Raw genomic sequence first — 144,179 nt, forward strand, 5'->3', positions numbered from 1 at the left:
TTCTTCTTCTGTCATGGATACATTTTGCTAAGGATAAATCCAATTCCATTAATGTGTGAAGTTCAGCATCCTTTCTTTTTACCAGTTCTATGTAACTGATATGGTAATGATAGACTTCGCTAGTTTATTGTTCCCTACCTTTGTATAGCCTTCGTTTTTGTTAATAAGTAATTCACAATCTGTGCTTCCAGTTCTGTTGGTTTTATACAGTAGTGCTCTACTGTTTTCAAATGAATTAACCTCAGGAATCAATCAGAGGAAACTGTAACCTTTCTTCATTTTGAAGATGTAAACATTCATTGTCTTATTAAATATTATTCAGCCATTTCTTGTGTCGTCAGTAGAGCTACTCCAGATTCCTGCCAGGATCAATGTAAAACATGGCCCACTTCAATTAGAGAAGCAGAAATCAAAACTGATGGCAATGGATGAGGAATAGAGTTTGGCTGTTCTTTTCGATTTCTCAGCTACCTTGGTTTGAAAAATGCACAGGTGTTGCTAGCAGATCTTGCATCACAACAGCTCTTTTCTTCCGCTGGCGTTGGCCTGTCATTGGGGAAAATGTTAATGTAAATTTTTGCCAGAACCCTTCAGACATAACAGAGCATTTTATCACCTGAATATTAGCAATGGACCAGGTTATTAACATTGCAAAACTATTGCATCTTAGTTGTTGTCAGCAGTGATATGGCAATTTATACCAGCTGCATATCGTGTCTTTCTGAGTTGTCGTCTTTAGCGCCCTTCCCCTCTCCCATCCCAGTTCTCAGCCATTCAGTTCCCTTTGTATTTCACTTACAATCAGATTCTGTCATCTTTGAACAACCTGAATAGTTCCTCTTACAAAGAACCTCCAGTATATGATAATTAATGAACAATTTATATATATATATATTTTTACTCTTCTCTGTCTCCTTATTTTTCCTCACAACTCTTTATTTTTTTTTCTTCTTCTTCTTCCTGATGCTTTCTGTTTCTACCACGGATTTTTAAAGAGCTAAATAAAAGTTGTTACAGGAGCTTCAGAGCCAACATGCATAGGATTTGTCGGGGGTGGGGGGGGAGGGAAGGAAAGGGGTATGTTCTTCTTTAATTGCACTACCTGGAAGCAGAGACTTCTCACTGGTTCCCCTTCTTCCCTGCATCCTGACACATGCATTCTCTATAAGAAACACTAACAAATATATCTTTCTGGTATATACCATATTTACAGCAACAAACCAGGAGAGAAACAAAGCATGGATTGTCAGCCAGTTGGAGTGGCTGAAACGTCCCAAGGGTATGACCTGGCCGGTGTTAACGGTGCCGGAAGCTGCATAGGTGCCCTTTTAAAACAGCTGTTGGGTAATGCAGACACAAGCCTCTCTTTAACATCAAGGATCTTGATTTACTTTTGTCTGGAGTTTTTAACTTCCTTTACCTGCATCTAGTTACAATGATGTGTTCTGAACATTGTTTTTCAACAGGCATAAAAATAAATCCAGTAAGCCTGATTCTGATTTCACTGGCAGTAGCATAAGTCTGTTTGTGCCCAGCTATAAAGACAATAGGTTCTTCTCTCACTCATGCCAATTTTAGAAAAGGTGTCTCTGTTTGTCCTATTTTCCTCTCTTATGCTGGTGTATGTTTAGAAGAACTGTACTGAGGGAAATGAAGTTAAGAAAGTTTGAGGAGCAAAAGGTTTCCTTGCACCTGTGCACACAGTCTCATGTTGTTTCTTCCTCTTACAAGTAAGTCACAGAAAAATTGACAGCTAAATAACAGATGTATTTTAACCAATGTCTTGTTCTCTCTGGTCAAAAATGCTATTGGTACTGGCAAATTATGTTAATTTTAAAGCACGGTAGAAGAAACATGGTCTCTTATTAAGCATAGCATTACTTTTAGTCTATAGAAATTGGTATTTTCGTATGTCTAACAAATTCTAACAAATCAAGATCAAGCAACTTTTTTGTGGATTTGTTTCCTTACATGTTTCTCTAATGAAAAGACAATCTGGAGCAAATATTTAAAATAGTTTGAGAAATCCACTGCTCAGCTGGACTTTTTATATTGTTTTGCTCATTGCTTTTTGTTTTAAAATACAAACTTTTTTTTTCATTTAGAGCCAAGCTGTTTGTGAGCACGTGGGACTTTCTAAAACAAGTTTATATGTTTGTATTTGCTTTATCATTTTCATTTTGCAAAGTTGCAAAATTAGATCGTCATGTCACACAATAACAATCTTTTTTTACTTTTTTATCTGGCTTCCCAACCTTAATGTTTTCTCTTTGCCATAGCACAGGACAGGCAAGTGAATGTTAAGATCATTAGAGGACATTAACTAAGGTGGTCATGTTTGAAGCCTACCAGCTCTTATTTTTATTCTTGAGGGAATTCACATAATAGCAATTTCTTGTACTCGTCAAAGTTCACAAGCATGTATAAAGCAACATTTGTGTCACTAGCTGTCATTATTATAGCTTGTGTAGTGGAATTATTGTTAGGGTTACATCAGGACTTGCGTTACCTTGTTTTCCTGTGGGCGAGATCTTTTCCCCCTCAAAGATCAGTTGATCTAGTGTGTGTATGTTGTGGCGATTGGAGGAAGGAGGAGGGGGAGAACACTATTAAGCAATGTAAGGTAGTTTTGGTTTTGTTTTTTTTGTTTTGTTTTGTTTTGTTTTGTTTTGCTACCTCTACCCTTGTTTGAGGGATGGTCATCCATGAGGTGGAAGAAATGGCTGTGGAGAGGCTCTGAGTCTATTTATGGACAGGGAGGAAGGTGTTTGGTTTGAGATGGGGCAGGGAATTTAATCGAACCAGGAGTTTTGGGGGTACCTGTCTGGAGAAAATCATCGAAAGATGAGACAGAAAAGATGTGTAGCACGAGAACTGAGGAAAGAAAATAAACAGAAATTGGTGGGTCTGGAAGATGGAAATGGGATAAGGTGGTAGGAGCTGGGAGAACTGTAAAAGAAACAGGTCATTGTGAGAGAGACAAGAATTTGGCTGGGAAATAGGAGGGATTGTTTTAAAAAATGGAGGGTGCTTATTGAGCCAGAATGATTTTTTTTTTTTTTTTTTTTTTAGTGAGCTTTAGCCAGACTGCAATGGCAAAATTGTTTCCTTCCTCTCATGCATGTCTTGAAATCTGCTGTTTTGTAGTTGAGGTTTTCAGAAGTTCTGCCAAAACTTCAATTTCAGTTGAGTTCAAAGTTCATAATCTTTTTCCTCATGAAACAGAGTCAGAAAGTCCACTATGAGCTGAAGTTAGGAAACATAAATTATGCTGATCAGTTTAGGAATTTCATAGTAAACTTGGAAGTTCTAATGTAATTCAGAAATTTTGTTTTTCTTTTCTCTTTCTTTCAGAACGTTTACCTAAGCCTTGAAACTCATTTTATTTGTAGCAGTCAAAGAAGGCTGGTTATCTTTCTTTATCATTTCTGAGAAAATTCTTTCCATTTCAGTAAATCCATAATAATCCAGAGCAAATGTTACTGTTTTCGACACCTAGCAACAATGTTAGAGATGGTAGGAATGAAGTTTTGCTTCTGTGACATAAGGAGGCAGGTGACAAATTGGGATCTCTCGATCCTTTATCCTAAAATACGTGACCTCATGTGTTGCATGAGGTGCAGAGGTGGCATGAGGTTGATACCAAGTGTGTTAATCTCACACTCAAAGTGTGAGCCTTGACAAGTCTGGTAAATATATTAAAAGTGTATATATTCAGATTTCTGTAAACAAAACTTACTTTTTGTTTTACCTATGCATGCAGAGTTCAGTATTATGCAGTGTGAAGCCTACACAAACTAGATTCTCCTCTGTCAACATGTATCTCTTTTCCAGAGATAATGTAATTATGGAGTCCAGCGTCTCTAATATGAGCCTCCCCTGTTTGAACTGCTCACGCTTTGCAGTAACAGAATGGATACTGATATGATCATTCTCTTTAAACCATAGAAGATAGAGTAGGATCAAAGCCTATACCTCTTTTTCCAAACTGTTTAGTTATATATAAATAACCTACACAGCTTATTCATTATTTCTAGATTTGTTACTCTTGGCAGTAGTCTGTACTTGGTGCCAGGTAATAGATCTGTTTAAATTGCATTGCTTGTTTTTCTTATAATAGCTCTTGCTATACACTTTATACCCTTCCGCCACCCCCGTTGCCGACACTGATTTGATGCTCCTTAATGTAGACAATTCTAGTGTTGCCAAGCTTTATCCAGCTTCTGTTCATTTTCTAGAATGCTATTATCTTTTTTTTCTTTTTGCTCCCATAATAATATGGGTCTGCAACTTTTAAAACCTGCATGCATCTGTGTAGACACATTCATTGCTTGTGTATATATGTCAGCTTAAAAGCAGCCTCCAAAGGAGCTATAAATACGATGTGCTCCATTTTCTATGCACTTTGCGCTCTCATGGACTGCCTGGGACACTGCAGCATAGTGAATGTACATAAGGACATCCAATCCCACAGATTAGCAATGCGATAGCCCTTGGGTTGAACACAGTTTGGGGACTGTCCTAGAGACATTATAGTCACAGCTGCTTACCTTGAATTCACAGTTTCTTGATAGTTCCTGTGGTTATCCAAACCACTAAATTAGTGTCCCCAAACTCATCTGTAGGTATTAATATAGCTGCAATGGAATGTAAATACATTTGGGATGTATAGCATGTGAAAATTTTTGCATAGTATGTGCAGTAGCAGACATCAGAACCTTACACTTGGATGAAAAATCATGTTTGATGTAGTCTAGATCTCTCTGTATCTCTCTGTTTCTAAGAAACAATCTCTGTATTCAGTTACTTTATCTCAAACAGCACTGTCAGTTCCCAGAGAGTATCTCTGCCTTAATTATTATCTTGTTGAAGAGTTTACAGGTCAGAAAACTTCCCAGAAAAACAAATGCCAACAGTCAACTGCAAAAAGTTTTTCTTTTTCCCCCCAAAACTGTAAACTTGCTTGTACACTAAGGAAAAAAAAAAAAAGCCTACACCACCATTTATGTATGTGTAACAGTGCCATCTAGTGAACTTTGTCATAACAGTAAACACAAATTAGATCAACAACGTTTATAAAGCAGAGAATGAAGAATCAAAGGCTGATTGGGTTAAATCACACTATTATGTGTTTTTTGTGTTCTTCAGATACCTTATTTCTCACAAATATTTATGCATGAGTATTGTATGCCTTTCTTTTAAGGTTCGAATATCTGAGGTTTTAACTGTATTTTTTTAAGCTGTTTTTGGCCCTTTGCCTTTTAAACAAAGTATGTTGACCAAATTTGCTCATTTACTTATTTTTGAAGAGCAGAGAGGTGTAACTTTGCCTGCATGTGCTGTTGTTCCAAAGGCTGAGCAAATCCAGGTTTTAACCATCTTTTTGAAGTATGCTTCTTTTCCCTCAAATGGAAGAAAAAAAGCAAATTAATCAAGTAAGATGACTGACAGATAGAAATAGCATGAGTCCACACAGCATGCAAACCTGAAACAACCCACAGGTATATCACAGAGAAGAATAGCCATTATGAACAGAGCCCGTAGTAGCCAATTTTGCACAATCCTCCTCAAAGCTGTGGCTATTAAAATTAGATAAATAGGCAGAAGAAGCGTAACAGAGCCTAGTACTTAATGCTACTCAAAAAAAGAATGATTTAAAGGTGCCATCTACCATATCTGTCAATTATGGCAGGATTACCCTACCACCAACAGAAGTTGGAAAGTGTGCTTCAGCCCCTATCAGCTGTGCTTTGGCAGAAGTGATACACCAGCACTTTGTTTACACTCTCTGCCTGCATTGGGGAGCCTGAGGGCTGTTGATGACTGGTGTGAATTTTAAAATAGGCTTCAGGTTGTTCTAGCAAGTGGAAATTCGGTGCATATTTAAATCACAGCTAAAAATTTGGGACTAAAAACCCACATGGCTATAGGAATATTTATCCTGCGGTTGAAGGTGTCGATGCCTTATTTGGTGAAAACATTAAACTATGCCACATTTTTCAAGCTACACTTAAAAGACACTCTGAACAATGTGCTTATTTTCTTTACTGTGAAGGATTTGTATTAATGTATCATGTATTAATTTATGCAGATTTGTAAAACAGAAGCAATAAATGAAGACATAATTATATGTATGTTCTAATCTTGGGTGTTATGTGTGCCGTATATTGTTGAAGCAAAATTAATTTAATTATACTCTATAATTCTTCTTGCTGAACTCTGTTCTTTCTATGTTTGAGTGATGAAAGATAATGTGATTAATTATTCTAATTTTCTTCTGGAAATTCTTAATTTCGCTGCTTTAAAAAGTAAAGATTATCGCCTCCTAACTGATAGAAATACAATTAGTAATGAACATGTAATACTATAATAATCTAACTTATCATCCTCTGAAATAAGGGGAATATGAATTATTTATTCTATTTTAAAAGCAAATAAGAAAAACATCTAGCTCTTGAAATTGTGTGAGATCTTCAGAGTTCTTTGGAATATCATTGTTGTTAATTAAAAAATGGACAAACAGAAACAGTATTGGGTGGATGTCTAGGCTCAGGGAAAAAGCTGAGCAGCAAAATTGTTAGAAACAAAAAAATTTACTCAACCCTATCAGTTATTATCTCATTTTGTCCAAAATGTCACAGGAAATCTCTCAATACTTGTTAATCTTGAGATATCTATGATTTTTTTGCCACATTGATTCAAGAAACCTTTCTTAGCTTTAGGCCTAATAGGAAGTCAAATCAATGGTGTAAACTTCTTTCATAAGCATAGGGTGCATTTCATGTAACATAACATCACATTTTTATTTCTTTATTGTTTCAAGAAGTTTTAGCAGGTAGTTCAGAGTGATGTACCTGAAAAACAGCATACAAACTTGTATTTTGTATTTCATTGGCAGCATTGAACTCAAATTGTTTACTATTGGTTGTTGCATGCACCAAGTATTTTGAGATTGAGAACCTGCCTTTTTAACTTTATGTAGTCATAAAGAGCAAGGCGATGCTCAGTTTAATTAGAAGATGATACCCTAAGTATAGATCAAAAGGAAAGATACTTTAAACATAATGTTAACCTCCTGTGACAGTGTGTTTTACAGGATAGTGCATGAGCTAGATAATTTTATGGTTACCAGCAATATTTTTTAGCTTTGCAAACTAAGATGAGAGTAGGGGTAACTGAATATCGTGCATCAAGGAATAAATTGTTTATCAATGGAGTGAAATATTTATTTCTCTGTTTATAAATTGTATAATTAATAAGATGGACTAATGTGGACTGGTTTGTTTGTTAGTTTTAGCATCTCCTGAGTTTGACTGAAACTGTCAGCCAAAATAACACATGAAGCTCTAATGATGGCTCTGTGTCCTTGCAAAACAACAGCTTGTGATCAATATATTTTAGCTCCTATGGATTAGAGGTTGTATTTTAAAGGTGTGAGGCTTTTTCTTCAGTGGAGAACCTACTTCTGAAATAAGGTTAGCTGTGACTATGTTTTGGAAGTATTATGCCAAGTGTTTGGGATTGTTGTGAATGACAAATCAAAATGATTTATCAAATTATTGTCATTGTCACTCAGAGTTTTAGGGGCTTTTCTGTTGATTAAGGGCTTTTCGTAATGAGATTTAAAATTACATCTACAGTAAGTACAAGGCATCCAGTAGGCATTGCTACGGGTAGCTGAATCACTTTCAGGGTTGACCTTTCAATGCTCTGCTCAGTACTGGAAATGTATTTAAATAGTGATGAGTAAGCTGAAATGATTGGCACTTCAAAATTTATTGCTCTGAAAAAAGAGCATATTGTTTTTACTCCATTAAACTTTTTTTGGAGAACAGATTTGGTGGTGTTATTACTGGGGCATGGGGAGGGGAAAACCTGGACAGATTGAAAACTGACAAAAATCTTGCAAAATGTATAGTTCTCATGAACTTTTAGTTCCATTATTCAGCAGGTCTTCTTTTAATGCAAGTTTTGTGTTGAAATTTAAGAAGGTGGAGGTAGTTATGGACAGTTTTTCATAATTACTTTGACTGGAAAATTAAGATCAATCAGTGGTAGATTGACTTCCCTTAGATCTAGATATGTGAATGGCAAGCTGAGTAAGCTGTACCTTTAAATCCTATATTCTTTTTTCTAAGCAAAATTTGCATTGAAACAGAAATATCCATAAAACTAAGGGATCTGACCTCTTTACTTTTGGAGTGAACATTTCCGTTTTGTTCTTCTCTGGCTTATGTTGGATGGCAGTGTGAATGATTCTTCAAGATGATGTTGGTGAATGAATGAATATATGTTTTCAGATTTTTCCTCTCCTTTTTCTCACTTAAGGCCCAGATCTTTAAAATAATAAGAAATGCTGCTCAACTATCGTACTGTTGAGAAGCAGGGATATTTTGGAAAAGTTTTTATAGCTCAGAATGGGCTATTGAGGTTTGCAAGAGAAGATGATATGGTTGTTTAAATTAAACATGAAATATTACAGCTGTAAACAAGAATATTTTGGAAAGAAAAGAGCACTGAAGAGATAAGAAATAAACATCCGCATAACAGGGCATGAGATCTGTAATACTGCCTAACCTGTATAGCCTAAATTATGAACTAGGTTTGTATTGCCAGTTCTTTTATATGTTTTAATTAAGAACATTACAATTTATAATACAGATTTGATATTTCATATCTTAATTTCATTTGTTTTACAGCTTAAAATGAATTGTGATGAAGGGAAGAAATTTACATTTGAATTGATGACAAGTAGGATTTAAAATTCCTTTTTTTCTTAGACGAGTGAAAAGTCATGAGTAGTTGGAACTCGGAAGGCAAGAGCAGATTGTAGCTTACTAGCCGCAGCTCTGCTAATGAGGTGGAGTCGCACTGTTGTTCTGCAGCTCCCCTGAATCCCTAGGTTCTGTTAGAGCCATGACCCCTGCTGCTGCAGGACCTTCTGGAGTCCTGGGTAGGCTTACCCTGAGGAAGTTGTGGGGTAGGTCAGAGGAGGTCCTGCATGTCCTCTGTAGCTAACCTGCCTCTCCAATGCTTGTTTTATATTGCTGTAGAGGAGCAAGGTCAAGCTTTCACAGCAAGCAGGTATTAACAGTTGGAGGGTTTTTTTGTTTTGTTTTGTTTTTTATTGGTAAGAGTACAAAGCAGCATATCTTAAGAAGCAGGATGAGCAGCATGATCATCTCAGAGATGCAGTGTTTATACCATACCAGTAATACTGTTCTGTAAATACATGTTTACTGTCCAGTCCTGCATTCAGATTTACAAAGGTGAAAGGATCCCAGGATTTGAGGTATCGTTTGTAGAATTCTGGTGGTAAGTCATTATGAACAAAATTTGTCTGTGTAACTCCAGTGTTCAAATTTAAAATTATACAGAGTGAACTATGCCTAGAATTCTTTAGACTTCTAAAAATAACTTTCTGATTATGAAAGGTCATACTTCTTCTCCTTGCAAGCCTTTCTGAAATTGATTTTCCATATGAGGAAGCTTTAAGAGATTGGGCGGGGGGGGGGGGAGGGTTATATTTGCGTGAATCAAGATGTTAGTAAAGTCTTTTCCTAATACAAAGCACTTAGAAGTTATTTTTACAAGGCTTTATTTAAGTGGACGAGTTAAAGGGTTTTGTTTGCTTGTTTGCTCCAAATGGATGTGGGAAAAGCATCTTTAAATATTAACTGAAGAAACACACAGCTCAGTGATAAGGGGAAGACTTGTGAACATGAATGATCAGAATTGCTTTTAGCTAGAAAAAAAAAATCTCTATTGGGCAGCTAGCAGTGGTTGAGAACTAAAGCCTTCCTCAAAATAGATCCAAGTTTAACAGTCAACATTGACATCATTTGCAGGAGAGATATATATGTGTGTGTGTATGTATATATGTATGATGCAAAATAATTTTAAAATTTGTGCTTCCTAAGGGACAAATTGGCAGCTAGCTTGAGCAGAGATACAGTTCACAGGCTGACCTCTCTCCTTTCTTGACATGGATTTAAATCTTACTGAACTCATAATTCAAGTGAGTATTATAATGTCACTTATTATTCTAGTTGTAGACAAGATGAATTAAGAAACCACGGTACAAATGGGCAGTGATTAGGTATAGGAACTGCTAGTGGAGTGTTACGGGTTAGCATAAAAATGCAGCCATGCCAAATGCAAGGTCACAGTGGGTTGCATCATTTGGTGGTTGTATCTCTTTGACCTGCTGTTTTCTGAAGGTCTGTTTTGCCTCCCCGAATAAGAAAGCTGAAAACCAGTGGAGTCTGGCCTAGTGACTACAGAAAAATGGATCTGGCCCATTCTTGACATCTGAAGTAAACAAGGTTCACCACGCAGAAGTTTCCAAAGGTTGTATCTAGGAAACTATTCAGTCAGCAGTGTCCTCCTCAGTGTGTACCGTTATAAGGAGGATGTCAGGATGCAGCATGGTGCGATAATTCCTGCTGCATGGCTTCCCCTGTCACTGCAAGATCCTGGAGAAGAATCTGAGATCCTCCAAGTCCCTAGATGCCTGGTTATAGTGTCCTTTATGCGAATGAAAATCCCTTCTCTACGATCCAACATTTTCTGGGCCATGAAGCTTCTAGGGTTCTGTGAAGGAGTTAAATCCCTACATTGAGGAGTTGCTCTGGGACACCCCGAGGCTAGGTTAGCTGTTGGGAAAACAAGAAAAAGGAAGGAAAAGTTGGGTCTAACAGTCTGTGCTTCTCTCAGAGTGTCTGTGTGGCAGTAAAGTACATGCTTTGGCCTTCTCTTCTTCCATTGGCTTTTCCTTGCTACAGCAGACAAGACAGCAACTTTTAGACAACTGACAACTCTCCAATCTCTAAGAAATTGTCAGTTGGACAGGCATGGGTTCTCTTCAATCTCAGTCAAGATGCACAACATGGAAAATTTAGAATGCAATCTGATGCAAGTAGTCTTTGCGGATGGAAGGAAGCCACTTAATGGATCAATTTATTTGAAAGGTACTAATGACTTGCTAAGACTTGTTTTCACCCAGGTCTTTAACAGCACTTTCAAAATCTACATATCTTACTTAATCCTGGGGCAACAGCAGTCCTTGGGAACAGCAAATCCCTTTTCTTTGAACTTACATATTTAGGTCACACATCTGTGCTCAGATCTTTTTGTTAAGAAAAAAATCTCATCTATTAATAAACTTATGTCTGAAAGTACATTTCTCTATTCTACATAGCATTTAACATTTTTCAGAGGTTTCTGGAAATGCTATTAGTTACGATCTGTTACTCTGTGAGTTTCTGCTGATTTGTATTTCCCCTTCACCCTTCTATTTCAGGTTAGTAGTTATTAGGGCTAGCAACTCCTCCTCTTTATGGACTTCATATTGTTCCCTTTTAAACATGAATCCAAGCCAGTCCCTAGGGACTACGTCAGATTTCCTGTATTTTGTATGTGCCAGTCGAGGACAGTGACATTTTGAAACTTGAAATAATGGTCTGCTTGCTCTGAGTTAAAAAGTGAGATGAGGCAGTCAAGCATAGTTTTGCTTTGGTATGTAACTTTAAACCTGATTCAAAATGCATTAAAGACAAGACAATAGGGTATTTTTTTGTATGGTGCTTGCAATTGGGGGGAAAAAATGTTAAGACAGAATGGGTCCCTGAGCCAAATCTTGTCAATCGGTACAAGCTGTATTAAACAGATGGTAAGTTGACATTTTAGAGGTAGATGCTTGGTTGTGGGGGAGAAAAAAAGTTTAGGCCAACTTGTATGATTAGTTCCGGTGATTTTAGGGTAGTGTCTCATTTTGATCAAAATAAGAAGGAATCTATGTGATTTTCTTGGTAGCAGGATGTAACTGGTTGACCTTTGGGCATCTTCTGTTAAGATAAATCTCCACTGTTTCAAGAATCCACAGATCCTACTGTGGAAAGTTCCTTCCCGTGACCATTCCGCAAAGGTGGCTGAGGTGCCATGCATTCTGCTGTTAAAGCTGAAAGGCAGTACCTACTGCAGCAGGATGTTAACCCTTTTTACCCCTACAAATTACTATTGATTTCAGTGATGTGACTCATCCTGAAAGTTAGGTGTGTTCCCAAGATTTTGGTTGCATCAGAGATTCAATCCACTCACACTGAAATGAGCATGAGGGTTTTGGGGATTTTTTTTTTTCCCTCTTTGCTTAATTAAAAAAAAAAAAAGGCAAAAGAAAAGTGGGAAGGAGAGAAGCGAGAGACCAATATTCACAAGAGAGAACTTTTTATATTCAGCTATTTAAATGTTTAAGTTGACACTTTGGCATGTTAGCTAGATGCCTTCAGGTGTGATAGTGGGACTAGTAATGCTCACTTCCAGGGTTTTTGTGCACATATCTTTCTTATGCATTGTATTTGAGAACTGTGCATATAGTTTAGATCCCTAAGTGTTATCTGCCCTCCAAATGCATGGGTGATTTCAGCTGGAAATACTTATGAATACTTGTGTAAAAATATCAGCAAATTATTCATGATTGGTCAAAAAGCAAATAGAAAGCTAGGCATTATTAGAAGAGGAACTGAAAGCAAAATGGGAAGCTAATTTACATTGTTGGATAAATTCTTCTGTAAAGTTGTGCAATTTTGTAAATTAAATTTTGAATACTTCATGCAGTTTTATTTGCTTTATTTCAAAAAAGGATCTCATAGACCCAGAAAGAAAATGCAAAGATTTATCAAAAGTATGGAACATCTTTCATATGAGCAAGGATTTTAATAGATTATAGTTTTGCATTTTGAAGAAGAGACAAAAGGTAGGGGAGAAGATAGAGGGCTATGCAAATATACCAACTAGTGCAGAGAAAATGAAACAATATGCACTTTTTCTCCTAATTGAACTGAAAGCGTCCAAGGAAATGATTAGCTTGTGTATAACTCTATAGGTAATAGAAGAAATTACTTTTTGCACAATTTATATTTGTAGAACCCATTACCACAGGATGTTATGAAGACCAAAATGTAAAGGGATTAGGCAAACTTATGGGCTATGCATCCTGAATTGCCTACTAAGTTTGATAGTCCAGACAGAATTCCCTGATTCTGGAGGTCTCTAGGTTTCTGGAAGCATAACTTAGAAGCAATTGCAGATGCTGACCTTCAGTTATTTCAGGAAGGCACTGCTGGCTACTTCATTTGAAAATACTTTGGACTAGGTAAGCCTAGGTTTAGTAAACTTGTTCCTACATTCTGACAAGATGATGATATGATATATTTCAAATATTTCTGTTTATAGTATCTGGCAAATATTAATACACTCAATCTCTATAAACAGACTTCTGCACCTGATTTGAAAAGGCTGGAAATGGATACAGGAAAAGATATTGCAGAACATATCTATTTTAGTATTATTTTATAACATAGTTAATGTTTCTTTACAGTATTTTCTTTTCCATTTTTCAAAAGATTGTAGGGGTTTTTTTGTTTTGTTTTTAAGGAAAGTGTTATTTGTTATTTTTGAATGTTTGCAATTATTTAAATAAAAAGCTACATCAGTACAAAGTGAACAAACAGCTTAGCCTCTCTGTTTCCATTCACACTATTCAGGTTTGCCTTATTAGACGTATCTATGATTTGTTGATACCACTTGAATGCTTCATTTCTTACAGGAAGCATAGTTTTAGAGCAAGAAGCCTCCAGAGCCTGCAAGCAGGAGGCGGAAGTGAGTGGGCTGACATTGAGAAAGGCACTGAAGATTGACATGATATATTGGTTTAGAGTATATGAACTTATCTCACATTTTAAAGAGTCAAAATTAATTCAAGAACGTGTTTAGAATTCTAACACCTCAACAGATGGAAAACTCCCTTCCTCCCTCCTCCCCAAAAATCACCTGGCAAAGAAAGAGCCAAGGCTAAAAAGGTGTTTTAGATAATTTTATTTCTTTCTGCAAATATATATATTTTTTAACACTTCTCAGAATAGTTTGCAGCTTTCCACAAATCAGAATGTATCTTCAGAGCTTTTCTTGTTTCCTCATCAAAAAAAATATTCAGGAGTAGAGTTTATTTTAATTACAGTACATACAGTATGTCATGGTCTAGTGCGTCAAGCATAGCTATTTTGTGTCTGTGCTGAGTTCCAACTTTAGACGGACATACATCATAGCTGTAAACACCTGCCTAACTTCATTAAGGACAGTAAAAATATCCCATTGTGGGAGGATTATAAGCTGTGTTTTAGGCAGTTTATGTGTGATCTCTGACAAGAGCATACCATGCTACGTCTTTCTCACTGGCCGTATTCTTCTGATGAGAGAAATGGGATTCTCTTTGTCAGTCCTCGATCCCAACGCACATGCGCGCGCACGCACACACACCGAGTATTTTCAGCAGTGCATATTATAATTTAAAATAATCTTACAATAATCAGCCTTTCTATGGATGAAATTAAACTAAATTTAAAGCACCAGGAGGTTAGCTTAAGACGTGTGTATATATGTAGGTAGTTTAAAGGTTGTTCACAGTCATCATGTTGCTGCCATATAGTTAAGAAAAACTAGTTTTTTTTAAAAAAAAAAGTTGGGCAGTTTTGCTTTCACTAGGAAAAAAGTGAGTTTAGGGTGGAAAAAAGGATAGAATTCTCCATATATCGGGATCCAAACATGAGTAACTCATTCTTGCAAGCAATCATACCAGCTGGAGAAGCAACTACTGCATCAAACTTATAAATGGCAATGTATAAAAAGGAAACCAGAAGAACCAAATTCCATTTTAAAGCATTGTAGAAATAGGAGATTTTTATTAAAGCTGAGCATTGTTAGCACTATTATTAAACTCTTTACATGCTTTATTTTTTCCAGAATACTTCAGAGCTATTGCAACTATTTACAAACAGATAGACTGAGGCAAACAGTGTCTTATGGTCCTTGACTCCTTTCAGTTTCAGCAGAACATGAGCATGCTTCATACGTTGTAATGCAGGCACTTATTTTACTAGTATGGCTTTCCTGTGGCTCCTGTTTTTCTCTCCTTAAAGCTGAAGGGAATGTGCCGTGGTTGATTTTATTCTCAGTAGAACTGGGCCAACAGTGAATAACTGTCTACTGTAGAATAATCCTAGCACTCCTGACACTTCAATGCAAAACTGTGGAACCACAGAGATGTGAACACTGAAGAAAAAAACTGACCAAACACAAAATCAGTTACTTGGATTTTTGTGTGCTTTCAGTCACATGCAGTACTAATAGTCATAAATCCAGCTAATCACAAAGCTCCTGTTTAAGGTTGTTCATCTGCTTTCGTGTGATCTTGGTCATGTAGGGTCTCCATTTCTAGCCCACATCTCCTCCTATTGAGGACACTGTTCCTACTGCTAGAAATCATAACCCCTACTGATTTCTATAGAACAGCACTGAACAGTTAACGTAAAACGATGTGTAATGCTTGTAAGAGGTGTTTTGGCATAGAAGGTGTGATAATTGGGTTACCTAGACTCTCAGCATCTCTCTCTTCCACTTGCTACTTTCTAGATCTGCATTAGTTTCTTTCTGAAGTCTCATCTGTAAACAGATCTTTTTATTTACCATTTTCCCCACAAAACAGGAAATGCAGTGGTAGTTCACGCCTGCCATGTTATTTAGGAAATAAAAATATCTCTCCATGCTGAATCACTTCAGAATTCAGTCAATATCTTGCATGTTCCATGAATGGTATGGAAAATAGTTTCAAAGACATAACTCTTGTTTATCTGCAGTGTTAGTGTGCTTGTACACAGCTGTTGGAATTGTGCAGTTAGTTATATTAGCTCCAATGTCACATATAACTAACTGTTGGCAAGAGATTTAAAATCTAGTATCTCTTGGTATACAATTCATTGAAAAATTGTTTGTTTGTTTGCTTTTTAAGTGAATACATAAGGAAACCAAATAAACCTTTCATCGCAAGTGTAATACCAGCCGACGGGCCCTGAGAAAGTAGGTGATCTATGAGATGCCCTATTCCAGCAACATACAGGACTGGTCACCTTTTCTGCTCTCATAACACCTACACTGTTTCCTCTTCAGGAAGCTGATAATCTGTATGAGGTGTGTTTCCTCCTGACCTGTATATTACTGATCTATACAAGCATGTCTAAGTGTAGTGGAGGTGGATTTCTTACAGATATTTCAGCTGTTCTGGAAACCGTGAAGGATTCTAATTTCTTTCTATAAAAACAACTTTTAAGCTATCAACTTTCTCCAGAATTATCAGTTGGATGCTAGTAGCTGTCCTCTCTGATCACATTAACACCTACAACTCTAAACTGAATGTGCTGTCAGATCGCTGCTGCATTTAATTATAAATGAACCAGCACACCATCAAAAACTGAGACATTTACCAAAGGTGTACGCATTCCTACTTTTTTTAAGATAAGTGGAAGAATTGATTCAAATCTGTGTTTAGATTATCCTGCCTGTTGCATTTGCTTTTCATAGAATAGAATTCCATAAGAAAAAACATAGTATTCTCCTCTGTCTCTAGGGAATGAGCATATACAGTTTAGAAAATTCATTGGTATCTCAAGCTGCTAATAATGTTTTAGTATTCCTGATCAGAGCATGAAGTTGCATCTTCATGGAGATAAGACACTCACAAATTAGTTCCATAGATGAAATATGAGACTTGATTGTTTCTTAAATAGTGGTACTTCTTCAGGTGTGTAAAACATAGTAATATCTCTAAGTCTCAAAAAGTAAAAAAGGAAATCAGGTCTGAATGAAAGATTTTTCAAATGGTCCAGTGATCCATTTGACATAGACAGCAGTAATGGTATAAGGTTTGATTTATCTGTTCATTCAGTGAATGACAGATAAGGAAGAATCAGTAGGAAATTATGCCCAGTGAATTTACACTACAAAAAACCCTATATTTTGAAAAAGAACCTGAAGATTTCCAAGACCTTTGGGATATCTGTAAACAGCTAAAGGCTTGCTGGCTTTTTTTTTTTTTTTTTTTTTTCCTTTTTTTTGTCATCAGCATGTCAAGAGATACCCAGAGGCTGATAGATAGTAGTAATTTCCAGTATATACACTTAATATTATTTTAGATCTGTTTTTTTTAAAGAAGATCTGTTACGGAGAATGAATGATTTTTCTTACTCTGTTTTACTTTTGTTTTAGTACTGCTTTGTTCTCCAGATCTTGGAGATGACTGATGAAGCCTTCCAGAGCCTGAGCCCCCTCAGTTCTTGTTGAAGCTAACAAGAGCTGAGAGCACTCGGAGCTTTATAGGATCAGGCTTTTGCCCATTTTAATGTTCTCTGCTCAGCCCCCATTCGCTTTATAACGTGAGTCATACTCTTAAGAGTATTCTTATAATTCCTTTGATTTCCCTCCCCACCCCTTTCAGGCTGTCAGTTTAAAACTGGAAGATAAATTAACTTTGTCTTCAGCATCCAGTCAGTAAATCTATGAAGTCTGAAGAAATACAAAGGCAGCTCTAGTGATATATTCCATTTTCTAGGTATCTAATCCTAATTTTGCCTTGAGGGCTAAAAATACTGAAGTCCCATCAAAATGTGTTTTCCTTCTTGCCTTTGTACACTGTTAAATGCCTTCTGGGGGTAGGAAGAATCATGAAGACCTGAGAAATGGAGGTGGCTGTCATGTTTGATTTGGTTTGTGATTAGGGGACATGGGGAGTTACAGTAGCAAGGAACATGATTTCAGACCACTTCACAGCCAGTTTTTAGAAACTTTTTTTTTTTTTTTAAGATATCTCTAAAAGGCAAAAGAATGATGAGGTGGTAATCTGTTAAACATGTTTCAAATCCAGCTTATTCTTTCTGCCTCATATTCAGTTTTACTTTGCTTTTACTTCAGAGTATAATTTCAGAGTAAGAGCAACATATGCAAAAATAATTTATTATTTCACCTGTATATACACACCTTTGAAATGTTATTCAGTACGTGTTTTTCATCCTTGCTGCCTTTCCCAAAAAAAGTCTCTGTTGTCCTAATCTTTTTTCTATCTAATCTTATGCAGCCTCCATATAAAATTAGCCCTCTGTTTTGTTTATCTGTTCATTTCATTCCTCGCAAGTCTAATTAAATTTATGGAGGTTTTTCTTAGAGTGATCCTGGGACACAGGTTAGGTGTGGATCTACTTTATTTTGTCCATGGACAAAAGAAGCCCTCCACTGAGCCAAATACTGCCTCTGAAGTGAGCTTAAAGCTGACTGGGAGAGATGTTAGTGGAAGCTAGCAGTTTGCTCCGGTGATTGTTCTTGCTAACATGTAGGAGAAAAAAAGGTGTGATAACAGCTGATGGTTCTTGGTCTCTTACTATTGAAGGAGATACTCTTTAACTTTGAATACACCATATTATGCTCTAAGCTCTCTGTTGATAGCCTCCTGTTGTAAAATCCAATTTTTTCTTGTTTCATCCAGAACAGGATTAACATCATAGGTTATACTAAAAATTGTTTTTCACCTTGGACCTCACACACAGATTATGAGCTAGGTTTTCCTTCAATTCTTATATCAGAAACCTGAAATAGAAGAGCTATCATCCTTTTGCCTTTTCGCCTTTTTTTTTCAGCAGGATAAGAAATTATTGCTATCTTAGTCACATAGGGATCTTCATAGTTACTTTAAGAGTGGCAGGATCAAACTTCTGTTGCTATGCAAAGTAGTTCTATTCAAGCTTTTTCTGAGTTTTATGATACCCCACCTATAAAGGAAGTGTCAGTACTGTAAAATCACAATCTGGAATTAACCTTTTATTTTTTACTAAGAGAAGGTGAAACCAATATGTTAGGCCCAGAATTCACAAAAGAAGCACCAAACTTGTAGGCCTCTGATCGTGGCCTGTGGCACCAATATGTTGTGTCATAAAAGCACACAGTCCAAGGGACTAAGGAGGATGTTCATATGAGACGTTTTACTCTTTACAAGTTACGCTTCCTAAAGCTTTTAGCCTAACTTAGGATAAAATAAAGCTATCAAAGCTATAGAAGAATAAAGGGAAGTAATCACAGAAGAGAAGATAAAGAAGCAGTTAATTACTTCACCTCTAAGAGTTAGAAGTTACCACAGGGTACAGGGTTAGATTCATTCAGGTAACTTCAAGGTAACAAAATTAGAGTAAAAACTGTGTGCCATATTTGTATTAATAGAGATTTGTATTAGTGATTAGATGGTGAAATATAGACTCTTCCCAAAAGTAGTATTTAATTACTGTTAACCTCATGTTCATGTGAGGTTTGCACTCACAGATGCAAGAAGATTTTTGTTTTTTTGTGATTTAATAGCTATAACTTGAATAATGTGTATTCCTTGCAATCTGGCTATCTGTAGTTCCTGAGATGTTAAGCAGAGCTGATAAAATTTCAGTACGAAAATTCTCTTCTTAAGGCTGTTAAAGTTATACAGCAAGTACCTTGTTTTTCTATTGAATTATTTTACTTTTTGTATTACATGGTTTAGTATTTTAACACTAGTCCTTTGAGAGACTTGATTTCTCTAAAGCAGATTCCTTGAGTTCTTAGTTAGAAGTAAGCAAAATAGAAATCCACCATAAGAACACTGTGTAGCTTATTTTTCCTCTTTTTAGTTTATGGTAAATTTTGCTCATCAAATGGTAGACACATTTTGTTATTGTTTCCTTAAAGAGTTATTTCTCTTACTTTTAGAATCCAAAGATGAGCATTTAAGAAGGTATGAGGGCAACCTTGAGAAAAGAGGTAAGAACAAGTTTATTCCTATTAGATAATACTTTTTCTTACTGATATTGCTCTACATTTCCATTTTTGAAATCCATTACAAATACTTTATGTATATGAAAGCACCTTGCCAAAATGGAACACTAGAATTGTAAGTGGGTTTGCAGTGCAAAGGGAGGACTTCAAGCAGACAGAAAAACTTCCATGGAGTTTATTCAAGGACTGAAGAAAAACAGTTTCAAACTATTATTGCAGTTAAAGTGAGAAGATACTTCTGTTGTCCTGCTTAGTCTCAGATATTATGCTGTCTCTGGCAAAAGAAAACAATGAATTTACTCTTTACTTACACTAATGTAACTGAGAAAATTTCCCTCAAGTGTCCCTTGCTTTGAGAAAGAATTTACATTAGTCATAAGAGTTAGAAATGTTTTGCCACTCACTTGGTGTTGGAAGTGATTTATCTTGGATTTTGCTTATAGTAAAATGTACCCCTTTAGGGTTAAACTTCATCTTTTAAGAGGAATATTGTTAAGATTAAAGGGGAAATAAATTGAAGATTCATTGAAGTCCCTGACTATGCTTTGGATCTGAAGTCCGACCTTTTTCTGTGTGAAATGACTTGCTGCATTGTAGGTAAAACAGGATGGAGAGTGTAGCTTTGGCTGATCCTTGGCTGGCTTAATTGCTTTGGATGTGGGGGGTCCAGGGGCTGTCTGAACTCCTGGCAGCAGGAAGCCACTGCTCCCATATGGCACATGCACCTGAGTTTCCTTTCCAAGGAAAACAATGGATACTCAGGTCTTACTTTAAATGGAATTGGGAACCTTCTGGATACACGACATACACAATCAGTAGGAGGTCCTTCAACTAGACACAGCTATGATGCACAGGATAAAAGGTTAGCAGGCTGTGATGTTATTTAACAGGGTAGCCCCTTACAGAGAGCAAGGAAAAAGACTATGTGCTAAGAACTAACAATTAGATTTTCCTTAATTCTCTGTTTCTAGCAGGGTTGGATTAGGCTTGGGGAATGTTCTAATTTGCATAGGGAGGCAAATCTATTCTATAGTGATTACTCTGGAATAATCAAAATTCAGCATGTGATAGCCACTCCCTTTCCATAGCACCTGCATCGAAGACTGAGCAGAAGGGGGCATGCTAATTCATTATCCTGATTCCAGAGTGGGTTATCCCAGCTTGTGCTCCTCTTATCTCCTCTGATTAACAAAAAAATAAAATGGAATAGGAATCAGCCATGAATGATTATTATTTTTAATTGTTTTTGACTTTTAGGTAGTACAGTTATCTTATATTCAGGATCTCACTGCTTGTTTCTACTAAAGGAAAAAATGGATGATCATCAGATACCATCTCATGCATGCCTGGTTGTTTTGGTTTTTTTGTTTTGGTTTGGTTTGGTTGTCAGTGAAGGAATTTATAGATGGCTCGCAAAGGGGGTTAAATATTTAATTGAGGTGTCTAAATGGAGCAATTAGATTCTTGACATCTCTGTGCAGTTGCTGCTAACCTAGGCACGTACCTTCTAGAGAAGACTGCGTTCTTCTCCCTCAACCCCAAATCCTGTTAGTGCTGTTTCTGAGTATGCATGTGTCTTCCCATGTAGCTTAATGTCTAAGTCTGGGTGGGTTTGCCAAACTAATGATTCTCCTGCCTATTTTTATCTCAGTCCTCAGTCTGAAAGGGGTGATGGCCCACTTTAGCTGATGGACTGGATATTTAATACAGTCACCTCAGATATGGGTCAAGGGTTTTTGTTTTATTTTATATATTCAAGTATTTTATTGTTATCAGAAAAGTATAGTTCAGTATAATTCCTTGAAATGTCCATGTAATATTTTTAAGCTTGATTTCATAGTGCTTTATAACTCTAAGGAGAGGGTATTATGGTCAGCACTTTGCTCTCTACATGTACTTTGAATACTATTTACAACAGATAAGAACTTCGGTTTTTTAATGAAGTGAATGACATTTATTAACTTCCCCATTACTAGTTCAAAATAAACCGGCAAAGTCTGAACAAAATAAAAATAATTAATCTACAGAGATGGTTGTCTTCTGTGAATCATCTAATGCCACCTACCTGGGACTGGCGTTTCAGGAACCATTAGTGAGGATTTTTCACTTTGTGACATGGCACAGTGATGGCAGATATGTCCAATTAGTGCTTTTCCCAGTAGACAAGGTATTCTAATTATTTTTAAGGAAGAGAAAAGAGGCGACTGTTAAAGAATCATATGAAAGACCTCTTTTGCCTGCCTTCCTCTACTCTGTATACCATACTGCACATACAAATGTGTAGTTCATGATGGTGATCTTTAAGAAAACCCTGAGGTAAAACATTAATCTACAATAGCCAGGCTAAATTTTGTTTAGATGTATGAAACAAGCTTCTATTTACAAATATTTGAAGAAAAAAAAGAAAAATGTCATCTTCATTTTTAAAAACAATTTTTTTAAGAGATAGAAAAGAATGAATAATTCAGAGATTGATAAAATTCTTGATTTAGATGCATACTTTTTATAGTGCTTGTCTTCAGCATGTATGAAAATGAGTATTGGATATGAAAATTTATTGGGTGTCTTATATTTCACTACTTAAATACCAACAAAATATTTTAAGTTTACTAATGGTATTTTATTTAGTGTAGTTACTTTTCTGTCAAGACAAGATTGTCTCTAAGAAGGTTTAATTCTTAGATGCAACATCACAGTGCAAGAGGTTTGGCAGAAATGTGAGTTTCAAGAGGCTGAATGCTCTATCCCTCAGCCACTTGTTCTTGCTTTCAGCTGAAAATTTTCCACCTTCCCTGAGTCCAGGCAAGACAGCTGTTCAGAAAGCCATTCATGTAGCAAGATCAATGATTAAATGATTTGATTTAAAGATCTCTTTTAGTTTTGTTTGTTTGTTTGTTTGTTTGTTTTTAAGTGAGGTTGTTTTTACCCAAAATGTGTTTAGTCTAGTGACTTGCAGCCAAACTCCATGAACAGTTTTGATGGCTGAGGAGAAGGGATAAAGAGAACAGCTAGCTAGGAAGGCAAGAACTCCTTAGGATGGCTTTGTTGCCAAAGAGCCAGTATATGTAACTTTGGACATAAAAAGGTATGCCAAATTCCGGAGTGGCTATGAAGTTCCTGCTAGACTGAATATACAGCTGCAGGTAAAAGTAAAAATTGAATCAGCTTGTAAAGCCTGAACTTGTACATCATGCTTAAATACTGTTTTTTTACAAGATTGTTTTCTGCGCTGTGTTGTCCTACTAGCAAGGGACCTCAATTTTTTTCCTCTTTCATTTTCCAAAGAATGTGTTACAATCCATGGGTTCCTGATACGTGCTTTCCCTATCTCCATTTTTGCATCTCAGCTTTCCTCCTCCTTCCCTCTCCTCTCCTCCTCCTTGTCCTCCTCCTGACTTGACTTAGCTTGAATGGTCTTCAGCACAAGATGATATTGTAGGCCATTGTTTTACTTTTCCTAAAGCTGTTTACATGTTATTTGGAATGGCTAGCTGAGGGCCAAGACTGTATGAGATCAGTGTCTAAATTCACGCTTTGAATTGTGCTTGGGTTTTTACCCCCATTACGAGACTTTAAGACAAAAAAAACTTTATAGACAAGAGAGTGGCAAATGGAAAGGCAAGAAAGGAGGAGGAAAAGAAGCGGAAAGAGCCAGAACAGAAGTCAAAAATCAGAGAGAAGTGTAATCATGCATGTATTCCTATGTATCATATTTGTGTCAGCTTAGGTTGGGATTTTGAAAGACTGTTGCCTTGTTTTTAGGACCAAAGCACTAATTTTCTTCTTTAAAAAAGCTCACCAGCATAGCACTCTAAGTATTGCTAATTATCCATTTCTCCTGTAGTCTGTATAAAGTATCAGCTTGCCTGAGCTTTAGATATGCTAAATTCTGAGACCCTTGCTGAGTCATGAAATTCTCCTGACTTTTGAGGTATTGGTTGCTAAGAATGAAAAAAAGGAAAACGATCAAAAATGCTTGATTTTGTCTTTGTATGTGGCAGTTTCTTCATGTAAAAACCTTGAAATTTTCATTCAGTAGAGTTGCTTCCTTAAGTCCAAGATTACGCTGAATAGAGACATTGGAATTGTGTTCTAAACATATGTTGCTTTTGCCACCTAAGAACATTTTGTTTATGAAGTATTCACTCATTCACAGAATTTTTTTTTCTCTCCCTTCTACATTGGAGCATCTCTTAGAATGTCTTTCATTGTTTAGGCAATTGTATAAAGATCAAAATCCACCACTGAATTATGTCAATACCAATATATGGAGTCAATTTCACCCCAAGAGAATGGATGTCCAGTGTTTAGTATTGCTTACAGCAACAGCCATGATTCCTTCTTAAGGTTAGTTTTAGGTAGGCAATGTTCATTTACCTCCCTGTTCTTTTGTAACGTGGCTTGTCATTACTGTGCATATCAATTATTCAATAGATTCTTAAGTGCTTCAGATGATATCTCTGATGCTTATATGCAGCCTTAAAACTTTGATAAATCCCAGTCTTGGTATTAGTCTTTTTTTTCTTCCAGTGGTTTTGTTCTAAAAAACAAAATTATGTAGAAAAAAAAATGAAAGAATATTGTTAAAAATCAGTAGATTCAATGTCAGCTTCTACTGATACGTTACCAACGTTCTGTGGTCAGACTAGCGGTTACATGTTTCCTGGTTTGCCTCTAAGATATTAAGCCATGAACCCTCTAGTCTTTCCTTGGTAAATCCAGTTTTTACAAGCAGTGCTTCTGCTATCTGGAGTTCCACTGATTCAGCAGACAGCCTAGTTGAGGGGGGAAGTGAGGCATGCAAACAACACTTACCCCACTGTGAATGCTAGTGATGAAAGCAAATGAAGGTAAGAATGAGAAAACTGGGCCGAGTAGGTAAAGTTCTGACTCCCCTGAAGTAAATAAAAGCTTTTGTACTGACTTGCGTGAAATTTCACCTGCAATTGAAATATCTCCAAATACATAGTGAATATGTAATATGGCTCTAGCATGGACCATGCTGAAAGGCTGAACTGCATCATCATTCTGCTGAGTTCAGCGTGAACATTGTGCCCGGCCATCCCTGAGACATGTTACACGAGTCTGGCCTCGTCATCCTAAAGGCATGGGTGATTGTTACCCTGCTGTTTGTCAAGGGATGGATGGTTCTTGAATTGTTCGCAATGGCAAGTCCTTTGATGGACAATAGTTTATAATACCAGATGTGCAGTTTTCCAAGTGAAATGCTTTTATCAGCAGATAAGACCTAGGTATTCAGTACTGTAGTTGTCTACACAAATCATTTAAATAGCACCCTGCTTTTTGTAGTTTGTTCTTGTTAGTGTATTGCACTAAAAATTCAGGAAAATGCGGCTAGAAGTTGAGTGTCACTCTTAGTGTTCAGAGTGCCTTAAGCATGAAGCTAGAAATTAACTCTGACTTCCGTCTTACAGACTAGGAATTGAAAGTAGACCGTTTAGAAGAAGTATTGAAAGCAAGGACTGAAAGAATTTTCCTTTACTTGCAACTCTGAATCAAATCCTCTTTCATTTCAAAGTAAAGCACAAATGATTAATTCTTGAGAGAAACTTGCATCATTCACTGAAGCTGTATATTTTTACTCTATTTACCACATATTGAATCTCCAGGAAAGTGAACACTGGCAGCTCTAACCAGAAAAGAAAAATCATGATGCAGTCACTATGTCATTCTATACATCATATTTTGGCTTCAAGACATTTTCCATGGTTTGCTCATTTTCTGATCTTAGAATTCCTCCTACACCTCAGAAACATTTTAAGGTGATGCTGCATGATCAGGATTCATTTTCAGCTTAAGAGAAACGTGCAAGCAAATGCTGAAGCTTTGGCAACTGATATGGAGAGACTTACTATAGTAGAAATTACAGGCTGAAATCTAGTCAGATTCTTGGAAATGGCACAAATCCAGTATGTTTCAATCTCGCATGTCTTCCAGCAAGAGGGAAAGGGATACTATAGCTGTTACTGTAAAACCTAGTAGCATGATTCAGAACTAGAAAATGTAGCTCTATGTGATAAACTTACCACCAGCTCTGTCAGAAGGTAGGGGAAAGAACTCTAGGAGTTTTATTTTGCACATGTATTTGTGAGAGGATGGGAAAGAGGAAAGAGGAAACTGTTTAAATCAAAACTCATTTTCAGATTTCTACAGTAGTTTTGTAGAACTGACCAAGTCTGAAAAAAGCCGTCAGTGAACAAGATTCCTATTAACTTTAAAGTAACCTTATAAAGAATTTACATTAAATTTCCTGGCTTGATCAGTTGATGAGCACGGGATGCTCAGCAACGAAATCAGCAGAGAAATATTTGAAACGATATCAGGTATGGAGATTCATATTCTTCCTTGGCTTTGATTGCTCAGTTGTGTACTGACTGGGTTGTACTGTCTCAGGATCTGACTCCCACTCCATTGTGATCACTTGTTCACTTAGTATTGTAAACAGAAACAACACGGGAGGGAAAAATAATCTGGCTGAGATTTTAGGACACCATAAAACAGAATATGCATTGGAGAGCAGCTGGGATACCAGTTTGCTTTCTATACTTGCTCTACTGTCCAGACCTGCTAAATCTACGCTGAAAAAATGGGGGCAGGAGTAGGCTGGGACATATCCAGGAAAGAGAGAAGAGTGAGTGGTTGTTTTGGGTTTCTCAATTGGTAGACCTTTTCTTACACCATACTGAATTAAACCTTGGCTCTATATGGTGAGGTTGGGAAAAAGGATCAGAAAGTTGTGATCTACTTTGCCACCTTCTTTCTTTGCTTTGCATAGTCTGGCAGCAGGAAGTTTAGTCTTTAAAGCTAAGTATGCACATAAAACTTGAAATGGTCTGAGTACTGGGGTGCAAGTTTCATGGTTTTGATAAATTTCTTTCTTCTACCTTCCATCCCCTACCCCCTTTTTATTTCTTTTTAATGAAGACAAGATTTCACAAAGTCCGAGGTCACTGTAGGCAATTCCCAAGAGGAACAGGAAAAGAGGAGGGAAAAAATTCTTTACACTATACTGAAGTGCCAACATACTTTTTTTTTTTTTTTTTTTTTTTTTTAATGATGCAAAATTCAGCAGGTTTTCCAAACAGCAGTTCCATATTACCTGAAGACAGGACTTTAACCGTAAGAAGGTTCACAGAGTTTTCTATAACTTGCTGTTTTCGTTTCATTGCAGACATGAGCACCTGTCCCTATGTTGTATTATTTCATTTTAAAAACACCCTTTACACAATAGGAGCCTGAAACATTTTTAAAACTCTTTCAGTTTAGTAAGAATTTGAATCATTTAAAAATAAAAGCTGGAACACTGTTCTCTAGGAAATAGCAAATCCTTCACTATTAATTTGTCAAGAAATTTGGGAATACATTGGCCTAGGTTTTATAGGGATAAAAATAAATACAGTTTATTTTGTTAGGTTTTATTAAATGAGAAATTTAGAAAGTGAGTGAGGGCCAAGAAAGTAAGGAAATGGTCAAATATAACAGAGATTCAAAAAACTTCATAATAGCATATGAACTTTCCTCTTTGTTTTCTGCTTGGCAGAAGGGAGAATTCTGCATTTTCCTTTTACATACTTATGCCATTCGATATACTAACATAGCTTCTTCTGAAGAAACTGCATCTCTAGAGGTGACTTCCCTTATTGTATATGGAAGAAGACACGCTCCTTTTCCCTGGGAAAGGCCTAGCAATAATCATCCTACCAGAAGAAAAAGATTAATTTCAGTGCAATCCAGCTTGGGGGTATTTTTTTGATGATGATCACACAGGTTCACTCCACTGAGTTGGATCAACCCTTCAGAAATCTGATGTTCCTTCCTTCCCAACAATTTGATATACATGCTTCCACTAGGCTTCATCCTCAGAACATTTCTTTGCTTATGTTCCTTAGGTCTCAATCTGGCACGATTCTTCACGAAGGCCTGAAGTCAGCTTGTTCACTTCATAAAATTGTGAAAATAAGGGCAATCTTTGAATTGCTGTTCTGTGTTCCTAAATCAATGACTTAAGAAACATGGGATGAAATGCAAGTGTCCAAAATACAAGCTAAGCACAATTTAAGCATCTAAATGGGCAGGCCAGAGAGGCTATAATGCTTTCTACCACAAACATTAGCTGAGGTTCCTGAAGTTTACATGCCAGGAAGGTATGACTCCTTCAACTGAACCAAACATCATGCGGGCCTATTTGCTGTTTAAAGACTTACAGAATCATTTCCAAATAATCACTTTTTTTTTTTTAGGTCTCCTAAGGGTCTTGAGCATGTTTGATATGAACCAAAAAACTGAGTTCAGCATTCAGGTTTGACCAGTTTTTCTCAGAAACTCAGACAGAGGGTTAATACTATCCTTCTTTGAAGGAGAACACGGAAAGTCTAAATTCAGTTTTCCTGTTGTCCTGGGATCATACAAACATGAATCTTTTACTTGCCTGCAGGATGCTTTTGCTAGTGGGCTGCAGAATAATCCCTGCTAGGTAATTCTTCATCATCCTGCTGCAGCTGTGCAACTTGCAGAACACAGTATGAGAATCATGGGGCAAACAGGAGCACAGCTAGAAGAAAACTTAAGCTTGCAGAGTAGTACCTAGGAGCACTGGCATGAGGAAGATTTGGACAGTTCTGTCTGTTCTACTTACACATTTAACAACATGAATGATCAAAAAAAAAAAAAAACCTAATAGGAAAAATTTTATATACCTGAAAGCAGACACATCTGCCTATTGTTTTTCTTCAGTTTTTTTTCCCAGCATTAATGGCTGTCATGTGGTCTCTGCTACATGGCCTAGCCAAAGATGACAGAAGGTAAAAGGGCTCAGTAGTAACAGCAGTGGTCCCCAGCAGAGACCATCTTAGCCAGGAAACAAAAACATTCCTTGCCATTGAACCAGATTCAACTTGTGACCGAGTGAAGGAAGAGCGGCGTGGTCATTAGGGATACTAGTCTGTGATTTCGTAGGTCAGAATCCTGAGCATATTTCCCATTAGACTGGTGTACAACATTTTTGATCAATTTGGGGTGGGGAGAAGATTTGCCAAGACTATAGAGTTATGGTTATAAATAAAGGAAAAAGTTGTGATTTCTCGTAAAAGAAAAATAGTATTGATTAAAAAGCACTAAGCCCATATTTTGAAAGAATTATGTGCATAGATTCTGGATAAGTTAAAACAAAAACAAACAAAAGGAAATTTAATCATCCTTTCTGGTTGATTTTAAATTTGATCTCTCTAAATCTTAGGGACAGAATGATGTGAAAATTTTATCTAGAAACTGTGATATGGTATAGCTTATACCTTGGATTTGTTGCTTCTGCCCACTAGGATTTTTGCTTTTGATCTCAGATGAAGTATGAATTATTTGAGACTTTATATGCAGAACTACCTCTTTACCAGAGTCTCCTAGAAATTAAACAGCATGCATATTTTGGAAGGTTTTGACTCTGATCTCACATAAAATCACTGTAAATCACTTGTGATTCAGTGAGCTTCTTCACTGTTGCACATACAAAAAGAGAAGTCCCCTGGTGTACTGAGATTCATGCTGAATAGCTGTGTTTCACTCTGTTTTTCCCTTCATTTGTTCTGTTTCATTCATCTGTTTCCAGTAAACCCAGTATAGGCTATATAAGGAAAAGGAAGTCTCTTCCTTATTTTGTTTGTATCATACCTAGCAAAATGGCATCTTTATTTCCTGGCTTAGATACAGTGATAGTATGAATAACAAATCATAACAAATCATTGGTTAATGATGTATAAAATCTATATGAATTGTCATTCTATTACTCATAGGTTTTGCTCATGAAATCCAGGTCAGAGCAGATCTCTAGATCTACCTTGTTATGTTGGAGAACAGCTCTTTGTGTTTCCTGCAGAATATTTTATGTACATGCATAGAAGCAGCTATGCAGAAAACGTTCTTTAAAATGACTGAGCATAAGCGCTGCAAAAAAAAAAAAAAAAAAAAAAGATCAAAATCAAGAAACATAAAAGCATCTTCACTGCTTCTAAGATCTTTATCAAATACTGTGCACAAAGATTATTAAACTGATGCCAATAGCAGGTATAGCCTTGGGGTCATTCTAATTTACCAAACGTATCTTTCACACTAGAGATTTTAAAAGATGAAGTTCATTAATGTCTGCATATGAGACACAATAGATGCTAAAGGGGAAGCACAGGAGGGATGACTGTTTTCCCATATTCTTGTCTTTGGCTAGAACCTAATGGTCCTGATTCTGTCAACGTACTAATATAAAAATAAGCAGTTACAGTGAGGTCAGTGGAACTGAATCCTCATATGACTATTAATTTGAGAACTATGCACCATTATTTTTTAATCCAGAGCTTTTTCAAAATTCAGGTTGGATCTAATCACGTGGGGTCTTAGATTAGCCTTGTAGGTTCTGATAGTCCTCTGCCTCTATTCAATTTGGAGAGAATGGTGATACTCAGCATGCTATAGAGGTTCTTTAGCAGAAGCTGAGGTTGCAGAAGAGTTCAGCATCATACAAAAGCTAAGCTATCATTTTTCTGCAGAATCAGGGATTTCCCTTATGAATTAGGAACAGAATAACAAACCTGGGGACACTGTGCTCTCAGCTCCACACAAAATGTTGTGGAGGAGGGTTCTGTGGTAGATATTTTTTTTTTTCGTTTTTGTTACCAAAGTGAAAAACAGTATGTGTTCACTTATGCAGAGTATATATATGAAAAAATACCTCTTCTAGATGAAGAGGCTGAGGGATTTAGGTAGGCTGCAGCTCTATGCAACTGGAAGGGGAGGAAACACCATCTTTCAGGCTGTCAGACAGAAAGAGCTGAGCCAAAGAGATTTCAATAATCTCAGCACTTGCTTCATTCTGTGAAAATAGAAGGGATGTGGGAGGTGTGTATTAATGGATCTTCAGACTTCCTTTTGCCTTGTCACTCAATTTCTGTTCTTACTGAAAACCTCTGTGAAACTGTTTCGATTTTGGCAAACTGGGACATATCCCTTATTTGTCCTCTAGTCCTGCTGAGCACCGCAGAGCTGACAGGGGGTTCTGCTGCTTGTGTGTGTGAGGATGAACGATTGCCTTTGCTCATTAAGGGTGCTGGTGAAGAACAGCAGAATAGATTGTAGAAGCTAGAGAGCGTAGATGAAGAGTGGAAAGTACTAGGCATGTATTTTTTTTTTTTTTTTTTTTTTAAGTAAAAGAATGACATGTTTTGCTAGGGTAACTTGAGGGTATAGGCTTTAAAGTGAGGCTTTAATACAGCTTGGAACCAGGTCTCAGGTTTTTTTCTCTATGGAAAGACCACAGGCCTATAAAAAGTGGGGAGCAGAAGCTATTCAAGAAAGTTGATGCAGTCAGATACTGTGTAAAGTCTATCTTTGGCTTCGATTTGACACTAGGGTCAATGCTACATGTTTGCTTCACCATCTCGATAGCCAGCCAGCCAACTCACTCGTACATTCGTTAGCCCCTCTGAAGGAACAGCTACTGTAGATGTGACTGCTTGCCTGCCATACAGCAAGCGAGCAAGAGTCTTCTTCACCAGGACAGGGCTGGAAGAAAGTGATGTGAGAAGGATCAGCTTCAGCAGTTCACCTGAGAACACACTTTGAGTGGTTCAGGCAAATCTATTTGGGATGTCCTACCCTTGTAATCTCAGCTAAACTGGGGCAGACAGTTTTCTTGAAATAAAAAATAGTTAACATATTCAGCTGAATTTACTTGGGAAATTGTACAAGCTTGTCAAATTCCGGCTCCTCTTCACAAGTTAAATTCTAAATAAATACATGCTGTAGAAGATAAGACGTATCTCTAACATTACAAGCTTTCAATAGTAATTTTACTCAAAACTTGTGAAGTTTTTAAGAATCAAAATTGGTAACTGCAACTGTTCCTTTTTCTTTAAAAAGCTTCCCTGTTAAGAATAACCTTATGGTTAAAATTTTATTATATTTATTAACGTTTTAGTTTTTTCAAAACTCTGATATAATCTTTTTGCTTTTAGAAAACCTCTGGAGAAAAGGGAAAGAACAAATTAGACTAAACAAAAGTTGAGAAAAGAGAATGTATTTAACATTGCGTATAGGTAAAATAACAGGAGAAAAATAATAACTAATAATGTTTTGAATTGAAAACTAGCTCTGAGTCTCATTAAAACCTTAACTGCTTTAGGCTTTCCCTTCTCTCACCTGCCACCCACTGATGACCTATGAGTCACCAACTATTCCAGCTTCATCTAAAATCTTTATTAAATTATTTTAAACCCTAAAGCCCTGTGTGATAAGAAAAACAACAGATCAGATTTTGTACTTTTAAATTACAAGATTATCTTTAGATAACAAATCATAATTTTCCATGTACGTATCTGTATGTATATATGTATTAATAGCTACAGTATGCATAATTGCATAGTTTTATATCCATGGGGCTTATAATGCCCTTAAACAGTGTAAATTATGAAAAATGATGAAGTTTTAGCTCATTGCAGTTCATTGTTTACAAACCAGCCCTTTCAGGAAAAAAATAGAGGACTTTCAGAATTACTCAATGTATCAGCCTCTGGCAGTAAGCAAAATGTTAATCAGGAAATACCTTTCTTCCCAACTTTTTTTGCTGATTAATGGCACTTCAAATGGCTATTGATTTAAAATTATTTTTATTCAATAACCTAAAATAACATTAAGGGCACTGTTTTGTCAGTGATTTTCTCTGTTAAGAAGCATCTAGACAATGATTAAGGCCAAGCTCTTGTTAACAATTACATGTGCAAGTAACTACTTGTCATTTGTCTCACCAACACACAGATAAGTTCTATGTGAATAACTGCAAGGTCATTGAAACTGAATATCTCTTACTGACCTGATGCAACTGCTCACTGAAGGCAGCTGGACCTGAGCGTGTCAGATGCCAGGTGAGATTACTAACCATTGAACTAGCAGAAAACTTACAGAGGGGCATCATCATTCTGCTTGATTTCTGTTGCCTTTCCTGAAGGGAAGTCACTGTATACCTACCCCCAGGGGAGAGTTTGCAGCTGTAGATTTGGTAGTGAAAAGCAAACTTCCTGTGACATCACAGCTTCTGCAGACATATGTCAGTCCACACCCCCTGCACATCAGCATTTCCTACTGGATGGCTTAGCTGCCTGCTCATTCAGTATTTTAGGTTTTATTCATTTTGTTGGCTTTGTTCATTTCTAAATCTGCTCATGTACCATATAGGAAGTTAAGTGATTCAGGTATTAGTTAGGTATAACTTCCCTGTCCTACCGTATAGCAAGGCACCTGAAAGGTGCTGCACTATTCAGCTCCTTGAAGTCTCACCATAAGTTTGTGATGCAATACAAAATGCTCCCAGGACTCCAGAGTACTGCTCCACTTAACTTTTTGGCCAATCCTTCTTCTTTTGCCACCTCCTCCAGAATATGGGGTGGTGTATGTGCCAATGAAATTTCTTTGCCAAAATTTTCAGAACAAAGGAGCAATATTTGAGTCACCAGGTCCTTTGTAGATGATGATATTTCAAGTAGTCAAAATAAGAATAGCAGAGTGGCTGATGCTTTATAGTATGGAAAAAGTGAATGATATGGCACAGAGAATTACATGGAGGTTTAGACTTCTCTCCAGTGAAGCACTTTTGTGAGAACAAGTGTATGAATAATCTTATAGAAATAATTTTGAACTTGTTAAGTTTCATTTAAGCATGTGACTTACAGCTCTGCTGGATCAGGGTATTAATCATATTTGTATGTCTTCATCAATAGGTGAGATGAAGATCAATCAGAGATGGTCATTTTGTGAATATTTTTTGTATAACTCCTTTAAAATACAGATCTGTGTCACAGATGACTCATTAAGATGGAAAGAACAGTTGAGAAAGATTAACACTAGTACCAAAATATAACCTTTTTGCTGCATGAACTAGACATGCTGATATACCAGTATAATTTCTGCCCCTTGCCTAGTCTGAAGTGGAATTCTGTCATGGTACATATTTTTTTCTCTTTTTTTTTCTTTTTTCCTTTTTTTCCCTGTATGATAATTAAGTGGAAACAAAAGTGATTCAGCCTTGCTTTTTAAGATAACCTTTACTTACGATGACAAATCCCTACTCTGGTCAGCTGTTAATGCTGCTTTCTGTACATCGATGGAGGGAATCAAGTCCACCCATTGTGACTATTTTTCTTCTTTTTTCTGCTTCTTTTTTTACTTACTTTCCTTTTTCTTCTTTTTATACAATTATTTTATGTGCCTCCTCTTTATTTCCTAGTTCTTCTTTTGTCTTTTTCATGCTTTTCCCCTTTCCTGTCTCACTTGTGTTAACTTACATCTTATGCTCTAATCTTTTTTTTCTTTCCTGTTAATGTACATAATTATTTTGCCATTTCTCTCTTCACCTTTCTTCTCAAAACTTGACCTTTCTTCTCCATGACTCTTGCATATCTAGACATGCTCACAGACTTCATGCCCATTTCTGAGTCCATTACGTAGTGTCTATTGCAAACCTGTTCTGCATTTTATTGTTTGCTTGTTATGCTTAAAGCTAAGAATCTCAAAATGTGTCTACCATAACAACATTTTCATGAAATCTCACAATCTTAGGACTAGTTTGTTTAGTAAAGTTTGTTTTTTAAACAAAAAAAAAAAAAAACTATAGATGCCCCATCCATAAAACTACAGATATTTCTATAAAATGAAGATGCTTAGATTTTATATTTCTGTATCAGAAAATTATCTTTTTAGAAACTAAACACATATCTGCTTTAACAAATTATGTGGAAAATGTACATTTCACTGTAGCTATTCAATTATAAATAATAATTAGAACACAGCGAAAAACGGCTGCAGCAAAATAATTTATGGGACATATTATGCAGATCAAAGAACTTTGGTGTTTTTCTAAACTTGTAATAATGTAGATCATCTCAACCGCTGACCTTCAAAAGACCATATTTGACGTCACCAGGTCCCACTGAAATGACTGCCTGCTCATTAGGTTCATAGCACAATGCATTTTCTAATCCTCACACCTAAGTAGACTACACTGTTGTCTGGTAGATGCTGCCCTTTCCTTTTATAAGCAAAGATCCACTTTTCCAGACATTAAGTGTTATTGTAGAAGAAACGTCTTTTACTGTTCTTCTAACTTCACCCTATGAAGTAATAAAATAGAAGAAAAAAGAAGAAACTGCAGGGTTCTGGAATAGAAAATAAATGTAGAGGAGGGAAAGGAGTGCTTTCCTTCCCATGGAAGAATGAGCATGCAGATGAATGACCAAAAAATAAGGAGTTACAGTTTCCTCCCTTTCTTTGTTCCTGGAAGAAAGTAATCTGCCACTGATCTGCTTCTGTCTTCTGTGCTAACAATCTGTTGTATTCCATCCTCCTCTATAGGAAGGAAAAAGCATCTCTATAGGAGTTTCCTAATTCTCCACTTGCTTTAGCCTCTCATGCAGTAAAATGTCACAGCCATGTCTCTTGTTATTTATTACTCCCCTTGTACAAGTGGCTTGCATGGGTAAAGATGGGAAAGGGAATTAAAGGAATCTGTAAAATGAGTAAAACAAGAAGACTGAGAAAGGATTGAAATCAGAAAGATAAGCATTCACAATTGTAAAGAGAAGGTAGGATTTGGAATATTTCAGTGTTTTAATGGAATATTTTTCTTCCCTTTACATTGACAGATTCAGACACATATCTATTTATCTATCTGTATGAACAATCAGTTCAATCAAAAGGAAAAAAATAGAAGAAAGGTGTCTGGCAAAAACTAATTATCTTCCTTCCAGTAGTTAGGCAAGTTGGCAACCTATCATTCTGATGACTGGAATAAGCCAGCTGGCATGTTACAGTCACAACTTGTGCATGCGGTTAGGTTTAAACAGTCCTGACCCCAAAAGCTTCCATGATTTAAAAAAAATAAAAATAAAAAAAAAAATCTTCTGTAATCTATCTTCTATATCAGAAGATAGAATATATATCTATAGATAGATTATAGAATCTGTCTTCTATATCTAGTCCTACAGGACCTCAGTCAAAGCCACACAGTATAGGCACGGAAGTAGTAGAATTCTATTCTAAGCTAATATAAGTGTTTCTCTTTCTCACCTTTTTTTACACATTGTATCAGCTTTCATAACGCTTTTTCACACAACTGGGTATGAACAATGGGGAGAGTGGGCAGATAAGAGAAAAGGAAGCATGGTGAAGATGAAAAATAGGTAGGGATTTTGATGGAAGTTGATAGTAGTACCTAGCATGTATGGCTACTGTTGTCCCTGTTAGTATGTTCTTGACAGTCCGAATAGTATCGTAACATTCACAATCTTATTTTGGTTGGTTTAACAGGAGGTAGTGTTTGCTGTAAGGTAGCACAATTGATATATCACCTTGTTAGTATACTTAAAACCATTTTATTGAAGGTTGTTTAATTTTTGGCAAAAATACATTAAAATAAGATTTGAAAAAAAGATATGAGCTAGCTGCTGAGCCATATGATTTTTTGACATACCTCTAACAAGTCAGATATGTAGTGGTATTAAACCATATTTGACCACATGACTCCTGAATTATATTAAACCTGACACTGTACTAAAGCATTTAGAAGTGTACCTGGGAAAGTTGGGAACTTGTAAACATATATGATGATATTCCATGATTAACATATCCTGGTGCGTCTCTGTAATGCTATGTCAATATCAAGCAAGTTCTTGAGAAAAATATTCTACAGTCTTAAACTTTCTATATTCTCTTTTTTCACTGTGCTTTTCTTTAAAAGCTTTAAAAGCAGCACATCATTTAACCAGTATGGTACTTACATTCACTCAGACTATCTGAACTATGGGTAATGCAACATTTCTTTAGCTATAGCAAAGCTAAACCAGAGTCAATCCACACACAGGTACAGTCGGTGAGTGGGTAGCACTCCAGCACAGTCATGCCTGAGGTGTAATTGTATTGCAATTGGTATTTTTTGCTTTCATTCTCACTTATCCAGCTTTCAGCAAGAGGATACTCTTCTCCCCCACACGCTTCTTGTCTGGACTCCCTCAGCCCTTGTCAGATGACTGAGAGAAATACTAATGTACTCCAAAGAAAATGAAACTTTTTCATTATTACTTTTAATAGAAAGACACATCTATTTTGTTGTTGTAAAGATGATCTGTCTCAGATACAACACTGCACCAACCAAGTTCTCTGCAAACAGTCTCCTCCAGATAACTTTGATGCTATTGTGAATGCCCCCTTACTTCTCCATATCTTTATGCCAAAGGAGAGTGAAAATGGATGGTCCTGTACCATATATGAGTCAGCAGTGAAAAATCTCAGATCCTTCTCATCTGTATACTAGAGGATTTTGTTTCTAAAACAGGCTGCTTTTTTTCTGAAAAAATCCCACTCTCCAGCTCCTAGGGACACATTCATAGTCTTACTCAACTGTTAAACAGCATGTAGGAAGAAGCATGTGGAACATGTTTGACATGTATGTGGAAAAGCTTGCATAGTGGCGAGGAAACATCATAAAACTTCTAGGTTTGAATCTCTCGTGAAGCATGCAAGATCTTGCCTTGAACTCCCCATAGAAGTAATGGGTTTTTCACCAACCCATCTATCTGTTCTGCTGTAATGTGGAGGAATCTGACTGGTTGGTGTTTTGTAGCAAAGGATGTGTGTGCTCTTATGGCTTTATTGTGGCCTGCTCTTCAAGATTGTGAAAAGAAAATTTGCATCCAATATTAGTTATCCTGAAGTAAGGCTTTGGAAGATGCTATTCTGAACTTAAACTACATCTGGTTTTGCTCACCTCTCCAAATTTAGGACTGAGTATGTACAAGGCTAATTACATTTGATAGTAGGTCAAATCTGACTGTTTGCTGCACAGCGAAATTTGTTTGCTTTTGGATGCAGAGCAGGAATTTCACAACATTTAACTATGCATCTATGCTTTCTGTATTAGAGGTGCTTCTACAGGTATCTGTGCAGAAAATGGGAGTGGCAGTCAGGGCTGTCTGTTAGGCACTGATATTTTGGATGTCTGTGCCAATATTTTATGGGATCAAAGTTTGCAATGCACAGATTAATTAAAGCACTACAAAAAAGTCAATAGTATAGATTGACGCTAACCAGGCAAAATGTCAGCTCCTTATTGAATGAAACAATGTAGTTAGGCTAGCAATTTCAGTGATTGTATGACTAGAGTAAAATAAATAGCATGCTGCAGAAAATGTATCCAGCCTTACTTTAATGCAGTGGTAAGTGTTAGAGTAGGGTTGCCCCCAAGGCATATGCGCACAATACTGTGCCTTTTAGGGAAAACTGGCAACACTGTGAAGAGCGTTACAGAAAATAGACAGGGCTGTTATTCTTGGTTTTGTCTATGCAAAGTGAAATCTTGGCAAAATCTACTTAGTGACATCTAAAAATCTGAAAAAAAAAGATCACATGTAAAGCTAACAAAGTTGGCTAGACAAACATAAAGCTGCAGCAAATGTGACAGAAAATTGCATCCTGAATACTTCTTTGACTAAGCTAGTAAGACACTGGTGGAAGAAATAATGGGGCAGACAAATACATGAAAAAGGGAATAGACAGAAGGCCTTAATAGGAAGTATTATAGTATTATAGTTCATAACTGTCAGTCTAGCTTTCTAGGAAAGACCATGTTATAAAATATGTGCCCAGTCAATGTAATATGACATATGAACACATTGTTTTTTAGTGACCAAGCTGTGTTGCCATCATAGACAGTGGTGCAAAATTTTTAAAGTATGTGTACCTATTTTTGAGAAAAAAACAAATATTCTCCCCCTCCAGCCCTTCAAAAGACAAGACAAATACAAAACTACTGTAAAGCTTAAGATACAGAACTGCAAAATAAATCAGTTCATTATTTGGCTTTGTTTGTCATCAGATACCACTATTACTGCTGAGAATATTCTTTGACAAAGGATTGATTACAGAACAAACAAAAGATATATCTTGAAAACTAATGAGACATTTAAGAGTCACCCTTCCTTTAATTAAGAAGGGTGAAGTGGCAAGATTATTCAGTACCGTGAAGTATGGAAGTAAAAACACCAATAGTGTGAATAGAAAATGTATTTGTAACAGGACCAGTATAATCAGCAGACTTGCATTAGACATCTCTGAAGTATTCAGTACTGGCAAATTCTGATCCTTTTGGTTTCAGAAATAGTGAGGCCAAAACTCTCTTCTTTAGAAGTGTCTGCCTACAAATTTTACCAATGCAAATTTCTCCCATTTTCAGGGAAGCTCATACTTTGTCTCAGGATCTCATGGCAGTAGGAGAGTTTGTGACTCTAACCAGGTTGTAAATATTTTGCAGCAAAACCACTGCCGCCACCAACAAAAAACTCCAATTGTGCTATTCTGACTTTTGTTATTTTTACTACCATTCAGAGCTGAAAGAGTAAATTTGTCAAGAATGAAAAGCAGTAATATAAAGTTCTGTGTTGAATTTTGTTTGAAGTTTCAAACTTAGGAATTTGCAAATTATTGCTCTACTATGGTTGTATTTTCAAAGTACCAGGCATAACATATTACTTTTGTGCATAACGAACACATGAAGAGTCACAGCTGTAAATGGTAATTCTTAAAAAATTGCTGTCTCCTATTATGATGTGCCACAAACAAACAGAAGGTGTCTTAGCACTTGCATCAATATATTAAGTAAAATGTTTGCAGACATGTACCTATTACTAGGAGCAAACTAACAAGTTGAAAACAATATTATTTGAAGTTATACTTCATTTTGTTGTGTTTCTTTTAAGTTATGATGTTAAACTTGTAGGATTATGTAACACAAGGTGCAAAAAACATTATGGGATCTAATGACTTGAGCAAGACAAATTCAAATAATACACCTACAGATTTAAAGTTGATTAATGAACGGAACAAGCTACCAAGATGTCAGTTCTCTTTATTTTCCATAAGACTGTGTGTGTGGCGGCCTAGAGGACCGTTAGTGAAGAAGTAATGATGCTCTGTAGTCAGATAAGGATATGCAAGGGCCTCTAATGTACTAAAAGCTGGCATGTGTATTATTGTATATTTACAGACCTAGACTGAACTCTTGTGCCCCACACAGATCTGTAAAGAACAACAGAGGCTTCAGGGGAGGGATCACTGCACCTGCTAAATTTGTAGAACATGGTGGATTGCCAGTTTGTATTTCAGTTTTCTGTGGCTTTTTATACAGCAAGGTATTCCTGAGGTAATCAATTAGCAGCAGTAGTTGGATATCTTTGAGAGCTGTAAGACAGCTTATTGTTCCTTTAAAAAGGGACTACTTCTGCTGAAGGATATGAACGATGGCAATAATGTGTGATTAATCATGAAAAATGCTGATTAGCCCCATAGTATCTGTTGTGTATGAGAGTCTCTTGATTCGTTAGAGCTCAGGAGATGCCTGCAGCAATGGTCAGGTTTGGGCAGATGTTTCTGACATGTTGGGCTTCTTCCATCTCTCTCCCTCAGATAAACCAATCCAAATTAGTATTGGCTTTTTTAAGGTCATAAAATGGAAAGGATACTGATTCCAACATGCTAGCTCCAACACGTGAGGAAGAAATTCTTTTTTTTCCTGCGTTCTGTTAATCTCTCAGTATCACATAGTTTAGCTTTTAGTCTTTCTACCACATAAGGAACTCCTCACCCTATACTGCATGCCTAGATTCTCTATAAAGTGCACTGAGAAAATAAATATTGAAGAATGAGATTCCCAGAAGCTCATAAACTTTATAGCTTCCCAAATTCATCTGTGGGAAACTGAAAAGGGAAGTGGGCTTGCGTCCAGCTGGATGTCTGGCTCTGGACCACAGGGAAACAACTGCTCCTGCCTGAATTCTCATGGAGATTAGGCAACCAGGCCATGTGAGATCCGTCTCAACTGTAAATAGACATTCTCATTCCTACACCACTAAAACTAATAGTTCATTGAGGATGGCGCCTAAGCAGGAGGTGGAATAACTACTTTCAACTACTCTGCTTAAGTTGAGGAAAGTTCTGAGTCCTGATCTCTGCACTCTTTTGATTCCCAAGATAATACCCTAAGGATGTGCAATACAGTGAGTGTCTTCTAGTCCTCCTCTGAAGCTTTTCCACTTTGAATAAATAACCAGCAATTCACTGCAAAAAGGACCTGCACTTGATTGTCTTCTTACTCTAGGTGACTGCGTTATCACAGGACTTGCCAAGTCAATCTCTCATTCATTCTTCTGATAGCACTAGAGAAAAAGGAGGGGAATGTGTAAGCAGCATAAGGGAATTTTAAAAGATAAAATGGCACAACACATGAATACGAGCATAGCAGTGGGAGTTGAGGTAAGCCTACTGTGAAGACAGCAGTTTAACACAGAGATGCCCAAATTAAGTTTAAGGAAGCTAGCTAGGGTGCAGGTTGCAGTCTAGTCACAGCAGCCAAGAGCTCTGCTCAGGCTCATCTTCTCAGTTATTGAGCAGGGTGAGTGTCTTCCACAAAACACCCTCCAAAAATAACCCACTTCACTGGAGGGATGATCATTTACTTAAAAGCTGAGCTTTCAGGGTCAGTCTAGGAAGCCAAATTGCATATAACCTAATGCATTTTTGAGAGCGTGGCTGGGTATGCTGCAAGATCATATCACTGGAAAGCTATGGACATTTAGGGCTCTTATTAAACTAATACGCTAATATCTAAATTGACCCAAAAGTTAATTATGAAGTGATACACAGACCTGTTGTATCACTCTGCCACCAAACTAACTGCAATTATATTCATCAAACTTAATAAAAACTTGTAATCAGTGAGCAGCAATCAATTGACACAGAAGATTGGGATTTGGTGTTTGAATGACTCATGCAGTAACTTTAGAATATTGCTATGTGCTGTAGGAACTACTAACATAATCATATGCAATTATTTTAAATATTTTATAAACTGCAGTGAATTTTCTAATGCTGTTTCCTAATTATGCGATATCATTTTAGGAGAGTTTCCTGGATGTTGTAGTATAGCTAAGATGGGTCACCAAAAGATGGTGAAGAAATCCTCCTTTCTATAAATAGGGTCATAGGTTTTATATATACTGTGTGTTTTTATTTAGGGATTTTTTCTTTATAACTGTATCTCTAGTTACTACTGCTGTTTTGATATGTAACAATATAAATGTTACATTATCCCAATACTAAAAGTACTGGTGGCAGTAAGAAGCATGGAATGAAAGAATTCAAGGTTTCTCTATCTAAATAGACTAAATCAAAGAGTAGAGATAAAGAAAGGGATTAGAAATTTTAATATAGAAAGTCAATGGAAGTACAGAGAATAGAACCCGTAGAAGCCTTATATTATTATTATTTACTACTAATTACAATACTGTCTAAGAGCTTTGGTTAGAATTAAATTATCATTGGGCAGGAGCTCAGCAAACAGAAAAGACTTTCTGAAATGATTCTGAAATCTAATGTAAGAACAGGCACAGAAAGAATATTATGAAAAGCTATAGATGAGGCAATATGGGAAAGCCATGAAAACAAGAGACAGACTAGGCTACTTATTATAACCTTGATTCTATTTTATTAATATGTTTCATTCTATACAAGATGTAACATAAAGTCTCCATTCAGTATGTTGTCATTCTACACTAACAGGAAAAATCATGTCTAACAGCTGCCTAAAATTGTGCTCCTTTGTTCATCTTTAGACACTTAAAAAATGGCCTAGTTCTTCAAACTGCTGAGCTAACACTAAATATGATCTGAGACTCTAATTTTATACTGCTTCTTTCTAGGAAAAGAGCCCCAATGCTTTTATTTAGAAGGAGAGAGAAAAAAAAAAGACAGTTATGAAATTGCCTTTAAACAATCTTAAGTACCAATTGGTTTTGGAAAATCTGAAGCAATAAGTGATACATGTTCTCAGAACCCTTGATCTGTGGCATGAGTAACATATGTGATGATATACTAAGATATTTCACTGATGTCAGTAACATTTCTTATGAAGTTAGGTTTGAAAACTTTAGATAAGAAACTCAAGATTTCATTTCATAGTAGACATGAGCAGAGGTCAGATTTGCTTCATCACCCTATTACAGTGTTCCCAAAACTTTCTTCCATGATAGCAATCCAGGCAGGAATATTCTTACATAATTTACATGCTCCTGGGTTGTCTCCATAGCATCTTAGTTTTATCCACCCTACATGCTAACAGAGACCGCCTCAATAGAAGCCATAGCTTTATAGTTCATCAGTGTCAGCCTGATGCTCAGGGTCAGGCACTCTGGCTATTTGCACAGTTTTGGAACTTGTAACCATTCTGGACCAAACTAGCAATTTCTGTCTCCCCACTAACATGAAGAAAGGTATGAGAGTGCATTTAGTATCTAGCGTTATGCTCGATATGGTCTCAGCAACCATGTTTCCTGGGAGGGAAGAGCTGTACATACATCATCTACAATATCCTGCTCAGCAATGGAAAGAGTGCTTCTACACAAGGTATTTTCTCTTCTTCCTCCCAGACATTCTTCTTTCTCTCTCTCCTCAATCCAGAGAGAAACTATGTTCCCTAGGGCATCACATAGAAAGCAGACGAGGTTTCCGGTCACAGAAAGGTCTCTTAAAAAAAAAAAAAAAAAAAAAAAGGCACTTTCTTTATAGGCAGCTTGTATTTCTGTGGTGTGGCCAAACTAGTAAATGAGAGAGGCCTAAGGGTTCTGAAGAACCAAAGCTTGCTTTACATGGAGATAGATATTGCTGATATCTGGGTATGGCGTGAGGGCCTTTTTTTATGGACCATAGAACTAGGCATGGTGAAATACATGTTTCAGACCTGTGGCTATTTAGATTGCAGCAATTTCCAAACCTTGGCATTCCCATTGCATGTACAGTTACCTGAGGGAATGTTCTGGCATTGTGGCCATGGAGGAGGGACTTTGAAGCAGGTCTTCCTGCTGAGGTGTTAAACTGTGTCTTCATGTGCTTTTGCAGCAAGACAGTGTGCACAGTCCATGAATTTGACTTGAAGGTTCTTATTGAAGGTATTCTGCTAAGATTTCATAGGTACAATAGATAAGTTGAAAAGTGCACTTCTGAGGTATCAAAGGAGAAGTTGCCTTCACCTGCAGCTTGAGTTGCAGGTAGTGTCACGGCTTTTTCAGGCAGGTAATTGAAGTATAAGAAAGTACTTTGACTCATCATGCAGGTAACAGTAGTCTTTAGTAAGTCTGCACTGAATAAATACACTTATGCTAAGTGATGTCCGTTCTTTGAACAGTCACCATTGTCATAGTAACTAGTTGGCACAGGACAACAGTTAGCACAGTTCCTTCCATAGAATTAATTATGCAGTCAGGAATCTGAAGGAATATTTCACAGAGCTACAGGTTTTCTGTTTTGCATACAGAAATTAAAGACATCATAATCAAGCATTTCCCAAGTAATACAGATGTAACAAAGGGGCTGGCTAGTAAGAATGGGTTATTCATATATACAAACAGTGATATTCTTTCTAACGTAACAATTTCTTCCTGATTTACTCAGTGGCTGAAAAACTAAAACTTGTAAGTCTACTGGCATATGCTGGTAGCATACTCTGAAATGTGGATTTCTCATTTTCATTTCCAGATGGGTGCTCAAGAAAGACATGGAACAATAGATTTTAAAAAAATCTGCGGTAAATAGCATGAATAGAGTGAAGCTACACAGATTAGCACACTGAAAGGTTTTGCGTACTAATCACTGAAATGGATTACTGAGACAGCAACAGGAAAGAGAATAATTTTGTGAATAATTTTGCAAAGTTAGTTTATAATAAAATTGATATGAAAAGGGAAACAATAGAGGATTTTATCAGTATAACTTAGAAAATCTCCCAAGCTTATAGGGTATACTGGGTGAAACTTGGATTCAGACAAAACTTGTTGAAGTAAAATGCAGTAACCTCACATACAAGAGCTCTTAAAAAGAAGTTCCTACGATCACTAAATAAACCAGCTATCTGCTGCCTGTCAGATCAGCACGTGAGTTCAAAAATTAGTGAATAACCTTTGATAAGTTTGCAGCTATTTCTAGCAACAATGACAACAGTAAAGTAGCAGTAAAGATCAAAAACAACGACAAATATTTGAAAATACTGTGGATTCTTAGATACTAAGCTGTGACGGCCAAGTCTAAAGGTAATTTTGACTTCACTGAGAATGTCAGATATCTTATAGAGTTGGTCCTATGCAATGTTTGATACTTTAAATAAAAGTCACTTTATCGTGATTACCTGCTATACTAGGCACATCAGTTTTCCCGTAAAATTCATTCCCTTTCCTGCAAGAGCATGGAAATGTATGCATCCAAAGAGAGTAAAACACTGATCTGTTCATGACCTGCATCACCATAAGCTCTTCTGTGATTCAGGCACTCTCCTTCACTATAGACAGTGAAGTCACTTTGAGGCCTTATGGCCACTGCTGCCCATCCTGTGAATAGCATGGATCCAAGCAGCAGCTGCGCTGTACCCTGTTTAATGATTGAATGCTGGCAATCCTGCAAGAAATCCTTGTAAAACCGATTTTGCTTAACAAACCATTAATTTTTATCCTGTTCTCTTTTCTGCCTTCTCTATGGGTGGGAAGATTAGATTTCTGGGCAGCAGGGAGATGAGAAACAAAGAGAGTACTTGACAGTTCAGGCCAGGTAATGAGTTCAAGGATTAATTGCAGAAGTTAGTGCACAGGAAGCTAGGGAATCAGTTTACACTGCACCAGCTACCCTACACTAACTACAGCTGTGCGCTCTTGAGACATCATAACGTAGCTTTGGCCACTCTTGAAAGTGTAATTGATTCTCCTGGTTGAGGTAATCAGAAGGTACCTCCCCAAGGAATAAGTCAAAGCTGTTCGCCCCAGCTTAGTATACACTAACCTCATCCATTGTCAAGCCCCATAAAGGGTCTGTTACTGAGTGGATGCCCTAAGCTCTACAGAGGTGTCACAGTTTCCTCAGCCTGTAGCCTCTCCATGCCCCAGACTAGCGAAATGAAGCAGCTAGTAAATATGCTGCAGAACAGGTAATAATCAACATGGTTATGAATATACAAGATATTTCTTCAGCCGTTGCCATTATTATTAGTGATCTCATCAGGATGAAACCTTCAGTTAGAAGACTGGATGTCAGGGATAATCTTGTTGCCTGTCTTTGACCAGGAAACCCAACTGGCCAGTAACTTACCATGAAATAATGTAACCTCCAATGATTGCAGCAAATCAAACAGTCTTTCTAAAACAAGAAAGCTGGAATTCAGACACCAAGCTTCACACAGAGCAACTGCCTGCCATCGCACTGTTTCCTGGGAGCGATGTGGTCTGTGTTCTGCTGGTCCACCCCTCTCAAGATTACACAGGCAATATAAAAAACACGCCTAAAATTCTCATATGGGTCTTTTGTTCCAAGTTCTTTGATTTCCAACATTCAAAGTTAGTTCCCAATCACTAAGACCCTCCGTTGTCCCTTCCCTACCATTATACTCTGTTATTCATAGTTGATGCTGTTCAGTTCTTGATAGACCGTGGGAAAAATGCTCTTCCCCTGTCACCATTCTCTAACCAAAGCAGAGTTTAATCCATTCAGCTCCAGTGGCTAAAAAAACTATTGGAAGTAAAAAACCTGAGATATAAGCACTGTTCATTAAAAAAAAAAAAAGCACTAAATTTCACTATGTATATGATTTAAACCCATCTTAGTACCATACAGAGACAAGGACTTTGGTGTTTAAAAGATCTTGCAGTCATCTTTTGGTACCTTTCAAACATTAAAGACTAACTCAGTTTAAATTTCAGTTATCACAATGTAGATGACATTTTTGAATAATTTCTCCTGCAGCAGTGCCCTATATTTAGCATTAAGAATGCCTGAATCAAGAATCATGACATTAGCTTAAAAAAAAAAGATTTTTTTGAAAAATTATTAATGTGAGTTTCTCATTTTCTTTTTTGAGCCTTTGGTGTTCCTTGAGTTAACCATTACACGTGCAACCACAAAGGTTAACTTTTTTAAACTTAAAGCTAGGAATTTTGTGCAATTTCTGAATTCCAAAATTAAGATAGTAATATTTTTGCATTTGTGACCAGGATCCCAAAAACAGTTAGCACAGTACAGTAATAATGTGGTGTTGCTTTGTCTTCTCAGCTCCCTAGAGCTGACACCATTATGTTGCATGTCGTTACAGTATTCAAATGTGAAATAGCTGCCCCTCTCCTTCCACTGCAAACTTTCAGTTGGAAGAATTGCTCAAATATTTCTTCCTGTAAGCTTACAGAACTACTTAAAATATATATAAGGTAATATGTGCCATTATGTAAGTATATTTTAAAGAAAATGGGGAAAAAATCTCTTGCGTCTTGTTTTTTATTTTATGTAAATTGTGCATAATTTTGAAAGTTGGTATAAGGAAATGGCAATAGAAGAATCGGGAATGTTGTTCAAACATTTTATAGTTACTTGCACGGTCAATTTCAAACCGCTTTGATGAGATATATTAAATGGCTATTTTAGAAAACAGCTAAGATTATCATTCAAGTCATAAACACCTTAAAAAGGAGGGTTTGTTGCCCCTGTGTTGTTCAGTGGTATGCATGTTTCACCTCAGAACTCATAGAGCTTTTGTTACCTTCTGCTGTATTTTGTTTCTCTTTTGGAAAATAAGCTTAACAAATGAATGTTTTATATTGACTGATATGGAACAAACAGGTTAGCAGGAAAGTAAAGTATTGGTCTAAGTTGTTGACAGTGAAAAGGACATGAAATTTATCTGGCCTAGAATAGATGGTAAGAATTTAGGCTAGAGTTTCTCAATGCAGTCAATAGGAGTTATCACTTTAAAAAAATCCTTCATTTTTTTGACTATTTCAGTCAAAAACAGTGTGTTATGAGCTGTGTAAATGTGACTTTGGGATTAAGAATCGGAAAACTGTTTTGCAAATGATTAAAACAAAAAAGCATAAAATTGGCCGTCTGCATTAGCGAGTAACATGGTGCAATAGGAATGAATTTGTTGAATAAAACAGTGGGTGCTGAGGGTCCAAATTAATGCTGTACACTTTTTGGTGGTTACTTCAGATGAGCTCTACTCTGTTTCTGTAGACAGAACACCAATCAAAGCTGGTGTGCATCTTTGATTTAGTTTTAGTTTGCATGCCCTGATACTGCTCTGCTATGTGAACCAAAGCAGGAATATGGGGACAGTTGAAGTTGCATCTACATTAGCATTTGGATGTGATGGGGGACTGCCTGCTGGTAAGGTATCCTAACCATAGGATGAGTGGGAAGATGCTGCTAAGGTGGCTTTGCCAGTGCGTGTTTCAGGCTGCTATCTGAGGTGAGACCACCAAGAAAAATGGTGATGAATATGCCACAATATTTCCATCAGGAATACTGGAACATCTGTTGTGGGACAACTTTCAAGCAAAAAAAAATCCCACTAGGTAAATCCTTTATGTTAGAATTCAAAAGGTAAAGGAGGAGTCCTTACGTGAGTAATATTGAAAGTGTCTCCGCCATGCAAACAGAAGAACATCTTTTGTTTTACTTTGTAGGGACTGTGTTTATGGTATGGAAACATACCATATCAGCTCTGTGTTTGTTTGGTTTTGTTTCCATGTTTGTTGCATCAGTAAAATCTGCACCTGTTTGTTTTGGCACCAGAAGCAGTTGTCTAGCCTGTATAAATATTTCCTACCTGCACTGCTTATCTCTTTTCCAATGATAAATATCCAGTACACTTGCTGTGGGTAATTAGCAGGCCAGTTAATTTAGGAGAGGCAGATACTTTATTTTGGACATCTGCAAACAGATTTTTTTCCACAAGCACTTTTCTATTAGAAATTATGTGAGACAATATATATACGTTTTAAGATGTACGGGGAGAAAAAAGAAAGAGTTCCTCAGTTATGTGTTGTTATGATGAACAGGCATTAATAATTGACATTTGTGGTGAGAGAGAAGGCAGCAGGCACTCGGAGGGATTGTGATGATATCACGGTAACCATGAGAGCAAAGCCCGAGTGGTCTGTGATGACGGCAGATATGTGCATAGCTTTATACAAGCTGTTCCTCTGTTGGATGGTTTATATTGATGGAAATCCATTTACTAAATTCATACGTAAAACATCTACATGTACTCCTGAAGGTTTGCTAGGGACAAGATTGGGTCAGGTCAGTTGCTCAAACAAGGAGAGAATAAAGAGCTACTAACCTGAAGCATCGTCCCAGAGAAGCAAAGCAGAATTTCAGTCCTTGTGTTACAAGGAGCATAGCTGTGCTGCAAGGGAGGGACCTGCTATGCACTGCCAGATGACTAGGGGACAGGCTGCTTCCTGGGAGCGATAGGTGAAATTTTCATCCTATATGTCCAGATCACAAACTGGTTTATGAGGGATTACGCTTACCTCCTATGAATTGTCGCAGTTGCAATTTCCTTTGGTAATCTCCTCTGTAGTCCCATTCCAAGCCTTCCAAATACATTGCAAAGATATCTGTCTTCTCTGATTGCAGACACATATCCCATTGTTTCTGAATAACTTAAAAACTATATGATCACACAGACATTTGGCTGCTATAGCTTCTCTTCTTCACGCTCTTCTTGCAAACCAGTTACAGTAACTCCTCAAAGATTCTTTTTCAGCCTTACTCTTTTTGCCTTGATAATTAATTCTTATCAAATTCCAAATAATTATTACTTTCACTCTAATCATTCAGTAACTCAGTTAATCAACTCAGTGACAAGCATTTCAAAGGGCAGCTTTTTGGCTGCCAAAGTATAAGGCAGAAGGGTATCCTCTGGTCCCACCAAATGCTGCTCTTTCACGCTCATTTTAGAGCTGTGAAAATGAGTAGCTTCTAAGCTAAGTGTGATAAGATGACAGTGGGCCTCCAACCCACTTTCTGTTGGAGAATTAGTGCCTCAGTGTTCTACCACCCTCCCTTTCTGGTGAGGGAAGTGTGCATGCTAGCAACTTGATGCATGATACAGAGCTGCTCCATGCTTCAACATGCTTAAACAGACCTTTTTTGCATGTTATTAGTTTTTAACATGTGTTCCAGCAGTTCTGTTTAGCTGCATGAGCTGGCAAAGCAACTGGATTCTCACAGCAGAGAATCCCTCTGGCACAAGAGAGTTCTTTGCTGGCAGAGAGCTATCAGACTTTACATCACTGACTCTGGTAACAGGCCATCACTACGTTGTGTTATGCTGTAGTTAGCAACGATGTGTTCCTGGGGAAATATACATGTAGCACCCAGCTGCAGAGCGGTTTAGCATTCGGTGTGTTCTTAGTCTCCTTTCTGGTGTGCAACTCTGCTGCCTAAAGCTCTGTTTAAGATGGTGCTTGTTTGGTGGTAGTATCACTTCAGGCTAAGTTTGAGCAGGTGTATCTTGGTTGTCTTGCAAACTGCATTAGGCCCAAGGGCCTGGGCAGCTGAAGCTTGTACCATTGCTCCTCCTGTTGTGCTTCATTGGCAGAAAACACTCTGGTCTTTGTACGTGACAGTTTTCACCCAAACTTATTGAAATAGCTGAAGGATTTACCAAGGCTGATGTGGAAAGATCACAGTTCATGAAAGCCCCTTCTCTCACAAAGGACAGTCACTTCCTTTGTCTCTTTGTTTCCATCACATAAGGCTACCTTTTCTAGACGTTTTGCTAAAGGGCTATCTATTATATCTGTCCCATGGCACTGGATCTGCATAATCCTTGATAACTAGTCAAAACATTTTTACATTTTCATCTGTTCTGATGTATTTTGAGAGCTGTGCTGGGGACGATGCCAGCATGTTTCTCTTCTGAAGCCCACTGAGGTGTAGTGAGTTACACACCTATTAAAAGTGAAAACTGTAAGTCTTTGTGATAATCTAGTGCTTACAGACTTTGAAATGGTCACACATATAAGTACTGTATGTTATTCAGTGAACTACCTAAACATGAATTTAGGAATGGAGCTAAACATATTGCTTATAAATTCCCCCACCCCCTTTTTTTGCCATCTGAAGTATGCGATTTTTCTGGTAATTTTGAAACAGATCTGAATGCTTTTTCTGAGGTACATTTTAAATGATAGAACAAAATAATCACAGATCTATTAAATGCCTAACAAAACTTTAAATGAAATAATTTGAGCAGTGCAGTCATCAAATCAAGACTTAGAATCAAATTGATAAGTAAATTAGGAATATGTCAAAAGAAGTCCAGCAATTAGTCAGATTAGTAGATGAACAGAAGCAAAATTTCTGTTACGATGTTGTGTAACAGATGACAAAATGCTGGAAGGTACAAAATGTAAGGTTCATAGTCTCATTCTAAGCCCCTCAAGATTGGAACTGGGCCCTCAAAAGCTGCCATTAATTGAATGTTTCTTTTGTTAGCCCCTGTTCTGCCTGCACGCGGTGCTCAGAAAATCTTTTTCTTTACTGTTGTCTTAGTTTTATGAGAACACACTCACATAACCCAGAATTAATCAGAGCGAGTGACTGTAAGAAGTGTTTGCTGTAAACTCGAATAAGCACATGCTAACACTCGGACAAAGAAATGCCATTTAGAAAAAAGAAAAAGCTGTTCAGTGTTGGAGTTTTAGTTACTTTTGCAATGCAGGATACTTAGTAATGTTATGTCTGGGTAGTAACTTGTGATAATATGTGGTCAGTTTAGTATAGCTTGTGGAATCTCAGCCATCACCTTCCTTCAAAATGACGTTCAGGACAGCAGCAGTGTCAAATGCTTCATCAAGAGAGAAACAGGTTCCTTAGCATTTAGTCATATCTTTGTTATCATGATTTCAGCTGGAAAGAGCTGGAGAGAGTTCTCCTGAGCAAACAAAGTGGCCTAGTCCCAACCGAAGGATAAGAGGTAAAGATTAGGCCTTTTAAAAATGTCCTGAGAATTTTCCCCATTTTCTTAGTTTTGCTGTCATGGCCTTCTTAAAAACACACAAATTCTTACCATATAATTAACAGATGTATCCCAAATACAAGAAAAATCTGTGGCAGAAGGAGAGATGAATTCATAAATGAGTTTTTTATCACTCCTCACCATCTGGAGGAATGGGTAACAACCACTGACTGCTTCCTCTCTTTATCCCATACAATTTCTGTAGAATCAGAATACTTTTCACATAACGTAGGCATGTAACATATAACTTTCCACATAACATATTCTTCATTTCTCCTGCCTCCTAAAATATCAATGAATGTTTTTATTAAGTTTGGGTAAGGCATTTTCCATTGCAGTAAGAGTTCTGGATTATCCCCAAACACTTCAAAGTATCAAATGTTGCAGCTAGTAATCCCTGCTTACAGGACCCTTCAGTTATCTGTGTTTAGTTGCAGGCATATAAAATTTTAGAATAAATTCTTTAGAACTGGATAAGGAAAAAGAAAAATCATGAAAAAATGCACCATTTGTTTTCCCTTTTTCCCGAAGAAGTAGAAAACAAAAGGAGTACTCAAAGGTTCTGTCTAAAGGCCTGAGCATTTGCGGGGAGAGGGTAAGGTTCAGTGACTTAAATAATATCACGTTCCATCTTTATGAATTACAAACCTATTAGACAGATGTATGCACTTTTCTGGTGTCTGTCTGGAAGGACCATGTTGCTTACTGATTGTTCTTTTTCAGTCACACTTCCTCTTCAGATTTTGATTGCCATCAGGTCGGTTCAAAGACTAGATTCTTCAGGTTCTGAAAATCAGCCATCAAGATTGATTAATTTTCACTGTATTTTCACCCTGCTTTTTCCCTCAGGGTTGAAGAGCTAACAGGTATGTGGTTTAGCAACCAAAATGAATCAGTTTTATTCCTATTAACATTCAGATTTAGCTCAGAAGAAAGTACTCACCCATTTCAAAGTTCTGCTTTGTGCTGGATTAGCTCATTACAGACCTGGAAGGCCAATGTAAATATTGGCATTAGCTTCCTCATTGAAAAATGTAGGAAACGTATTGGCACAAAACTAATATTTCCTCTTTTGGAAAAAGAGGTATAAGTACATGGCATAATTGTAGTCTAATAAATGAGATCTTTTCCAAAGTAGCTATACTAAATGCCTTTTTCTGTTTGCTTTGTATAGGAACTGTTCACTGAGTACCAAACACTCTACATTTAAATAGCACATTAAACAATTGTTTGCTCATTTAGGCTGTATTTTTTCATCCGTTTAAGTGCCAGTCAGGCACTTAAGTTACTGGCACATTAAGTGCCAGTGCCGGGTCAGGCTATTCCTGCCACACTCTCAAAAGCTCATTCCTGTCCTGTGTAGTTGCTTTCTGCAGGTTTATTTTTAGATCAAGATCCAGATCAATTCCCTGATGCAGTTTACATGGCTTCCACAAACAGTTGCATGAGAGCAACGTGAGGGGAAACAAGGGGAGGAAAAGAGGAGGCTGTGTGGGAGGAGATGCCACTGAGCTAAGAGGAGTGTCTGTGGAATCATGACTTCAAAACTGGCTGTGCTAGGATGATATTGCTGCCTCCTCTTTGAATCTTATAGTCTGTCTAGGTAAAAAGCAGTACCTCAGAATTCAGCTCAGGTGTTTTGCTACATAGAAGCTCTATGTTCTCTGTTTTATGGCCTGTGTTCAATATTGGCTTCTTACCTCATTTGTTTTCTATGATTTAATACTTCCTTTTCAGATTTTAGAGGTGTGAGCTGATTTGTTTTGCTTTATATAAAGCATTCTAGACTATTCTTTAATCTACTTCCGTGTATTGATTTTCTTGTCTTATGTTTCAGGTGAAACAAGTAAGCTATGTTTCACAGAGAATATCAGTCAAATATTTTTCTGTTAGGTTCAGTACTACATTGTGGCCTATTACATATTTTTCCAAGTTGCTTGAAATAATCATTATATACTTTTATGCCAGATACTGTGGGTATTCAAACAGATTTCACCCTCCAAAACCTGATAAAAATACATTTTATATCTTTCCCTTTTGAAGTTTGTATCATTTTAGCAACATTTTAGAATTATTTATGGATAGAAGATTTACATATTAAAAAATAAAATTTAAATGGGAACTATGAATTGAGGCTATGAATCTCTTTCTACAGAGCAAGCCATATAACAGTATTCTTGTTGAGAGAGAGTTTCACAAATTATACTGTATTAGCAGAGGATGGATGAAGAATTTGATTCAAGATCCACTGAAGATGTTGAAAGTCTAAGGATTAGTATTTAGGCGGAATACAAACAGGCTAATTTTAGTTTAGGCTAAATCCTTAAACTCTCACTATAGTCAATGAAAAAAGATGAGCTTCTCCAAGGGACAGTTCAGAGCAGAAGCCTCGCATAGCTGTTCTTATTCATGCCCTGGAGGATCATACAGCACAGTCCTCTTCAATCTCTACTTATCCGTATAACCTGAGGTTTATATAGCATCCAATATCATAGTAGCTAATCCCTTCACATGCTAATTAGATCAGGATTACAGTATAAAATTACAATATTCATTTTAACTTTAGATAGATTAGACAGTTGCCATCTGGGTAGGTATTATAAAAGTATCTATTATGAAAGTCCATTAAGGACATTATTATTTTACATAAACATACATAAAGACAATAAAATTATCAGGAGAATATTTAAGCTCCCTTTTAGGCAGATTTCTTATAGATAAAGAAGAGCTCAATGAAAGAAGAATGTGTCCCATTATTTAGTAAATAATAGGTAGCCTTACTTGCTAACCCTGGTAAGCAAAACTAGTTTTTGTTCAGGCACTGCAAATACCCTTCTGGGGGAAAAATCTGTAAGATATATTGCATCTTGCATTTGAGCTTTAAAGGGAAAAGACTAAAAAACAAGATAACTCTGGGTGAAAGCATTTCATGTTAAAAAATACATCAGATCTCATGCAAATATTTTAAGTCCCAGAGTCAACATGGGAAACAATTCTAATGGTTTTACCCTAAGTCTCTGAAAAGGTAAACTTTTAATTACCTTTAGTCAAATCAGGACACAACATATTCCATGTTAGGCCAATTCTTACCTTTCCAAAAGATTGTATAGTTCACTTCCTAGACTCAGCTGGTCTGTATAAGAATCTTCTGCTTCCTGAATCCTGAGGCATTCGCAACTTTGCTCTTAGTATATTTATCAGTTCCATCAAAGGAATACTCAGATTTTGAATGACCACTGAATATTCTTCTTTTAATTTCTCTTTCTCAGTTTACTGAGCAGCTGCAAAAAAAAAAAAAAAAAAAAAAAAAAAAAAAAAAAGCAAGCAAGTTGTGGTTAAACCACGGAGACATTTAAATAGTTTGTCTGTTAAAACATTACAGTTGAGACTACTTCAATTTAATTAAGGCCTACATAATCCTATGGCAAGTATCATAATGTAAAAATTACAAGGTTATCCACTGTTTGCAACCTGAAGTAGAAGTAACTGAACTAAGTAATGATGTAGAAAAGTGTATATTAGAATCAAGCTATCTACTTGCGAAAAATAAAGCAGACAAAGTAAGCTACTTTGTAGTAAGTGGTTACTGAGTACCACTTAAACCAATAGTCAAGAAGACTGAGGCTGCACTGGAAAGTACATTTTTTCCTCAGCAGTGTTGGTTTAAATAGTCTGCACCTCCAGCAGCTGCTTCCTCTCCCTTTCCTTTCCTTGTGCTAGGGCAGCTAGTTGTGCAGTTCAAGATTGAACTGGACTGTGAAATTCAACCAAACCAAAAACACTATTTTCTCCGCTGGCTTACTTGCCAGTGAGGTCAGTTCCTCCTCTCTGGTCAGTGTGGCATAGTGCAGATGCATAAACACTACTGCCAGGACAGCAGAGGAGACAATAAAAGGGCAGGAAGGAAAAGCCAGGATGCTTTAACTGGCCAAAGATTAAGTATGTCAAAAGTCTTACTGATGGTAAAGAATGTCTTCAGACTTTCCCGTGTTGGTAAAGCTCAAAGAATCCACATTAACACTTACATGTACTTCCTATCTTCACACAAAGAACCCTTTCTTTTAATATATATTTTAAGTGTTTGCAAAAGAGTGGACTGATCAAACCAGAGATAGGAAAAGAACAAATCATTTCAGAAGAGCTGAGCTAACCTTTTCAGTGTCACTTCAGTTGACACTTTATCTACCATACATGTACGTCTAGAGGTTTTTTTCTTTCCATAGTGCGTTCTTTTGTTCTATAATTTCCCAGATGCCCCTTCACTTTAAAAAAAAAAAAAAAGAAAGAAAGAAAAAGAAAAGAAAAAAGAAAAAGGAGGGCAGGAATCAATTGTCTGTGTTCTCTGTGTGAAGTTCAAGGCAAATCAATTTCTAAGAATTGAAAGGCATTTTTTTTTGTTTATTCACTTCTGTGCATAAGAAAGTGATTTTAAGAGTGAGACTAGATGTTCATTGGTGACATTTCCCCCCCCCCTTTCTTTTTTAGTATGTCTGTGACATGCCAGAGATTTTCTTTGATTTGAGTTGAGTGAATTATGCTGCCAGTTTCAACCCATGTACAGCTTGTATTAGTGTATGAGTATTACAGTCTTTCTCAAGAGCTGTGTTTAATATAGCCTTCCTACCTACACACTCAGATATGATTGTTTATTTTTTTCAAGCCAGAAAGCCAAATTCAGAGGTTTCTGTTCCTTGGCACTTACTCTGTATCCTGTGCTGCACTTCTGGTTGTGCCAGCACTCCTGCTTGTGGAGTGATCTGATTTAGAAAAAATATTCCAGAGTTTTCTGGTTTGTTATTTAACCTGAAAGTTTTAATTGAATGAGTAATACTTTGAGTTGCCACAATTCAGGGGACAATAATTTTTGTCACAAGGGCAAGAAACAGCGGTCAGGGTGGAGATTGATATATGAAATGCAGGAGTGTATTTTGTCAGTTTATGATTAGTGCAATATTTTAATAATGTTATGTTTCTTTTTGTGAAGATTAAAATTTAAGGCCAGGTTCCAAAAGTCTGTTAGAAAAAAAATTTTTTTTGTAAACATTTGTCATCTGGTTTTTTAGCACTACCCATTTTTAGAAATAAGTGGCAATATGTAGTCATTTTATTCATATTATTCTTGTTGCACGCAGAAGTAAAACACCTGTTCAGCTTTGCTTCTTCTCTTTGTCCGATTTCCTCTAGCTTCTGGTAATGCTTCTTGTCTGGCTGAGTTTGTTGCTCTGTTATCAACAGCCTGGGTCACAATTGCCATTGCATTCTTTGCCATTTGTACAAATCATGAGTCTGGTAGTTGGAAAAACAAGTCAAAAAAAAAAAAAAAAACAGGTAAAACATGTAAAAGAGGGCATTTAAAAGTAGCCTCGTCAGTAAAGAATTTGTTTCATATCGGTAACACATGCATGAAATAGTTCTCTCAAATGAAATAATCTAGTATTTCAGTTCTCCAAGACTTCCATGTGTGGAATCCCCTTAAAGGTTAGAAATTAATGCCCAAAGACATTTGGATTAAGATCTATCTTGAGTGTATATTGGCTTCCGATCATCACAGCAAGTATCTCATTCTTTATCTTCCAAGTCTACAGGCCTGTGAAGTAAAGAGCTATTATTTCCATCTGAAAGGTGGCAAACTGAGGTACAGAAAGGATAAGTAGCTCTTTCAGAATCATACAAAAAGTCTGCAGAATATCTGGGAATGATCTGAGCTTTTTCTAAGCTGTAAGGTACTGTGAAGGTGCTTGTTCATTCCTCCTCCTTTGACTAATAGAAGTAACCAAAATGAGCTGAACCTTGTGTTGCCTGGCAAGAGGTGATAAAATAATCTATAAAAAAACAAACAAGTGTTCTGGAGAACTTATGGGAGGGGGGAGAGAGCTTAGGAGAGAGCTACTCTTTCTTCATTGGGCAGAGAGATACTTTCTGCCACAGAAGACTCCAAGGTTGGGATCAGGATTTGGTCCCTTGCTTTTGGCCCAGCAACGGCCTGGGGTTTATGAGACACCGTGTTTTTTCTTGTGCATGTGCTGCTTATTAAATTCTCTTTAGAGACGCACAGCATAGTACCCTGTTCTGAAAAACTGACTGCCTGGGATGTAGAGCTCAATAGTGAACAGCTGTCACATAACTATATTTTCCACTTCCCATCTACTGCAAAATGTCAGAAAAGGGACCCTACTAGAACCAGTGACTTTCTCCATACAAAATCTCTTACCACCCCCAACAACAAAAATCATTTATATTTTCCTGACTCATTTTGCATTGCGTAGGATTGACATTTGTATATCTTTGCAGGTAACTGCTCTATTTTACACTTCAGAATCAGGCAGCCACATTCTTTTTCATAGTCGCAAAATAACCTTGCCTTGGTTTAATATTTTCATTCATTTTCACATCAGCACAATCTCTTCTCACCCTCAACAGTTCCAGTGCCTATGCTCTGATACTTAAAATAACTAGCCATTTTTCTAGATTTCACCTGCACCTTTAGGAAGTGCAGATTTCTCTCTCATTACAGTGCTTTCTATTATTTTATCTCAGCTGTTTTCCTCTCATTCTTTATAATTTTTTATAATTCTCTTTTCAGTTACATGTCTTACTAAGATAGTTATGGGATCCCTTTCCTAATCATCTTCTATCATTTTTATTTTAGCATTTGTCATTTTCTCTCTCTGATGTCTTTCACTTTTGACTTAACGTAATCTGACCCTTTTTGTTAATTTTTTTTCACTACCCTATTCTTCCATCTTTCATCTTTTCCTATATAATGAAATTCAAATAATTCTAAGGTTTAGCTATTCCTTCCTCAGTTACGAACTGTAGAGACTATCAAGAGGTGAATAGGCTTTTTGTGGTATATTCTGCAAGCAGCTCTTTGACTAGTTTTAAAATAAACACAGGAATGTAAAAATTGATCAGAATTTAAATGAAGTGGAACCTAAATCTGTATGCCAAATAAACAACCTAATTTGTTTTACCCATACATTATACAGCATTTGGCTTAAATAGCCAATCCCCAATAAAAAATAATTTCTTATGCCAGTTTATTATTCTTTGCTCTCCCAAAGAACTTTCTAGCTTGGCAGAATCGGTTTATATGTAAGACTATATCGCAGCATCTTCATATTTAAAACATAATTACAATACTTACAGCACTGCTTCAAGGCATAACTGGTTAATGTTTGCAGCATTTGTTATGACTTTTCAGGTCATAAGAAAGATGGCTCAGTAGTATTAATAAATATATACCTTTGCTGGTGATGCCACTGAAAATCTACAAACTTTTATATCAGAAACCTTCATATGATGTTATCTCAAGCAAAAGTTTAGATCTGTTTTGAATCCTTCTTTACTCTGCAAAACCATTACGCTACTTGGTAAGGTTAGCAGATTGTACGAACAACTGTGATGATGGTATAGCTATGCTGGTAGACTTAAGAATCTTAAATAGTACCCAGCCTCACTATCTAGCGCTCCCTTGAACGCGTTGAAGGATCTCAAATATTCCTCACTTTCATGATCACCCACTTTTAAAGTCTATGTTACTGGCTTACCTTTACTTCTGTCATTTCACATACCGTACTCAGGACAAATGCAGTGATTGTTCAGGCTTTTCAATAGAATGAAAATGAAGGAAATGCAATATGAATCTTTCACATCATGTAGAAATATCTCTGTTTCAGTACTCTTTCCTTTCTTCACCACTTGATTATATTACATCAGTTACTGCCTCCTGTGGTTTGCGTCTCCCTGCACAAATAAGTAGTCAGATGTTTTGCTTCAGATAAGAGAAATCTTTATGAAAAACAGATCCATTATTTCAACAGACTTATTCACTTAAATGATTTACCTTTTTTTTAAAAGTATGCTCTGATTTACTGTAAATTTGAGAATTGTCTTCAATATTCTTATGAGAAAAATTACTTTTTTTCTCGTACTGATTTCACAGGAAATGTTCAATAATACACATTTAATTTTATTGATACAAATAACTCTGAAATTCACCCAAACTCATTAAAAACAATTCTCCTCCTATTTCTGCCCCTTGCCACAAATAAAAACATACTTTGGCAGAAACTGAAAGAAATCCAGGCTCCTGAGATTACTTTTTCCTCTGTAAAGGTTTAACATTTACTGAAGAAAACATGAAGCCCTATATTATTTACATGAGTAAGGATTCTGGAGATGGAGCCTGACATAAGGGTGATTCAGTGGTGTGGATTAAATAGAAATTTCTCCAAACCTTTTCACACAACTGGTGGTATCACTCATCCAGTATTTTTCTGATGCCCGGAAAGGAAAATGTCCTTTGTCTCCCTCAGTATATGTTGCATTTGTGTAACTATGCATTTCCAGTTATTTTCTTCTGATGGTCCCACTGACTTCAGTGGGCACTGCATCAGGCCTTACTAGCAAAAATCCTTAGGCCAGATCCCTAGCAAGTATAAATACATGCAGCTTTGTTAACTTTGGTAGAATTTTGCAGCTGAAGTAGGTTTATTTCCTGTTTTCATGAAATTGTGTTTCTCTTTAAGCCTCTGTGCATACATGAATACAAACAGACTTGTATAAATGCTTACTGAATATCTGTATAGCAAATTCTTGTCAACTACGGTAGCCAAGTGTACTGTAGTGTTCTGAATGCCTGCATTGCAAAGGACTGTTTCTCATGACCCAAAAATACATCTGTTCATGTTAGGGTGCAAAGCTGACATTAAAGTTGCTTCTCTATTTTTAAGAAAAATCAAGGATTCGGCAGCTAGATGTTGAATACTGAGATCAGTGAGAGTTTTACAATTTGATGAGAGCATGGGATGGGCCTAGAGTTCTGTGGCTGAGTAGTAGAGTCCACTTTTGAATGATGCTATGTATCTTCATTTCCCTTTTTCTTCAGTGAGGTATGAGGGTACTTACTCAGATTCTTGCTGATTGGGAAAGGTACAAAAGAAATGCAGAAAAGCTGAAGCTCTCACTGCAACCAGGAGAAATGAAGGGCTCTCAGCATCTTTGAACATCAGGCTTTAAGTGCCTTAGGCTGATGACAAAAATGGGAGTTCCTGGAATGGGACTTTGTATAGGGCAAAATCACAATTGAAAAGAATCTCATCTATGGCATTAAAAATAACCAAAACGTTAAATCAAACCAAAACAAGTAGTACCAAAATGAACCTCAAATCATCTGATTCATTACTTCCTTGAACCAAACCACGTAATTTATATCCTTCTGCTAATACTAAAATACTTGGCATTAATCTATTGTTATGAGTGTCACTGTTCTCTACAATTTGCTCAAGATTATATGTTTTTTGGAGTATTATAATTGGCAATTTGGCAGAGTGTAAAGTACGAGCTAATGAATTGAAAGAACAGACTGTACTTGTAAATTGAAAGCATGTATGTATGAATTGTGTGGCTTCTTCTGAGAACTTGTATTGTCTGAGCACCAAGTTCTGACCTTACTTGCAACACTCTAACACCATGTTCAGCACAAAGAGTAACATTTTGTGATACAGTATTTTCCCTGTGTAAGCAAGTATGTCGAAGTCTGAGTAGCCTTAAAGTTACTTACGCTCCACTGCTTTTTCAGCTCTGGTAAAGGTCAGAAATGGTAGACGCATTTCCCTGTTTGCTTCCTTCTCTGATCTCTGTATGTTCACCACCATTTAAGACACTTGTTTCTCAAGTTAACACTGAGATCAAGAACCTCATAGCAACTAAAAAATGTCAGCTGCTTAACAGATAGGGAGAGCACCTTTTTCTTTTAACCATGTGAGGGGTTTTGAACTACTCTGTAATGGCAGATTGATTTACAGAAAGCTAAGAAAAGAATTTGTTATGAGCCAGCAACGACGTACTAAGTCCCTACATAGACAGGTAGGAAGCTGCTTAGTCTGTTTAGAGTCATGGTATCATCTAAGAGTGATATATTCATTAAGCAGCCTGCATAATCATTCCTACTGTAGCTATCTCCATATTAATTTCCTTGTGTAAACAAGTCCTGGAATTCATAGGCAGGAAAAGTTTATAAAGGGAAGGTAAGTCTCTTGTAGTTAAGGATTCACATTTATCAGAGGCTGGTCATTATGAAAGTTAGGCAGCTGGATTTGGCAGATGATAAATCAGGTACTATTTGGTAGTCCTTATGTTTCTGAACCTAGCCTTGTCCTGGAAGCGTAAACTTTAATAATCCAGTAGCCATTTCTTGATGCTGCTGACATCTGTACAAATACTCCATGTTCTGTCTTTTTCAAGAAATGGAATTACTATATCTTTCCTCCTGATAAATTTTCTACAGTTGTAGAACTTGTAACTTAGTAGTACTGTAGTACTTGTAACTTAGCCTAGATTTTACCAGTGCTACATTTCACTTTCTCAAGGAACTAATGTGAGTTTCTTTACAATAATACGAGTTTTATGCATATAGTGGTTTCAATCAAATTTTAAGATGGTCAAATTTTTGACCAGTCAAAGCTAATAGAATTTGACCAAATTCCTAATATTCCTTATGTGTGTAAAGAATAGCCATGTGTGTAGCAACCTTTGTTCATTAAAGGTTTGAGAATAGTTCCTTTAAATTCGTGTTATGATCACTTTCCAATTTGCTAGAAAGAGGAAACTTATGCTGCCAAGGAGATACTGTTATGGGGGTGGGAAGTATATACCATCCAGTCAGTGAAGTGGGAGGTAGGAGGAACAGCTGCTTCTTAAGTAATGACCTATAAGTACTATTAGTCCCATTGGTTTAATTACATTGTAACATTAAACAACAAACATCTGTTTTTCATGTTTTCTTCCCAAAGTCCCTGACATTTTCAATATAACCAAACCTTCTTATATTTTTCATGATAAAGTAGTTTGAAACAGTAAATAGTAGGAATGCTATTAGTATTAAAAAACAAAAAAGATCTGGAGAAAAAACATACCACAGTTGTTGTTACAGTTTTCTTGCCTCCTATCTTCTACTTCATTGTATGCTGCAGAATGGAAAGATGAAGGGCAGGAGAAACAGTAGGTGAAAACAAAATATATTAGTGTTTTTTTCTTTTCTGCTGTCCTCATGCATAGTTGCAAAAAACACGTACCTAAGATATGTGAGACATGGTTAACGTTCAGATCAATTCTGTTTCTGGTATAAAAATAACTGGTGAATCACTGTGCAGATCTCAAGCATGTTTTTAAATGCCGTTGTGTTTTCCTCTATCTCTTTGGTGCATCTACAAAAACAATCCATTTTTAGGTCTTGTACGCTTGGGGTATGATGTGCTGCCATGATAAAGGGTGGAGGAAGCTGCCTAAGTCTGTGTGCCTTTTGGGAGGTTTGAGTGAATCATAGAAAAAAGGAAAAAACCCTACAAGGCAAAGATTTGTTTTATAGTAAAATCCTATGCCCTGAAAAATTCTGCTCTGCTTTTAGATATGAAGTGGTGGGTCCCTAAAAAATACCTAAAAAGAGATAGCTCAGTAGGAAGGTATATGAGAACATTAAGCAGGGTAGACAGTCTTGCAAATAGGGTTATGTACTTGTCTTTCAAGGAAAACTTTTCCAAAATCGATCTCGGTAATGTTCAGTGAAATTTTTCAATGGTGTAGGAATTAATTTCTGAAGGAGGATTACAAATGCAGAAATATAGACAGAAATAACTGTTTCAAGTTGCTGTAAATTGCAGTATATTCATGTATTCCAAGAAAGGCACAGTATGTATTAAAGATGGAGTTAAGGTTTAGAATGCCTTTTAATAACTAGTGGAAAAAGCATTAGAATAATATTGTAAATTTTCTGGATTACATGCATGGTGCATGCAAGATTAGCTCTGTGTATACAAGATTTTAGAAATCTGTGAGGTGTAGAACTTCTCAGTTGGAGACACAACCCCCCTGACTCTGATAATGCATTCACCACACACCTATAGACATTTTGCTATCGGAGGTCTCATATTAGACTATACTAATTGTTAAAGACATATTAAAATAGTTGGACAATAAATGCTTTTGAGATTGTCCAAAAATATTTGCAAATTCATGTCATAGTCCACAAATACTCTCTTCTGAAAAAATACAGAAATTTGTGAGTTTGAAATATTTATATATTCTAAGCATGTTACTTTTTGTGTTTTGTTACAAAATGTGCCTGAATTTAATTTAAAACTTCAAGTCATTGAAACCTACCAAAAAAAGCAGGATGAATAAAGCTTTCATGTGACATACTTATTTTGGCTTTCATTTTGCCAAGAAAAATGAAATACTGTGTTGTCTTGACTGCAAAAAAAAAAAAAAAAAAAGTAATTCCCAACTACTTTCAGGCTACCTAGCAGTTATTTTCACAGAGCTGCATTAGATTTTGTTTTTAAAATGCTCTTTCTGTAGTATCACAAAAGAATAGCATTGCTGGCTTTCCACTTCCACAGTATGTGTTCAGGATCAGACCAGAGTAACTAGGAAATCTTGCCTCAGCGTTTTCAGCCATTTCTGTTCCTAGCTCTGCGCCCCGTTCCTTTGCCTGATGTTATTGCTCTGTTCTGGAGTCAGTGCATGGGGAACGTGCATTCTTGTCTTAGCCAGCCTCATTCAGACTAGCGTTTTAACCTGAATGACCAATAAAAAAGGATTTTAATCTAAGATCTGAATTATGAACTGAAATTGCAGAGGTTGTGTTCTGCAGATTCTGCTGCAGGGCAATAACTCGAAGCAGAACAGGGGTGAGAAAAAATAAACTGCCACAGTACAATTTCTCATTTGTCAGTATTTTGTCTGATGCTTAAAGATCTTAAGCATATGAGTACATATGAACTAGGATGAAGTTTTCCAGTCTTTCTTCTCAGTAGTGCTGTTAATCTGTGATGGATGGCCACATTTTCTAACTGTAAAATCATTCTTGTGGTCCTTCTTTACTTTGTACCTCATTTGAAAAATGACCATCAAAATTAAATGCAGTAATCCAGTAATCTCAGAAGATACTGCAGCATCAATCCTAATCAGTGCTCTTCATTTTATGAATGCCAGGATTAAATTAGATATTTTAGCCAAGCATCACTTTCGGGAGTACTGATAACCCCAGATGCCTTTTATAGATTCACATCTTTAAAGATATCTTCATGCATTCTGTGAATGAGGCCTACAATATAAGCTCCGGCGTGCATCATTTTGCATCATTTTGCATTTAGTTGTGTTAAAATGCAAGTTTATCAAACAACCTCAGAAATTTTCAATTTTCAATTCTTTTTTTCAAATTTACAATTTTAAATTTTTTGAATCAATGCAATAAACATTAAAATGAACTCATCAGACTACACTGGAAAAAACTCCAATTAATAAGATTTCCCATTAACGTCCTGGCTTGCGATCTGTCAGTTTCCTCTGTTTTATATTTATTTTTCCCTGCTTTAAAATTATATTGCTCAGTACTAAATGAAACATCTAAAATCTAAGAATTTTACGTGAATGATGAAAAAGTTTCTATATAAGTTGTTTGATGACATTTAATTCCATAAAATTGAACCTGATTGGCAATGCTTATATTTTTATGTTCCAGTCCCCAATTATTTGTAGTCCTGTATCCGTTTCTATACTTCGGCCCTGATTCAAAGCTGTTGTTCTTAATACTGCAATATTTTCTAAGAGTTAGATACTGTTTCTCAGTATATGTTCAAGAAATACATAGGAAGTAAAAACTGCTGAATTCAAATGTGTTACCTGTATTTTAGACCCAGTTATACAAGGTATATCTGAACTGCTAACAATGGCCAGGAAGCAGGTTCAAGCACTGGATCTCTGATCATCCAGCTGGGTCCCTGGCTTTACTTTGGGTCACTCCAAAGTTGGAGTTGAAGTGCTCTCAAAAAGCAGGATGAATGAGAGTGCATCAAATTTAGCGTCCTCTATCTGCGCAGTCTTTTAAGAAAACTCCCTCAGAATCTTTAGCACCCTCGGATGCCCCCTCATGCCCTTGGTCCTTTTCACAGCCTCAGCTTTGTGCTATAAAAATCACCTGATGGATTGCAACACAGTTATTGCATTATTACAGACACTTTGAGATTTAAAAAGTGCACAATAATGATAATGTATTAGGACCAAAGGGGCACTTCAGAAGGTATCCAGGTCCAAAAGCTGGGTGCTCTGGATGTGGATCTACCCCCAGAGGGTCTAGCCTTGAGCAGTGCAGATCCAAATCAATCCACTCCAGTTGGCCTTGTAGACAGAGACTGGGTCTTGGCTCTCTTTAATTCTCCTTCATAAACGCTGAAATAGATTCCCATTCACTTAATTCCCTGGTGTAAGAAGATGTAACGTAAGGGCACAAGAATTAGGGCAGAGTCCTCACTATGGCCTCATAATGTTCAGATAATCAAACTGGCACAGGGAGATACTGGGAATTTGTTTGTGGTACAGGAAAAGAAAATGATAAAGTCAAAAATTGAAATATACACTCATGTATATTTATTCATTCAGAGAAAATCTAGAGATAAGCCTTACAACATTCATGCTGCAGAATACAGGGAAGTTTTATTAGCATGGTGGAAGTTTGTAGTTCTTGTAGTTTAATTGTACATGTCACTCTAGGCTGGGAAATACTTATGATAAATAGGTAGTGATTCCATCAAAGATTCAGCAATTACATTCCCATAGGGCTAGCAGTTGGGAAAGGGGAAGACAGGTCCTTTATGTTTCATAGATTTCTATGATCTCTTTTCTTACACAGCTGAAGAAGTACTATTGCCTGTAAATGGACTAAATATTCTTAGTTTCCGTGGACTAGAAGTGTTCCATTAAATTGTGCATGATCCCGCTGAGGAGCTAAGCTACAGTATTCAGAGATCATGTCATATTCCATGTCATGGATGACATGTCAACTCCAAAATTTGCAGTTGTTTATCTATTTCAATGGGTTACTGTTGAGAATGTGAGAAAAGACATTCAAGGTTGGTCTTCTGCTCTACTTCAGTGATTTCTGAGGAGAGGAAGTGGGTTAGATTAGAATTTTTGGGTTGGTTTCATTCCCAGTTGAAAACAACTTTTGTTTAGGGGAAAAAGAAATGTGCTAAAGCTCTTTGGATGAAAAAAAGTTTTCCTATGCAATGAAAGGTGTGGGTGGGACTCATTCACTTGTCGTCGTCTCTGTACCAGGCCAGTCCAATGACAAGTAGTGTTGCACTGAGATAGCATGAAGATTTTCCTTTTCAGAAGGTCTAACAAGGTGCATGCAACATGTCATTTCTGTTGGCATTAACTTTAAGAGAAACATTTAATAGGATATCTCAGGGAGTAAGAGTATTTCTTGGCTTGTCTGTTTTTTTTCTTTCTTCACTTCTTTAACACCGGAAGTCAAATGTGAAAAGTTGTATCAGCCTTTCTTGCACGGAGTTAGCACTGTTCCCTGAGTTGTAGAGGGTGGCATTTTTTCTTTGTTAAATTTCTGCAAGATCTTAATCTCTGTGTGATTTTTGTCTCTGATGGATCTTTTTTCGAGAATTACAGTAGAGAATGAAAGGCTCAGAAATAAAGTAACTCCCCAAATATGAAAACCAAATCCATGCCAAATTAATGACCATTTTTTCAGGGGCAAATTGCGGATGCATGGCTGTAAAATCCAAAATCCCTTGACATTATGCTCTTGAGCAGTGGAAGAGTTTCCTTTTATAATTTCCAGTAACTTCAATGTATGACAAAAGTAATACTAGTATTTCTTCTGTATCACTGATGCTGATTTCGTCTGCACCACTAATACAGATCACTTTGGAACCTCTCTCTTCATTCCTGTGCCCAACTTGAGCCATCACATCCATCCATAGTAGCTCTTACGAACTGTGAATCTTCCCATCAAGCTCAAAATGTGTGCAAGGGAATTCTTTCAACTACTTCCTTTCAAAATAAATAAACAAGCAAACAAACAGTGCTGGAGTCCTTGCTCCAAATCAATCAATCATAGAAAGACAGTGGCAGAAGGGACAATGAGAAGTCTTGTGCTTCATCCCTTTGAGCTGAGGCACGATCCATCCCGTCATTCCCCATCTTCTGTTTGTACAAGTGATATTTAAATAAATTCAAACAAAATCTGCTATTTTACTCACTGAGTTTTCTGTAGGGCCTCATGATTGGACCACAAAACTTGTCCGTTCTCTCGTACTAGGATAATGAATGAGTTTCCAGAGGATTTAACCATCTTCATTATATAATGCCAAATATTCAGACAATAGAAACTATGCCTGTTGTCAATTTGCATTTTCAATTGACATTCTGTGAGACAGCAGTCACTACATATATATTCAGTGCATGTGGGTGTCATGACATTAAAAATGACATAAAACTTATTATGTAGACAGAAAATAAACATTTTCTTCCCTTAAAGAATTTAAGATTGATGGATAATTACTTTGCTTGCCAAGAAGAGACTTCCATAATCAGCATAAATCAAAAGGTCATTAAATTGGTAGGGCAATGAGAAATAAATCAATGCCCTAAGTTGGCTTGTAATTGCTTGTTGCAGGGATACATGGCTGAATGATATTTTGTAAAGACCATACTGTGCGTCTATCTAATTGGGTTGGATGTGTTACAGAGTCTATAACAGAGCTAGCTGAGTATGTCAAAGACCACCCACATATGAACCAAATGACTTACGTGTCTGTGGGACACTCAGGAAAATCTGTACTTATTGCTCCATCTCAATTCTATCAGGAACTTCCTAGGCTGCCTTAAAAAAGGATAGAAAAAGAAACAAAAGGTTGATGCAATTCATTTTGTGTGATGTTTCTAAAACCAATGATATGGAGAAAAAAGTGGCATGCAGTCATAGCGACAGCTATGCTATTTTGGAATGTTCTACGTGTCTGTATTTCGTAATTGGATTCAAATGACCAGAAAGTGACACTTCTCCCACAAGCAGTCAGTTCTTTCTTGTAGCCAAATCTGATAAATAGTTTGGAAGCAAAATCTCGAGAAATTAGGCCTTTGCAGGTCATGACCATTTAGTACTGTGGCTTTATAAGTAATATATTCATCAAAATCAACTTAATCAACATGTGCATCTGCAGAAAGGCAGTAGATAACTATTCTAAAATTAAAGTATATTGCCGTATCAGATTATCAGTGAGCTTCACGTTCTAGAGAATTGCCTTTGTATTTTGCAGCTTGGGTAAAATAAATGTGTACATCTAACACACATTTATTCTATTGTTTTCCTATAGATTCTAAACTTTTTTGTCCTCAGTTAACATCTATATCAATCTGGATTAGTACCACTAAAAGTAATAGTCATTCCAAATAATAATCATTCCAGATTTACATTAGTGTCACTTTATTTTAACATAGCTGTTGTTAGTGAAGTAAAAGTCAGAAGATTTATTAAATGTTGTTGCTTATTCAGTATGCTTACTGTTCAGCAAATGTATTTGTTTTGTATGGATGATGATGATGATGAAGTAGCATTTGTAAGACATTAGGGTTTAATCAGTGTCTAGTTCCTGTTGTGCTGGGAGCTGTACAGTTATGTAAAAAGACACGTTCATTTCCTCTAGACATCTTAAGATTACAAGTTCAAAAAGAGATGCATTGTGCAAACAAATGAACAAAAGTAGGATTAACATGGTTTTATTAGTTATGTGTTGTAGCAGCTCTTTTGTGTGCTTTTTAGTGTTTGGTTGAGGTTTTTTTGTTTTTCATTTATTCTACCTGTGAGAAGACACAAGGGAAGGAAGAGAGAGCAGGAACAGCCAGATTAGTTACAGTAAGAAAGCTAGAAAGACATAAGGAGTGAGAACTACATATTTGCCCAATAAGCTAGAAAGAAGAGTAAGACAAGTCAAAGCTGATTAGTCCCCTCAATTTTAATGTTTGTTAATTGTGACAAGATAGGGATTCAGAAAGGATTTGCAAATACACAAGCATTAGAGACTCTTCGGAGTGGTTGTTAACACAGTTCACTATCTGCAGATTACCATGGCTATTATCCAAGCACATAATTCAAACAGCAGTGAATATGGCATCATTCAAAATCCCAAATATTATTCTAGATTAAAAATTTGCATATGGTCCCCATACTCCTCCAAACTCCTCCAAAACATACAGGCCATTCAAAACTGAGATTCGTGCTTCTGAATGTAGCTGGTCTGTATCTTTCTAAAATACAAACTAGATGCGTAAAGCAAAAATTTAACTTTATACATATTTTCTAATGGTCTAATCCAGTTCTAAATTTAATTTATGTTTAAATTTCAAGATAAAGCTTTGATGGCAGATGCATAAAAAATAGCAAAATAGTTTACAGTCTTAAATGATAGATAAATTTAGTTGGTTTAGAATCAAGAGCTCAAATATCTTTAGGATCTTATGGTTATCCCTACTTGCCTGGATCATGTAGAGTTAGCCTTGAAAAGAAACTCCAAATGCTTTGAGTTATAACAGGAGTAATTACAAAATATACTGCAATGTCAACCATGATCAGCTTAACTTGGGTACTTCCATGTCTCAATCTCCAAGTAAAAATAGCTTGCTGAATAGAATAAAATAACAGCATTTGCTTTATGGCTTGTTTATATTCTACTTTCACTTTCACCTAGACTCAAACCTTTTCTGAATCATGACAACGTCTTCTTTTCTGGTCAGATTTAAATAACTGTGCTCTTCTGTTACTGATGAGTAACAAGAAAGAGGCCATACTTTCTGAACAGATGAAGTTATCTTTCTGTACTGGTTTCTCAGGGAAAATGTTGGGCCAGATTTTCAGGTACAATAGCTCAGTGCTGTTCCATCAAATCTTGTTCTTTTCAAATATGCAAACAAAGCATGCAGTCAGGGAGAGACAGTACACGTGACAGGTGAACAGAACAGGCCTCTGAGCCTTAGGAAGTTTAAACTTTACTAAATATCTTTAAAAAATATGAAATAGTAGGAAAAAAAAGAATTTGAAGATTTCAGGGCTTCCGTAGGATAAAATAAAGCCATAGGATCTGCTGCTATCCATTCTTCTATTGCCACATCTCTATATAGAGCAGGGGAAAACAAGTCTTTGAAACCTTTTCCAAATAATGATCTTGAGTAGCTTTCTTTGAATTCCAGATAAAGAGGAGCTGCTCTTCCTGGTAAGCAGGTGAACTGGCATGCTTATGTATAAAGGGTGCAGAAGATTAGATGACATTTTCAAGTCTCCATCACTGATGGTCTTTAAGAACAAGTCAGACGGACATTTGGGCAGGAAAGTGGACTAGAAGATCTTTTTCCACCTCTATTTTCTACAGTTCTGTGGCACTACCATGCCATTCCTTTTTACTTCCTCTACATTTTCCCTAGGACCTGATAAAACATCTGCAAACATGGCAGATGCAATTTCAGTATTACTGGGAGAAGCAGATAAAAAGAGAGAAGCCAAATCCATTTCTTATTTTATTCTGGGTATTAAAGTGGAGAATAAGAGGTGTTTTCCCTTTGCCAGGGAGGTGGAGGGAAAGGAGGGATAACGCCAGCTGCTCTGTTACTCACAAAAGCAGGATCTCGCTAATTCGATGTTCTTCTCCACCTACATACAGAGAATAATGATGTCCTAAAAATATTTATACATCTATATTGATTTCAAATAGAGCACATGCTTCCAAAAATGTAATAAAGAGATGTATGTTCCAATAATGAAGGTTATAAAATATTTAAATACTTCCTCCGCTTCTCTCAAGAGGAAATGCCAAACAGCAAAGAGGAAGGAGATTCCAGCTTCTCTTGTTTTTAGTGTGAAGTTCTTATTCCCCTTTGCTTTATCACTTTCTTCTCCCAGAATAAAAACCTATTACTATTTTGTGATGCATATCCTGATCCAAACTTCATACATATGCATCGCCATATGTTTCACACATCATATGCTTTCCTTAGTTTCATTTCAGGTTCAACATCAACACTCTTTACCCATCACGCTTATATACACATACTTTGTTCATTTCACACATCTTCCTATGTTTGCAGAGTTGAATAGAAAAAGAAGTTGAATTGACTATATCTCATGGGAAAGAAGAGATGCAAGCCCGTATCTAGACCCTTCTATGTCAGCCTTACCCACTGCTTACTTGAAAATAGTACCATGAGATATTCTCTAACTGTATGAATCCAATCTAAACTCCCTTGCTTGTGCAGTAGTGAAATTTCAGTGAAATTGAGATAGAAAACAATTATTTTAGGTAAAGGACCAAGAGAGGAAAACACAAGTAGATTTGGATATCTCTGGTCAGCATTACAAAACCTAATTTTAAATGCCCTGTCGCCTAGTGGAATCCTTTGCTCGGTTTAATGCCCAGGTTATCCTGGGGATATCTGGTTATCTGAGGATGGATACTCCCAGGCCAGCCACCTGGACAAGGAGTGCTCTAAACCAAAGATGCAGCTCTCAACTGCAGGCAGATCCCAAGTGCAGCTTACAGTTGTCAAGAGAAGAAGGACACTTTTTAGACTCTGAACGGGGCTTCAGGCTTTTCCTGATGATGAAGTCCCCGGTAATACAAAAGGAATTCTACTTCCAATGAGGGAATGGCAAAGAAAGAAATGACAGAAGGGAAGGGCCTGAGGTATTTGTTTCCCAGTTCTAATCCTAAGAAACTGCCAAGGAAGAAATTATATATGGTCATTGCAGTTCATCAGGATTTGGCTTCTATGGAGGGCTTTTCACATTAGAAGCAGTCTTCTAAGATACTGCAATGGGTCAGTGAAATGACTGCTACCCGGGGCATGCAACAAGTGTTCCCCTCAACCTTCAAGTTTTTATTTTTTTTTTATTCTTGTTGAAGGCTGGGATTTTTTTTTTTCTCTGCACTGTGGTTCACCTGCTAGGATTGTTTGTTTGGAATTATGGTGGGAACTGAGATGACATAGCAGCCCTTTTCCTAATTTCTGCTTTCTCTTAAACCCATAATTGTATCATTCCAGGATGATAATGAACACAAAGCAGATGTTCTAATATAGCATTTCTCATTGTATTTAAATTTCACCATCTCCACTTACAGTGTATAAGAGAATCAGCATTTGGAATTGTGAATTTCAGCATTTCCAGCTTAATAATAGTGCTAGGCATGCCACCAATATATTTCATTTAGGATCTATATGGGAATACTGTATGCATTTCTAAACAACTAGCCTTTTGCTTTGTTTTCTACTTAGCATTTTAGTGATGGCTATGGACAGGAAGTATTTATGATGTGGATGCTTACGTTTTCATTTAAAAAGATTGTATTGAGGGAAACTGAAACATGTCAGGAGCTCTTTTATGTTTTTAGATGAAGAATCTGTTTGCTTGGTTTATTTACATGTATCGTAATCTATGGGTTCCCAAGCCGAGAGATCTAACGCAGTTTGGTCTTATTTATGGGCAAACTGACTTCTGGATCTTTTCAGATGTCAAAGGACAAGTTTTGGAAAATTGTTGCGATCTTGTAGTCATTAATGTAGTAATTTTACATTACTGATAGCAAAATCATTTGGTTGCTAACCAAAAATTTGCTTGTGTAATAATTGTGTTCTAGTGATACCTGAGGAAAAACTAAACAGGTCTGACAAAGTGCAAATGTTATGGTTCTCAGTACAAGGGGTAAACAGAATCTGGACATTTTCTTCTATATCTACATTGCCCCTATTAAAATATATGTCATTTTTAAGTGTTTTGTATCGCTCATTCAAACAGGTATGAGAATGAGACGTATTATAAAATATCTAATGGCTTAGTGATTTGAGTGCTTAGCTGGTAAGTGGAATACCCAAATGTGGAGAAATAAGGAGAGTAAATGTCCCCAGATGATGTTTCAGCCACAGGGCTGTGAGATAAATTGTATATACATTCACACCACTATCAGTCAGTCAGCCCCCGTGATCCTGATGTGCTGATCTGTTGCGAGTTGCCTAATGCGAAAGACAGGGTCTAGAAACAAGCAGGTGAGAATCCCTCAGGAGCCCAGGCCTGAGACAGGTCACTGAGCAACGTGGCAGCATGAAGTCCACACACACGTGCTGACAAAATGGAGATACTGCAGGAGAATGCTGAGAGCTGCAGAAGCATTTACGTGGGGAGGTGGCAGCAGAACAACCGGTTTGAGAACTTGTCTTGTGCTTAAATGTGGGACTTGTAAAGTGGTGACCTTGTAATGCATTGAGTGCAGTAATATAATGGTGTGTTGTTATTTTTTTAATGAGTAAGTATTATTGTAAAACTTAGCATCAGTAGGTTCGGGCAAAGAGGGGCCATTGTTATTGCAACAACCTTCTGATCCAACAGTAAAGCTTAATATAGAAGACGTTTATGAGAGGAACTGTGAGTGATAAGATACCCCTTCAACTCACAGTCAAATAAGGCTTGGAGTTACCCAGCTGGTCATGAAAATATCCCCTTAATTTTTATGACCCTGAAAGAAGCATTAACATGTGGAGAAAAGAAGGTTGCAGAGGGTATGTTAGGCAGAGTTGTAGAAGAATACTTTGGCTATGTAGTGATGAATTGTCTGTGAGAAGTAGGCACCTAAATAATTTTAGAGGATTAGGATCTAAGTGGAAACAGACATGGGGCACAAATGGCTATTGACTTCAGTGGAAACTTCCATACATGTCACCCTGTGCAATGCAAGAGGCTATACTGCATTTTTATTTTTTTCTCTTCCAGAAAAAATACCAAACGGAAAAACAGAGAAATTCACAGAAAATGCTTACAATAATTACCGAGCCCCTGAAAAAAAGCAGTGCATGTGTTTATGCACAAAATCACATCATCCATCATAACAGGTATTTGAGCAAAATTTGGAGGAGGAGAAATAAAAGGAAGCAAGCTTTACTAATTTTTAAGAGGGACAAGTGGAATACTTCTTCACAGGGCAAAGCCAAATAAACAAAAATACTAAACACTGACAGTCATATACAACTAGTGTTTGGGGAAGGAAGCAGGAATTAAATGTTGTGTAGGGTGAGGGTAAAGATGCCTTAGAAGGATTCTGTCTGTGAGTCACTAACTTGAGCTGCTCAGGGCAACAAACCCCAGTGTACAGGTGAGAGCGGTTTCTTTAGAGTTTTGCAATATCCCTCTTCATCACCTCCGTTAACCTTTGTCAGGGGAGGCACCTCACTTGACCTCTACCCTTTCAGAACTGTAAGTACCAGAGGAAACAACCATTCATTTGATATTTATACAGATAAGAATGAAGTTTTATTCTCATTTGAAATTTATATACATTTACATTTACAATTACAGTTGTTCAGATAAATGTCACATGAAAGGTTTCTAAAGCTGACATTTTTTAAAAGTATGCCTAAAAATGTTGTGGTCAAATGAAGGACTGTGATTCACATGGCACTTAGAATGGTCTGCCTGTCTTCTGCACACAACTTGAAGGAAAATTCTCAGCTAAACAGAGAGCACTATGGTAGCACCTAACCAAAAAGCAATAGGGGAGTTCTCAGTGGAATTAATCAAGTAGATGGAAAAAAACCTTCCATTCTCAAGTAATAGTCTGAGTCTTACTATCAAAGAGGTGAATAACTAGGCTAAAACTCCCAGACAAGTCCAGTTCTTTCCTAGAACTGAGTGGATGGTAATTACATTAGGGAAAAAAAAGGGTAAGAGCAAATCACAACCAGAGTGATTCATAATATTAGCAATACTGTCAGCATCTTTCAGGGATTGTAACTATCTCCCTAATAATTTCAGTTAAATTTCCTCATCCAAAAATATGCAAAGTTCAGTTTTGTGATCAGAGACACAATTGTTCTTGAGTTGGCCCAATAAAGGAAAATGCTATTCTGTGGCGATTACCTCAGAAGAAGAGTCTGTAATAACTATTCAGTGTCCCCCCTCCTTGTTCAAAGGCACATGTTACTCATGTTACAGTATTTTGTCTGTCAGGGTGGCTACTTAATTTACATATTGAGGGGGGAACTGAAATCAAATTTTGACTTACTTTAGGAACTTCTGCAATAAGAATATACTTTGGAAATCAATTCTTCTTCTGTTCTTCTGGATTATAAAAAGATACTTCCTTTGCTTTAAATCCTAGTTTTGAGGCTGAATCACATAACATCTTGAGATAGACAAAACTCCAATTGCTGACATTTGTAATCGGTTCATGAAAAGGAGTTTCACCCATCAGGAATTTTTAATTATATCGGCTGGTTATTAACAGCAATGCAGATGTTAGCTAGCGTAATATTTGAAGGCAGAAAGCAACTGTATTGTGAGCACTTGTTTCCTCATTTTGATGTATGTGCAGGTGAATAATAGCAGAGTAGCAGAGAGAGAACTATAATACTCTGGAACTTAGAATTATGAAATATCATAACCCCATATTTACCAACTGTCATTCTCTTTGATATTTTTTTAAACTAGGGTGAGGGAAGATCCAAACAAACCTTAAAGCTATTCTTTCCCCCGAAATGTATTAAAGTGTGTCTTACTATTATAGACTAATCCCTGGAAAAGAAATCTGTTGTAATTCCAGTACAAAACATTTCCAATGAGGGTCCTGATCAGTGTGGTTATTCAAAGAACAGAACAAAACCAGCTTTGTCAAAAAATACCATTTTGCGTCAATTTTACAGAGAGATCTGAACTAGATAGAAGGACTTGTCTGAGGTTATATAGGAAGTCTGTGGAAAAAACTGAACCCGGATCCACCTCAGCGTTAACCATTTGACTAGTGTTTTGTTAATTTCCAGAGCATTCATAGGACTTCCCTACAGAAAGGTTATGCTAATAAGGTAAATTATTATAAAATTTAAGTGAAAATATTAGGCCTGATTTTCTTAACAAACATGACTTTAACTGTACTAGACAAAACGTAACTGTTATTGAAGAAGGGAATTTCCTCTTTGTCCTTATGTGCATGGAATTTTGTGTAACTGTAGTCATTTTTATTTCATTTGGCTGTCACAGAAAAAAATAATCACCCAAATTTCCTCTGAAGTTTGGATTTTCAGAATCATTTTACTACTCTTGGACAAAAGAGATATGGGAAAATGACTGTGTTCAAGCCTTATGAAAAACATTTTGATTTTACTAAGAAGAAATACAGCCATTCTTTTTATCATATGATTAAATAAACATCAGGACTGTAACTATTTATTTGCTGCTAATTAACATGGTATCTGGATGTTTCTCTAATTCTTCCTTTAAAATAGCAAATATTCCCACAGAAGATGCTGCATATTAATCATGTTATATTCACTGATCAGCGATTCATTTGGATAGCCCTGATCCACTCTTTGGGAATTGTCTAAGGCGTTTTGGTATTTCTGAACCCCATCCAAAGGTAATTAACCTTTTCTTCCTTAACATAATTGTAATGAAAACTCACTTACTTTAATCTTATGAATAGTTATTTCACCAAAATTTATAAAGTAGATGCTGGATATGAAATTGACAACTTCTATATACTGTTTAGCCTTTTACTTCAAATTCAACATATCCTTGCACAACTGAGTAGTTTAACTCTTCGGCAATTTAAGAGGACTAATGACTTAGATTTCTGTATCTATACAGCCACATTCCCCATTTTTTTACTGAAGTATTTCTAAACTTCTGAAATAATAGAGAATAATATATAAAATAACCTGGCAAACAGAAAAAATAATTATCTTCTATTGTATTATATTCAGCAGAAAAAAGGGAAAGAAGCAGGGAAAGAAAAGATAAGAGATACTAAAGTATGAATTTTACTTAACTGAAATGTTCAAAGATATTGCACAGAACTTTTAAAATTCATGTCATATGCCACTGACTGAAGTATTCTTTGAATTTTATTTATAACCCATCCAAATACAAAGAAACAGCTTAGTACAGGGAGCAAATTTAACCTTGCTTCTTCAAAAATGTGTACTGTGAATAAGGGTAAAAGAGTATAAACAAATATCCAAAACATCTCTTATAAACATCAGAAGGACCAGTCAGAAAAGAATGGCCACTGCCACACTTGGAGTTTTATTATTCCATGTCTGGGCCAGGTTTGCCATCTCACCGTGAGGAGGAAATTCACATCTGCTTAAGTTTTTTTTATTAGTAATTTATAATCCCAACCACTAAAATTAGAAACAGATGTTAGTTAAATGAAAGACAGTGTAAAAGAAAACTACACAATATGTTTTCCATAAGATAGGGGAAGTGTAAAAGGAGAAAAAGACTGGTTTTGAGTCATATAGTTAGAGAATCAAGGAACTCAAATAATAAAATTATCATGGACATAGGGTAGGACCTTTAACATGATTTTATCTTTACACGTTAAGGTATATGTTAAGATCTGAGACAAGTTGCAAGGGTAACATCATTGCTACTTGTCAGTCATATCTATATCAGAGAATCTCCGATCAGAATGTCCATTATGGTTTTCTAGTCCGGTCTCTACTTTGAATGCAACTTTGGATCTTACTCTTCTTTTTCTCCCCAAGAGATTAAAGAACCACTGATCCTACATTTGCACCAACTATACAAACTGACCATGTAAGCAGATAAGCAAATTGCCAGCACTACAGAACATCTAGAAGGACAACCAGAAGATAGACAGCACCAAACATTGAAATAGGCAACTGGACAGACTAGATGTAGAGAAAGGAATACCAGATGTGAGATAGTACAAACATTAAGATTATGTGGCTGTTTTCACATGAGTTAGAGTATCTTTTTTGACTGCAGTTTGTTCGCATGAAGTTTTTAAAATAGTACCTATAAAAGTAAACGTAAGTGGGATTACTTCATAAAAAAAGACTATATTTGAAGTGCAATTTATTTAGAGAAGGGGCACATTCAGTTCCATACAACAATTAGGCTCCAAAAAAACAGGTTGGGTAGGAGACAATCTATGTAGTATGTCTTTCATTTTAAAGGCTATGCTAGAATAATAAAAACTGATTTTTTCTTACGAGGAGGGAGCCAGGTTTGTGAGCTATAGCCAGGATGTTAGGAGAAATGATACTGCCAAAGCAGAGAGAGAAAGCTAATAGAGTTGCATTTGATAATTGTTTTGTTTTCCAGTGGATCCTTTAGATTCTTAGCTCTTTAAACCCACATGCTGTCAAAAAGCTTCAAAACTACAGGAATAATTTTGTGAAACCCCTACAAAGTAGCAACTGGATATTTTGTTTTTCCTTTCTTATATAGGTCTTCTGTTCAAGTCTAACTCAAGTCTTTAAATTTAGGGATACAAAAGGAGACATAAGATAAAACTAAAGAAAGGAAGATAGATTTGATGGCTTTCTAAAAGTGTAAGCTGAGGATATAATATTATTTTTGAATCACGATGTAAAGGTTGAGGAAGCATGAGAATCAGGGTCATGGTTCTCCTTGATCTCACAGAAATCAGAATCAAGTAATTTGTTGAGACTCCCAAACTCTTAAAGCTGCCTTATTTTGCAAGATGTTATGAATATACCTCATGTATTCAATGGAAATAGAGAAAAACACCTGGTGCAAGTCAACACCAGAAATTAAAATGAAATGATTTTTGCATATTGTAATCTGCACTTCTATTCTACATTACTTCTATTGCCATTTATAAAATAAACACAGATGGAAGAAGACTATATTTACTTTTTCACACTATTTTAAAAGTGTTACACTATTGATAGAAGTGAGCATTTCTGATCTATTTCATGTTAAATACATGCTGTTTGAAATAAACGCTGAAACAATTAAAATTGCAGCACCACAGAAGCTCTTAGCTACATTAATCTAAGCTTGAAAGCTGTTCTGTTCTCCTCTATTGATGAACAGTTTTGAGTGATCAGTAATCTTTTAATGAAAGAAAGTTTTAATAGAAATACTACTATGTTTGACATTAAACAGCTTTGATCTTAATTTTTATCAACCCAAGGGAAAGTTCGGTTTCACTTGGCAGGTTAAGGGGACAAAGAATGTTTCATTTCAGAAATTTTCTAACTTTTTTTTTTTTCCTATTTGTAGTAAAAATTGAAGAACTGTCAAGTTTTCCTGTAACACTTGTCAGACTTTGGGATTTTGAAATAAACCAAATGAAAAAAGTTTTCATGAATTCATAAACCTTTTCTTTTCTTTTTTTTTTTTTTTTTTTTTTTTGACAATCTCTTATTAGACTCTTGACTGTTTCACATGTTCCAAAACCTATATATTCAGTTGTGGTTAAAACTGAAGGTAAGTGCCTACAACCCTCACTTACCAGAGACTGGAGCAGAATTTACCCATTTATTTAACAGTATTATAATAGCGACTGGTCAGGACATTCTCCTGGCAGTGGGAGTCTTGGATTTTTATCTTTGATTTAACTTTTTATCCAATGACTCTGTAATACAAATGCCTACACAAGCGAAGGAACACACAGCAGAGTCCAAATTTATTTCCTTTCAGATTTGCTATGATCCAAGAGCCAAGATACAATGGGCGTCACATGACCTTTAAACCTTTTGAGTTTAAGCACTTCCAGGAGTTAATGTCAACATGTCAACAACTAAGCAGTGGTTTTGGACTTGGGCATCTAAATACTCATTTATGCTCTGGACAGGTAAGCCCTTTAATTAATTTTGGTACCTAGATTGTGTGTGCAGGTTGAATTTAACAGGAGTGGAAGAGAGGGAGGAGTAAAACAAATCAAAATTGATTCCAGTGTTAGGGTCGGAAGTATCAGGAAAGGGCAGGACCATGCAGCAACCTCATTTTATTGAGAGAAACAAGAAGCTGTTGTGTTCAAGCCAAAACATATCCTGAGAGGAAGAGGAGGAGCTGCTTGTCAAGCCAAATATGAGAGAGACAGTGCTTAAGGATTTAAAGGGCAGCAGTAGAGGGGAGAAGAGCTAAAATGAGTCGTCTTTGATGACAACAAATATTTGTGATAAATCTTTCTCAAAGAGAAGGTATTAGTGGAAGATCACACTACTAACGCAGTGTTTCTTGAGAATCATTACTTTTTTCCCTATTCTGCCCACAAGTTTGATACCCTGTCAGCATAAAAGAAGGCAAAGGTCATGTTTCAAAGAAGTTATTTTTCATTAACAGAGTAATGAGTCTTATGACAAGCAACAGAAGTCTTTAAACTGCCAAAACCAGGGTTCCTAACCATCTCTTATTCAGGATTCCTAATTATCCACAGTAGTCTCTGAAAACAACATATTAACATACAAGTGGAATTGAAGATAAGAGCTTATAGTCTTTATTTTAAAGAATTTGGCCATAAACAGGAATACTATACTCTGAAATCTGTTTTCTGTTACATTTTATTGTGTTTAGCCTTTTAGCATATGGGTGTGGGGGAGGTCTTAAGGAATACATAATTATATTTTTAGACATATGGTGAGGTATCTTGGTTGTCAATTAAATATTCTGAAACAAAAATGGTCTCAAAGATTTTCTCCAAATTCTAATATGTGGTATTTTTCCAGAAAGTATAAAAATAAAACATCCTTTACCTGAAATACCTTAATGATCCCACATTGGATTAAAAATATCCTTTTAATGAATGAAAGTTTAACAGTAGTTGTACATTTACAGCACATCCAAGTTAGTATCTTAAAAAGGAAGACCTGTGGAAATCTTAAAATATTTCTAATTCTATATATCGTTGTCTGTTCTGATACTTTGTGTGAAAGACTCAGTATCTGATAAGACATCCACAACCCATGTCATCTCATATAACTGACCTACCATTTTACTTGCTCACGTAGCAGACAAACAGTAGTAGCGTTAAGAATCAAATAGCTTTTTAAGTCATGGTGGGGAAGTTTGCAGTGTGGTTGATTACCATTCATTGTCTAAACAGAACTCATTTTTGTTACACTTTTGCATCAAGCTTGAGCATAAAATTCAATCCCTCTCCCACCAGCTCTGGTATATTATTACTGTATATTATTTTGTCTTTACTTTCAAAAGAATGTGGCAATAAAACGAATGTTGTCAGCACCTGAAATATAATGCAATTACTGGAATTTCCTGAGTTGAACTGTTTGGTTACCTCTGGGAGAGAGCTGCCAGTCGGGGTTGTGACAGGAATCAGCAGAGTTCTCCACAAGTAACAAGGGAGCAGAAAGCTCGGCTCTTTGGGAGGACGGTTTCCTGAAGCGTCCCTTTGGTGCCTCCTTTTCCTTTCCAGCTCCAGCGAATGCTGCCATGACAGGAGCGTGCGGAGACAGGCAGCCCACCAGTGATGCAGGGTAGAGCACGGTAAAGGCCAATAGTTCTGGGACGGGAATAGAGAAAACTCTGGGGCAAAGCTGTTTGCAAATCAATGTAGGACATACAATAAGGGGAAAAAATAGTGTAAAAATACAAAATGTAATGAAGAGCCGCTTTATAAACTTGGATGAATTGCCAACTCTAAGACTTGCATATTAGAACAAGGTCAATACACACAAAGGGGAATAAAAGCCATAAGATGATGATTTTTAAATCTTAATTTTTAGTGTATTATGATTTTTTTGTTTGACTCGAGGGTTTTGTTGGATTTACTGCACTGAAAATATGACTGAAATCCATGTGTACCATCTAATACGCTGCTTCTCTCAATACAGTAATTTAAGATGAATCTCATTAAAAATCATCTTTCTGAACAGATAAACAAAGCAGTAATGTATTTTTAATGAGGTAAGGTCGTTTCTTGCTGTGAAAATGTGCCGAGACCTGTGAAAATGCAGTTTTCCATCTTCCAGTGAGGATGAGTGTTTATCAATGCATCATTGTCCTATTTGCTGGTAATACTGACCTAGTGAGCTACATAAAAAAAGTTGGGACACCTCTACAAATAGAAGGATCAGTATTGCTGTTTTCAGAAATTGCATTATTTGTTTGTCTGAATTGTTATGTCATTGTCATAAAACTCCAAATTTGTGTTTGAATTACAGTTTTAAGTTGAATTTGTCATGACTTTTCTTCTTAAACTTCGTATTATTGTTGCTGATCACATTCAAAATGGCAACCATCAGGAACCGTGGGAGATCATCTGGGGTTTCACAGTGATCTGAATAGTTTCTCTTGGGCAGAATGAATGAACTCCTTTCAGTACAAACGTTGCTGATGTGTAGAAGGAACTTCTTAGAAAATATAGAAATGTTGTGCTGGCACTTTTTTCTTTTTTGGTAGTTCCTTGTTTTGGAGGGGAGTAGTATAGAAAGGACTGAAAAAGAGCAAGAAAGGCATTCTCATGGCATGCATGAGTGTATTTTTAGAAGACTACTAACCCAAAACAAGTAAGTTTGTAAAGCAGACTTTTTGTTTGTATGCAAGTAAACAAAGTTAAGCAAGCAAGCAGAAAGAATACCTGAAATGTTCTGAGATTTAGAAATTTCCCCATTCACAAAAAAATGACAGGGTGACCCCTCTCCCCCAAATCAAAGAATATTGTACTTTTGATCCAAACCTATCTGAACCTGCTTTGCTTGATTGAACATAAAATATTATGGGTGCCTTGGGAAATTTCAGTTCTTGATGATGTCATTCAGGCTAAACTCTTACCAGTATATATTCTAAACTTAGATCTTATTAAAATAAGAAAATGCCCCCAAATGCATGATTTGGTTTATTTCTGCATTACATTGAGGTAGTTCGTTTTTTGTTCCTCAGCGTTATCTAAACTGATATCTCACTCTTGCATGTTCTTATTACCATGATTAGTACTGTTTTGTTCTGTTTTGACTTTCTTTTAAGTTTAAGGTATGGTAATGGACAGAAGTTATGATCTGCATCAGAGATATACTGCAGATTTCTTTTGTAGTTTGTGTGTGTGTGTGTTGGCAGTGCCATATTTTACAGTAAAGAAATTCTAGTCGTTGCTTCTCTTAATTTCATGGGATTATTACTCATACCTAAATTTAGCAAAACACTAAAATATAAAGCTACCTAATTTGATACAAAGCAGTAGAAAAAGTTCAAATACATGTAAAATCTCTGCTTTGTGGTAAAGGTATAATATAAGCAGGAACTTTCATGGAAAAGCCATACTTTGATGAATAGGCATATGAAATAATATCTGAATGGTTAATAATATGTACTATTTACAATAAGACAAATCTTAGAGAATCCTGGAACTATTTTCCTTCCATTTCCTATTTGTTGCAAAACAGCTTTCATAAACAAAATTAAGTCTAAATTGGGCCCTGAGAGGTTGTTAGCATTCAAAAATTGCACAACTATTTTGTGAATTATTTGCTCTTAGTTTTTTAAGTTGGCACTTCCTGTTGAAACACATATACTTTTAAGGATCTATGGCCAACGTGTTAGCTAATCAGTAATAACAAATACTGATCTCAATGTGCAGCTTCTAGACAAAGACAAGGAGCTGTTTTAGGACTCCCTCATTCTGCTGATGGACATCACAGTTTTGAAGTAAACTGTGCACTGCCATCTTTTGTTAGAAGAGACTAATTGCAACTTTCAAATGCCTGTTTCAGAATATGTTGATCAGTTCACATTTGTACACAATACTTTATATCAGGAGGTCTGTTTACAACTAGTAAGCCAAATGTTTTGCTTACCAAACACAAGAAAGAATATTTGCTGTATGAAACAGAGGGAAAAAAGACTTGAAGAATGAACACAGTTACGAACCAGTGTCAAGGACCTACCTGGCACTTACTTACATTCTATTAGACTATATTATGTTTTTATAGCTGACAACACTTCAGGCAAAATCCATTTGATGACTGACGGCTTTGGCAAGTCTCAGAGTAAGTTATATGACCTCATGTATATGTTTGGATATTTGGCGGATGACTAGTGTGGGCATGAACTTCGGAAAAAGAGAGAGCAGGGCTACAGACCTGCAGCTTCTAGTTATTCTCCATTTACAGAATGGCCCAACAGCCTCTGCCTTGCCATGAAGACTGTCCTAGAACTTGAGACGTAATATTTAAATTCATAACCCTTAGAACTGTGTCATTCTCCTGTGCTTCAAAATCTAACTTGTGGGGAAAAAAGCTCTCTCTGTATATTCTAATTTGATAAAAATAAATAGAATCTAAATATATTAATATGTAATTAATACATTAATATGTACAATCAATGGACTTATCATGCAATTTTTATACTTAGTTTTCCCAACAGGCGTGTATGGTAGTGTCCTTATCACAGTCCCATAAAATGAACTGCAAAATACCATTTGGCTCTACAAGTAAAAACCATTTGCTCAAAGAGCAAACAGCAAAATGTTAATGAGCACACCCCTATTAATCTTTGTGTATTTTGTTGACACAACCTGTTAACAAGGTTCCACGTGAAAATAATTGAATAATTTCATTCTACATCCTTTGCTTTCTTGGATATGTAAGCCTTGAATTTTGAAATACAGATGTCACTATCTAAGTCTTGTTTATTTTACCTCTCTTAGAAATTTGGCAATGCCAAAGCTTTTATGAATATCAGCAGACCTTTATATATCAAGAGCATGCCCAAATATCCTAATTACTCATTTACTACAGATATAATATAATACATATACTGCAGGTATATTTTAATACATTCGTCCTGTCTAAACAGTTTTTCTGCATACAGTAGGGGAAAGGTTGTTTTTTCATTTTTAACCTAACAAAATAAATATGCTTGAGTGATTGATATAGTAACGGCAAAGTATTCCTGCACCAGTCAAGGGTACAGTCATTTGTCAAGTGATACAAAAAAGCAAATTTGGACACTGAATTCACTCTCAGCTGCCTTTACAGATCAGGAAGAAACTATTTTTGCCTTCTATAACTGAATAAAAGTTCTAGAAAAATTATATGTAGTAAGTGGTGAGCAAGGAAATATTTGGGCTCCCCAGCAGTAATGCACACAGTTGGGGTAAAAGTGAGGATAGATGCTCTTGCTGGGTAAGGAAGGTTGTCCAGCTTCTCCTAAGTGAGGTCCAGTGGGCATTGTCGTGTTTGCGTAACTAGCTTTCACTTTAGTTCTTCATGCAACTGACTTTAAGTTTTAATTTTCAGACCTTGCATGTTAGACGTTTGTATTATAAAATCCTACATTAAGTTTAAAAAGAAAACCCAAAACTTAAGGTTGGAAATCTGAATGTGATGAGCTACTTACGTACATACACAAAAAAAATCCCATCATAGTAACAAATATGTAAGCAATACAAATCAGTACATTAACAATCATAATGCATTTCCTTCAAAGATTCAGATGTTCTATCAGTCTATATACTGCAGAATAGCAATAAGATAGCAACCTGCTGGTGGAAATTAAATCTAAGTGAAATTGCTAGATTTGAGAAATCACCCATATCCTAGAGTGTTCTAGCTTATTCATGTTCCTGCAGTTTTCACTAAGTTCTGCTTCCACAGTAATTAGGTGGTATCTACTTACATGCAGTAGACTAACCTCTGTTTCATGCATTCATGCCTCATTTCCTCATTTAATGCTCTTTTCAGTCTTGTTATTTATTTTCTTTAATACTACATTTCCAGCTGTAGAGCCAGATGAGTCACACTCACTGCCATCCACAACAGCACTCTCCAAGGCCTGTGAAACAATAAGGTAATTTATAAAAGCTTTTTCCACTGAAGTTATATACAGTCAGAGAAGCTAACCTTTATTTTAGTGGCACTTGAATTAGGACAAAGTTCCATTCAGAGAAGATTATGAATAATAAAATACAAAAGAACATCATGTATTTTATATTATTTTTGGAAAAAAATTGAACCCACAACACCACAACTACAACATACCAAGACTGTATCTATCTGAGACACTATGGTTTATGCTCACTTTTTTTTTTTCATTCAGGAATGTAAAAAATAAAAACAGACTGAAATTTCAGAGCACTCTTTTTTGCCATAGAAAAAGGGAGATAGATAAGTTCTCAAAAATTCCTACGTTAAATACAGAATGACTGATTTATTTTCATCACATAAGGAAAGTAATTTCTCATTTCAAAATACTGTTTCCTCCGAGTTGTACATCTTTCTCTGTTCAGCCATCATTTTTTGCCCATAATTGTTACAATTTACAATTAAAATTTGGGATAAGAAAGTTAATTCTTACCTTCCTGAAGGTGATGTTGATAACAACTAAAGAATGCCTATGAGATAGAAGAGAGGTAATCCCTTCTAACATAGACTGGAAAACACACTAATCCAGAATAAAGATATTCAAAATAAAAATGAAGATGAGTCTATTTATCTATAACGTAGGGGGACTATCTATATTCTGTCAATGAATGAAACTACCATTGTTTCAGTTACATCAATAGAAACTCGACCTGAGGAAATATAGTACAATCCTTTGTCCATTTAACTTCATTTCAGTTTATTGTTTACAATAAAAATGAACAGGATGACAAGACATAAGAACAGTTATTATTACTCTTTTTCTTGTCCCTAATTTAGGTAGGTACATGCAGAAGTAGATTTTGCTTAGCAGTACTTAGTCCAATCCGTTTCGTAAGACTTAAGCAAGCTTCAAGCTGTTGGCCTCTTTTAACAGTTTGTAAAAATTACCTGCTGAAGACATTTCGTCAAATCTGCAGTTAAGTGCAAGTCAGGGTACAGCACTGCTGGTTTCAATGGGACAATGCCATGTCACACAGGCTGAGCATCTGATATGCCGTATTTATTTCTCTACATCTCAAGCACAAGACAAGTTGTCCTATCTACAGTTGATGTGAGCAGGGCACAACTACTAAACAGCATTCCTACATTAAGAGAGATAGTCGTCTTAGGAAAACAAAAAGTAGTTAATAGTATATGTAGACAGCATTCAGAGTCTTATTTGGTTTGAGCAGGCATCATCTTAATCCATCACTGCATTTTACAAATGGTTAACTTAGGTTCAAGATGATGACAAATACAACCTTGAATAGATATAGTTAAATAGACATGCTTTCACGTGGTGAAGGAACTGGAAATGAAATTAAAGGATCTTGATTCCCACAATTCCTAGCTGAAGCTTGGAACCTAAGTTAAGGTATTAACATAAGTAAGTTAATATTAACATAGGTTGTATTACTGTACTATTTACATCATCAAATTTGCTGCTGGCCATTCAAGTGCAACACTTAACAGGTTTGCAAAATAATTCTTCTAATGCTCAGCATATATCAAGTTGAGTTTTCAGCTTTCCAGTATGGTTTGGAATTATAAAGTACTTGAAAGATTAATGTATTGCATAACTACAGTGCTTCATTCCTCTCTGTATCCAATTTGAAAAATAATAATATAACACAAAGATACTGCTAATAAAGATGTTTATACTAAATTTTAAACAATGCTTTGAAAATACCCCCCCCTTTTTTTTTAGTAAATTCAAATAGGATATAGTTAACAGAAACTGTCATTTTCTAAAAAAAAAATTTGTTCTGTAACTGCTTTCATGCAAGTACTCCTTATGCCAGTGGACAGTTCTATTAAGGTCACGTTAGCAAAATTATTCTATGAATTGCTCAATATCACATTCCAAGGGGCAATCAATAACAAATAAAACATTATTATGAATCACCTCAACGGGTATCAAGTCAGTAGGCTGTATAGTAGTAAAAGTGAAAAATAAATTATGGCTTTGAAAAAACTCGATGCTGATAGAAACTCTCCAGCAAAAGGAAAAATGTGAATGTAGCAAAGCCAACTCAATTAAAAGCTTTGGTTCATATTATCCTTAAATGAACAATCTATGCCATTTTTAGTAGAAACATATTCAAGTCATATCCAATCAACTGTCTCTAATGAATGCAGAAAGTTCATCTGTGTCATAAAAGATGCAGGAAACATCCTGAAATCTCACTCTCTGTGGGGAGAACAGTAATGAAAATTTGTCTTCAAGATCTAAGATTTCTTGTTTGCAAAGCCCTTGCTCACAGGCTTAAGTTTGACATGACATGTCTGGAAAGACTGTAATTGTCTGACTCTAATATAACATACTCCAGTTCTGCAAAGAACTGCTCATAACTCAATTATAGTTCACTTACTTACCTTTTTAGAGATGGCAAATGCTGTTTCAAAGCTTGCCACCTTTTCAGGCACTGCAAACTGTATCCTGAAGGTCAAATAGAAAAACACATTTATTGAGATTTTTTCACTTTTTATATATTATATTACTTTCAACCAAATTCTCAAGATCTACACAGGCAAAACTTTGCTAAGGTTGAATAAGAACAACTTATAAAGAGGAAAATTGTATTATCTAAATTCAGACTGGCTTAAATAGAGAAGAATAGTAGCTGGTAAGTTGTTTTTCTGAACACCAAACTTACTTTAATAGATTCATCTAAAACATGCCAAATGGGACTTACCCAAAGGAAACTTAGTTTTAAGGGAAGTGACTACTATGCTAGCTGAGAAGCTACTAGAACCATAACCAGAACTGTTTACCTAGAGCTTTCTTGTGGAGCATACTTTTTTGTTTGGTTGGTTTTTTAAATAAAGAACCCAGGCCATGCCTCCCCTATGCTGGTCCTCAGGTTCCAAGAAAACACCACATGTAAGAAACAGTTAATTCATCTTTCTGGGACTGTGGCATTTCAGGTTTCCCCCTCCACACACACATTTTTCTACCTGCACAGTACTAAATATAAACAAAGAACAAGAGAAAGCTCTATCAAAGAATGTAAGAGAAAGCTGGCACATAACATATGAAGGTAAAAATCTTACTTAGATGCCTCTAAAATGAAGGAAGTACATTCATATGGCACTAGAACCCCCAAATTAGAGAGCTGAAAATTATTTTGAATGTAAGAGCATAAAATTAACTAGTATAATTCAAAACAGTGCTGTATACTTCTTTATCCTGTCTCACAACATGCTATTGAACCTTCATCCAGATTAATTTGCGCCTTTCTCTGACGTTGTCTTGATCCTTTCATCTACAGGCAGTTTCTTTGTATTTTAAGAGGATACAATCTCTTTAAATGAAGATGAGCTAACAGGCAAAGTTTGAAAAATTCATACTCATGAATCCTTCAGCTGAGAAGCATGCAAAGTCATGCATGAGACTGACCAAGTAATTAATATTTGAAAATGCTGATTTTTTTGGAAGTGTTTTATTAGGTGTTTTGATATATGACTATAAAATTTTTTCATTCTCAGGGTTTTTCTAAAACAAGAAACACCAGAAAAAAAAAAACCTACTCAAGAAAGAAATATATATTGTTTTTTTCCCCTCTAATACACATGGTAAATGGGTAATCTGTGGACTCATGAATTATAATTCCCTAGAATATGGAATGGTTCTAATAGTAGGAACCAAAATTGTATGGTCCATGTGGTTTTACATATCTGTAAAGCATTGTGACCTATTAGTTACACTATTTACTACAAACTGAGCAGAGTTTCCAGGTAATTCTAGATTTGCTCCAGATGGCTCACCATACATACTGAGTGTTTTGGTTTTGAATCTGTCTTTTCACGAGGCATATTTTAATGATTCCCCCCAGCTGTTACTACACTCAGAGGGAAGGATGTAGTCAACTTACTCATCCAACTAACCTAAGATTTCATTGTTCATTGCCTCTTACTGAATTGTATGAAATAACTGACATGTAACTGCATCTAGAAACATGGCTATTCTGGGCTCGTTTCACTAACACTACAAATGCTTTAAGTCTTACCTTCCAGTAGTACATAAGGGTTCCCGACTCCAAGTACAACACCCAGTCTTTGCATTCATCTTAGTCACTAAAGGCTTCCCAAGCAGAAAAATGTAAATCATCCGTTCGACCAAACTGGATTTTCTGGAACAACAAAAACAAAGTTAATAGGGGGCCAATGATTACTTTAAAGGACATCTAATAGCCAGTATTCTTTTAAAATCCCAGTCCAGTTAACACAAATGTGCCATTTATCCACCACTCAAATACATGCAGGAATTGCCACAGAAAAATCAAATATCATTTCACAGTCCTTTAGCAACTAATAGGAAAATAAAGAGTTTATTGGCTGATAAATAACTAGTCCTTCACTTTGGTAAGAGATATAAACAAATTTTAGATGACACAGCAATTCTGTAGCCAAAATCTAGTACAGTGAGTGAACCACAAATAATTGCTTTTCACGGTCTCTGTGGCTGTCAGGACTGCATCTCAGTAGAAGTTTGGATGTTTTTTTTTTTTCTTCCTCCTCCTCTTTCTGGAAAGAGAAGTGAAAAATGTAAAGTAGCAATCAATCAGAACTTAAAGGTTTTATATAAATTAAACAGTGAGAACTTCATAGTGTTCAGAGGAAAAAAAACCCCACTAATTGAACTTACTTTTTAGTGAGGTTAGCAAATCAAGAGAAAAAAAAGATTTCCTCAACTGCTCCATGAAAAATGGGCTGTCCAAGCAAAAAAGATCCCAAGAGGAAACAACACAAATAAATAAAAAGAAATGTAGAAGACATTTACTTGTTTTGAGACAAAGTGTTTTGTAAAGCTGGACTTGACTGAACTTACTATTTGAGTGGAAAGACGTATCCGGCTAGGATCAAAAAGCCATAAGTCATTATTTTTTAGAATCAGGTTATTTGGAGGAATTGTTCATTCACTACGGCTTAATATAGTTACTTCCTTCTGGGCAAACTGCAATACAAAATACATTTTAGAACACAGACTCAAAAGCTTTTGCAAGAAGATAGATGGCATGAGCAGGCACAAGTGTCAGTTTTCATGTGGAATCTTATCTTCCTCAATCAAGGCAGAATTTGCCTAGTGGTCTCTGATCACAACTGCACCAATAGTGACAATTTACTACAGAAAACATTTATTAACATTCAGAGCTACAAGAAGTAAGTAGAACTTTTTTCTAAAGAAATGACAAAGTAATTAATGTGCATGTGTTCATCAATAGCTAGGGCACATGAATTTTTGGGATCACAGTATGTGCTTGTACAGCTTATTTATATAAAGCATAAAAATAAATAGCAAGGTCTCAAAAAAGATGATATAAATAATACAGATATCTGGTAGCTGTATAGCATTTTACCTCCTACTGTATCAATCTCTGATCTTTTCGGTATTATCAGACTTGACTTTGAGGTGGAAGAAGAATAATCCTGTAATCAAAGAAACAGAGAATTCTTACTTTCCGGGTACATGCAGAGCCTCTATTTAAAGCATCATACGAAAGGTTTCTATAGAAACCTGAAGGGCTTAGCCAACCAATGCTAAAAAGCTGAACCCTGAGCCCTACATAAAATCCCCCAAACAAATTTTCTCTGTTCTAATGGCTCCAGAAGTCTCTGGTCAGGATCTCTATCATGCTTCTTAAGCTACAAGATATATGATGACACCTGTTACATTAGCATATTTTGTCTCTGAAAATGAAGCATTTTGGTAAGAGTTAAAAACATGGATTTAACTCAGGTCCTTAACTGATCCTAAAGCTAATAAATTTAAAGTTAACGCTGATCTCCTTTCTGGCAACTTCTCCAATGATTTTTTTGGCGTATACAATCGCCTAAGAGATGTATAAGCTTTTTTAAGAGCTGTTTGTCCTATATATAGTTATGTTTCAAATTGTTACTCACTAAAAGAGCAAGTATTTTTGGTTCCTTCTGAAAGTCATATTTCCATAGTGATGCCGAGCTGACAAAAATATTCAATACATCATGATAACTGAAGAATAACTCACTACCACAGTTATCACTCCCAGATGCCTTAGTGGTTCTTCCATTTTAAGCTCACTCTAGGACATTATATTGGTGCAAAACTCACTGGTTTTCCTGAACCTTACATAATACTTCAATTCTCAGAGTTGTAACGCAAGACTTCTCAGATTATTTTAGGGCCTGACCAAAAAAAAGACCTGTCTTGCCCACAATCTCAAATAGTTTGCCCCAGAAGACTTTCCATCCCTAAACTCAGCAGCATGTCTTTCCACCACACTCAGTATCATACTGTAAAATTACCGATTTGGTGGACTACAACACAGAGGCTTTGAGCTGAAAAAAAATCATTGTTTCAGGGCCAAAGAGGCAGCACATGGGCCAAGCATTAAATAACGCAAGTACAGCCTGACTAATCTTGAGGGCACGACCCCTAAAAAATGCAGATATGAGCCAGTCTGTTCCACAGCAATACAGATGTACTCATAAATGGGCTAATTCTGTATTCATGAAATACATGGTTAAAAACGTACTGTCAGGTAATCGTCACATTCTCAGGGCTTCAAGAGATTCTACTTCATCCAGAAAAAACTAGCAGAAGTGTCTGAATTCATGTATTCTAAATAATCAGAGAGGCTACCCTCCTATGAAAGTTAAAATCCTCTTGTTTTTTGCTCAAATTTAGCTTCTAATGGGCTTCATCTACAGAGTGTGTAGTACTGTAACCTAGGATGTATTACTTTGTTAGCCTCACAATAACTGAAGAATAGGAGATTGCTGTGCTTTTGAAAACAGAAATGGCTGCACCATCTTATCCAGCCATAAATAGCGAACAGCTGCTTAAAGAGGCATCATTCCAGATGACTCCGTTTCTCCATATTTATCTCCCAGTTTAAATACAGCTGAAAAGGGGGAAAACTTCCCCCAGCAAGTTTCATCAAAGAGGGCCAATAGATTATCTCAGCCTCAGCTGTAAATCATAAATGAGAACACTGATACAACATGTATCAGAATGCTTCATAAATGTTTGTGTTCTACTGGGTGTCAGAGCTATGCAAAAATCTAGAAAGAGAAACGTATCCATTAGGTCGCTAAGGATGAAAACTCTTTCACTGAGCAGAGCGTGTATGTCACAAGACAGAAGTCAACTTAGCTTTATTATTAACTAACTTTCAATGTGCCAGAAAGGACAGACCAGATATTTTGAACCAGTGTCATACCCGTTCAGTAGAAAGCTTTTCCTTGTACAAAAATCATTTGTTTTTTTTGACAATATTCTTAGAAATGCAAACTCCTTCATTTTACTACTGCTGGTATTTTATTATGGCTCAATTTCTGTTAAAATAAGCTTTCAACTAGAATTTCAATTCACAAATGTAGTAATATTTTCTTTACACCACAACTCTGTAGCTCAACAGCGTGCCAGTGATTAACAAATAAATGCCCCAACAAGAAATGGAGCATTCAGTTCTCTCCTAGTTTGCAGAGCTACAATAATAGGACATATCATAGATCCTAATTCCAAAGATTATTCATTCCCATGTATGAACAAGTCTCACAAATGTTAAGGAGTTTGGGGCAAGTTTATCTTTATAAAGAATTCTTGACATATCTCCTTTCAATCATCTCACATCCACCCACGCTGACATTTCACAAACCAAACTTATCCATAATACCTCTCAGTGCAAGGCATTTTCTACACATTTGTTCAGGTCAGCAGGCAAATGTTCTCACTTTACAGTCTTGGAAAAAAAGGGGGGGAGGGGAAGGAGCGGGGGGACACCCCCCCCCACATTCTTGTACAAAAGACCACTCAAGGTCAAGATCAAGAAAAAGACCTTCACCCTCTTCTTTTGTCCTTTTACATAGCGTGTGTTATATTTCCCATTGCAACTCTGCAACCCTTGCAGCTTCTTTCTCCCTGGGATAACAAGATCAGACAGTAACAAAATGACAAATATCAAATAGCTCTCTCTACTTTCCATTGCAAAAATAAGCACATACTGTAGTAAAAATGAACTCTGAAAAATTAGGTTATAGCTAATAAACTGCAGTCTGCCAACTATGAACCTGACTGTACCTTACGCTAAAAGAACTGTATCATGATTTGGTCTTCTGCGGCTATTCAAAATGCACGCTGAGGTCCTTTACAGTTGATTTTCTTGCTCTATCTTATCACCTCTTAAGTTGTCTAGGTCATGTTGTGGTTTTTTTTAAAAGATATAACAATTGCTGAATGGCACTTCTAATTATGAGACAACAGTTGCACTTTTTCTCTTGCACCTCAATCACACGCTTCATTCACAAAAAATGAAAACAAGTGGAGAGGTCATTCGTGGCAAACCAATACATGTCTCATTGAAGAAAAATTTCTGTGTATGATAATTATTGTATTTGATGAACTGCATTAAAAATTGGACAGCCACTCAGATAACATAAATACAGAGTGATATTTATGGAACAGAATGGTGCAAAAATCATTAAACATAGAAAAAAATGTATCTATCCTGTGACAGTCATATTCAGCAATGCAGCAATTTAACATGATATAAAGGCAGAAAATGTTAACTCACATTTACTGGTTTACTACAACAACTTATCTGTGAAATTCTACAAGTAATAAACATTATTATTCCCTGATTTACAGATTTGAGAGTTGTGGTGGAATTAAAGGCACTTGCTCAGAGCTTGCTAGCATGTCAGTGGCAGCAGCTGTATTAAAATGAATCTATTTCGGACCCCAGAGAGCGTAAATGAACTATTATGTCTGAATGAGGTAAGGATTCATTACTTAAGTTTCAGAGAAAAGCTCTCATCAGTTTCTGTATCTTACTACTATACCACTTCAGTGCTGTGCTGAATCATTTGTGAAGATCGCTCTCAAAAAATCATATCAAAGAATGCTGAACAGTTTTCTGTGGCTTTTAACTTATTTTCAATCTTTGTTCCTCAGTATACAGCAGCTGCCAATAAAATGGCCAGGAGAATGTTCTTCATTTGAAGAAAAAAAATGGGCATCTTTCTGCCAGTACTGCTCTCAGGTATGGCTGAAATGTTTCATCTTAAACTATCCAAAAATGTCAGCTTGAGGCAATCCATCTCAAGGAAGAAAAAAAAAACAAAAGAAAAAAAACAAAAAAAAAAAAAACCAGCTTTAAGACTGAACTACAATAAAGCAAATGAAGAGGGTCTGGCAACTGCAAGTGCCAGTGAAGTTTAACTACAGGTGACACTCACTTCTTTGTGCAGCACAGGGTATTATAATGTATGTATGGTAAATGACTTTTTTTGTGATCTAGATGTACTACTTAATGATTTCTACCACTTCGTAAATGTCAGACATGTGATGTGAATTTCTATTCACCTTACCACTTCAGTGTATCATTCTGAATAATCACTATAATCTGTTCTTAGCAACTATGGTCACGATAAGGATGTGCACTACTTCTCTTTACAACTTTCTCACCAGAAATTGCCAGTTCTCACAGTAAACTCCATGAGACAAGAAAACAATACAAAACAAAAGAAAAACCTTTATTCAGCATTCTATAATTCCACTATGATTTGTGCCCTATTCTAGCAAAGCTTTAAACACATGCATAAACAAGAACTTGAATAGTTCCACTGGAGGAAATAAAGCTGCTCATATGCATAACTGTTTTGAAGGACTACAGTATAGTTCCTGCAGTGGTAACATTTTATGGAATGCTGTTAAACATGATGAACTATAATTTTTGAATTATATGGAGTAAAAAAAAATACAATGCTCTGTTTTTCCTAAAACTCAAAAAGAAGGCTTCCAGAGAAGCCAGAAGTAGACTAGAAACAGTATTTCCACATTGACTATCTTGGTAGAGATGCTTAGCAGAACAGTCTGCACATGAAGAAAAAATAAACTCCAGCAAAGCAGGATTCCTATGGAGCCCTGCAGGAAAAAAGTCACCCTTCCTGACTGAGGACGAGGCAGATAGAAGGTAGTGACTGAGGGCAGCAAATTTTAGACATGAAAATTTAATCTCGTAATTTGCTAATAATTCTCTAACAGAGATCAAATAACAATTGAAAACATTGCTAATAAGCCTGCCTCAGGATGCAAATTTCAGGGAGAGTAGGACCACGGACCAGAATTAACCATGGCATAGGCTGCAGAAGAGAACAAACTAAGTATCTTCATAGCACATACAACTTCTGGTACTTTTCATACCAGGACGTAGAGTAGACTGAAAAAATATTAATTTATGCATGAACGTATTCTAATGAGCAGTCAAAAACAACACAAATACCATAAAAGGAGGGAGGAAACTGAGCTTTTTTATTCTAAGAGGACAAAGAAAACATCACACAAACACTCAGAGTAAGAAAGGCCCGACTGTTTGTTTTAATTTCTAGCACACTTATCATAGAAGTCAAGCGTCTGTCGCATCTCAAGCTATGCCCACAAAAGCCTCACTCAAAGCTTGATACAACTTCAGTGGTACTACCATTCCTCAGTTGGTCTAATCCAGTCCAATAAACTGTTCTATGCCTTGCTTGTGATGAGCAATAACCAAATCCCATTTTATGGGTTACAGACTTTTCAGACAGAGGACAAAAAGCATACTGCCCCTGAACATCCTTGACACAGAAGCCTTTCCCAAATATTTTGCTGAATTTCCATTTCCTAGAAGTCACACTGATCTTTCACTGAAGAGATATCTTGTACAGCATCTATATTTTTACATGGTTAATGTGTTCAAAATAATCTAACACCACAAACATATACGCCCACCAACCACACACACACAGCAGAATAACTATTTCCAAAGAGAATACCAACTTTCTAGAAGTGGACTTCTGGATACTAGAGAAAGATCAGTATTCAAGTGAATTAAATAAGCCAGGTCTGGGTCATTTTGTTCTTCTGCTCCCTAACAAAGGAACCTCGAGGTTTTCTATCATAGAGCTTTTTCTTCTGTTTGTTTAAAGAATGAAAACATCAGACTGTATTCCTCTGCACAAATACATATTTTTCACTGGCTAGCTAGTTTATTCCTTTCCTTCCTTTTTTTTTCCTCGGTCAGTATTAGAACCCAACTTTTTCCCAATGAGTATGGTACAGTATGTACAGCACGATGCCTACGTGCAGTAAGCTACAACAAATGAACCCTCTCTTCCAGACTCAGAGGGACATACCTTCAGAGTATCATCCCTTTTTTTTTCTAAATAACAGTTGCCTAATCTCTTTTCCAGCCAACTGACACATTTCAGTCACACTCAGGAATGAATCCTTCTTTCATTATGAAGATGCTAAGTTTTAGTTAATTAGGTAACTTAACTAACCCTTAATTTAGAATGAAGAAGCTGTATTGCACTTATTCTTTGGCTGCTGATATATCTTTCACAGGTCAGATTAATATATATCTATGGAACAAGGACTGAGCAGAAGACCAAAATTATTCAAATATTGTTCTAAAACATGTATAATGAGCTGCATGTCCTAATACCAACCAGGGAAAGTAGAAAGCAGAAGCAGGACAAACAAGCAAGAAATACCATGCAGTCTTTCCAGTTTTCTCATGTGACTTCAGCCCATTTCAAGATTAAAACCTGTAAGTGATGTCTAACAGATAAAATTCATAATAGAATAACAAGATGCTGATGTTTAGGATAGGGTAGCATGGAAGGTGAACAGATGGTATTTTGAGCCAAGGTTCCAAGATGGAATTGTAAGATGGAAAATAACATTGTCCCCTAGACCTTTCAGCTATTGATGACAACATTTTTTAAAAGCAAATGAGTACTGCAAATCAATTAGAATAAAATTATTAATATACTAAACTTAACTTGTGAGAAAGACTAAATATTTAAGTGAATAGTACATAGTGCATGCAGGCTTACACATACTGAACAAAATGTATCATGTGAATAACTGTTAACTTTGATGATCTTAGGCCAGCAATTAAATTTCTGCCTAATCCTTCAAAATTTACTTACATAAATAATCCATACGCTTACCATTTCCTCAAGAGTGAAACTGTTGTCCTTATGCTCTGCATTCCATATATGCCTACACAAGTCTGTTCTTCATCACTTCATCTTCCTTTGACAGATCAGACCCTCCACTGGATCATAAAAGAAGGTTGCACCAACAGACGTTTGCAACCCATACAAGCTAAGGGACTAGTCTCTCTCTTTACTAGAATATGTTATAACTAGGTAGATATGAAAAATCTTACTACTTTGCCATTTGACTTTAACTTATATTTGTGGAAAGCAAATTACTAAACGAAGCTGTGTTTGACTAGCTCTTAAGGAAGCTGTTGAATGAACAGTTGATCCTAAAAAATATCAAAGGCTTAACAAAGGACTCAAAGTCAGCAATGTTCTTCAAGGAGATGATAAATATAGCATTAGGAGGCCTTAAGTTTTCTCCTAGGTAAAAAAAATATATATATATGCGCTATTTTTCTTCCTTAGCTACTGAGTCTCAGTAGATAAGTTCAATGAACTTCTGTCAGGCTTTTTACCATTTCTGATGAGTATCAGCTATAATGCAACTAGTGCCCTTGGGTTCATGGAGGTATATAAGTATTTCTGATTGTTTATATTAGAGCACTAGCAGTCAAAAATACCTCAGAAGAAGGGAAGTCTAATCGGTGTGTCTAGACAGAGCAGGTAAAATTCACAGCAAAGATGTCGTTTTCCAACGAAGTCTCATATGAGATATTGTGCATTGCCACGTCCAAATGACATATTAGGCAAAGAGACAGCATGAGAATTTAAAAAGAACATGAATTATTTGGTTATTGAATCATTTTCAACAGTCTCAACAGCAAGGCTAGTTTCCAAACTGTTTTGCATTAGATTTGCCTCAAGAAGGATAAAAAGCTAGCTTAAATCCTGATACGAGACTGGCACTGCTCCCTTCTCCTCTTTTTTTCCCCCCTAACTTTATCTGCATTTGATATAGCTTCTCCTACAAGTCCAAAACAATACCTCTTTTTTACTATGCAGTCAACTTAAGCAGTATTTAGAAAGGAACAAAAATAGCAATCCCAGCCAGGAGTCAAAATCTTTTTAAACAAGCTGAATTGCCCACAGTCAAACCATCAAATTTTGCCCTATTTCATGTCATGAGTTAACTCCTTCTAAATACTTTGTAGTTCAAACCCATCCTCCTCCTTTAGACCATTCTGCTGTAATGATCACAAAGTTCTGATTATGGGTAGATATTATATTGAGAATCCCCATCATCATGCTGACCAGATTCTCTTTTCCCTTATAAAATTCCTCTCAAGACCAACCAACATTATCTGTGGGGCAAGCAAATTATTCCTGAGTGCAAGTAATACACAGGGACGTGACCTATGATGGTATTGTGAAGCTATATCTTTATACCCATAAGATATTTTTAAAAATCCTCACCATTCAAATTACAACTTACACACTATTCTATTTACACACTTAAACATATGCTTTGTTTTAGAGAGTGGAAATAGTTTTAACTGATATCAATGAGCATCATCATGTATGCCAGCATCAGTGTTTGCGAGAACAGACCACTCGTTTGCTAAAGGTCCACTGAAGTTTACTTTAGTCTCTTTGAAAATAGGAAGGAATGCAATTCCATACAGTATCAGCATTGGCTGAATATGTTGAAGGTGAGATTTTCAAAAGATAAATTCTCACCTGGAATGTTCCATATATTTATCCATCATTAATAAAAAGAGCTTTACTGAAGCAAGGACAGAAAAGAATTGATAGAATAATTAAGAGAAAAAGAGACAAAAAAAAATTACTTTGCTCAACAGAATGAAAGCTTGGGGCAGGGGTACAACTAAGGTGAAGAAGAGAATCCTGTTCCTAGAAACACAACAGAGAACAGAAATGAGCCAGGCTATGTGAAAGGTCAGTGCTTCAACAGAAACAAGTAGGCATGAGTTGTCCATAAATAAGTTTAAGAAGAAGCCTTCTACACATCAAAGGCATGAAGGTCTGGAAAGGATTCCTAATGGGAGCAAAAATATTTATTTTAAGATGGGGTTTCATTAACTTAATGGAGCCAGATGGTGTAAGCATCTGCAATAAGAAGGGTTTAGATTTGATAACCCAGGAGATCTTTCATAATACTATGTTCCAATTATGGCTTTAATTCCACAATTTCTTCCCTTTGTCCATCTCATGCAGGTTACCTTTGTTTAGGCTAGAAGCCAGTGTCTGACACACAAACGTATTCCATTGCCATACAGATAGGGCATCAAATCTGGAGTTAAACAAACATTAGACAAGCTGTGACTGACACGTGGTTCAGGAAAGAAATCACTTCTCCAGTTTCAGACTGGCAATAGGCCTGAGGGTTTCATCATTTCCACTCATTTAAGAGGTGAAAGTGGCAGGAATGCATGGACAATGGAGTTTCCTTTATGTCTGCTTCCCTTTAGCTATACTTTGACCTCCCGTTGGGAAAGAAGAGAATAGTGAAGATCACCTGGCATCAGCTCCTTGAGCTGTGCAGTCTGAGTTCTATTTCTTAGGGGATCCTCTATGTCCAAGGACAGGACGGAGATTATTTCTACCTGTGGAAATGTCAAATATGAGATCACAATGCCAAAGACTTATTTTACATAAGGTAGACCAGATCTGTACAGGACGAATTCAGGCAACTTACTTGCTATAATTTTATCTAAGTTTACTCTGAAAACATTAACATGACAGGGAAGTAAGCAAACCCTGTCAAGCATATGTTTTCATCCAAACCTACTGAAATGAAACGTGTTTCCAGAGACAGCCAAAAAAAAAAATCTTTTGATGTAAGAAAGGAATATAGGGATAAGCATGTAAGAAAGAAATCTTTACAATGCTGTATACATGTATACATAAAAACAGTGATTTGTTTTAGCTATTCTTTCTCAACATTTCCATTCAGTTTACTGTACAACAAGTTTCCTGGCCATGCTGATACCTTACCGGGGAGGAAGACCAAAGTGGAGGTGGGATCAGTGCTGCACTTCATGAAGAATTCTTTCAGTTTACCCAGTTCACCAGAATTGCTCATCATTCCTATGACAGAGAATCCATGCTTGCTTACCCAACACCAGCGATCCTTTGTTTATAAAGGCTCATGATTCAGACAGTGAAAACAACAGCTGTCTTTTTCATACAGCAAGATGACAGAAACATTCTCAATGCAAAGAACAATCAGTACTGGGAGGTACTGACAGAACAAGAGGAAAAATAAGATATATGTTGTTCTACAGCTCTGAAGACGTGAACTCAATTCCTTGAGGGTTTTTTTGTGTGTGAGATACTGGATGGGGGAAAATTGTCTCCCATCTGTAAAATGGAGCTTATTTGCTCACAGCAGAATACCAGGGATGAAATAACTAAAATCAGTGCAAAACTGTAACACACATCTATATCACTAGCTCATAAACATAATGAGACTTCAAAGGTAAATGTAACAATATTGATTCAAAATCAAATGAATAGTATATGGTTTCCACTGGAGAAAAGAAGATTTTCTTTTAGCATTGATAATGTATTCAGAACCCAAATAAACAGTTCAATATATTTGAACAGTATGTTTATGCGTGCACGTACACACACACAAAAATTCTGCTATGAATCAACGTTGGGGAAATTGCTACAGACTGCAAATGGAAGGAGGTCTTTCCCTTTGTAATTAGGTATTATTTTAACTTGTGATAACTTTAATAACTTAGCTAAAACTTATTTTTCTTAATACAAGATAGTAATTCCCCCATCTATCACCAAATACAAAGGTTATTTCCCAGAAGATACAGAGCCCCAAAACATAAGAATCAAATCTGCATTTCCATACAAAAAGTATATATAATTAAATTTTCTCTCTTCTTAAATTTGTATAGTGCAATAGAATAAAAATAGGTATGAGTGTGGCTGGCTTACTCTGGTTTTGGGACAGAAAACTGAACTTCGTAATATGAAAACAATTTAATGAGTTCAATTTCACCTTTATTACCTAGTCGTTCTATACATGACCAGAAGAGGTGGTTAACCATTTAATAATGTTTTTCATGCTTTTATGCTTGAAATTCACTGTTTTATGCTTTAGAATGTTCTGATTTATTACAATGAAAGTGACTTAAAACTAAGAGTGTGGGAGGCATGCAAAATCTACTCTACCCAGTGTCAAAAAGAATATCAAATTATTGATCTGTAGACAGGAGAAAATGAAATATGGGATCCCCTTCTCATTAAAAAATAAATAACTTTGCAACAACTCTGCGAAAGTTCACAAAAGAAACAGATCAAAAATGCAGGCATAAAATCAACTACTGTCTTGAATGTATCTTCTGTAGTAATGTTTTCTGAATACAACAAATATAAACATTTATCACAAGAGTACACTCAACTCTCTTTGCTGACCTTAACTCTCTGCATTTTATCAGAAGGCAGTCTAACAGACGGACAAAAATCAATCTTTATCTTTTTCTTAAAGGAGAGTTACAAAATTGTTTATGCAGCTTTGAGGGCTGTGTTGTATTCATCTTGCACATTTTATCTCCATTAAACATTCATGAAGGGTCAATCCAGATTCAACTTGTCACTTAACTGTGAACTATTTACATCTATGTAACTGTATTTTTACCTGCATTTAGTGTGGCTCCATATGTAGTTTGGTCTCTAAATAAAACAAAAAATGAGATAAAAGAGGCAACTGCCTTAAAGATGTCCAAATATCAAGAAATTCAGAGATGGAGACTTGAGAGTTAATCAAAAAGACTAGCTGTAGCTTAACACATCTAATTTCAGTACTCTCCCTTTATCAGGGCTCCTCTGGAAAGCAGCACTGAGCAGGACCATTTCTATCCTTTCATCCACTATAGATGGAACCAGCAGAGATGACCATCAGTCAGCTAATATCATCCTTTCCAAATATTTGCCATTGCTGTATGATTTAGGCAAGTGGTAATGGTATTGTTATGGATACAGATCATCATGCTGCTAGAGCACAGGTTCAAACATTCAGTTCATTACTAAAATACATTATAGCCTGTGTTCAAAGATCTATGTAAAATTTTATTTTCCTAGATATTCAGTCATTTCCATTCAGTTCTCAATTCTTGTACATACACATTGTCAGAACAACCACTGTAACTGGCATATTTCTTGATAATTTGAGGAGGAAAGTCTTAAAAGTATTGTGGAGATTCAGCCAGTAAAAGCTTGATCACAGCCTCTTAAAGAAAGGGAATAATTTCATGTGGAAGGGAACTTGGCAGTTCATCCAGTCCAACCTTCTGCTCAAAGCAGGCTCCACTTTGTGATCAGACTCCATTGTTCAAAGCTTGCACCAGCTGGGTCCTGAAAACCTCCAACAATGGAGAATGTATGACTTTTCTGGACAACCTGTTACAATACTGCCATATCTGAAGGAGAAAAGGTTTTCCTTACGTCAAAGTTGGAACCTGATGTTTCAATTTATGTCCATTTTCTCTTGTCCTCCCACAGCATGCATGGCTTCCTTCATGCTGGGCTATATACAGAGAGGTTGTTTTCTGACATTACTGTGCTATTTCAACTCAGGTGAACTACTTCCAGAGAAAGTACAGGAAGTATGTTTTTATTGGAAGAGGCAAATTCCTACAAGTAGTTTCACTAAAAAAAAAAGAGAGAGAGAAAGTAAATACCTCATTATTCTCTGCTTACTGTTTCCTTTCCCATCTCTCCTGTATCTGCCTCTATGCTTGTCTAGTCTCTTACATCCCTCTCATTGAAAGAAAAGGAAAAATAAATGGGAAGTGAAGAAAAATTAAAAACAAAAAAATTTTGAAAAGTTCTCACAAGTTTAAAATTTCCATTTGAAAAACTAAAATACATTAAATTTTTTTTGTATATTCAATATTTTTCAACCCTAATATAGCCCAAACTTTTCATAATTACTAAATTTACTGAGAAGAAAAAGTTGCAGGCTTCATTTTAGCATTAGACAGGTATTTACAAAGCCTCTGGCTTATCTAAGAAATTGCTTGGTACTCTTAGAACTCTTGTTCATTCATTTGATCACAAATACTGGAAAAACAGCTCTTGTACAGTTCTACTACCCACCTAAAAAACAAACACACACCTAAAAAAAACCCCAAACACAAATTCACAAAATACAAGAAATAATTGGAATATAGGACACTGCATCAATGTTGGTTCTGTTAATTGTGACACATATTTGGACAGAATATTTTCTTAATTGAACAGATTTAGCATGGAATAATTTCTAGGCGAAGGTTAACATTTGAAAATGTCAGTACCCAAAACTAGGCATCAAAATCCATCTCCAGACACACAATTAAACAAGGCATAATTTTCAACTGTACATCTGTGTAATTTTCATTTCCCAGTGAACTCCTCAAATCTCGTGACTCCAAAACAGGCTCATCTTTATACTGTGCGTGTATGCAGTGCTGAGTTCTGACAGGCTTCAGCTCCTAAGGGAAAGGATCCCAACAGAGCCCAGTTTCTCCAGTTAAATTCCTTGCTTGACTTACAGACGTTAAAATAAGCCTGGACTAGCTTTACGCCTTTTTTTTACTTCACAAGGGAGGAGAAAATAAACGTTGGGAATTTTTGAGAAAATAACTTTCTCATCATCTCTTTAAAATATTTAAGTTTTACGGGTTGTGGCTAACATACTAGAGAAAGTAAGCTTGGCATATATTAAAAAATATTCATTTGTTTCAGACCATCTGTTCTTATACAAACTGCTAAGGAAATAACAAAGTTTGTTTTTATTTCTCCTCTGTCAAGTAGACAATTTTGCTACTCTGTTTCCACCCCTGCGGATCCATGTAGTACTAGAAATGTCACCCAGACAGCCAGAGCAATGGTCTTGAGTTTAATATTAAACTGTTTTACTTATATACAATAATGTTCTGGATAACAATACTACAACACACATTAGCAGATGTGCAAACCCCTGCTTTTACAAAGAGGAAGAAAGATATTAAATGTACATCACAAACGTGGAAGTAAGCAGCTGGCTGAAAAATCTTTCCCTGCTGATTCTTGTCACGTTAGTGGTTTTGTAAGTCTCCCAAGAGTTTCTTTAGCTCTACCATGTGATATTTCACTACTGCTATTTTCTACCCTTGCAGCAAAACCTAGTATTTCATCATAAACAAATAGTGTTAACACTTGTGATGCTTAATGTTTTGTCAGTTTGCTCAGCTAGTGTGAAAAAAATGCAAACACTTCCAAGCCTTGTTTAATGCTGTCAGACTTCACTAAGTCGAGGAGATCTCCCAAATGGATGATCTTGTATGCTGTACTTAGATCATTTCCTGAAAAATTAAGAGTTGAAACTCATATGTTTCTTAAAACAGACAGTGCCTAGTCAGTAAAACCTCTTCTTCCACATGGAACAAGGGAACATTTTTCTTCACAAGAAACTCGTAGGCAATGGACATATTTCTTAGCTATTACAGGCTTGCTTCCTAGGACAGCTTGCATTCCTTGCATTCCTGTGAATGGCTTCCTCAATATTCCTATGCACAATCATTCCCCTTCCCCCCACACACATCTATTTTTTATATACCAATCCATACTTTATCTACCCAAGTAGAAAAGCTTTTTAAAACCTGAATTTATCACCAATATTTATAACCTTGAGCATTTTAAACAATACGCCTCTTTTTTTTTTTTTTTGGGGGGGGGGGGGGGGGGAGGAGAGGGGGGCAAATGAGGAGCCTGAGCAAGAAATTATGCCAAAAATGAAATGTTCTGCAAAATACAGACCCCATTTTTTCAAAATATGTCTATTCACGGACAGTGTGTAAACAAGAAAGATCTAGCTGTGTCAGAAAAATTATTAATCCCAAGTAAATCATCCAATTGCAATAACTTATATTCACTTTAATACATGTGTGTTACCTTAGGAAAAATTGATATGAAGTTGATGCACAATTTCCACTATGCAGACTGACACAATTTCAGAGTTTTACACTAAGTACTCAAAGAAGTAAGCCTGAAGCTGTGCCTTCAATTCCAAAAGGTGTTTGAAATTCAAATCACGAAATCATTCAAACCTTGAAAACATAGGGTTCAATGTATTTAACGGGTATCTAATGCCTCTTGATATGGCCTATGATATTCACACTGGCCTCCAGCTGCTCGTCCAGAAGGTCACAGGTTTCCATAGATGGTACCTGGCAGCCCCATGCAGCTGTCTCAGACACTACCTTGCATTCTCAAATGGCAGAAGACAATTATTTTTAAGCAACTGAATCAGGCCAGTAATAATAATCTGCTACATCTCTCATTTTCTAACTAATCCAAAGCTGTATGTGAGATGTGAGACACCAGGTTGCTGGACAGAAGGAATTCTTGTTCTTGAGACCGTACACCTGTGAATGGCTGAGTGCAGAAATACAGTTTGGGATTTTGTTTGTTTTTTGGTTTTGTTTTTTTAGTTTGGTGGGCTGGTTTTTTGAACAATTCTCCACAGATTGTACTGCAGTAGTCTAGTTGTTAGTGTAGTAGATGTGGTCTGAAATGTACTTGGAAAAAAAGCACATATACAATCATCTTTCACCCTTCTCCTTTCCCAGAACTACAGATATAAAATCTGAATTTTTTCACCAAAACTCAGCAGTCTCTTTAATAATGCTACGGTAATGTTCAAGACAACCTAATCAGGACAATGCGCCAATTGATCTAACATATCAGAAGGAGGAGGTGGGGCTAAAATCCTATATATTTCATTCTTTTTTCACTCGCTATTGATTTTCTTACAAATACGTCAAATTAAAATATTTAAGCCATCTGTCCTCCATTCTAGCTATTATTGAGCTGGCAGTGGGAAGAAAGGGTGGAGAGTTAAGTAAGTTTTTGTTGGTATCTGTTAACAATGAAACATTATTCTTCCCATGCAGAATAAGCAAAAGGTATGAAAAAAGTGAGGAGCAAAAAAAGAGATGCCCCCATAAGCTACTTAACCTTACTGGCAACATGCAACAGGCAGATGACTAGAAGATATAGACATTAAGGAAAGACCTTCTCTTAAGCGCTGTCTATTTATTCCTGGATGCAGGATTTAGTACCTACATTGTATACTTACAGTACAGATTACTTAGCCAAAAAATTTCAATACCTCCTTTGTTGTTCTGAATCATGGAGTGACATTTTGTGCCTATCTATCTAAAAATCAGATACGAAATTCATCTGGAGTTTTAACTCGCAGCTTTACTTGAGCTCATCACCCACAAATCTATTTCTCACAAATAAAATCAGCTCTAGCAGACAGACTCTATTTAGCTCAGATTTGATGCTTTTTGAATGTAGTAAAACAAACTTAAGAGAAAGACTGACCTGTTAGGATTTTTAAAAAAATCCCTAAGAAGTTTCACTTTTAAAATTTTTCTACCACCACCCAGCTCTACTTTACACATCACTATGTTTTATACATCACTTTATTTTTGGTTAAAGTGCTATGTTATTTGCATTAGAAGAAAATAATTTCATTGGACTAAAGGCAACAAACCTGTTCACTGCAGGACAGGAAGAGAAATGAAGAGAACATCTCTGAGAAAAATAACAAATCAATGTTAGCTAAAACACTGGGAAAAAACAGGCAATTGCTACATGTTCTGGAAATAACTGTTCTTAACTGGGATTAACAGTTCTTCTTTTTCTCCCACATCTCAATTATTTAGGGCCAAACAGAATTTTATTACCTGGATTATGAAATAAACTGTTCCTAGTAACCTCCTTGACTTAACCAAGACTATCCCAAGCACACAAAAATGTAAAAAATGAGGAAGGGTATCAAAATCAAGTCTCCAAATTGCAAAGTATCTGAGGTAAGCACTAAATCCATATGTATACACAGGACACTCATGCCAAGTTCTCTGTTGTGGCTGAGATTTCAGAACAGTATTGTGACTAAGTGAAAAATTTCTTTTCCTGAACATGCTAATTCCAAAGCCAGTAACCCACTGCACTGCTTACAACTTGTATGTACCTCTTGAAGCACATACTAGAATGACTTTGTGAGGAGGAAAAAAAAAAAAAACCTACAGTAAGGTCATTATAGGCCATTTACATGACTTGATGGCAACCAGCTGCTAGAATTTTAGCTGGAAGCAGACTAGGAACTCCTGCAGGATTTAGTACAGAGAGACCATTCGGCAGCCTCTGATGACACTCAAAGTTTTCAAGCCTCTATCTAAGCTGATTTACAGTTAGAAAGTGTTAGAGAAACAAAATTTAGATGCAATTATTCACCATTATTGTAATTAAAATACATCTTTTCACATTCATAATAAATTGCTACAACAGGAGTTGCCCAGTTGTGTCAGACATCCTGTTAGGTAAAGTATTTTTTAAACTAAAGACTAAAAGTTTTCCAAGATAAACAAACAAAAAAAGTTAATGCACAGGCGAATTTAATTTCTAGCTTCAGGACAGACTTCAGTTTGTATGTTTTTCTTATGCTTCAAAATGATTTTTAAACAGACTTGGACATCCCTTTACATAACACTGTCAGTTTGAACCAGATTTATTTGCCCAATGAAGTATGTTTTATCAGAACATTCATTACCCTTTTTGAGCATAGTGGAGTCAAGGATCAGAAAGCAATTTTCCTTCTTTCCTGTTCTCAAAACTATAATTTTTTTAGTGAGGTTAAGCAGTGCTTTTTCAAATTCTCTGTGCTTGATGTGTCATCTGTCGATGAGTCAAGCTTGTTATGCTGGAACACTGAATATAAGAACAGTCCTTCACTTTGAAAACTTTTAAAAGGAATGCTTTATTATTTCTATAGGGAATTTGAAATACACTCTCCTTTTATTTGAAGATGTCATGGCCATCCCCATTGATAAAAGGTGTTGACTTTGTACATAAACTCTTAAATATTCACACTTCTATCATGGCTGCATTGTCTAACTAGTTCTGTTTTCAAAGACTGAAGCTATCACATCAACATGAACAGACTGGAATTTCTTTGCATTTTTAGAAACATCTGTTCTACGTGTCACTATGTAATATAGCTATATACTTACTGTAAAAGAAATTAAGGTGTTACTTTGCTGCCAAGAATTTAAGCATGTACAGGACATTACTATTTTTGACATACTGCAGATGGAGTGTTTTAGAAAGGACAGTTCAGCCTTTGCAGCCACGTGTAATGGATGCATATACATCCTCTAGATAAAAAAACCTCTGTCAAGTAAATGTTTAGTCTGCCTTTTCGTATTTCACTGAATCTTACTTCAAACAGCTGGTTTCTAGTTCACATAAAACTACTTCTGATAATTCAGCTAAGAGCTTTGCCAATAGTGCCTAAAACTTGACTTTTTTCATTACTGATGAGCTCAGTCCTTTCATTAAATTACGGGAGTTCAATTTCACAGGTCCAAACTCCCAGGGACATACTCTAATCAGAGAACGATAGGCTGGTTAAGGGGCACCCTTTACCACCTGTACTGTGAAGCTGTGCCGTTGTGCAAAAAGGCATACGATATTCATGGGGGCAGAAGAAAAAAGCAGAAGCACGAAATCCCTTGTAGTGGTTACAACTTTTAGCTACAGCATTTGTCATTTCTAAAATCTCTTACATCCTCTACTACCTCACTTAAAGCATAAAAGAACACCAAAGAAAATAGGAAAAGCTCAGGAAAATGCTGAGGCATTGGCATACATTTGGAGAATTCAGGAAAACAGGGGGAAGGGAACATTTGACAACCTCCCAAGCTACCCGTTTCACTGTTACAGGTCAGGCAGCAATGAAAATGAGTTATTTATATTCGTGCCTGTGTCATCTTCTAATTTCTCAAACTCTGCCTCCTCCAACTGAACAGTCTTTCGCTGGACATTTTTGTTCTTGGGTACTCAAACAGCAAAAGTCAAACTTTACATTATTACTTTTACTTACGTTGTTAAACTAAGTTGTCACTCAAAAGAACACATCCATTTTGTATCATATGAAAAACTGAACTGTTGGAAGAAACAGACAGTATCTCGAAAAAAATTTTTGTAAGTTCTTAAATTTTCCATTTTTTCCATTATTCTGCTCAATTGGTTCACCTATTTTGTCCTGTCTTTAAAGTGATGGTAATTATACATAGCTATTTTGCAATACGATAAACAGCTCTGTGACTGCTGTATAGAGGGGAATTTGTAAAAACGAAAGGGCGATCTCTCAACATGGAGATTCCCTGTGTTAGTTTAGTTTTGTGGGCATTTGTAACAGCCAAAAGAGCAACCCAGGTTCACGTGTTGTGTCCGACACCCAGAAAGTGATATGAGTGTTTTAGCCCAGATTTGTTCCGAGGTGAATCCTGGTCATTCCCACTGAGTGTGCTTTGGTTCACATAGTGGAGTGGTCTCACAGATCTTTTCAGATAAAGCTTAACTGGCAGCTGCACTGCAGGAGCTCCCTCACTGCCCTCCACTGCAAAGAGGCAGTCAGTCCACGGGACTAGACTAGAGCTAGTGTGAAGTCCTGACACACCAAGTGGCGATGGCAGGTCCTCAGCACCAGCAGTTTTACCCTGTTTGCATTCCTTATTATGCACTTGCTAATACAGATGTTGCCCAACTGCCTGCCAACTGTACGTTAAGCTATACAACTAGCATTTCTTGCATATGCTCATTCTTTCTTTTTGTCACTCTCTCACAAAATCAGGCAGAGAGGTTGCTGCTAAACAGCACAAGACATCCTCTCTCTTCAGTGCCTGAGCAATCTGTCTCTGCAGTCCTCCCAGCCTTTATGAGCCCAAGGAGCTGGAAAATAAAACTATCAACTAAACCCAACTAAATCATATCGTACAGAACTCTGGCTGGCCCTCAGTTCAGAAACACAATACTGTGCTTACGCCACTGATATGTGGAAAAACAGACGTTTCAACTGCCAATTTTTTACTTTCATTTTTCTTCTAATAAATAATACCGAGTTAGTGTAGATGCTTTTTCAGATTGAGAAGAATGAAGCAAAATTAAGTGGTATTGAACATGAAAACTTCACTTTAGCTAAGCAGCAGGATGTTTAGATCGTTCCTGAAAGCTTATCTGAACTACTGGAAGCTCCTTGAGTCTGCAAAATCATGCAGCACATTTTAAAGCAGGTAAAATATTAGGCACTTCAGCTGCCAGGAGCTTCCCATCAGCAAAAAGCCAGAACAGGGAAGAAAGAAGTTCCTCCATCATTTCAGAACCTAGGAGAGGCTGAGTTGGAATTTGGTGCTACAGCCAGGTGAAAGTTAGTGGTATTGGATGTTGTTTTATCTAAATTTTTCTTATATCCAACTTTATTATATGACACTAATATTTTTGAATATAACTAGCTTTTGTTCTGCTTCTCTTTTTAAACAAGATTTGTGTTTATATTCAAAAGTATTTTAGAAATGCAATTTTAGGCATGCTTATGAAAATCATTATGGACAATTATGTATAAAAATATTTAATTACAGGTATGTACATGGATAATTTTCAACTTCAACTTGGATGTACACCATTCCTAAGTGCAAAAGCAATCATAATATTTAGACATAATGTATTAGCTGGACAATTACACAAATTATGTATTTGTATTTCAAATTAGTCCCTTATTTTTTCTACATTCTGTGTAATATTTGATCAACTGATTAAGAAACATGAAGATTAAAATTCAGGAGTTTCTGGATGCATGCCTGTTACATTTAATTAGTTATTGCTGAAAAAAAAAAACTGAGAAGTATCATATTGAATAATGGCAAAGACCTACACAGCAATAAAAAATATGCTGCACTATATTTTAATTCAAATCACCATCATTGGTAAATTTAAACAGGTAAAGCGAACTACAGTATTATTCATTCTATCAGGGTTAATTTTAGAGTTTTATTTACAGATGTTACAACTCATTTAAGGAAAAGAAGTGTCATAGTATGAAGGTACAGTATTACAGCTTTTTACAGCTATGCTGTAATGGCTTCAGTGCATATTAAATATTTAAACTTGTATACTATATATTATAAGATTGACAGAGCAGCAGAGCATAGAAATGCAGCACTTTTGGTCTAAAGATTTCAGATACAATACAGGACATCAAAGCAAGGTAACTGAGTAAGTGTGAATCATCCTGCTAAGATGCTGAAAATGTTCAAAGGGTTAAGGATGGCAAATCACATTTTGTTGCTATGTGCAGCAAGGATAAAAATCTACTGAAACCCCCCTTAATAGGTGAAAGGTGGTCTGAGCCAAAACGCACATACTGACGTCCAACCTTTCCCCAGAGAATCAATGATGTTTTTTTGTGTGTGATCAATGTAATATTCCACAGCTAAATTTAGGGACTCTGCATCCTATGAAAATGGCACCTCACTATGACTAATTAGCAATAAAAAATTGTGGTTATCTACAGGTTTAATTATTTGATCTCCAAGGTTTTGATTAACTTTAATCTTTTTAGTAAGGACAAAAAAGTATATAAAAAAGCATTTCTAGTGTTGTTTATTCAGAAGAGATTCTGTAATTTTCCCTAGTCAGCTTGTAAGATTACACCATCTTTGCTGTTAACTCCCCTCACCCAAGCAACATACAGCGTGAGACAGACTGCTAATAAACCGGCTTTACTGTGTCTGTGTGTTATTTGGCTATATCAGAAACTATGCCTACGTAACGTCTCCATTTTTATTTTGGAATATTAAAGACATTTCAGTAATACAGACATCCTAAGATTCAATGCTTGATTTTGATGTGTTAGAAGAAAGCTGAAAAGTTAAAAACAGATGTCTTTAGCCACAGTGAGAAAAACTGTTTCAGGCATATTTTATAAAACAAACAAACCTTTATGGCAAGGTCCGCTCTCTTTTGGCTACGGGCACTCTATCTGCGTGTTTACAAGTCGTAGGGTGATACCTGCTGGTTCCAGCAAAGTCAGAGGGATTTTTGTCTGGTATCAGTGGGGCCAGATTTCACTTTTAATAATTCATTCGGCACACAGGCTGAAGTATTTGCGGTGACACAGTGGTTGGGTACAGTGCAAAGGAGGAAACAGACGCTCTCGCCACAGACTCTCCCAGGAGCTAGACACCATTATAAGCCCTGTCTTCTCCAAGCACTCTTTCTAGACTCATGCTTATATGCCATTATTCTGCCTAAACCAGGATCACAGAAATGATTTAAATGAAGATTTAAAGGAAGAAACAGATCTGGAACTCGGGGAATAAGAGTTAAATTCTCAACTCTGACACCAGGTTGCTCTAAAACCAGAGGCAAACCCCTTATGGCTCAATTTAAAAACATTAATAAGAAAAATAAGCGCATAAAGAGATTTTTCAGAGTCTTGCACTTTGTTACATGGTGGGAACAACCCTGTGAAATACTGCTTTTGAAAATATAGTTTGCTGTCTTCCTTCTTTTTCCCCTTGGCCTCATTCCCCCATCTGTCAAATGGAGAAAGGTGCACTATGAAAATAAATTGTTTAATATCGTGTATGCTTCCCAACAGTATGCACATTTAATCTATTTATCTAGGATTTACCTTACCAAGCTGAAGTTCATAACAGGTAAACCTTAGATGATGTAGGCACTTATTTTGAAATAGGTTTACATTAAACTTATATTCAAGTGCATTTTTGTAAGGAGAAGCCTATGCAAGCATATAGAACACATTTTCAAGAACTGATGAACTTATATGCAGGAAAAATGCCACTTTTTCCAAATACCCGTAAGACAGTTCTATTTGCATGATTTCAGGGCACCCTTGTAATTCAGGCAGATGTTATCTCCCAAGAGTGAGAACTCACACAGCATTATCATTAAACCAAGAAACAAAAATATACTGGTCAGCAAAAGTCTGACTTGCACCTTTTAGTATTGGCAAGTTAGCAACACATGGAGAACTCAGCTATAGTGTCAGACTTCAAGCTAGTTGCTCTAAATAAATGCAAAATTTTGATCAGTGAGTACAGCAGCCTGCATATGGACTCCATACAATAAGTGTGGCAGCTCTCCAGTGATATTGTTTATAGCTCTAGTTCTAATTGTACTTGCTGGTTCATCTGTAATTATGGACCAGGTCTCAATACCGTCACCCTGCATCATAATAAATGGGCACACACCTCTCCAGCTATTACATGCATTCCTTTACTCACTGTATTTTGTATTAGATATGGAGAGTTTTTGTAAATGTTTATACTGCCACAGAAATAGAGATCTCATGATCTCATCAGGTAAGCATAAAGAAAAAACACAGAAAAAGAATAATGGCATCATTTTTCCTGAAAAATGAAATGGACACATGAACAAAGAAACCAAATCTCTTCTTAGACCATTCACCTCAGCCTTGCCCAAAGAAGGCAAGAGACATAGCTGTCAGGATGAACCACAATCCTGTCTAATCTCTGCTGAAAAGTGAGGACTCAGTTTTCACTAACTTCTCCATGGTCTGCCTTCACAAGAAGACAGACTCCAGATGCCATCATTTTTCCAGAAACAACAGTTTCGGGGCCATTGTATAACCATATGGCCTTCTGGTGGAAAAACAGAGCAATTCACAATTTTCCCCTCATGCAAGCAGATAAAAAGAATTCTGGTTTGTTCCGTGGAGAAAGAATATTCAGAGAACACTGTTCGGTCATCTTTTCTATAGTGTTTTTTTCCATTAAACTTTAAAACAAACTCTAGTGATTGAAAGGCATGAAAGCCTCAATTCTTAGGGAGAGCAAACACGTGTGAATGCCACTACCTCCAAGAAGTTAATGATCATTATAAACTCTTGATTATCATGCAGTAAAATAAAGAAGCCATCTTTTATTTTGCTTGAGTATGCACAGTTGTCTCGTTTGTTGAAATCCTGTAAATTATCTATGCATAGAATAGGATATAGTTGAATTTCTAGTCATGCCCAAGCATTTCTAATTGAGAATGTCAGTCACTGCAAAGTTATCTGTTAAAGAAATGCATCCCATTAATGCTCTTCTCCTCAAAACAACCACCTCCTCTCCTTTAAAAATATACTTAAGAATCTTGCCAGACCCATTATCACAGTTCCCAAGCTAGGGAAGTCACAGACTTCTCTAACAGAGTTCGTTTGATGGAAGAAAGCAAGGACAGATGGAACACTAGTTTGGGAGATCTTCAACTATTTGAGAAATGAAGTAACAGATTCAGCTATACTCTGACAAAACAAGAAGGATGTATACAGTAGACCTACCAGAACCTGTACAGTTGAAACACTGCAAGACAGTACATTCATTCAGATAATTTACTGAAGAATTTGTAGCTGTAGTTAGTCTCTTCTCATCTATGGTTCTTGCTATAGGCAATGATAATGACTGAAACAGAGAAAGCAAAATTAAGCAAACTATAAATCTTGCATGCAATTTTTTTCAGGTGTTTACTCATTTAACAGCCCTGAAGCCCCAAAGGCTAGTTGATTATTTCCAGTAACACTCCATTTCAAATCAGTGATGCAGAGACAGAGAAAGGTTCCTCGAACTATACAGAACCTGGATTTGGAATAAGTTATTATTCCACACCTTGAATATTTTATGAAGAAAATAGTCCAGGCAGCTATATCTATTTACACTCAGCATTTTTGAAACAGTTCTGAGTCTATCTTAAGTAACAGGTGATACACTAAGAAAAAAAAAAATTGTTATCATAATGTGTTTTTTAGATGACTGTTATATTCCTGACAAAGAATAGGCAGCTTTCAGGGTATGTATTATATCTGTACAGTGAAAGAGCCTGTTGCCCATTGGAATCTTCCTTTATTTGAAGCAAAAATGAAATATGCAGGCTGAAAATGGAAGAAACTGCAAAAGAGTGGAAACTGAAGGATGGCAGGATTAGGTAACTTCTAAGGTCTCATACAAGAAGTTTATGAAACAGGTGGAAGACCTATACTCTCCTCCTTTTTGGTCTCCTCTTACAATCAATAGACAACAAGCAGTATGTCAGAAACTATTCACGTAATACGAGGACTTTTTTTTTTGTCCTTATACCTCAGCCTTTTTGTCTATGCAGTACCGTGTGCTCACTGTGCTGCCCCGTGCTTCCACACTGCTAATGAGAAAAATCAGTCATGAAAACAGACGAGCTGTTGGAACAAAACTGATTGCACTTTCACCCTTACCATGGGTGATACAATCCACTCTTCCTTTTCTCAGATTAGTTTCTCTAAATGCATTCCATTTCCATTTAATAGATTCAATGGAAAACTTCATAACTCTTGCATAAACAATACTTTTAAACAGTCACAGACATGTCACATTTATTTTTCCTTCAAAACAAATTCTTTCCCCATTGTGCATAATGTTTCTAGAAGATGGACTTCAGGCTTGCTTTTAGAATCTTTGAAAAGAAAAATAAAATGACAGTCTTGAAAGTCAGGGATGTATAGTCACATGAACAAGAGGTAGCCAGGAAAATTTCATGGAATCATCTGTTTCCTGACTCAGAGCTCAAATTAATGTGTCCATGGAAGGTGAGAGTATAACAACACATCCAGAAATTAATTCTTCCTCTGTTATTCTCAGGAATATCCTTTCCCAAGGATACTAGCAGGCAGCTAAGTTCTGGGGCACCTTATTGTATTGACATAGCACTTGCATGAGTGCAAAACTGATCCATCTTTGCTCTGACAATCCGCCTGCCCCCTACCTCAGCGTTCCCATCCCTGCCACAGGCAAGCCATAATGGCACTGCCCTGGGACCATCCACTCACCTTCAGCGGAGAAGATTCTGCTGAACATTTTTGGCCTTGAAGGCACAAAGAGGGCTGAACACAATGAATTTGGCCCTGTACCTGTGCCATTCTACTAATATAAGGAAAGTGGTTACTGATGAAATCTCATTTGCGGCTTGCAGCTTCTAATTGCAATTCCATGTTAACAATACCTGATTACTTGCTCCTTGCTTTATTATCTGTTGATACTAACAATACATAGATAGACCAGTGTATCACAGTTCCACCCTCTAAGGGCATCTGTGACTGTGCTGTAAATAAATTAAATGAAATGCAAATTTAAAAAACTTTGTTTGTTGAAGACTGCTTATAAGCGATCTGTTATTACTTTCGTCACTGCAGGCAACCGGAGTGTGAAGCTGGTAAGAAGTCAAGCAAGCTCTTGACGTCAGTTATTCCTCATTTAGAGCAATTTTAGACAATCTTTGACTTATGTTCATGTGCTGATCATTGATTAAGCCACAGGGGTGTTTCCTCTGGTGTTTCTTTGCCCTTATTACTATAAACAATACGGTACTTTTCCAAAACAGTTAGTTTCAGACTCTGTGTATGCCTTAATAATAAATGCACCATTATATTTTTTATTTTCATTAATACCTGCAAGACAGCTGACTTTCTGACAAGCTCTAGATCTCCGAAACACTCACGATTATTGACAATAAATTATGTTTCTTAGTTGCACTTGAACATCAGAATTTGTGCACAGAGCATAAATCATTCCTCTAACAGAATGATCAACTTGTGTATTCTCCATGTAGTTATACATTACTCACTTGGCATTTTCAATTAAATGAATATGTTCACTTAAAATAAATAATAAGGAAAGAATAGCAGACATACAGACTTATTAGGCAAGCAGCGTATTTATTGCTGTAACTGAGGGACTTTTGATGTTATAAGAAACCACTGATGTCTGCTTTCATTCACATAACACGCACAGTGATTTTAGACAGAATTAATTTCTTTCAGTGTCTTTTATTAAAAGCAAAGGGAGGCTCCATTTCACAGATTAATAACTTGTAGGTTATTATTTCAGCCTTGTTCAGTGAATACTGCATGCGCGTACCTGGATTTCACGTTTGTTCATAATATAAAACTCAGTAATATGGACTTCACATGTTTTCTTTTCAGCCTTTCTCCACACCATTCTCAAAAGCTACTGCTCTTTCTTGCTACCAGCTATTAACACCCCTAAGCCTGCCTAGTCACAATTATTTTCCAGTATAGGGTCATAAGAATAGGTGCTGCAGCTCAGTGAAAGAACTGAGAGAGCTTTTTCAGAGGAGCTGTGGACAGCGCAACTACTAAACATAAGCAGATCTGGCAGGTAAACTGTGCATCGTACAGGAGATGTCCTATACTCTATTGAAGCTAAACTGGCAGGTGTTAGCTCAGAGAAGATGGGACAGCGATGCAACGTATGATATGAAGGAACAACACACCAAGAGATGCTGTTAACCAGAATGTTCTTCCTTTGCCACTCACCTCTTACTCTAGTCGGAAACAGCTCATCTTGCAGGCTAGTACTGCCCTATAGTGCTGCAGAGCAGAGACGCTCGGCCTCCAAGGAAGGGCAGGGCAGGCGGAGAAGTCTCTAAGTGGGAGGTGGAAGTAAGCAGAAGACAGACAGGTCTGAAATAGCAGATGTGCAAAACTGCAGGAGAATGGGTTGGCCTATCTAAGAGCTGCTAGGCTCTGCAGGCCTCATTACTCTGATTACTGATCTTTACAAAGAGCATGCAATGTTTTTCCTGGCTGATTATGAATTTAGCTGAGAATGATCCAGCAGAACAAACCAATTATGGAAATCTTGAGATCAAATTCCTGACTCTATCATTTCTGTCCTTAGAAAAATCATTTCAAACCACTCACTCTCTTTTATGAGTATGTGAAATGATTCATTTTTTTTATCCAGCTACTTCATGAGCTATTGGAAGCACCAGTTGAGAGTGGTAAAGTGCAGCGCAACGCACAACTATGTGCTAGCTGACCAATAGTTACGCATTTTTATGGTCAGGTCATATACCAAGACAGTTAGCCTGCTATCAGCTAGAACTGAGTCTTTCAGCAGGACCATGATTACGCACAACAGTGTTTACATTCAGTCATTTCTGCTATTGTTTCTTGCTTCTCTCAGCCTTGTTTTAAACTGTGATAAGAAGAAACTACCTTTAAGCTTCTTCATACACCTTTTCTAGTACTTGTTGAAGCATTACGTAACTACTACTAGGACAGGTCAGGATGAGTACTTTTTGCATGCACAATAAGAGCAATTATTACTGGTTCTGAATCTTGGATTCACAATACTACAGCCCATTAATTTTTTTCCCCTTCTATCAGATATTTCGGGCTACTTGGGTAATAAAAAGTACCATTTACCTATCCAGGCATCACCAGTTATTTAATCACAACTTTACAATAAATCCAGCTCCCCTTGATACTAGTAACAGTTTTGCCACTTCTTCCCAAGATGTGATGTGCAAAGTAGTCAGCATACTAGTGCATGCTAGTCAGCTGCTATTAAGCTGAAGAGAGAAACATATTCAAATTGTCTATTTAATGGTCCTATAAGGACTAAAAGCTTCCTTTGCAAATGTTTGCATGCCATCTATCTTCCTTCCCTCCTTAAGTGTCAAACAAACTCCATAAAAACAACCACCAAAAACCCTGGGAAGAACTAGAAGAACTGGAACCCAATTACAAAGATCTTAGAGTATTTCCAGGGGAAGAGCTAACATTTTGCATCACTCCTTTAAGGAATCCAGTTTCTCTCTACTCTTATTCCACTGTTCCTAAATAAGGCCCTTATGGTTCTTCTACTCAGCCCATTTAAATGACCATTCCTGCTTCAAGAAGAAAAGCAAAATTATTCCTATAAAATAAAAGGCCAAGGCTAAGGAGTGGAAATAGACTTAGCTTTGTTAGGGAACCACACCAGTGCAGAGGGAGGTTTCTTTACAAGGAGCAGCAAGATGCCTTCCTTCCTCATACCTCCCTCTTTCCAGTTCCTCACCTCCTTATACTGTTTCAAAATACACTTTTCTGAAAGTGCTGAGTTCTGCCCTGTGATAAGCAGTGTGTTAATTTCAGCCTACCAAATAAAAACAGGATCAAAGTCTAAGTAGACTTATTAATCCAACACATGTGGGGAGCTCTTCTGACAAAAACAGATTAAAAGATTTTTTTTTTTTTTTGAATTCAGGTCACCTACAAAATGTGGAGGGCTAGCAGTTCCTTTTCTAACAAACATATAAGAGTAAGAAGAGGTGTTTTGAGACAAAATTCTTGTGATAGGACTACAATCCTCTTCAATGCCATATAAATTCATATTAATCAGGATTTAGTGGTGGGCTTATAGAAACCTGAAGGCTCCTCTTCCGCCCCCACCCCAAACCCAACATAATATCCAAAATACTATCATATGTACAGCTAAGCAAACAATCAGATAAAACTCACTGAAGGCAGTAGCACAGTTTAAAAGAGAAATACTATTAACATGCAGTGCTACTCCTACACCAACAGCTGGTAAACCCTCAGAAAAGCATAAATAAACTAATTAGACACAGAAAAATCTTCAGTTTAATGATGCTCATCCACACATTGCACCATCTTCTTTGATAAGCAAGGGCAAATGGGAATCAACACAATCACTTACATGCATATGACCTCTGCACCAGTGACCTTCACCTATGCAGCAGGCTACCTGTGTGTCTGACTACGGCCTGATCAACACAAGCATAATCTGGCTACCCCATTAATTGGATACAAACTCCATCAATTTCACTGCACTGTCTTTCCAGACAAGCTTTTTCTTCTTTTGCATTTGTAAGAGCTGCAGCAGTCTAAAAATTCCCAAAGGAATGTGTGGGAGCTTGTGTTACCTGTATAATAATACTCTGATTGTGAAGTTTTCAGTACCTATAATGGAATACTGAAGACAAGTCATTGTACAAAGTGAGAGGACTTATTAAAATTTAATTACAGTATTTCTACTGTTGTTTTCACAAAACTCGCAATGCTGTGTGTATTCCCGGGCACATATGCAAGAATACTAACAGACTTTTAGCTAGAAGAGTAAAAATTCCTTCATAACAATTTAATGTATCAGATTGGGGAGAAGAGAGTGAAAAGGGGAAAGCAGAGCTTTACAAGATCTTAAAGATGACTATCCACAAGACAGCCAGCTTTGTGAGCAACTTTGTGCACAGCTGTATGAGTCCAAGTCCACTTCTTTCTGGTTATCAGACTTCATGCCATTCAGATGGATATAGAGGGAGGGAACACATTAATTTTGTTCACATCAATCTCTTCCTTTTCCATTTCAACCATCATACCACAACACAGGGCATAGCTCAAAGTTACAAGTTTCATTTTATTTGCAGCTACGTAAGACTTTTCACTGAATAATTTTATTCCTCCCCAGATAAAATACCTATTTGCCTTTTAACTCAAAAGTACATTGCACAACTATATCTATGGAAGATTTGGTTTTCGAAATAAGACACAGTACCACAGCAGCCAGTAAGCACGGCTCCTGACTTCAGTAAAAGCAGTATCAGAACCTAAAAGCTGCAGATGAGATCCTGAGCTGTTATACATTGATACAGCTCAGATGCAATCACCTAATTAGATGTGCTTTTAGTTTAGAGGCAGGATGCCCTCTGAATGCAGATTTTAATGATATATTAGAAGTATCATAGATATTAATATGAAGAATGGTTTGCTAAATTTTGCAAAAGTGAAGAGAGTGAGAATCAAAATCAAACAAGAAATAGGTTTGGAGTGAATTTAGTGGTAATGAAACAGCCAAGCACTTGGGACCAGCCACAGGGTCTCCTAAATATAGGGATCAAAGTCATAATCGTATTTTCTTCGTGCTCATCTAAGAAGTATCTTGCATGGTCTTAGTGATAAAACCAACTTACTAATGACCTGCAACTTTTCCACACTGAATTTTGTCATAACGTCAAAACCTACTTCTCTACTGCTTTGTAGAATCACTTACTCCTAAATTAAATTAAAATAAATGGAGAATTTAAAATTCAGTAAAACTTCACATATATATGATTTCAAGACAGACGAAACTTTGAAAGCCTTGGTGGAGCATAGAAAATAATACTACAGACAGGTGCTCTTTTCTGTATGCATCATTAATGATTACACAAATACGGAGGGAAATAAGTATGCTAACCTTAATAATCTGTCTCCCATCAACGGCTTAACTCAGCATAAATTTTCCCCATAGCACAGGAATAGCACTGATTTACATCAAATACAGGACCACTCCCTGCTCAAAAGCTATGAAGTTAGGTTGTGTATTCTACCCTTTATTAGCAGCAATATTCCCCTCGTAACATCTTAAAAAAAAAAAAAAAAAGACCTTAGGCACCCACTACTGTAATCTTTACATTTTTAGTAACCTGCCAGCTTCTCCTTTTTATTTAAAGTTCTAATTGTACATTGGATTTTAGGTCTCAGTTTATCTCTGTAATATGAAACAGTCTTTTCTCCTACAGATTTTTCAAGGAAAGCTGAGAAAACACTCTGTTTTGTAAGGATGCAAGAGAAAAGGTAAAAAATATTTTTTTTAGTGTTGGGAGAACAGTAATTTAAAACAAACAGAGACAATAACAAGGAGTACTTGAAGAGATAACGGACAAATCCTGTTTAACATCTTCATTCATATTTTTGCTGTTGTAATTCCTCCAGAGTCAGTTTCATAAAATTTGTCCCATGAGTTCCATCATTGAATTTGTATAGTTCATCATTTTGTTTTGTATTAAAGATTTTCACTAATACATAATTCCTTTAGGCTGATACTGTACGATTATTTGCAAAAGATGCCTTCCCCCCCCCCCCGCCGTGAGTTTTCCATTCTAAGCAGGAAATGATGCTGCAACTACTTGGATGAGTTCCAGGAAGAGGGCTAGATTAATACATAGCAGAGATGCTGGATGAGGAAGGATTATAGACAATGGGATACACTACATCCATATGCTGACTTCAAAAGGATATCCTGCTCTTATAATACATGCATTTTTACTGTTGTTCTCTGCTGCACTCTCTAACAAGTAAGTTACTAACTTTCTTCACCTTTATAGATCCTGCTTTATGCCAGGAGAATAGTGCTGTGAATATATTAATTACAGCAACATACCATACTAACAGAAGAATTTATTCATACCCCCACTTACAGTGTTACTCAGTGATTTAGCATATCAGTGAATCTGTAGATTAATTTACTGCAAATTTCATGTCTTGTAAAAGAGAATACCACATTTTTTTTTCTCCTTGCATTAAGTTTTATTTCATGTCCTGCTAGCTCCCATGAGAACCTGGTAAACAGTACACAAATGCAAAATGATGCACTAACAGTTGCTTACATCCACAGAGATCCCATAATAAAAGATGATTAAAAAAATCCAGATTTTGACACTGCTGAAATACTCCCATTTGGGGTAAATGAATAGTTCTCTTCCCTCTTTTCCATTTCCTCCTCTTCAACAAAGTTAATCAGCCTGCAATGCATGGCATTTGCACTGTTCCACACGGCTACAGAGCAGGAGATCTGGGAGTTGGAGCCTAACTCCTATTCAGGATGTAAGGGAAAACATTTTAAGGCACCTCAGTTTCTTAGGCTATTAAAAGAGCCCAACAGCTTGGGGTGACAGAAAAGAGCTCCACAAGCTGGGCACAGAACCGTTAGCCCATCCCACAGCTTTCTGTGTAGTTCATGGTAAAATGGTTAAATGATAGTGACCCTTTCACCTGAATGGGAACTGAGGCCCAGAATGTAGAAAACACATTAACTCTTACCACAGTTTTCACTCATTAATGGAAAATGTGGGGTTTTTTTTTTCAGATATACATCATATTCTGGTCATGTAGCTGCAAAAGCGTATCAGGCAACAACAGAATAAATTGCAATTGTTAAATTTATTTGCGAGTTTGTTGCCTTGGAAATAAACCCCATGGTCTACAAAATACACGAGGCAAGTAATATATATGTTTTGCTGCACTAAGGTCCAAGTTCTTCTTCCTAACATACATACAACTGCTTGCATGCAGTTTACTGGGTGGCTCTTGCTTATATTTTGTGTAAATTTTGTCCAAGATTTTATGGTTATCAAATGTCATATAGGATTATAGATCTTTATAGACTACAACCATTTTGCTGGATAAGCAAAAGATTCTATCTCATGAAACTTTGCTAGCTCTTTATCCTCATACTCTCAAATAAATTATATATAGTTAGTGTCAGCATCATTTTTTCAAGTTTCATTGATGAAACTTACTAAAAACCCTGCAACATAGTAGGTTAACTCCACGCAGTTAAGTCTCAATCTATCCAACATAAAAAGAGATGAAGAAAGAAAGATCAGGAAAAGTTTAAGTCAATGAAAGTGTGAGTCATTATTATATAACAAGCAAGTTGGGTATGTTCTGATATTTTAAGCTGAAGAAGAGAGAGGTTGAGAGGGGAAGAGAGCACAAAAGTGGGAGTCAACAGGGGAATTGAGGTAAAGTAAATGGGTATGTAAAAGTTAAGGAGCACTAATAGGAACTTATATGTTCTCTTTAAATCATGTTTTCCTACATTTTTCATCTCAGGTAGAGCTCTTAAAAAATGTTAACTCTGTTTTCATCTCAAGGGAGGAAGTATCCATTCAAAGCACATCAGCGTAATTAATTTTCACTAGGTAGGTATTAGGCAACTTCTAGGTAACTTTGACAAACTTCTCCCATTCATAGAAGACACAGCTGGGTAGAAATTAGTCTCTAAAAATACTTTCACACAACCTGCTTGTTTTCTAGTCACTGTCTTCTTATGTTATGCTCATTCCATCTGTCAATAGATATGAGTCACACATTCGACCTTTCAGTTTCACTTGCGCACATAAATTTCTTCCAATTTCCTGTGAAACAAACACTTTTAACTCTTTAGAGGCTTGCAATTTGCACATATAGCATGCTAGAATGGTAAAGGTAGAAGCAAGCTCTTAGGAGTTACTGCTGACATTCTAAGCTTTCCAATCTGCATTACCTCTTCAACATAATTGTCTCTTCATTTTGCTGACCACTCTTCTGCCCTCCCACCACTACTTGTTCATTGAAAAACTAGCAAAATATGCAAAACCCCAGTTTAAAAAACACAGTCTAACTAGATTTTCAAAGAAAGCTAAATGGCAGAGAAGCAGATGCAAGTCACTCCTGACATTACCAAACATGATCAGCAGATTCATGAAGGAATGCTATCATTTTGCCATTTTTAAATCTGAAGTAGGCAACATTTGGTTCAAAGCTAACTTCAAAATAAAGAGTCTTGCGTTCCCAAATGCTACCCACTGACATAAATCATGCTGTCTTCATCAGCAGATCCCCCTTTTTTTTTTTCTCCCCCCAAACACCACAAAAAACTTTCAGCACAAAGGAGGAACATGACCATAAAGAACACAGTGAAATATGAAAGCTAAACCGTTATTCTGGGATTTGGGAATATACTGTCTTTCTTTCAGTCACAGTACCCAACTGAATTTAATCTTTCAGGGAACTTTCTAGACAAAGGAACCCCAGTAATAAAAAGAGACAAAGACACAACATGCCCAGTTTGTTGGCAGACCTCCTTTGTGGGCCCATTTAATGCATTATTGCTCAAAGAGCAGCCCAACAGCGAGATGCTTTGACAGAACAGTAGACTCGCAGCCTGTTCCAGTTAAGCAATATGATGGCAAAGAAGGGTCTGCAGTTTGGCCTTGTGGTTCCCTTCCACAATATACCAGACTCCAGTATACCAGGCCAAGTTTGTCCCATCAAAACTATCGTAACCATCTAAGCAATGTCCCTTTGCTGCTAGTGACAGAGATCTCCCCATCTATAGTAAGAAGTGAGCACTTTAAATGGACAAAGTAAGATGTCAGCTTGAAGTTCAAAGCTCAAGGTCACGAGTAGAAATAAATGATGACTGGATGAGCTATGACTGAGATGACACTGAATCTGCCCAGGCCCCTGTGCCAGCGCACCAAAATGACAACCTAAAGGGACTGGTGATGTGTTATCAAGGTGACGCAAGAGTAATGCTTTACCTAACACTGTAAAATGTTGAAGCACCCAGAAAACCTGCTATTGGCTTATGGTGAAGACTGAATATTCAGACCTTTGGTATGGTATCGGCAATTTGAAAGAATAAAACAGAATACATAATCTATTGAAGTAATAGGGTTAAATTCTGACCAGGCAAGCATCAATGTGAAACCAAAACATTTCTCTTATTTTCAGACTTATGTCTTAGTGAAAGCAGAATGCAGCACTCATTAACCCAGAAATATATCTACTTTATCCTAGTAGTACTCAGGAGACAAGATGGGCATTATTATTCCATTTCTGCACAAATTTAAAGATCAATTTGACATCATGGCCCAAACTAGTAACAGGAAAAGCTTAATAAATAATAAGCGTACACTCATCTCACCAGGACAATAGAGGGAACTCAGCACTTCCACTCAGTGATTTGCAATCTTCATATTATAAATAACATGAAATATAAACACTAGAGAATGGTCAGTAATTTATTATCCAAAGTGTATTTTCACAGAAGACCAACACCCAGGCATCACTTTCAGATACTTTAAATTACTTCTGCAGTTTCAAAAGTTTCTGAGCTCAACAGTACTTGAAACTACAGTTAAATAAGAAGGCTGAGTATTACCTTACTTTTTATAGCCTGTTTTAGTTCTGCTTTTCCTACCAAAGATGAAAACCCAACTCTTACACCTTACCAATATATGCTCTGGGTCACTTATTTGACAATAATTCAATTCAATAAATGGACCCAAGATGACATGGTAGTTGTGGTAGTGGTAGTTGTCAGAAGTGGCCTTTGTGTTAAGATTTTTCTTCTTATAAAAAACACACACTCAAAGGATCAATTTTACTTTCAGTCACATATCCTCAACTGCCAACATAAGCAAAAATGCAAAAAAAAAAAAAAAAAAAAAAAAGAAAGAAAGAAAAAAAAAGAAAAGGAAAAAAGAGAGAATTTTCAAGTAGTACTAAGATTACTGGCAAAACAGCATCTTGTACACTGGTTCCTGAAGAGAAGAAACAAAAAAGACCATATATGGAGACTACCAGAAACAGAGCCTAAAATTAGCAATATTAGCCAATGAGCCAATAAGCTAACTCAGTTAGCTGATAGTAACACCTACAGTGAAAAAAAAGCAGCAGCAAAGGAAAAAAAAAAATCTGTTAAATTATGGCTCTGATTTAACAGGCAGCTTTTCTGTGTCAAACTTAGTCTTTCAAAAAACATTGTGATACATGGTCCATTTACAGAACTATAAAACTACTATTGCTTTTTTAAGGCTTCAAATCTCTCTGCATCTTTTCCTCAATTTCCAAAACTTTAAGTGTGCATTACTGCTCAAACCTCCTCCCACTGAAGTCGATTCTATTTAGAATATGGCTGTCAGAATATGTATATGACGACACAGCAACCTAGCCAGACGGTTCTGAAGTCAGTGCATATTTGCTTCTATACAAAACAGTGATTCTATTTTTGGCAAGACCAGATTTTTATTTTATGTATCAGGCAGAGAAAGGAAGAACAGAAGGACCTAAATACATTCATAGTATAGATTAAAAGTCAATATGAAGATTTTCAAATAAATGTTTCAAAGAAGACTATTACATTCCATTTTTCAAATTTGTCATGTGTTAATTATGAAACAGACTTAAAATACCTAGACTCTAGCTTAGGACTAATTTCAAATACAACTAAGAAGTACTTTAGATATTTTAACTTGATCCAAAATCAGTTGTAGTCAATATTCTTTAAATTAAAATCAGTTGAGTAAATACGTATTTTAAAAGCTTGATTTAATCCATTTCTTTAGTTATTAGTAAAACCCAAAAAGAACAGTTCAAGTAGAATGACTCAGAGAATCAAAGATCGTCTTGAATAAAATTTCTCTTAAAGGTTCCTTCATGAAAATACAAGTGTACTATCTACTGATAACAATGACATTAAGAACATGAAATCGTTATTTTAGATTCTTTACCACATATACAATTGCATCAGATGACTGCTCACACAACATACAAATGTTACAGCAAATCTGTAGATGTCCAGTATCTTCATTTCAAAAGAAGTGGTCTTCTTTTATTATTATCTGATAATTCCTAACCAGAGAAGACAAAATTTGTCAGTGGTGTCTTGGCTTGAAATTCTTATCAGAGGCAATGATATTAACATATGCCTTTGAATCCATAACTGGAGTTAGAAGATTATTTTGCTATTAAAAAAAGCAGCATCCTACAGTACTCTCTATTTCATTAAACTTCTACAAAAGGTTAAAATAAAATAAAAATAAAAATAAAAACACACAGGATTGTTTGTTCATTCTTTCCTCACAATTACTTAACAGTTAGAATATGCTGCTGAAAATAACTTCTGGTCAATTATTGATGTTTCTGGACCAGTTGTAACTGTAGGTAGTGGGACATTTATTAATTGATTGAAAATGGCAAGGAAGGATTTGATCAAGTATCCAGACAGCACAAAATTTCACATGGTTTTCACTTTCTGCAGGTTGTTCTGGAACCCTAACTTTAACCAAGTGATGCAGAATGGGAATAGAGAGCTTATGATTTAGCATACCAATATGCCTAGACACCTTCATCTGTATGCTGGCAGAGTTTTACAGACAGAAGCTGCATTAAAATTGATGAAAGACAAGATAACTTCTGTTGGATGATTCTATGCATCTTTGAGTTGACAAAACAATGTAGCATTCCTAATTTTTGTTCACATGAAAGTCTCCCATTTTCCTTGTTTTATTTAATGAGATGCCATTGTTCTAAGTAACCTGATTTCCTGTTTTGATGTAGCTTCACTGTTTCTGCTCTTAGCTCTTTGCACACTGCAGACATAGTCCTAGCGATTAAACCACCATTAATCACAGGTTAGTGAGACATAGTTACTTGCTAAAATAAAAGGGCACAGACCACCTTTAAAATGCTTCAAGTCAGATGATTTTAAGGTAAGTCCCAGAATCAGAGAGGATTTCAAGAAAGCTACATACTAGCATGAGCAGCTACCTTTACTGATTAATTACCACAGATACAAGACAATGTTAGACTTTTGTGCTTGATACATGTGTATAGGTGCACTGTGGAGTGGGAGGGTCATATGCATGATTGTGTGGGATGGTAGAAAGGTTTTGTTTTGGGTTCAAGGGGTTGTAATTGCTCTGGATGGCTTCATTGCACAGGAAAGACAGTTGTTCTTTGGTGCTAATTAAGCCCTGGGGAACAATTTGCTGAGGTATTTGGACAAAATTCGGATGAGAGCAAAAAGAGGAATTTTAATGTTTTAATCCCAAGCAGCAGCATTCTGGTTCCAAAATTCAGGGATTCTAGCACAGAAACTGAACGACAGATCCTGCAAAATGCAAGAACCCCCAGCTTTTCACTGAAGCTTATAGGTGTTCACAGCACCTGCAGGACTAAAGCCATGTTAATTAAGGTCCATTACTGCATTAAATTCATTTAAATCAACTGCATCATTTCATATAGTTGTACTATCACAGAACACTTTTACCTGTTGGGGTCACATTCAAGAGTTTACAGTTGTACATGATGCAAGTTATACCAAGTAGTTTTTCTTATCACTGCATCTTTCTCTGTTCATTCTTAAAACGCTTTTCAACAAATGCAGGAGCCAAGCTATCTGCATCAAAGAAGTTACTGTAATGACTATCTCATTTCATTAATGACAGGCCTCCCAGCAGTAGCACTGAAAGCAGCGCCTTCGTACTGTCACGTGAGCTTGTGTCAGAGATGGACTGCTAGCACATGTAATGCCCAAATTTTCACCTAAACGTGAATTTAGGTGATGCCTGTTTTTTCTTCTAGGTCATAACTTAAGAGAATTGAGAGCAGATAAAAGGCAAACAAGATAAAAGAGACAGCTTGCTTCTTCGCTGAAAGAAACAGTGGCAAGCTGGGAGGCTCTCTAGGGATCAAGGAAAAACTGGCAACAGTTCCCTGCAGAGAGAGCTGTGAAGTCAGGCAGTGCAGAATCCTGAAGGCTTACATGGAAGGGGAGAAGAACTAAACGTAACTTGGCTAACGTGGCTTGGTGGGGGGGAAGAGTAAGGGAAGAGGTGTCTTCTAGATCGGCTACCTGATTTAAAACAGAGAGAGAAACAGCAAGTGACTGAGATATAAACACAACTGACTTTGTTATGGACTTGTTCAGGGTAAAAACGGAGGAGGAGAACTGCAGTGAATCATCCGAGGGCAGGCAAGAGAGATGCAAGTATACAGAGATTTGTGCATTTGGGCCACCTTTTTGCTTGGATAACATTTTCTTACACTGGAGATGAAAAGCATTCACTATGTTAGAAGCCAAAGAGTATCAATATCTTGCAGTTCAAAGAAATCCAAATTTATTCTTTTTCTGAGGTAAGGCTTACATGCTGGGCAATACCACTGAAACAGTTGAAAAAAAATTGTTTTTTCCCCCCAAATACAGATGTCCCTGTTTGACTGAATCTCACATCTTCCAGTGCACCACTCTTCCATTAAGGTATTCTCTCCCAGTATCTGATAGGTTTTCCATCTCTTATTATTTTGCAGTCTTCCCACAAATCTCCACTTGTGTTTACCAGATTCCTCCCTACCTCCCCTACCTTCCTTCACTCCTCTCCAACATCTCCGCTTGTGAGTCTCTCTACCATGATGACATCCCTTGCCCTTCCTCACAGTCACTAACATTCCTTGCTCTCAGTTTGCGTTGCTTTGCACACCTCCTGCGTGTTCACCGCCTCCTCCCAGCTTCCTCCTGCTCTTGTAAATTGCTGCCATCTTTCCTAGAAGCAGCTTCTCTTCAGTCTTCCAAGGAGCAATGCAAAAAAGTGACCACCTTGGCTAAGAAAAACTCAGGCTTCTCTTCTCACAGGATGGAAGGCCATAGTAACCACCCTAATTGCTTCCTTGAGACAGTAAGCTCCAAGTTTGGTACTGAAGTAACACATTTTTGTGCTAACCACAGCAAGTGCATTCTGAATTAAGAATAAAGAAATGCTTAAATAAGTAACTGATGTACACCTTTAAATAACACAATATGTTTTACTTGTTTAAAAAAAAAACCACCCTTAAATACAGTGTTCAGTACTGAAATCCTCAGGACTTTTATGGCTGCTTAATGGTTGGATCCACAAAATAGTTTCTTTAGGCATAAGGAAAGGATCTAACCCTAAATATATTTTCTTTAGTGTGCCTGAAAAAAATACATTTGAGGGATTCTGCTGTAAGCACCTAGAGGCCACAGTCTGCCTGGGCACCACTGCACAAGAACGTAATAACAGCTTTGCTCCAGGGAACAAAAGGTTCTCAAACTATGGATATACCTGAAGTCTTGAGTTTCTGAGGGACCAAAAAAAAAAAAAAAAAAAAAAAAAAAAAAAAAAAAAAAGTCTCTCAAGAGTGAAGAGTGTAAGAGGTGACTCACTACAATGCTTAAAGGATCTACTTTCAATTAATTTTAACTCAAAATAAATTATCCAAGGACTTGCTATTAAATCTGTCTTTAATCACAGATTGTGCTCTAAGTTTGGGAAGAGGCAATATCTGTTATGCAGTCTAGAAGCAGAATGCTTTTGTCAAAGGAAGGGATTGATGCAGTCTTGACTATAAAGTTGTCATCTGAACTTCCAGGAGGTGAACTGTCTTTCATTGGTCATCCTCACACAGCCCAGCCTCAGAAGTCTCCCAAGAAAATAAACAATAATAATAATCAGAGAACAAGGGAAAGCTAGTTTAGAGCTTCAGCAATAAGAGAGGAGTAGTGATAGTGTTCTAAAGAAGTGGAAAAAAAACACAGCTAATACAAATATAAAGCCATGAAAATAAAATTTGGCTACTCTAGGTTTCTTTAGGAAATAATTTCATTCTGTGCCAAAGCTTTGCATAAGACTTTCATGTCATCTACTTTCAAATGACCCAAAATTATTGACAGCTTTCTACACAAAGAGCAACAGTAATTCAAACACAGTCCATTCAAGGCATACAAAGTCTTTTAAACCAATGTTTGAGATCTTAACAAGTGTTCATGGGAATTTGTCTCCTTGGACAGATCAAAAGTAACAAACAAATGTGAACAAAGTAACAACCCAAAGATAACTGAAAAACATCGGTAAAGGTGGACCAGTTAAGAAAGATTATCCAAAAAAAGTTCGGCAGAAATGCCCATGCAGTTCCTAGAGTTCAAATTCAATAGTTCAAGCCCATTTCAAGTTCAGCACAATCCTGGTATGCATACTTATTTGCATAATTTAAGAGATGAAACTAACTGGAAAAGTATAAAGCATTTTTTATGTATCTTGCTTTGGTCTATAATTCTCTTTCATAAGGGTTTTTCTGCCTTAAGTACCTTGCAACAGCCCTCTTCCAGCAATAGATCATTTCTTCTTTAAAAGTCAAGGTTCTATATATGGCTTGGGTAAAAGTCCAAGGATTAAGCCTGAGCTTTAACATCATGGGTTACACACAGCTGAATGCTTGCCAGCTTGCTTAGAGCAAGCAAGTCTAAAGAGAGAGGTGGTTAGGATGAAAATAAATTATTGATGATTAGGCCTGATAGAAGCATGGGGCGACAATCAGCACTAATGCAATGGTTAGAACACTGTCTTGGGTTCAGTGCAGCAGAGATTGGCAATATGATGTAGTGCAGATGTACCAGGGCCTAGAAAATCTGGTTTTAGTGAGGAATAGGTGAACTAGAATACAACTGGGTACATTTCAGTTAGATTTATTTTGTCATCCTCACTTTAAGTTTAGAGGTCTTGATGAGTAAAAGCTGGTGACATCAGGAGTTAACGCTAGAGGCAAGAGTGGGGTAAGGATCAGCTGAAGGATTGTGTTTACAGCAAAGCCTTTTTAATCATTGCAGAGGCCTCGCACAGTAGACAAGTGGGTTGATACAATATAGAGGTAGACAAGAAGCCCAGGTAAGATCTGCTGCTTAAGAGGACAGAGGCTGAGAGGACAGACTAATTGCTTGGAGACCCTATGGAGCTTAGATGGGTACTAAAAGCAGAACATGGGATAGTCTGGCATTTGTAGGCTTTGAAACCACATTTCAGGCTGGTTTGGAGTCAGAGTATAAAACAGTTTCGTCCCCAAGTTAAATTAATTACTACATCCTAAAGGAATCTTAGAGGAGACTGAAGACTAAAGCTGGTGCAGGCCTTTAGGGTTAGGTCTGAAGTCCAGAACTTACCATTAACAAAATGAAAACATATGAACAATAGCTGCACTTACTACTCAATCCTGCAAGGTGAGCACAGGTAACTCAAGCAACTAGGCTAGTTGAACAGTTTAAGATGGGAATGCAGTTAAGGTTGTGAAACACAGTGTTTAAGAGCTGGATTTATATCACAGGGTTGAAAATGCCACAGGTCTAGGACAAGAATTTATGCTTGCAGAGGCTAGGATTAAGTCTGAGATGGGCAGAAATCCCTGAGCTTGGGTTAGAAAAAGTTGCATCTGCCTTAAGAGATTTAAGGCACACACAAGGCTGTAAACTGGTAGAATTATAGCGTAGCATAGATATGAGAGTCACCAGGATCAAATGTTTTGTTGGAAGATTTACAACAGTGGGGTACACCTCTGCTGTGGGGAGAAAAATCAGTCAGTGTTCAAGAGAGATAAAAATATGTGAGCACCTCAAAGAAGGGGAGTAAAACCATTCTTACCACCTCCTTTTAACAGAGCTGCACTACAGTACTCATTCTGTAGAGGAACTAATTCTCCAACAAAACACTTAGAGCAGGAAACAAATACAGAAGTCATAACAGCACTGTACAAGTTAGGACCCAGAACTTAGTGAGACTGGAGTTGTAATTAAACCCCAGCTCTTGATTTTTGTACTCATGTCCAAGTTGATGAATACAAGCATTACGAAGTGTGAAAGAATCCTTCCTTTTGAGGAAACATTTCTAGTAAGATAAAAATGCAACAGTTAACAGCATGGCAGAGGAAAGTAAAGAGCCCAGATTCTCCCTCTGTCTAGTAGTTAGATGAGGTATGTGGAAACAATGCAAGTAAAAGACAGGAGGAGGAAACACTATAGACAAAATTATCTGTTGATTTTAAGGTTCTGGATTTTTTTTGAACTTGGGGATTTTTCTTCTTCCTGAAAGAAGTTCTGGATTCTTCCCACTCCCCTCTTTATATGCTTTTTCCCAACTTTATAACTCAATTTATGAGGTTAGGCAAATGTCATTATCTGAATTCTCTTAAAAGCTAAAACAGCAGCTTCACTTTGTATTTAAGCCAGTCTTAACAGAAAGGAAGTATTTGGAAATAATTCATAGGTAAAAATAAAGTTAGTCTTATTTAAATATGTCTTAATATGCAGTAAGATTTTATTAGTGCTCCAATTCTCTTTGTGTTCTCCGAGGAATGTTACTGGGAAGAACTTTTAAAGGTGTAGTTCTTAATTTGACAAGACCTAGAATAAGCATCCAAATAAGGATTTGTACCATCTAAAGTCCAGTAAGACTATAAAACTAGGTATTTAAAATATTAATCTTTTAAAGACTATATAATCAGCAAGACATTAATTCTTTTAAAGAAAGGAGAAATGAAAATAATATGAGGTTTCCCACCACCTTGGTAGGATATGTTTTCCATCTAAAGACCCAATCCAAAAATCCAGCATTTGGAACTTGTCCTGTATCCGCAGTCAGTTACTAAGTACTTCATTTCATCTTGATAGTATAAACAGCTACATTTTCTCTTTTTTCTGTTCAGGCAGCCTTTCTTTTTTCACAATGTAAGGTAAAACCATTAATTTTGTTTACCTACATAGTGCAGATGGCTGAAGACTTTCAATTACATAGCCTGCTTAAAACAGTCGTACCAGATTTCAGCACAAAAGCAGACTAGTTTCTGTATGAAATGTTTTTGTCCCGGAAACCTGCCATCTTCACAGAGCTTTGTCCCCCACATCACTGTTACTCCACCTACATAACATTTAGACAAGAGATGATTCAGTAGATTTAGTCACCCTGAAGTTGGCAGCATCTTCCAGGCACACTGCACAGCTGTAAACGGCTACTCAGGCCTCGTGGCTGGCGAAAGGAGAGTTCAGACTTTATTTCCTACCAATGCCTTTGGGCTAGGTTACAAGCCACAGAGACCAGCACAAAAGTCATCCAAAAATAAATCCTTCAAGGGAGCAGGAATCTATAACCACTCCAGCAGTAGACATAGGACATGCCAGACAGCATTTTTCAGAGGAAACGGTGAAGTGACTTCACTTTCTTTTAACCACCTGTTTAGGAGGCAGGTAGCAAACCAACCATTTTGCAGACCGTATTTCCCCTTGCATGCTCCTATCATGACACAGGTAGCTTGGGGGACAGCGGGAAGGGAGGGAGGAAGGAAGGAAGGAAATACAAGTGAAGTTCCATTTTGTAAATTTTATGAACTGTTTAACTATGTCCCAGGAAGAAGAAGAAAAAATAAAACAGAAAAAACAGCTGACTCTTCTGCCTTTCTATAAGTAAGTATATGAAGTTGCAGAAACACCATGCTGCTTCTGTCAGGAGGTTTCCTGGGTAAGTCAGACAGTGTTGCCTTTCTTTTCACTGCCCATGATAGAGCCTGGGGGTTATGTTCCATTAGCATCTGGCTGGTGGACAGCCTGTGCAATGAAATGCAGCCCAACTGACAATCTTCACTGATTTTCATTGACTGCAATGGGTACAGGACACCCTTGCTGGTCAAAGGAAAATTAAGGCACAGAAGAAAGCCGATTTCTACCTTTTTTTTTCCCCTTCCCAATCAGCCATAGCTTTCTACAAGCAGCAATTCAGAGGAGCGTTTTGTTGTTTGAGGAAAATAGACTTTATAGTCTGTGGCTACTCTGCAAACAATAGACACCCAAGAACTTTTGAACAACATTCTGCTTTTAAGCGTCGCTAAAAATAATCTTTCGTGCGCTAGCTCAAGTGCCTATAGTATGGTATGTACATCTCTGGTGAAACACCATAATGTTACTGCTAGAGGGGATTGAAAGGGAAGAAACTGGGTGTAAGAGGGTCAATAGCTAAGCAAATTCTTTCAGGCTGACTCATTTACAGGGAGGGCTTTTATACTACCCTGCAGCCGGTACAGAAAATAATAAAGTAGTCGGGACCATACATATACTATGCTTACAGCTGCTTGAAAAATAATGCTTTTTTAAAAAATGGGGAGATTAACAGGACAGTTTGGATACTAAGGGTAAGGCGTGTGTTTGAGAGGATCAGGTTAAAGCCAGCTTAGCACCTCCCTCTCTTCAGAGGCAGACCTCTGCATGCTTTAATACAGATGTAGACACTCACTGATGGTTAGGCTTTGTAGTTTTTCTCTTTTGACAGAGACAAATACAGCTAATATCATCCACTCCTAAATACTGGTTTACTAGGAAGTCCATGAACCATTTAAACTAGCACTGTTTAATTCTGCTCTCAAGCACAGGGACTCGTTTCTACATATAACTGAATTTCACTCTAGTTGACTGTAAGAAATAATTGTTTATTACTTGATTAACATCTTAGATAATACACTGTATAATCTTGAGTGTCTCAGAGCATCCCATCAAGTAACAAACTGTTTGACTGCTCATCTTCCATGGTTTTGTCTTTATTTTCAAACTGGAAGTCCCAAATTTGAAGGTGCTACCACACCTAAGTGAATTCTCAGAGCTAGAATTCCGGTATTTATAACCTGCAGTTATCCTTGTATCCTCCGTGCAAACAGCAGATGGTGAGACAACAGCAAAGTCATGTCTTGCCTCAAAGTAGCACAGAAAATTCATCAACCTAAGCCACCTGACACCTTCTTTTCACAGTGCAAAATCTCTCTTTTGTTACTCTGTCTCTGAAGGAAGCATTGCTGGAGAAGCCGCTTCACACCTGCAAAAATATCTTTGCTGAGTAACGGGGTAGGTAAAAGCATAAAGTATTTTTACTGCTCAAGACTCCTCACAGAACCAGTATCTGGCTGCAGGGCACTTCCACCTACAGATCTACATAAAAAAGATCCTGCTGTACATGCTGTCCTCCTCCACTGGGCAGGAGTAACAGGAGAAGGAAATTCTTTAGTTACTACTCTAACTGGAAAACAGACATTCCTGTAAAATTGTGTGTGGGAGCATTTCACAGTGAAACCAAAACACTGTTAAAAGTAAATTCAGTGAACTGCTTCTCATGCAGTGCTGCTATATGAAACGACAAAGATATTTTATTATATACACACAAACTGCCAGACACCAACAACTACTGCAGTGCCAGGTTGCCGCCAGAGAGCTAGCATTCTTTTTGTCCACAGCATCCTGTTATTAAGGCTGTAGACCAAGCCACATCATCACACACCAGTTCCAAATGATCTACTCCTTACTGACATGAAGACCTGAGGCAGAAATCAGCTTGTTGCTTCAGATTCTATGCAAGTGTTTTATCCCAGTTAAGTTCTTGTATGGAGATTAAATAATCAGCTGGTATAAATCAATGTGGCACCCCTAACTTTCAAGTTATACCAGATTTATGTTGTCAAGAGAATGAACATGGGCCTTACTTAACAGTGTTGCAATATAACTGCTGCAACTTTGTGCCAAAACCATTTTGTGATAAAAATTCATTGCATCTAATTGCTTCACGTCACATCCATCCAAGGACACACAGAAGTAAAAACGAGGTCTTATTACAAGTATGATGCACTGCATTTTTAATAGAGCCATATTGTTATGATGGGTAGGTAACTGAATGACACTGAGAGCAATATGGTATTGCTTTGTTCTGCAAGTTTTATCCTCAATATGACAAAATAATCAAGGTTTATTCTCTCCCTTTATATTCTGTCCAATTTGACAAAATTGAAATACTTTGTGTTTAATACAATTGATTTTCTGCCTACCAGGAGCAATAGTTAAACACTAAAATCAGTGCCGATCTCTAAACTCCTACCTTGGTTTTTTTTGATCATATTTGACTGTTGTGTAACAAGTCATATTGAAAACTGCTAAAGTGAAGGAAAAAAGATAGCAAAGGCAATAATGTGGTCAAGACTATCATCATCTTCATGAGTAACTACCTCGAGTCGCAAAATATTAGTGACACAAAATAATGCTGCTTGACAGCAACTATGTGGGCTGCTTAGGACAGTAGTGCCCTAGAACTGAACTATATTCCCACTTCATACCAAAGCAAAAAAAAAGTTTACATCAGTGCGACTCAGTGAAAGTCACTGGAGTAGAATTTCAGCTTGGCCTGAATAAGCCCAGCTACTGCTTAGCTGCAGTATCATGAAGTGCTGCCCCAGAAGAGATATTCTTCCATTAAGCCTCAGCATGACTTCACATATCAAACATTTGTAGCTACTCCCACTCACATTTTCTCTATCCTTGAAGAGGTATAGATTAATATTTAAAAAAAATATTTTAAGAAATGTTGATTTTAAACTCTGGTACTGTTACCACACTATATTCTTAGGGCAATCTAAGAGAATGACAACTATGTGCATTATGTCTGTACTCAGCTATTGCTTATAAGGGATGCTCACTTGCTAGCATCCTGCTTTGTACATTACATTTAAGTTGTCATTGCAAAGGGAAAAAGAAATAAAGAAACTGCAAATGGGTATAGCTGTTAACATTAAAGCAGCCCTTTAAAAATATTAAACGATACACCAAGTGGCAAGCTTTGCGTAAGAAAAGGCTATACACTCTCCACCTGAGTGCATGTCTCTGCTCATCTAGCCAAACCACCAGAAGTTTCAGTTTCTACTATTTTACAATTTTTGTAATGTTATTTCTGCATGGAGATGCTGATTGTTTCCAGAAGGAAAGCTAATGCTCTCATCACACCCTGGACACAGTGGCTAAGATGTATTCCTGGAACCAGCACAACTAAGTAGAAAAAATCATTTTTTTCCCACTATTATCAGAATTGGATAAAGATGATTTTCATTTGCATCAAGTGTGCATGATCATACGAGATTTTTTTACTAATTCCTAACTGGACACAGTTAACTGACCTACTAACTAACCAGTCTTTGTTGACCTGTGTACCAAGCTTAAAGAGGTGTAGAAAACAAACCACATTCTCCATCTTTAATGGAACATGTTTGACACTTCTGAATGCAGGAAGCGCAGTTCCAATGAGACTGCATTTACCAGGCATTATGCCACCTCTGTTTGGTCAAGAATCAGAAACCAGCTAACCAAACTACTATTTAACACAAATGTAGATGAATTATACCAAGCAGTGCCTTGCAAAAACTAGTCCTGATTTGTATGTCACCTTTACCCTTTTTTGCTCAGGGGCTTTTAACAGAGCTACTGTTGGGTTTTCAGTTTTGATTTTTAAACAGAAGAATCACAGAAACGTTAGGACAGAAATCACTGTATTACCCAAACTATTCTATGCAGAGGAAACCCCAGCATCTAGCAAAAAGTCACCTCACGTTTTACTGAAAACATTCTCACCACTCCCTTTTTAAAAGCAAGTTGAAATAAAATTTAACATTGTTAAAAACACTTTAAATGCAGTACAGACGACTATGAAGGAAAGCATCAGAAGAGGGAGGAATACATGAGCTGACATTCATTCAAGTCCAATGGGTGTTTTGGCTAAAACTGTCAGCATTTTTCTACAGCTAAGGGTAGTTTTGCCATTACCACCTAGCAGCTACCATTTGGGGAAAAAGAGAATTAAGCTGCATTTTGTAATGCATGGTAGTGGCCACACTGCTCTTGGCATGTTGAAGTTTCCAACAAATTCATCAGAATCAGTGTCTGCCTAGCTGACTGTAACGAGGTTAAGTTTAACATGGCCAACTCCAGTACGCATACATGCAAGTATTATACAATGCACATAACCTTGTCTCTCACTTTACTATTAATGCTGTTAGATTTTTACTCATTACTGCATTGGATTCTGTCATATATTGTCACAAGAAAATACTAGAAACAAGACAAAACCAGAACCATTTAACCTGCTCACAGAGTCCTCTACGTTCAGAGTTACCTTGTTTCAGAATTTTCAAATAAGATAAAGCAAATGTATCTACAAGAGGCAAAATCTCATTGCCACAAACAAAACAGCGGAGACACCAATGGTATCTAAATATATTTCCATAGGTTTTATAGAAAGGATGAGTGATCCTTAGACAATTACTGTAGGTTGTAGAGTATATATAAAGTATATATGTAATGTGTCATTATTAAGTTTTCACCATTAAAAGTTCTTCAAAATATGTTTCACCTCCAGTTTTCTTGCAGCAAATAGGCATTCCAGATAGAATAAGTCACACACATTCGATCTCTGGAAAAGGTATTTTACAGAGCCCGATTTTGCTGTTTGTTCTTACAAGGAAAACATTGTTCCTCCAAGCTGAATGAAACTACTGAGGGACTGCACAGCAGAACTTTTACACTCTCCCATCTTACAGTTTTAGGTCAGCGCAATTTCACAGAAGCCACCATGCAGTTGATGTTCTGCACAGTGCACTGTGGCAGATAAACTAGTGATTACTCTGTAGGCATACAGTCACTTTTTAACTGGCTACAAGGATACTATAGGCAAACTAGCTTGTCACAGCCTGAGAATTTTAGCTCTGTTTTCCGCCATGCAATTGCAGTTGAATTGAAAACTGAGTTCAAGTGTGAGTTCATGTTAAACCAGTAATGACCTGTACTTCACAAATGGAAACTCCTCCAAGCGATAAGCAGGCCTTAAGGAGTCAGTGCCTGAAGCAGGATCACTGGAACTGAAAGCTGGTTTTATTCCACCCTCTCTACCTATTACCCACCTTCACTTCAGTACTAAAACAAACATACAAAAAGGAACTCACAGCCAGAAGAGTGAAGACATCATCTTTATGCTATTACACCACTACGTAGTCAAGAGTTAATTTACTTTTTGTGCACGATGTTTTTAATCACGAAATTATGAAATGCAGCCATAACTGCATTCTGTGATCCACACTGAATTCAGTGTATAGAACACATTGAAGCAGAACAAATTCATGTGTGATCAGTTATCTTACCATAAGTAAAAAATGCTGCTCAGAAAAAGTATTTAAAGTTACGTGCATTGACATGGAAAATTCAGACTCCAGTGCTGTAAACATCCTGCTGTTCTATACCGTATTAACCAGATTTAGTTGATGCCATATTGAACTTAAGCAATGGTCTCCAGCACGGAGCACTTCTGTCCTAAAGTTCATACCACTGAGGGCAAGACGATGGTCTGATCCGTCATCTTCTCCATGCCAAGATCGCCAGTCAGTTCTCTCCACTATGCTATTGAAAATTACAAACAAAGGCACTCATTGAGCCCAAGAGCAGTATTCCCATCAATCTGTACAGGGAACTAGGTCAAAGAAGCCCTACGGCTTCTCTAAACTACGTAAGCAAGCAGAGGCCCATGGAGGAAAGCTGAGAACCCCTTATGCAAAGCAACAGCCAATTAACAGTCGCTTTTCAAGACACACCCATGCACAGGAGGACGGGAGAAAGGACAACGTCCAAGTTACTCCTCAGTTCAAGGAACATCCTGTTGGCTCCCTAAGCCAGTTTAGGGAGGGGAAAAGGTCTATACAAAAGAAATCCCAATGGATGCAGGAAGAGAGCCCCAGGCTACCCTTTACTGCCAACTAACTGTAGCAATAGCCAAGCATTTTACCCACTGGGGACTGGAAGGAGACCAAACTAATCTCTCAGAATTGTTACAGTCCAATTACTGTTTGGTTGCAATGTACTTCACTGAATGTTAAACAGTAGCTTACAGTTAGAAGCTTCTGTATCTCACTGCCAATGTCGCAGGCCAGCCAGTAATCCTCAGCTACATTTTCTTATGGCAGGTCATAATGTATCAAGAATTTTATCAGAAACTTGCTCAGTGAGCTAAAGGATGAAATTTCTTTTGAATGCAATTTAGAATTCACTTAAATGCTGTTAATAGTAGGAGTGCATATACACAGGAAAACAAAAGAGAAAGAAAAAGAATATATAACCTGGCACAAGGGAGGATACAGTTATCGGATCTCAGAATCCAGCAGAGCTTCAGCTTGAATGAATATTGTGAGGAAAACACAACTGCAACTTGGGTATCAAACTACTCCTGAAGGAAATGATGTATAGATGGTCAAATACCTCAGCATTATTTCTGCCTCCTACATGCTAGAAAACTGTATCAATAAACAAATCCTTTCCAACCACCACCGAAATATTTAAGCACAGCAATATCCAGGGTTAATTCTCCCTTCTTAATTACCTTCAAGTGTACTGTTTACAAAACAAGTTGTTTCAGCTTTCCCCATGCTCCCCCAATTTTAAAGGGGATTTGAAAGCCTTGTCTTTAAAAGACTTCTTGCAAATAATTTTATGTCCAAGATAGTTAAGAGTGCTAAGAGTAACAGCCCTCAAAACAATGGGGTTTCTCTAGAAAGCAGTGGTTTCTCTTTATGTAAAAAACCAACTTTCTTATAGATTATAGAATATACAGGCATAAATACTCGATTCAACAATTCTACAGTTTAGTAATTAAATAATTATGCTAATCACATAAATTATTTCTCAGACTAGCTCCATGACCTACATTTTCTCATATTCCAGAGCAGGAAACTACCATAAGAACATGGCTTTCAGAAGAGAAATGTCTTCTTGGAGAAGACATAACGGCAAATCACAGACAAAGAGGTACCAATGATAAGGCTTGTGTCACCTTTGCCCCCAGATCTATTCAGCCATGCACCTTCTTGATTCACTGCAGATCCCTCTACTCCATCTCCATAGATGTGCACTCTGCATCTCCTCCTTAGGAGCTCTAGAGAGCACAACTGCTTCATCTTTCTCTGGCTGGTTTGGGCCAATCCACTCCCACTCAGCAACCCTGATGGGTCTGTGTAGAGACAGCCATGAAAAGTTAGTTTTCAAGCATGTACTTTCCCCCACATGTCTCTGCTCACCTGGCAAAATATGAAGCCAGAAATTTAGAATGCATTTGGTAATGGCATCTTCACCATTAACAGACATACCACCCTGGGGGTTACTCATCTAAATCTGTAGTCTTCCCTTCACATTATTTTCCTAATACCCTAGCTGTTTAACTACAGGCCACATATACCTACACTAAACATCAGAGTACTATTTTTTGGTTTAACAGTCATATTAGTAACCATACCGTATTTCCAAGTTACTGACCAGCCCTATACATACATATAAAGCAGCACAAAATATACTGTTTTACAGGAATACCTATTGCTGTGCATTAACGTTATGGTCCGTAAGTATTAAAGTTAGCTCCGTAAGTATTAAAGTTAGCTTTACGCTTCTAAAGAAGTTTAAAAAAAACAAAATGTACTTCCCCAAAGAACGTGAAGAATTAGCTTAATAATTGTGCCTTAGAATCTTATCAGCTACATCATTCTTCTCCCCTCAAAAGCTTAATTTGCAGATTAAGACATCATCTTACTATGTCCAGCAATCATACGCCAAGCTGAAACAGGCACAGGGGTTCTTTAAAGATTTCTCGCAATACTACCAGTTAGTATAAAAAGCTGCCTCAGATAGTTTCACGACAAGACACAGAAAGAAATCAGACAGCAGGAGCAATCACAAACCAAGAACCTCATATTCTGAAAACTCTACAAAACCTTCAATTGAATTTCAGCACCATTCTGACTGTGTGGGAAAGAAATGAAGCAAACAGACATCTTGTTCTCACTTCCATTCATTCCAGTCTAACTTATACCCTTTTCCTCTGTCCTCATCTTTCTAAAGAGTTGGTTCCCTATTATCGCAGTCCATCCCAAAACAGTGTGGCACTACCCCTATTTGCAGTGGTCACTTTTTTACCTACCTTTTGGTGGGAACTATACATGAGTTTTGTTTTACTTTTTCAAATTAATCTCTTCAAGGAAAAGATTTTCTCCTATTGATATGAACAAGGCCTAGCAGAGGGAACTCTACTCTTGGATAATCCCTAGGTGCTACTAAATAAACAGTATGTTTCAAATGGGTTAAGTTAATAGGAGAACTTCCTTATGGAATAGCTCAGGACAATAAACTGAGCCACAGGAATGCCAGTTAACTAGTTCTATTCTGACCACACAGAGGGGAGTACTGGCAGAGTACTCTTACACATGAGAGAGGGTGGGAGAAGAGAAGAATAATAAATGCATGTAGTTTTGAGAGGTAGTTTCTAGAGGTAAGTGATATTTGTAGGCTACCCACAGAGAGGAAAGTGAAATATTCTAAAGAGAGTGAGATGAATCAAAGGGCCAAACAAAATGAATGACATCTACATCTGTAGGAATTGTAGAGTCAGAAAACTCCCTACCTACTAAAGATTTCTGGACTACTGCCACTACTGATAC

The 144,179-nt window shown here is 36.7% G+C and overlaps 3 long non-coding RNA genes across 3 annotated transcripts; 2 read left to right on the forward strand and 1 right to left on the reverse strand.

Moving 5' to 3' along the window:
• Nucleotides 1–13,858: 13,858 nt before the first annotated feature.
• LOC135328508 (uncharacterized) lies at nt 13,859–24,691 on the reverse strand. The gene is made up of 2 exons (XR_010389458.1): nt 21,743–24,691; nt 13,859–19,951 (listed from the first exon to the last, which is right to left on the reverse strand). It is a non-coding gene; the product is annotated as an uncharacterized LOC135328508 (long non-coding RNA).
• LOC135328507 (uncharacterized) lies at nt 19,368–81,771 on the forward strand. The gene is made up of 5 exons (XR_010389457.1): nt 19,368–19,662; nt 74,226–74,344; nt 76,730–76,860; nt 79,923–80,076; nt 81,658–81,771. It is a non-coding gene; the product is annotated as an uncharacterized LOC135328507 (long non-coding RNA).
• A 4,132-nt stretch (nt 81,772–85,903) lies between these two features.
• On the forward strand, nt 85,904–101,852 carry LOC112996500 (uncharacterized). The gene is made up of 4 exons (XR_003262461.2): nt 85,904–86,027; nt 94,710–94,838; nt 95,016–95,103; nt 100,968–101,852. It is a non-coding gene; the product is annotated as an uncharacterized LOC112996500 (long non-coding RNA).
• The last annotated feature ends 42,327 nt before the right edge of the window (nt 101,853–144,179 follow it).

The sequence above is a fragment of the Dromaius novaehollandiae genome, chromosome 5 (genome assembly GCF_036370855.1).
Source record: "Dromaius novaehollandiae isolate bDroNov1 chromosome 5, bDroNov1.hap1, whole genome shotgun sequence".
Lineage (NCBI taxonomy): Eukaryota > Metazoa > Chordata > Aves > Casuariiformes > Dromaiidae > Dromaius > Dromaius novaehollandiae.